Genomic DNA, 108280 nt, shown 5'->3' with positions numbered 1-108280 from the left:
ATACTTTAAATACTAAAAGTGCCATTCTTCTAATTGTCTACTGCATTGGATTTTTTAGATCTGGTTCCTCAAACTGGCTCTGAAAAGCCACAAAGTCAAGAAGGCACAAATAGTAGGTGGTAGACAGACATTCACATTAAAAAGTGATCTTTTCTGTTATAAATAAACTGGGTAGAAGAGCTCAAGTGTCCCTGTGATACATGATCCCACATCCCTAGGACTCAGCCTTGTTTGCTGACTCTCTGGAGCCTAGCTTCCTACTTTAAAACCAGGGTTATGACAACAGAACCCTTCCCTCGGAATGCAGAAGTAAGGAAGCAGACACAAATACACCTGCAGATCCAGATTCTCAAAGTTCGTAACTGAGTTGTTAACAATATTTTACGCAAACAAGGCAGACATAGATTTCTTTGTGGTTAGCCAACTCAGGATATTCACTTATGGCCTCACATGCATGCGTGCGTACTCAGTTGTGTCCGACTCTTTGTGACCCCATGGCCCTGCCGGGCTCCTCTGTCCATGGAATTTTCCAGGCAAGAATACTGGAGTGGATTTCCATTTCCTTCTCCAGGGGATCTCCTGACCCAGGGATTGAACCCACGTCTCTTGTGCCTCCCGCATTGGCAGGTAGGTTCTTTTCTAGCTGAAAATGTTAGAATGGGGAAATGTTAGCACTTCTATTTCTATATCCAATAAGATGAACAGATCCACTGCGACTTCCATTCTGAAAACGTGCAGTGTGGTAGGCTTTGGAGTGGCCATGGGGAATTAGAATTGATGCATAGAGGAAAAGCAGAGCCAAAAGGGGAAATGAAACTGACAATTTATCTGCAAGCAGAATTCAGAATGAGAAACAAAGGCGCCAAGAGGGACTGCACATAGAAATAGATTAAAGTCAGGAAAAATGGCCAGAATTTAGTTTTGCTACGTGAAAATATCTAATGATGATCATTGGTTTGATTTCCTCCATAGGGTCCCTCTCACACATGCAGTTCCTCAGCTATTGAATCAGCTTGAGTATAGGAATCCAGTAAAGGAAAGGAACAGGGTAGCCAAAGAAAAGCCAATGAAAACATGTCGACCAATGTATTTTTAAGACAGTTACATCCTTTCAGGGATCCTCTGGTCAGTCAGTAAAGAGTCTGCCTGCAATGCAGGAGACCTGGATTCAATCCCTGGGTCAGGAAGATCCCCTGGAGGAGGAAATGGCAACCCACTCCAGTATTCTTGCCTGAAGAATTCCATGGACAGAGGAGCCTGGTGGACTACAGTCCATGGGATCACAAAGAGTCGGACACAACCGAGTGACTTAACACTTTGACTTTCATATCCTTTCATTACCTTCCTTTCACAGATTCTGAAAGCAAGGCTACAGAACAGTAACAGATCAAATCAGGCCAATTACAAGATTATTTGGTAGTATAATAAATATGGAAAGACCATCAATATCTACATTTTGTTGTTGTGTAGTCACCAAGTCCTGTCCAGCTCTTTCCGACCCCGTGGACTGTAGCCCACCAGGCTCCTCTGTCCATGGCATTTCCCAGGCAAGAATTCTGGAGTGAGTTGCCATTTCCTTCTCCAGGGAATCTTCCTGGCCAAGGATCAAACCCATGTCTCCTGCATTGGCAGGTGGGTACTTTACCACTGAAGCACCAGGGAAGCCTGAATATCTATATTCAGGGAAGAATAATTTGAAAGATTTGCTTCAGTCTTTAGCTAATATTATGCTAGACAGTTCAATAACAGTGACAGCACACACACAAAGTCAGTTCAATCATTCTGTATTACCTGGATTCATTGATGTTTGCTTATTGCTGTCTCTGCTCTGCTCAGTCACTTCAATTATGTCTGACTCTTTATGACCCCGTGGACTGTAGCCCACCAAGCTCCTCTGTCTGTGGGATTTTCATGGAAGAACACTGGAGTGGGTTGCCATTTCTGTACTTTCTCCAAGTAATTTGGTACCAACTGCTGTTTTTTGAACTACGCTAAAATAGAATTGTCAGTCATTGCATCCTTGCTTATACATCCTTCTGAAAGAACCTATTCCTCCCACAGACCAACCCTAAGACATGGGCCTAGGTGGCCACATTTGCTCAAATGTCCTTACCACATCAGCCTCGACTGATTGGGCCCAAATGGACACACCTGACTCGAGAAACAATCAGAGCTTTCTCTTGCTCTCTCAAGAAATTTGAACTCAGCAAAATGGATGAGTGAGTTGGTGTCTGAGTGATAGCAATGGTGGTGAGCAAAAGGAGGCCACGAGGTTCTGTCCGTGAGGTCTTTAGATCTGGTCAGGGTCACGACCTTCATAAGACCCAGCTGTGCATTGTTTCTCCTTAGTATAAGTGTCATTATAACAAACCACACTGTTAGTCTAAATTGAATGGATTCTGTTTCTTGACGCCGCATGTACCCCGGGTAAACTATATTTTGAAAGAAAAGCACAGTCTTACACCTGGGCTTCCCAGGTGACACAAGTGGTAAAGAACCCGCCTGTCAATGCAGGAGACCTAAGACATATGGGTTCAAACCCTGAATCAGGAAGATCCCCTGGAGGAGGGCATGGCGACCCACTCCAGTATTCTTGCCTGGAGAATCCCATGGACAGAGGAACATGGTGGGCTACAGTCCATAGAGTCGCAAAGAGTGGGACACGACGGAAGCGATTTAGCACACTTGCATACCTTATAATTCTATGGTTTAAGAAAAATTATAGTCTTTTATTAAAGTAGTAGTAGTCACACCAGTCTGCTCATATATTTCAAGCTTTTGTTGTTGTTTAGCTGCTAAGTGTCTGACTCTTTTTTGATTCCATGGAGTGTGGCCTGCAAGGCTTCTCTGTCCATGAGATTTCCCAGGCAAGAAGGCTGGAGTGGGTTGCCATTTCCTCCTCCAGGGGATCTTTCCAACCCATTGATTTAACTTGCATCTCCTGTGTCTCCTTCATTGACAGGAGGATTCTTTAAGTTTTGAAAGACCAAGAGTCATGTTAAAAACTGCTGGTACTTGTGCTTTCTCTATAGTTTTCAATGGTGCTTATGGTACAAATTACTTTCTGAAAATTCAGGGAGATTTCAGACGCTTCTGCATTGCTTCTGTACTGTCATAATAAAATGTATGATTTTAAAGCCATGGCTAACTTTGGCTTTTTTTTTTTTTTTAAGTCAGCGTCTTATTTATAGTGAAGAAAACTTAATGTTAAGGACTTCAAGTGAGGTCTCGTGCCCTAATTCTACCACTCCACCTGCCTCTTCTCGTGGGGTTCTCAACCAAAGCAGTGAGACCACCAAAGACAGTAGCTGGAGGAGGACTTGCCTGTCCTCAACACACAGCGGGGCATGTGACAGTTGCCCCCCAACATGCAGGGTTTCTTCATGGTGAAACTGAACTAGACTGGAACGTGTAACTCAGAAACTGCAGCAAAGCGTCCTGTTCTATTCACCTGGAGGCAGTTTTGCCCATCAGTTATCAGCCAGAACTAGGAGGGAAAGTCAGTGAATACAACCATGGACGCAACACCACCTTTCAAGCCAGCGGCCCTGCCCTTCAGTGAGACTCTTCCCAGTGGGTGTCAAGCGCTGACCGGTCAGATGATCAGCTGCTTCTCCAATAGGTGGACATCTAGGAAGGGGTTAGAGAGAGCCCTGGGCAGAGCTTCTCCTCTCCGGGGACACTCTAGGAAACATTCAGCCCCATCTCCAGCAGGCTGTATTTCCCAGTATGAATCAGAACTCTCACTTGTTCGAACCACTATGGGGTGACAGGATGCTCTAGGATAGACTCCCATAGGTGAAGAGAACGAAGTGATTTTAACCACTATACCTAGCACCACACATTTGCTGAAAATTAATATAAGATACAGAATGATGGGAGGAGGAATGTATCTGTGTTTGCTATTGGTTTAAAAGTAATGATTGTGCCATTTCAAAACTAATATCTTTCAGAGAATTACTATTTTGTTGTGTTTGTTTTTCAACTGCTGCACTGGTTCTCACAGTAGCTTATTACATGTAATGAACTAGCCTGGAAAATTTTCAAGTCTGGTCTTCCCATTAGGAGTAACTTTAATATGAGATTATTAAAAGATAATTTCTCCATGTTATTAAAACTGTCCAATAAAGGTATGAGGGAAGAATATTCAGTCAGAATTTTAGAATATGACTCAGATAAAGTCATTATATATATAAAGTGGTTACTTTATTGGTAACTGAAGTATAGATTAAGTACATCCTTGTAACTGTAGCAGGCACTCTTAGTTGCCCTCTCTACAGCCTTGCTCCCTTTCTCCTGATTCACTGAACTCTGATTTTGTTGGGATGGTCAATGGGCCCAACCTTAAGCCATGAATCTTGATAGATCTAATATAGTCTCATTTACCAGTGATTGGTCTAGGGGCAGGCATGTGACCCAGTTTTGTACAGTAATACATGAGGAGAAATCGTCTTCCAGAGGGGCTGTATGTGTGAAAGAGGGGTGAGGTGGGGTGGGGCGTGGAGATGGGGAGGGCAGAGAGCAAGAGAATGAATGAATGATATGCAAGAAGAAAGCACTTTGACTTCCACCTACTTCCTTCCTGTTTAAAATGTTCTGCTGCTGCTGCTGCTGCTAAGTCGCTTCAGTCATGTCCAACTCTGTGCGACCCCATAGACAGCAGCCTACCAGGCTTCTCCGTCCATGGGATTCTCCAGGCAAGAACACTGGAGTGGGTTGCCATTTCCTTCTCCAACGCATGAAAGTGGAAAGTGAAAGTGGAGTTGCTCAGTCGTGTCCGACTCTTCGCGACCCCATGGACTACAGCCCACCAGGCTCCTCCATCCATGGGATTTTCTGGGCAACAGTACTGGAGTGGGGTGCCATTGCCTTCTCCCAAAATGTTCTTCTACCAGAATGTAATGCTTGCAGCTTGGAGGATCATTTTGTGGCAATAAGGACAGACGTCACTGGTAGGATACCCCCAGGAGAGTAGAAGTATAGCAAGAAAAAAAAACCTGATGCTTGAACCCAAGGCCTCAATGACTTCAAAAGACCTCAGAGCCAACTTTGGATCAACTTCAGAGTTTCTGTCAAACAAATGACAACATAGTTTAAGCTCCTGTTGTGGTTTCTGTTACTTAAACAGCCAAAAGCTATATAACTTAATGGAGAAATAGCTTTTATTTTGTTATTGTCATTGGGAATAAACAGGAAATATATTTAGATAATTTAGACAATTCTCCCACTCGGGTTCCAAAGCTGTATTGACTTTCATATTTTTAGTGTTCTCAGTTCCAGTTAGTAAATGTTACCAGCCTAGTTCAGTCCTAGACCAATAGTTTTCAGTGTTAGCATGAATCAGAATAATATGTCAAAAACACATTGCTGGGCCCCATCTGCAGAGTCTCAGATTCAGCAGGTCTTATGTGGGGCCTGAGAAGCTGCATTCTTCACAAATTCCCAGGCGGTGCTGATGTTGCTGATCTGGGGACCACACTTGGATAACCACTGCCCCAGCTAATGGGCAGTCACCTCCTAAGTCAACCGCCTCCTCAATTCCCTTTATCCACACCTATAGTCCTGAAGCTGTGGTTTTTCAAGTAGTCATGTATGGATGTAAGAGTTGGACTATACAGAAAGCTGAGTGCCCAAGAATTGATGCTTTTGAACCATGGTACTGGAGAAGACTCCTGAGAGTCCCTTGGCAGGCAAGGAGATCCAACCAGTCCATCCTAAAGGAATCAGTCCTGAATATTCATTGGAAGGACTGATGTTGAAGCTGAAACTCCAATACTTTGGCCACCTGATGCAAAGAACTGACTCATTGGAAAAGACCTTGATGCTGGGAAAGATTGAAGGCAGGAGGAGAAGGGGACGACAGAGGATGAGATGGTTGGATGGCATCACCGATGCAATGGACATGGGTTTGAGTAGGCTCCAGGAGTTGGTGATGGACAGGGAAGCCTGGTGTGCTGCAGCCCATGGGGTCACAAAGAGTCAGACATGACTGAGTGACTGAACTATAGTCCTGACACTCACTTTCTGGCCACAGGATTCCACTTACCACCCCAGTGTTTTAGGACTTTTTCATGCCACCCAGATTGGTCTGCACAAGCCTCTGAGCTTTAGTTTTGCTGCTTCCCCATACTCTCACAGACCACTGGCCCTACCTAGAGTCTTATCTCTCTGAAGCCTCCTTGGGTCTGACACAGTGGGGTGACCTTCCTTCTCCTGGACAAATCACTTCTTTTTATCTCAGAAAGAGGGAAATTATGGAATTCCAACAGACAGAAATAGATTAAACAGCCTTTTCCTCCCTCTACTCCCCGCCAGGTGGGAAATAATGTTGTATATAACCTTCATTTGCTCCTTTCCTGGCCTTAACATGAGCATCTTTACCTCTAAAATGGTCCTTGCCCAGAGCTGAATGCTTACTCATTCTGCAGAGGACACAGAAATGTTATCCACGCTGACAGCTGAGCTGCTGGAAGCAAAGCCCATAACCCTCCCAAGCCTGAGCAGCTGCTCTGTGCCTTTGATTAATTTCTTCTGGGCAGAAATTATAAGCCCTCAGAGATCTCTGATCACAAGCTTCTCACTTCATTGGTCCAAGGAAGCATGGTTGCTATACAAAGGGCCGTAAGCAGGGTTTTGCAGAGGCATGGTTTCCTTCTTTCCTTTAGGTACAATACCTGTCTCAGGGAAAGTGGCCTCAGGCCCTAGTGTCTCTTGCCCAAGAACAGCAGGCAATAGTCACTCAAGTAATGACACCAAGTCAGCTTTTCATCCACAGCCCCCAGAAATCATTGCGATGATTGAAAAATCTGGTGATGCATCCTCAGTCCTCACACGGATTTGAGCCATCAGCAGTGTCTGACATGGTGGATCATTTCCCTCTCTTCGTTCACTTGCCTTCCAGTGCAGGGCACTCCCATGGCTTTCTCCCTACTTCATCCCATTAGGTGCCCCACTTTTTCTCTGTATCCTTTGCTAATTCCCCCTCTTCTCTTGTAAGGTTGGAGTGCTCCAAGAGTCTATCCTTGGTTATCTTCTCTATCTACACTCATCTGTCAATAATTCCATTTAGTTGCACGGCTTTACATTCTGTCTGTGTGTAGGGAACTCTCCAACTAATATCTGCAGACTTTCAGCTCTTCCAAAGTTTACACTTCTCTGTTTTTCTTCAAATTCCCAGTTAAATGGCAAATAGGCAAATAAATTGACAAGTCCCAAATTTCTCTTTTATTCCAACATTTCGCACCTCAGACTTGTTCCTCCCACAGAATCTCAGTGAAGGGGAACTTATCCTTCCAATTGCTCAAACCAAAATCACTGAAGTCATCCTTTACTTCTCGTTCCCTCACGTTCTACATCCAATCTCTTAGGAAAGCCTATTGGCTCTAACTCCAAAATATTCTCCTGTAAATCAGATAGTATTGAAAGGGAAATCCTATTGGCTCTAACTCCAAAATATTCTCCTGTAAATCAGATAGTATTGAAAGGGAGCAGGGCTGTATGGTCCTTGCCACCCCAGCATGTCTTCTTCCTGGCTTTTGTGAAAGAATAAGTTTAATCAGAGAAGTGAGAAATGCTGAGACAAAGGAAAACAGTCAAAGGAGACTAAATGACAATAACATAGTCATTAAGCATAGTCAGGGGTGGCTACAATCTGTGGGGTTACAAAGAGTCAGACATGACTGAGCGAGTAATACACACACAAATATATATACACCAAGTGCAATTCAAACATACTTAAGGCTTCCCTGTAGCTCAGCTGGTAAAGAATCTGCCTGCCGTGCAGGAGACCCAGGTTCGATTCCTGGGTTGGAAAGATCCCCTGGAGAAGGATATGGCCACCCGCTCCAGTATTCTTGCCTGGAGAATCCCATGGACAGAGGAGCCTGGCAGGCTATAGTCCATGGGTTCGCAAGAGTTGGACACGACTTAGCGACCAAACCACCACCACTACCAGGGACCTTTAGTTCTTTCTCAAGCGCTATAGATAATATTCTGGGCCATATCCTGTGAGCCGTCTTATAGATGCCAAAACACTATGTGGAGAAGTTAATTACACGGTGACCAGACTGTACCCAGGACATGAGTGCCACAATTCTGAGAACTGACCACAAAGAAATGGGAACAAATGGACCCTGGAACTAAGGATTAACTGTACTTAAAACAATCAAGATGATGCTGGTCAGACCTCCGATGATCAATTTGAAGATGACTGTTAGAGATGATGGTGCTGTTTCTGCATGTAACCCCTCACCTCTGTCTATAAAAGCTCTCATTCCCTGCTTGTCGGGTGGAGGGAGGTTGGCCTTTGGACAGATGTCTGCCACCCTCCCCCCTCCCCTTTCCACCAACCTGTCCTGATTATTGGCTTTTGAGTGCCAAGCAGTCAGACCCAGAAATTCCTTTTGGTAATAGTATCTCATCTATGTTTAAAAGTCTGTAGAGGCTCTCAATTTACTTCAGGGTAAAGGTCAGAGGATGAGATGGTTGGATGGCATCGCTGGCCCAATGAACATGCACCATTGAGTTCATGTCCAGGAAATGGTCAAGGACAGGGAAGCCTGGCATGCTGCCGCCATGGGGTCGCAAAGAGTTGGACATGACAGAGTGACTGAACAAAAACAGAAAGTCAGATCTTTGCAATGGCCTCTCCCCACCCCCACCCTCACCTTTGCATCTCTCATCTCTCCTTGGAGAAGGAAATGGCAACCCATTCCAGTATTCTTGCCTGGAAAATTCCACGGACAGAGGAGCCTGGCAGATCACGGTCCGTGAGGGTCACAAAAAATAGACACGACTGAACGACGAACATCTCTCCTATTCCTCTCTTCCATGCTCTTCCCACTCGGCTCTGGCCACCCTGGCCTCTTAACTACAACTTACATCTGCCAAGTACTCTCCCTCCTCAGAGACTCTACCTGGCACACTCTTTCTCTAAATGGTGCTTAGCCAACGCCTTCACTTCCTTCAAGTCTTTGCTCAACTTAATAGAGCCTATACACGCCGCCCTATTTAATACTGTCATACTCAGCAGTCTCAAATCTCTTTATTCTGCTCTACTTTTTATTTTATTCTATGGCACTTATAATAATCAGTATTATTATTTGTTCATGTATTATAACTAATTACAATGTCCATCTCCCATCTAGGACGGCAGCGTCATCATCTGTTCTCTGATCTTTTCTAAGCACCTTGAATAATGCCTGAGACATAATGGTGATCAGTATATGTTTTTGTCCCTCTCTTCTAAATTCTAATGGCAATCATTACTATTTTTTGAAGTATATGTAAGTCTCCGAGGAAGTGAGCTAGTTTTCTTCTAGGGTGATATTACCTAGGTAGAATCCAGCACCAAAGTCTCTCTTCAGTCTTGCACAATAAGAAGGATAGTTCTCAGGCACTATTAATCTCCTCAAAAAACCAACCAAGACTAATGATAGAACTCGAGTGCCAATTTATAAGTCTTAGGTTTAAAATAGAACCATCAAGGATACCAGATGTCCACAGTCCTGAGAGTGAGTTTACTTCCTATGCAAGCTACATGGGGACACCGAATATAATCAGAAGACTTGGAGTCAGAACAAGGAAAAGTTTTTAGATGAATTGGAAATCTGAAAACTTCAGACTCTAATTAACTTTATCTCCACAGTAGAGCCATATGCCATATGGAGTGTTTGAGACCACGGGCAGAGTACTCTCTTCCTACACAGTGCTAACTAGTCTCTCCTGACTGACTTATCCAACACATTTCTTGGGTGCTTATGATGGCTCATACAACATGGCAAACAAGTACTCAGGATACAGAGAATAATTCTGCTCCCAATTCTGATGCGTGAGGGTCTTTCCCACCACTAAGGTAGTCTCTGAGATCAGCTGCATGTCCTATGATTCAGCTCAGTTCTTACGCTGTCTACCTGGAGATAGGCTCAGATCCCGCAGGCTGAGAGCTCAGTCCCAACACACACACACACCACTTCAGACACCAGTCAAAAGGTCAGACTGTCACCAGTGCTTCTGACCAATGGCTGTATATCAGCAGTTTCAGTGACTCCCTCCTTGGGTGAGATTAATCTCCTAGAGCATCTCACAGAACTCAGGGAAAGAATTAACTTAATAGATTACTAGTTTGTTTTAAAAAAAAAGATATAACTCAGGAGCCAGATGGAAGAGATACACAAGGCAACATATGGGGAAAGGTTATGAAGCTTCCATGCCCTCCCCAGTATGCTACTTTCCCCAAATCTCCACGGGCTCATCAACTGGGAAGCTCTCTGAGCCTCGTCCCTTGAGGGTTTTATGAAAACTTCATTGTAGGAGTGATTGATTAAATCATTGTTGCTGTTCAATTGCTCAGTCGTGTCTGACTTTGCGACCCCAGGGACTGTAGCACCATCTCTCAGAGCTTGCTCAAACTCATGTCCATTGAGTCAGTGATGCCATCCAGCCGTCTCATCCTCCGTCATCCCCTTCTCCTCCTGCCTTCAATCTTTCCCAGCATCAGGGTCTTTTCCAATGAGTCAGGTCTTCGCATCAGGTGGCCAAAGCATTGGAGCTTCAGCTTCAGCATCAGTTCTTCCAATGAATATTCAGGACTGATTTCCTTTAGGATGGACTGGTTGGATCTCCCTGCCGTCCAAGGGACTCTCAATAGTCTTCTCCAACACCACAGTTAGTAAGGTTCAATTCCTCAATTCTCAGCCTTCTTTATGGTCCAATTTTCACATATGTACATGACTACTAGAAAAACTATAGCTTTGACAATACGGAACTTTGTCAGCAATGTAATAGCTCTACTTTTTAATATGCTGTCTAGGTTGGGCATAGCTTTCCTTCCAAGATACAGGTGTCTTCTAATTTCATGGCTGCAGTCACCATCCACAGTTATTTTGGAGCCTAAGAAAATAAAGTCTGTCACTGTTTCCTTTGTTTCCTCATCTGTTTGCCATGAAGTGATGGGACTGGATGCCATGATCTCAATTTTTTGAATGTTTAATTTTAAGTCAGCTTTACACTCTCCTCTTTCACCATCAAGAGACTCTTGAGTTCTTCTTTGCTTTCTGCCATAAGGGTGGTGTCATCTGCATATCTGAGGTTATTGATATTTCTCCCGGCAATCTTGATTCCAGCTTGTGCTTCTTCCAGCCCAGCGTTTCTCATGATGTACTTTGCATATAAGTTAAATAAGCAGGGTGACAATATACAGCCTTGACGTACTCCTTTTCCTATTTGGAACCAGTCTGTTGTTTCATGTCCAGTTCTAACTGTTGCTTCCTGACCTGCATATAGGTTTCTCAAGAGACAGGTGGTCTGGTATTCCCATCTCTTGAAGAATTTTCCACAATTTATTGTGATCCACACAGTCAAAGGCTTTGGCATAGTCAATAAAGCAGAAATAGATGTTTTTCTGGAACTCTCTTGCTTTTTTGATGATCCAACAGATGTTGGCAAGTTGATCTCTGGTTCCTCTGTCATTTCTAAATCCAGCTTGTATATCTGGAAGTTTTCAGTTCAAGTACTATTGAAGCCAGGCTTCGACAGTTTTGAGCATTACCTTGCTAGCATGTGAAAAGAGTGCAGTTGTGAGGTAGCTTGAACATTCTTTGACATTGATTTTCTGTGGGAAACTGACCTTTTCCAGTCCAGTAGCCACTGCTGAGTTTTCCAAATTTGCTGGCATATTGAGTGCAGCACTTTCACAGCATCATTTTTTAGGATTTGAAATAGCTCACCTGAAATTCCATCACCTCCACTAGCTTCGTTAGCAGCAATGCTTCCTAAGGCCCTTTGACTTTGCACTCCAAGATGTCTGGCTCTAGGTGAGTGGTCTAGGGTAACCATCATGGTTACCTGGGTCATTAAGATCTTTTTTGTACAGTTCTTCTGTGTATTTTTGCCATCTCTTCTTAATATCTTCTGCTTCTGTTAGGTCCAATTTTCTTGAAGAGCTCTCTGTGCTGCATGCTGTGCTTAGTCACTCAGCATGTCTGACTCTTTGCTACCCTTTGGACCATAGCCCACCAGGCTCCTCTGTCCATGGAGATTCTCCAGGCAAGAATACCGGAGAGGGTTGCCATGTCCTCTTCCAAGGGATTTTCCCAACCCAGGTCTCCCTCATTGCAGGTGGATTCTTCACCCTCTGAGCCACCGTCTTTCCCATTCTATTGTTTTCCTCTATTTCTTTGCATTGTTCACTAAGGAAAGCTTTCTTATTTCTCCTTGCTATTCTTTGGAACTGCATTCAGGTGGGTATATCTTTCCTTTTTCCTTTGCCTTTAACTTCTCTTCTTTTCTTAGCTATTTGTGAAGCCTCTTCAGACAACCATTTTGCCTTTTTGCATTTCTTTTTCTTAGAAATAGTTTTGATCATTACCTCTTATACAATGTTGCGAATCTCCACCCATAGTCCTTCAGGCACTCTGTCTATCAGATCTAACCCTTTGAATCTATTTGTCACTTCCACTGTATAATCATACGGGATTTGATTTAGGTCATATCTGAATGGCCTAGTGGTTTTCCCTCCTTATTGGCTATTGGTAATTGATTCGGCCTTCAGCCCTTCTCCTCTCCCTTGAGGTCAACGGAGTAGGACTCAAAGTTCCAACCTGCTAAAAGGGTGGTTGGTTTCTCTGGCAACCAGTCCTCTATCCTTAAGTGCTTTGGAAAGTCACCTCATTAACATAACCAAAGACAATTCCACACTTTCATCCCTTAGGAAATTCCAAGAGTTTGAGGAGCTCACTGCCAGAAGATCATCTGGAGGAGAAAATGTCAAGGCAGGCTGCAGTCCATAGCATCACAAAGAGTCTGATACAACTAAGCAACTGAGCACTGAGCATGCCAGAAAGGGAACAAAGGGACAAAATCCAAATATACATATTTCTTATTATGAATCACAGTTATCTCACAGAGATAAACAAAAGTTCTCTTATTCCTGCCTCTGAGGAGTTTGTTTTCTAGTAGAAGCCAATATAGTAAGTTAACAAATAAAGAACCAAGATGACCACAGGTTATGCTAATAGTTATGAATAAAATGGAGTTATGTGTTGAAGCCACTTCAGATCGGGTGTTCCTGGAAGACCTCAGGGTTTCCCTCATAGCTCCACTGGTAAGGAATCCATCTGCAATGCAGGAGACCCAGTTCAATTCCTGGCTCGGGAAGATCTCCACTGGAGAAGGGACAGGCTACCCACTCCAGCATGGCTCAGTCAGTAAAGAATCTGCCTGCAATGTGGGAGACTTGGGGTCAATCCCTTGGTTGGGAAGATCCCCTAGAGGAGGGCATGGTAACCCACTCCAATATTCTTGCCTGGAGAATCCCCATGGACAGAGGAGCCTGGTGGGCTGCAGTTCATGGAGTCACAAAGAGTCAGACGTGACTGAGTGACTAAGCACAGCATGGAAGACCCCAGAGAAGCCTGAAGAAAGAGTTTGTACCCTTAGATCAAGATCTCCCTTTCCCTGCACATGTCCTCCCAACCCCACTGTCAGCCCCCAGCCTCTGTAACCACCACTCTACTTTCTGTTACAATGAGGTTGACTTTTTTCTTTTCTTTTTAAATTCCACAGGTGAGATCATGTGACATTTGTCTTTCTGTGTCTGTCATTTCAAATTCACATAATATCCTCCAGGTTCATTCATATTTTTGCAAATAGCAGGATTTCCTTCTTTTTTAAGGCTAAGTAATATTCTGTTGTATATATACACATCCCATCTTCTTTATCTATTCATCCATGGTGGAACATTTATGTTGTTTCTGTATCTTGCCTGCTGGGAATAATGCTACAATTTACATGGAAGTTCAGATATCTCTTTGCGATAGTGATTGCATTTCCTTTGGATATATACCAGAAGTAGGATTGCTGGGTAACAAGGTAGTTCTATTTTTAAACATACTGTTTTCTATAATGGCAGTACAGATTTATATTTCCACCAACAATGCCCAAAGGTTCTCTTTTCTCTATTTTTTCTTGAGTCAACTTTGGTAACTTTATTTATTAAAAGAGTTCATCATGTATGTAAATATGTATATAAAATTATCCTGTAATTTATGTAAGGGACTACCTACACATTTTAGGGTGTGATGTGTCAAGGATCTTCTTGTCTCTTGGGAGTTAGAGTCTTCAGATGTATGTATAAAGAGCTATCAGATATCAAACAGAATACTGGCTGCTTCAAAAAATTGTTTCCATCACAATAAGGAACAGTCACCTGATTAGTATGGAGTCTGTCCAAATCAGGGCAAGTTGTGTTGGTACAGGCAGATTGACCCCTCTTCTCACCTGCTTCCTCAGGGTGGAGCTACTCTGTTTCAGAAGGTAAAGACATTGTGAATTACAAAATTGTGATTTACAGGCACTATGGCCATACTGGGCTTTCCCAAGAAAGAACCTGCCTGCCAGTGCAGGAGATGTTAGAGATGCAGGTTCAATCCCTGGATTGAAAAGATTCCCTGGAGGAGGGCAAGGCATCCCACTCCAGTAATGTTGCCTGGAGAATCCCATGGACAGAGGAACCTAACCGGCTACAGTCTATGTGTTGTAGCCACGCGTTCCAGGAAACAAACTCACTCAGAAGGACAATGCAGATAGTGGAATGCATAAACCGGCGGGCCCAAGGCAGAGTCTCCTCTTAGCCAAGGACCTCAACCAGTTTTTGTGAAAACCTTATATAACCTAAGTGTACATGCCCAAACCCACCTCCCCAAATTCCCTGGCAATCAAAGTTAACCCGTGATTCATATGCCTTAAGCCTAGGTAGTTAACAGGGGACAATTATCAATAGGCCTGTGGTCATACCCCAATAAGCATAATAGAATGTATGATTCTATTCGGTTACACAGATCATTAGGGTATTCTTTAGGTGATGGAGAGCCCTGGGGCTCTTCCTTCTGGGGGCCTGGTTTTCCAGTTGATATGTTGTTTCCATAGATACTGGGCATATAGCTCAAAGTCCACAGTCTGGCCCAAGATGGAGTTCTGCTTTCAAGATAGAGCCTGTTCTGTTTCCTCCTTCGTTATAATAATTGTTTTAGGAGCATCAATTGTGTTACAGGGAAGAGCCAATGCTGACTCTATCTTGGATCTGTTACTTTATTTAGCCTTTGCGTCCTGTTGCTTTTGTCCACTAAAAGGGTACCGTTTATACATAATCTCCTGCCCCAGGGAAGCCTACCCCTTTGCCTGAAAATTAATTCAAAGTGCCTTTGTTCAGGACTACATTCACCTAAGGATGGCTACAGGAAGGAAGAAATTACCGCATCCCCTCCTAGAGGCTTGTCATTCTAGGAGATACTTGCAAGATTAATAGCCTTTTTACTTTGTTTCCTCACCTCCCCCCATCTCCATTCTATATAAGTGGTATCCAGACCCCTATAAGATGTTGTCTTGAGAGATTCATGCTGAGAATACGAATAAAGTCATATTCCTTGCCTCAACACTTCATCTCTCAGAGCAGAGCGAGGTTGGACTCGGTGACAGTTGGGAGCGAGGACCCCCTGATGTTCTGGCTCTCTGGGCACTGCTCTTGGAGTAATGTACCCATGCTTTGCATTCCAGCCCTTCTGAAAGACAGGTCTCCAGCCGCCTGGTGACGTTAATGGTAAAGTTCTAATATATTTGGGTTCATATGACATCATTTTTAAAAACAAAACCTTATTAGGATTACAACAGGTATGTTTTTAATTTGAATTTAAAAAGTGTGTTTTCAGATTATACTTAAAACTTAAGAGGAAATGTGCATTCATAAATTATTATTATCCTTTTAAAGTCATATTTGGTGCCTTAAAAAATCTATAGCTCTATCTCTGTATTCCTAAAAGAACTAATAATCAAATGAATTAGATTCTATTCCTAGGTCACTCTTATTACCTGGGATGGTTAGTAAGGTGGCTATTACCCAGGATGTGGGGCCATTCTTACTGTCTCCTAATCTCTATGGTAACCCCTGCTCTGGACAGCACACAGAAGAAGTTTTACTTGTCTCTCCCACACACACGAAATCAATACGAAATAGCCCTTTGAAACAGAGATGTAGGAGTGGCCTTAAATTATTCATCATCTTTATTACTAATGAATGCACTTCTGTGAGCCCTTAAAACAGGGCAGCCTCAACGTCAGTTTCTTGTGTCATTGCTGGGCAGTCAGAACCGGACATTGACTCTCCATAGGACTGCCACGTCTGGCCATCTGTTAGTACTCAACTTGTACTTCTCCCGAACCTGCTGAGTAACCACTGCAGAATGTTTGACTAAACTGATTCCCCAAGGACACTAGGGAAGGTAAGGACCTGGCATGGAGGCAGATACACTGGATTTCCAGGAGCATTGTTGATAAGATGCAGGCTGGACCCTTCTGCACCTACCTGAGGACTTCAGAATGGGCTCAGGAAAACACCAAAAGAGTTCTAGCCTGATGGCCCTTGCTACAGCTTTTCAAAACAAATCTTACTTGACTATATTTGGAACTTTCCTGCTTTGGGGCAAGTCTGGTATTATAACTGTTGCTATCATATTTTTAAAGAAATAATGTAAATCAATTTTGTTTTGGTATCTCTCTGTAAAGTATTGCTTATCTGCCCAATAATTTGTACCTTAATTAATACACTCATTAGAAGAAGAAGTCCTTTATAAGCCTAATTATCATATAACTTTTTAAAACATTTTTCAACTGCTCATATTTAGAAATGCCTTACTCTTAGAACTGCTTAAGGTTTTATTATAAAATAACTTACTCTTTTTGTTGAAAGCAAACATACTCCATATACACACACGCACATAAATGCACACATATATGCAATAATATGTTCAAATAGATAATATTTTTCACATATTTAATGTATAGACTTATTTAATATGGTGCTATTAGAAATTCAAGCATTGAGAGCTTCAAATTTTGTCCTTCAAAATTCGAGTAGATTTCTACTTTTTTGAAGTGAGCTTCTAGTCCACTCTTAAAATTATAATGTCTCAAAAGTTCTAAGTATTCGCCTACAGCATGATGACTATAGCTAACAATATTGTATTGTTTTGAAAGTTGCTGAGAGAGTAGATCTTAAAAGATCTCATCACAATAAAAAAAATGTATAACTGAGTATGATGATGTTAAACCTATTGTGGTGATCATTTCATAATATATACATATATCAAATCATTATGTCATATACCTTGGATTAATATAATGTTGTATGTCAATTATATCTCAGTTTTAAAAAAAGTTCTAAGTATTCACCATATTAGTTTAAGGATCTGTTTCCAGGTTCTGAGATACAGCTCTAAATCCCTAGAGATGGGACCCATATAAAAAGCCTCTCCCTGCTTTCCTATTTTTTATCCTCCAGGAGATTTCGGGTCTCTGAACACCTTGTAGTCATTGTGCCACAGGTAAAAGGACTTTGCTTAATTGTCTGTTTGCTTCCTATCCCACTTGATCACTTCAAAACCTCCTGCTTAAAATATTGGTTTGTTTCCAGTTACAAGGACCTTCTTCCCAACTGTCATTCCAGGAAATTCCTAAAATGGACCCAGATAAACAAGGTAAGTATTATTGTTAAGTTTCTGAGCACAGTTTGCAAACAACACAGACTTCCAAGTTGCAAAGGATTGACATTTGGCAAATGCCTGGCTGATAAAAAACTGTTGGGGATAGAGAAGATTTTTTCCTTTTTCTAAACAGAAATTCATAATATGTTGATTATTTGGTCTGTGGTCCCCAAAGCACCAAAAATAATTTAACAAAGACTTGATCTCAATGTAATTTCATTTTAAATTGCTATTCAAATATACAAAATAGCTTATCTCATTTATATATGTCTTCATTTTTTATAATTAAAATGACATCATTGTAGGTATTTTAGTTTCAGGGGTAAGTTTACAGTACTACGTGAGGCCAAAATTGGGAAAGAGACTTCCCTGGTCATCCAGTGGTTAACACTTCACCTTCCAAAGCAGGGGGTGTGGGTTCAATCCCTGGTTGGGGAGCTAAGATCCTATATGCCTCATGGCCAAAGAAACAAAACATAAAACAGAAGCAATATTGTTAACAAACTCAATAAAGACTTTAAAAATGGTCCACATCCCCAATTGGGGATGGGGGAGCCTGGTGGGCTGCCGTCTATGGGGTTGCACACAGTGGGACATGACTAAAGTGACTTAGCTGCTGCTGCTAAGTCACTTCAGTCGTGTCCGACTCTGTGCTACCCCATAGACGGCAGCCCACCAGGCTCCCCTGTCCCTGGGATTCTCCAGGCAAGAACACTGGAGTGGGGTGCCATTTCCTCCTCCAATGCATGAGAGTGAAAAGTGAAAGGGAAGTCGCTCAGTCATGTCCGACTCTTAGCGACCCCATGGACTGCAGCCTACCAGGCTCCTCCATCCATGGGATTTTCCAGGCAAGAGTACTGGAGTGGGGTGCCATTGCCTTCTCCGAAAAAAGCTCACAGCTGTTACTATATGAATATTTGACATTTGATATATGGACAGGGGAAAACTGATTCCCTCTTCTTCCAGCATCTCTGAATGCCAGGGTAGACCCACGATCGGCATGTGATAGTTTTATTCCAGGATCTAGTAGCAGCCTTATTCCTCTGGCTAAAATCTAGATTAACTTGGCTTGTTTTATATAAAATTCTACACTCTCCTAAGTTATTTATCTAAAACAGCATTCTGAATTTTTCCAATTATCTTTGGTTTTCTAAAATTGGGCCTTCATACTAGTTAAGCTTCACACAAAGCAGTAGATAATGTATTCAAAGCCCACTTTTCTCTCCCTGAGGGGGTTTTCTTACATCTAGTATGTCTGCACCAGAATCACTGGAGGGTTTTTTCAAATACTGGGTTCCACCTCCAGGGTTTGTGACTCAGTAGATCCAGAGTGGGGACTGAGAACGTGCATTTCTAACTAGTTCCAAGGCCATGCTGATGCTGCCCACCTAGGACCACACTTGGAGGACAACCGGCCTAAAATGTCTCTTTCTGGATCATCCAACTACATGAGGGACTGCCAAAAGGAATTTTTATTCCATTCTTAGTATCTGTAGAAAATGACACATATTTATTCGGCTAAGTAAAAATATGAGTCGTTTAAAGCAAAACTTGTTTCCCAGTTAAATTGCTTCCATGAACAAGACCATATGTAGCTTATGTTATTATTTCTTTGAACATTGCACATTATTTTGCTTATAGCTTTGGGTCTGATACATCCAGCAATTTCTCTTCTTTTCTTGAGTTTTCTCCTACCAGCAGGAGAAAAAAAAAAAAAGAAGAAGAAAAAGCCTTGAGGAAGCAGGACTGCTGGTGAATCACCTGGGATGCTCATTCATTTTCCCCATGTACTCTATCACAGCTTGCCATGTTATGCTGCATAGCTTCATCAGATGACACTGCAAAACATAATTTGACAGGAGTGTGATGGGCCAGATGGTAGAGTAGCCATAGAATCACTCTTCCACCACAAGCAGCATCTGGGAACCTGCAGACATCCTAGTCTGCTGATTCTGTGTTCATTTGGTGCATCTGAGAGGAATCAGGGCACAAAATTTGGCCACTCTCCAAAAGGAAAACCAATGTTGTACATTACATTTTTATAAGTCGTTTCCACACTATGGTGGCCACTCTCCATGTGTTTTCCTTCTCCAGACATGGAGCAGAGAGGTGTGATTTCTTCCTTTCTCTAACACTGGACTCTTAACTGAAAGCTGCTGCTGCCGCTAAGTCGCTTCAGTCGTGTCCGACTCTGTGCGACCCCAGACAGAAGCCCACCAGGCTCCCCTGTCCCCAGGATTCTCCAGGCAAGAACACTGGAGTGGGTTGCCATATCCTTCTCCAATGCATGAAAGTGAAAAGTGAAAGGGAAGTCTCTTAGTCGTGTAACTGAAAGCTAAGCCTTTTTAAAACATCAGGAAATAGTAAACAACAAAAGGGTTAAACTGTAGGTCTCTGATATGGTTATACCTGTTCAAAAAAGAATTTTAAAAATATGGAGGCTTTTAAAATAAGCTATCTTGTTTAATGACAGTTTTCGGCACAGCCCACATTCCCCAGAGGTAGGTGTTTTTGGGGCTTCCCTGGTGGCTTAGATAGTAAAGAATTTGCCTGCAATACAGGAAAACCGACTTCATTCCCTGGGGCGGGACTCATGATTGTATATTGATCTTTGAATCAGTGTATGTTTAGAAACAGGCCAGAGGTGTGCTCCAAGGCCTCAAGGGTGGGTCTGCCCTGGTTCAGTGCCATAACACCCTTGAGTGGCTTAGAATACTGCCCAGCACTCAATGTAACAGGTGGAACAGTTAGGACTTCAAGCCACAACACTCAAGGGCAAGAAACAGCTGCTTGTTTGTTTTTTACTTTTTGGCCTCACCCCATAGCATGTGGGACCTTAGTTACCTGATCAAGGACTGAACCTGTGCCCCCTGCATTGGAATCACGGAGCCTTAACCACGGGGCCAGCAGGGAAGTCCCGAAACAGTACTTTGTGAACCAAAATCAAGTCATTATCGCTTGGTGTGAAATTGAGACTGAGTTGTTTGGGAAGCAGCCATCTCATAACAGAAATAGCTCAGATTTTAATCCTGAAAATCTGGTCTCAAGTGTTCAAAACATCTGGTCTGAAGTGGCGTCGTGGTTGCCACTCACCCTGCTCTTTGCCTTTGGCTTTGGGGTCCGCTTGAAGACATGGGACTCCATGTCAAGACTGGACGCAGAAATCCTTGCCAAGCCTAGTGGCTGGTCTCCCTGGTTACACCATACAGTCATTCCCTCCACCCAGAAAACTGCTACTAATAGTAAGAGCAGCCCTGGAATCAGCCCACAGATTTTAACCCCAGTTAGGCATCTCGCACTTGCCTGTCCAGGTATTAGCATCTCTTCCACCCCAGGGAAAAAGAGAGTCATAGCTAGAACAACACTAACATCAAGATTGGTTTTCAAAGGCAAGGGAGATTCTAGAATGTCTGGATGTATATGGGTTAGGGCTGAGGGGCCAGGACAAAGGAAGAGGTTGAGATTCAGGCTGTGGGGGATCCAGTCAGGTGATATTTACCACAGAAAAGTCCCTCTCAGAGGCACCTGACTCTTCTGACCATCCTGCATCTAGTCAAGTTTCTTCTGGTGAAGCAGTGCACCTATTTTGTTGTGGAAGAACAACATCCCCCTGATTTTAGTCCATGTAATTGTAGTAGTGTTTATTCTACTCCTGTGCATGGATGTAGTAGTTTTGATTCTCTCCTGTGCATGGATGGCATTGATTCTTGGATGGGCCTTTCATACTAAGGCCTGAGTGGGTTGAATTTGGGGTGGCCCCCTAAGCACTGGCCCCTTAAAAGATGGTAAGGAGTTAAGAGAACTTAAGCCTTGGAACACACACAGAAATGGACATGGCAACATTGCCTTTTCATTCTCTTAATTATTCCACTGCTGTGAGAACAAGGAACGAATTAAAATCACCATAATTTATCCTGCTACCTGTTTTTGAATCAATGAAGTCTCCCTCCTACCCCCCAATAATTCCTTGTTTTGTTTTGTTTAGGGCCTACTGTGTTTCTAGTCACAAACACTTCTCTAGCACGCAGACCATTTACTCCCAATTGCCTGAGTTTTATGGTAATCAGCTGATGATAAATTTGAAAATAGCTTTATTTTCCTCAAGGCGTCTTCCCTTCAGCATAATCAATACAAGTCAGTCCTGGACTCAAAGCTCGTTTGCATGTGAAATCTTGCCTCCAAGTAAGCATTAGGGTGTAAACTCTATTTAATTGAAATTTGTCATCCCAGGAAATATTAGAGATGCCATGTTGCTTGGCAGTTCTTTCCAAAGTGTGTGACTGGTCACCTCTCTCAATGGCTGCTGTAACAATTTCAAATCTTCATCATTCCTCAAGTTTTCTGCTCACTATCTCCTCCTAACTCTGAGTGAATTTGTTCCTCATTTCAAAAAGAAAACAGAAGCCCTTAGAGTGCCCTCTTCTCCCTAGCCGTCATCATCTCCATATTTTTCTTCCTCTCAAGGAATGAGCTTCTCCCCAGAGCTAATTCCTTCACCAATGTATCTTCTCCCAACCATTGCCTCTACCTCGGGGATTGTATCAGTTAGCTATATTTCAATTGCTTGTGGGAGAAAATAGCTCAAAGAGGCCTTATTACCTTTTATATTAATGACCCAAGGGAGGACTGGCTTGCTGTGGTCCTAGAAAAAGTCACTAGGGTGTGACTTTTCTCTGTCTCCCAGTTCATCTCTACTCTTCTTTGTGTGCTGATTGCACGCTCAAGCTATATACCCAGACGAGAGAGTAACTACCACTTCAATCTCTGATTCCAAGTTCAAGAGGAAAAAAGTAATTCAAACAAAGAGTCCTTGATCCAAGTTTCATTGGTGTATTCCTTGCCTGATTTTGGTTATGTGCCCATGTCTGCAGAGGGCAATGATGCAGTCACTGATCAGATTGGCCAGGCCACATGCTCCCCTTGGAAACAGGAGCGTTGGAATGAACACAACCAGAATTTCATGGGCTAAGATTAGGGGGAGATTGTTCACCAGAAGAAAGATGAATGGATGCTGAATGGCTAAGGTATGTGCCCTTATATGGTTAGTCTATACACAGACTTTGCTGTATGAAATACCACCTGGATCCCGCTTCTTGGACCCTCAACTTCACCCTCTCTCCTGACTCCCTGTTCTGACCCAGTCACATATTCTGGAATCTCTCCTGCCTCTGAAAACAAGATTTGGGCTCTCTCAGAGTAAGGCTCTTGAAAGAGTTGTCTTTTTACAACCCTGTGCAGTTGATTTTGGCCCCCACATTCCCATAAAACTGTTCTTAGGGAGCCTTCAATAGTCAGGTTAATCATACACAGAGGTTACTTTTTAGCCCATGGTTGATCTCCTTGTGGCTTCCAGGTACTGAAGCATTGACTTGTCTCTACTTTCTGAAACGCACCTTCCTTGACCTTTGTACCATCGCTATCTGCTGGTTTCTTTGGCTTTCCCTTCTAGTCCTTCCTCTTGGGTTTCTCTTCCTCCTGTTACTTAAGTGATTATGTTTCTCAGGCATACTGTTACTTAGCCTAATTTATCTTCACTTAAAGCATTCTTCTTAGATAACCTAATAGTTGAACATGCTTTTGCCCAAAGCCAGCACTGCTGACTCCTAAATTCTATCCCATCCCAAATAGCAACCCTGACCTCCAGACACAGAATCAAAAATTGACACCTGTTCAGCACCCTGAACTGCTCTCCTCTCCCAGCCAGTATTCTCCTAATCTGAGCCATGTGTAGCTATCAATCTCTTGAAATATGGTTAGTCCAAAATGAGATGTGCTACAAGTATAAAAAAGACAGTAACAATAGAAAATATCTTAATAATTTTTATGTTGGTTACATCAGTTCAGTCAGTCACTCAGTCATGTCTGACTCTTTGAGACCCCATGCACTGCAGTACTCCAGGCTTCCCTGTCCATCACCAACTTCCAGAGCTTGCTCAAACTCATGTCCATCGAGTCAGTGATGTCAGCCAACCATCTCATCCTCTGTCGTCCCCTTCTCCTCCTGCCTTCAATCTTTCCCAGCATCAGGGTCTTTTCCAATGAGCCAGTTCTTCGCATCAAGTGGCCAAAGTACTGGAGTTTCAGCATCAGCATGTTGGTTACATGTTAAATAATAACTTGGTAGATCTATCTAACCCAAGATAGATAGTCGTGTCTGACTCTTTACAACCCTTTGGACAGTAGCCCACCAGGCTCCTCTGTCCATGGTGTTTTCCAGGCAAGAATACTGAAGCAAGTTGCCATTCCCTTCTCCAGGGGATATTTCTGACCCAGGGATCAAAACTGTGTCTCCTGCATCTCCTGCATTGCAGGCAGATTCTTTACCCACTGAGCAAAGATTAGATTAAATGAAATACATTAAAATTAATCTCACCTGTTTCATCTTAAAATGTAGCTGCTAAAAATTTAAGCTGACATATTTGACACATATTGTATTTCTCCTATTGGACAGCAATACTCTAAAAGGTTCTCATGGCTATTCATGATGCTAGGAAATCTCTTTAAGCTTCTTATTTTCCCCACCGTGTGGAACCTTCTGGCTCTAGTCCAGCATTCTCTGATTCTGACCTCTTATCTTTCACCTGGCCTCTGCTTGTCCTCCAAGACTTTTCAGAAAGACACCTTGACCGACATGTATACCTGATTATTCAGATCACACTAGTTCCAGGCTCTGCAGTCCAAGGACCATGCCCTGCATTCCTAGCTCAGGCCTCGAGGGCCAAGTCCAGGTTTCACATTTCTGGATTCCCAAGTGTCTGAGAGGGGGTTCCAGCTGCCTACTGGACATCTCCATTCAGATGTCTTACAGAAACCTCAAACCCAGAGGTTAAAAATGAAGCCCCCTTCCACCTCTATGTGCAAACTTTTTCCTCCCTCATTATTTCCTACACTTGATCTCCCTCCCACAACCAATCAGCCACCAATCCCTGTCAATTTCACTAGCAAATTATGCCTCATATTTCCCTGCAATTTTCTCTCCCTAGCTCCATTCAGATCCCTATCATGTTACAGAAAGTAAAACATTAAACCCCTCTCATAATGTACTCCTGTCCCCAGATAAATAAAGTTTGATAGATAGCCTTCCCTATTGTGTTTATTGGGTTCTTCTTTTCTATTTTTTATTATTTACAAAATAGGACCATACTAAATTATAGACATATTACCATGGATTTAGTCTTATAACCATGCTTTAAAAAGTCTTTCAACCTCAAGCTCGCCAAAAATTTCTTCCTTTAATAGTCTTAGAGCTTTAAAAATTCATGTTTAACTCTGTAGTACGTTCTGGGGTTATTTTTGTTTATGATCTGAACTAAGGTACATATATCATGTTTTCCCAAAGAGTTATGCATCCAGTGGTCCCAACATTATTTACTAAATAAACTCATTTCCTCATTGGTATAAACCACTGATATAAACCACCAATATAAAGGGAAGTTGTTGATTCTCATTGAGTTAAAATATCATCTTTATCATATGCTAAAACCCTTTGTATACATAGGTCAATTTCTGATTCTTTCCTATTCCTTTACCCTATCTTTTCCTGAAATAAACACACACTGCATTTATTCTTACAGATTAATTTTATATTGTTTTGTCAAGTTCCAAATAATAGTTGGAATAGGGGTTGGAACTGCCTTAAATTTGGGGTTTCCCTTGTGACTCAGTCAGTAAAGAATCTAACTGCAATGTAAGAGACTGCCCTCAATGAGGAGATCTGGGTTCCATCCCCCAGTTGGGAGAATCCCCTGGAGAAGGATATAGCAACCCACTCCAGTATTCTTGTCTGGGAAATCCCATGGACTAAGGAGCCTGGGGGGCCACAGACCTTGAGGTCATATAAGAGTTGAACGCAACACAGGGACTAAACCACCAACCACTACTTTAGCTTAAGTTTATAGATTCATTTGGGGTAGAATTCACATTTTTATGATATTGAACATTCCTATCTAGGAATATCCAGGAATGGAGGAAATAGATGTCTCCATGTATTCATATTATCTTTAATGCCTTTCAATAAAACTTTATAAGGTCTTGTACATTGTTTCATGTACTTTAGACTTTTTTTGGATGTTAAAATTACCTGTTCTAATTATTGTTAGTTTAAAATAATGGTCCTCAAAGTATAGTTCCAGGACTGAAAGCACAAGCATCATCTGAGATTAGAATGCAATTCCCAGATGCCCTCCAGACTCTGGGTAAGATCAGCAATCTGAGGCAAGATATATTTGAAAACCACTGATATAAAAGGAAGTTATTGATTCTCAAGCAGTCGTCCTAAATCCAGCCAACTTGCAGATGATCATCATGAATTATCTAAATAGAGATCATCCATAAATCTCTTCCTTCCTGAAATTTATAGCTCTTATTTTTATGTTTCTGTAGATTAGAATTCCAAAACAAGGACAGCAAATAAATTCCTATTATATTATTACGTACCAGCTCCAATGGACTGATACTGACATTCTGGAGGGCTATCCTTCAAGATCTAGCCAAGAGATTCTGCCCTGTCTGGCCCAATTTGGAGGGGACAGAGTTGGCCCTGATGCCCTGTGGTTCGTTTCTCTGCTTTAGACTAGTGCTGGATCATAGTGGTGACTTGGTGGGGTGGGGCTGATTTTTTTCCTAGTTGAACTGGGGTATCTTCTATCACATTTATTAAAATTTGCCTTTTATTTCTGACATTTTAAGTATGTTTCCTTCTCTTCTGAGATCATGTACCATGTATCATGTACCAAGATCAGTTTTTAAAAATCAGAGTGGCTGATGAATTTAACCAATATATTCTGAGAATTCACTGATTCAATAGTTTTTTTTCCTTCTTTTAATATATAAACCAACTGTTGAACAAATTTTAAATTCCTAAAATAAATCTTTCTATATACTGGAACATAATTTTAATACGTTCTTGAAAATGTTTGGTAATATGTTTTATCTTTGCTTTCATCTTATATATGTTTATTTTTTAATATATCTGATTTAGGGGATATTTAGATGAGACATTAGACTTTTGAGTTGATACTGGAACAATTCCATATTAGACAATTTTCCTTAGCCAGTTACACGAATTTCCTTCAAAGCTTCAACTCAGAATTTAACTACTTTCTCTCAGTTATAACAGTGTAATTTTTTCAATAAATCTTTATCAGATATTAGTATTTCAATTATGCCAGTGTCCTAAAATAAACTGGGGAGTTTTCTGAGTGTTTCCAGTTTTCAGAAGAGTTGATTAAAAGTAATTCCTCTATCCCTTGAAAGTTTAAAGGAATTTGCCTGCAAAACCCTCTCTTCTTATGGTTGTTTATTTTTGAAGACTGTTTCTCCTTAAAAATCTTCTGTAGTAACTAATCTTTCAGCTATTTTTAGTATATTTTGATGATGTCTATTTTCTATTCATATATGTTTTCAAATTTGTTGGTATAAAATTATACAGAGCATTTTTCCATTTTAAAATATTCTCTGTAACTGTAAATATAAAGATTTTCTCATTTCTAATGTTTTATATGTTTTCCTTCTCTATTCTTGTCAATTGTTTGCTTAATTTACTTTTCTTACCAAAAAGCCAGTTCCTATTTCCCACCACCTCCCCACCCTCCCCCAATTCTATTACTATTCTGGTTTTGCAGGTTAGGTACTTATAATATTGATATTTAGTCATTCTTTTTTCATCTTTTTAGCCCCTAGATAGTGCTTAATTTCAACTTTGATTTCTAAATTGACCTCATGACATTTAGAAAATGTTTAAAATATGTTTCACAATGACAATTAAAAAAATCTTTTCATTGATTATTTCTAGTTTTATTGCATTGTGGGCCAGAGAATGTGTCATTTCTATAGTTCTGTAATATTTCTGCTACTTTTGAAATTCATTAAATTTTCCTTGTGGCTGAATCATGATCAATCCTATCATCTGGACCTGAGTCATTGAAATAAATTCTTATTTCTAGTTTCACCAGTAATCCATTCTTCACAACTGCTGGAGTGAGATTTATAAAGTTTGTATCAATCCCCACAAGGACTTCCCTGGTGGCTCAGTGGTAAAGAATCTACCTGCTAATGCAGGAGATGCTGGTTCCATCCCTGGGTAAGGAAGATCCCCTGGAAAGGAAATGGCAATCCATTCCAGTATTCTTGCCTGGGAAATTCCATGGACAGAGGAACCTGAGCAGCCTACAGTCCACAGGGACACACGACTTAATGACTAAATAACAACATCAATAAATTCCCATGCTTGCAAGAAAACTGCAAGCTCTTTAATGAACTCATACCAACCTACCCCATGCCCTCACTCCCCCAGCTCTCTGTTCCAGCCATCCTGATCTCCTTGGTCCTCATACCTCTGTGCCTTTGCACCAGCTCTTCCTAGACCTGGGAAACACCATTCCCCCAAACCCTTCACCCAACTTAATGCGCTGAAAATTCCCTATTTCTCCTTCAAGAGTCAGCTCTCACTTCATCTCCCCTGAGAAATTATCTGTCGGCATTCCTATGTATTTAGCCTATTATCAGTTCAGTTCAGTTCAGTTGTGTCCGATTCTTTGCAACCCCATGGACTGCAGCATGCCAGGCTTCCCTATCCATCAACTCCCAGAGCTTGCTGAAACTCATGTCCATTGAGTCACTGATGCCATCCAACCATCTCATCCTCTGTCGTCCCCTTCTCCTACTGCCTTCAATCTTTCCCAGCATCAGGGTCTATTCAAATGAATCAGTTCTTTGCATTAGGTGGTCAAAATATTGGAGTTTCAGCTTCAGCATCAGTCTTTCCAATGAATATTCAGGACTGATTTCCTTTTTGATGGACTGGTTGGATCTCCTTGCAGTCCAAGGGACTCTCAAGAGTCTTCAACACCGCAGTTCAAAAGCATCAATTCTTTGGTACTCAGCTTTCTTTATAGTCCAACTTTCACATGCATACATGACTACTGGAAAAACCATAGCTTTGACTAGATGGACCTTTGTTGGCAAAGTAATGTCTCTGCTTTTTAATATGCTGTCTAGGTGATCATAGCTTTTCTTCCAAGAAGCAAGCATCTTTTAATTTCATGGCTGCAGTCACCATCTGCAGATCAAAAAAATAAAGTTTGTCACTGTTTCCACCGTTTCCCCATCTATTTGCCATGAAGTGATGGGACTGGATGCCATGATCTTAGTTTTCTGAATGTTGGGTTTTAAGTCAACTTTTTAACTCTCCTCTTTCACTTTCATCAAGAGGCTCTTTAGTTCTTCTTCACTTTCTGCCATAAGGGTGGTGTCATCTGCGTATCTGAGGTTATTGATATTTCTCCAGCCATCTTGATACTATCTTGGGCTTCATCCAGCCCAGCATTTTGCATGATGTACTCAGCATATAAGTTAAATAAACAGGGTGACAATATACAGCCTTGACGTACTCCTTTCCCAATTTGGAACCAGTCTGTTGTTCCATGTCCAGTTCTAACTGTTGCTTCTTGACCTGCATACAGATTTCTCAGGAAGCAAGTCAGGTGGGCTGGTATTCCCATCTCTTGAGGAATTTTCCACAGTTTTTTGTGATCCACACAGTCAAAGGCTTTGGCATAATCAATAAAGTAGAAGTAGATGTTTTTCTGGAACTCTCTTGCTTTTTCTATGATCGAATGGATGTTGGCAATTTGATCTCTGGTTCCTCTGCCTTTACTAAATCATCTTGAACATCTAGAAGTTCACAGTTCACATACTGTTGAAGCCTGGCTTGGAGAATTTTGAGCAGTACTTTACAAGCTTGTGAGATGAGTGCAATTGTGTGGTAAATTGAACTTTCTTTGTCATTGCCTTTCTTTGGAATTGGGATGAAAACTGATCTTTTCCAGTCCTGTGGCCACTGCTGAGTTTTCCAAATTTGCCCGCATATTGAATGAAGCACTTTAACAGCATCATCTTTTAGGATTTGAAATAGCTCAACTGGAATTCCATCACCTCCACTAGCTTTGTTCATAGTGATGCTTCCTAAGGTCCACTTGACTTTGCATTCCAGGATGTCTGGCTCTAGGTGAGTGATCACATCATCGTGGTTATCTGTGTCATGAAGATCTTTTTTGTATAGTTCCTCTGTGTATTTTTGCCACCTCTTTAATGTCTTCTGCTTCTGTTAGGTCCATACCATTTCTGTGCTTTATTGAGCCCATCTTTGTAAGAAATGTTCCCTTGGTATCTCTAATTTTCCTGAAGAGATCTCTAGTCTTTCCCATTCTATTGTTTTCCTCTATTTCTTTGCATTGATCACTGAGGAAGGCTTTCTTATCTCTCCTTGCTATTATTTGGAACTCTGCATTCAAATGGGTATATCTTTCTTTTTCTTCTTTGCCTTTAGCTTCTCTTCTTTTCTCAGCTATTTGTAAGGCCTCCTCAGACAACCATTTTGCCTTTTTTGCATTTCTTCTTCTTGGTGATAGTCTTGATCACTGCCTCCTGTACAATGTCATGAACCTCTGTCCATAGTTCTTTAGGCACTCTGTCTATCAGGTCAGGAAGCAACAGTTAGAACTGGACATGGAACAACAGACTGGTTCCAAATAGGAAAAGGAGTATGTCAAGGCTGTGTATTGTCACCCTCCTTATTTAACTTATATGCAGAGTACATCATGAGAAATGCTGGGCTGGAAGAAACACAAGCTGGAATCAAGATTGCCAGGAGAAATATCAATAACCTCAGAAATGCAGATGACACCACCCTTATGGCAGAAAGTGAAGAGGCACTAAAAAGCCTCTTGATGAAAGTGAAAGAGGAGAGTGAAAAAGTTGGCTTAAAGCTCAACATTCAGAAAACGAAGATCATGGCATCTGGTCCCATCACTTCATGGGAAATAGATGGGGAAACAGTGGAAACAGTGGCTGACTTTATTTTTGGGGGCTCCAAAATCACTGCAGATGGTGATTGCAGCCATGAAATTAAAAGACGCTTACTCCTTGGAAGGAAAGTTATGACCAACCTAGATAGCATATTCAAAAGCAGAGACGTTACTTTACCAACAAAGGTCCGTCTAGTCAAGGCTATGGTTTTTCCAGTAGTCGTGTATGGAATGAGAGTTGAACTGTGAAGACAGATGAGCATCAAAGAATTGATGCTTTTGAACTGTGGTGTTGGAGAAGACTCTTGAGAGTCCCTTGGACTGCAAGGAGATCCATCCAGTCCATTCTAAAGGAGATCAGTCCTGAGTGTTCATCGGAAGGACTGATGCTGAAGCTGAAACTCCAATACTTTGGCACCTTATGGGAAGAGTTGACTCATTGGAAAAGACCGTGATGCTGGGAAGGATTGGGGGCAGGAGAAGAAAGGGACGACAGAGGATGAGATGGCTGGATGGCATCACCAACTCGATGGACATGAGTTTGGGTAAACTCCGGGAGTTGGTGATAGACAGGGAAGCCTGGCGTGCTGCAATTCATGGGGTCACAAAGAGTCGGATACAACTGAGCGACTGAACTGAACAGATCAGATCTAATCCCTAGAATCTATTTGTCACTTCCACTGTATAATTGTAAGGGATTTGATTTATGTCATACCTGAATGGTCTAGTGTTTTTCCCTACTTTCTTCAATTCAAGTCTGAATTTGGCAATAAGGAGTTTATGATCTGAGCCACAGTCAGCTCCTGGTCTTGTTTTTGCTGACTGTATAAAGCTTCTCCATCTTGGCTGCAAAGAATATAATCAATCTGATTTCCACATTGACCATCTGGTGATGTCCATGTGTTGAGTCTTCTCTTGTGTTGTTGGAAGAGGGTATTTTCCATGACCAGTACGTTCTCTTGGCAAAACTGTTAGCCTTTGTTCTGCTTCATTTTGTACTCCAAGGCCAAATTTGCCTGTTACTCCAGGTGTTTCTTGACTTCCTATTTTTGCATTCCAGTCCCCTATTATGAAAAGGACATCTTTATTTGGTGTTAGTTCTAGAAGGTCTTATAAGTCTTCATAGAACCATTCAACTTCAGCTTCTTCAGCATTACTGGTTGGGGCATAGACTTGGATTACTGTGATGTTAAATGGTTTGCCCTGGAAATGAACAGAGATCATTCTGTCATTTTTAAGCGTGCACCCAAGTACTGCATTTCAGACTCTTCTGTTGACACGAATGGCTACTCTATTTCTTCTAAGGGATTTCTGCCCACAATAGTAGATATAATGGTCATCTGATTTAAATTCACCAGTTCCAGGCCATTTTAGTTCATTGATTCCTAAAATGTTGATGTTCGCTCTTTCCATCCCATTAAAGCTCTATTATAGACCTACATATTTTGTTTCTCCCTTGACATTAAGAACTCCTGATTTTCCACTTGCCCTCAGTACCCAGCATAATACCTGGGACCTCATGGGCACTCAAATCTTTGGTGTTTTGTGTGCATGAAAGGGGGCAAATTAATGAATAAATAAATATGAATAGCTATTTTTTTTACTGTTTCCTATTTGTTATATCTGTTCTTTTTTATTTTTTTATTATTATTAATTTTTTTCACTTTACAATATTGTATTGGTTTTGCCATACATCAACATGAATAGCTATTTTATGCTGACTTAACTGCAGACGTCTCTATAAGCAAGCTTTCACACATAGTAGAAACTTGAGAGATACTTTCTAAATTTGTGGTGGTTTTTTTTTTTCTACAACTATTCCTTCAGACATTCATTTAACAAATATATATCATGTATTCCTTTGAAGACACAGATGATTCAAGGCAAGAAGATCCCATCAAAGTTTGGCCATTAGAGAGAAATGAGCATAAGACAAGATAAAGTAGGCCTCGGGCTGGGAAAGAGGTCAGCTGTGCAGTGTGGGAGTGCTGAATCAGAGAAAGAGTAATCACGGGCTTTCATGGGTCACCACCACCCTTTCTATCAGCATCATCTAAAATAATAGCAAACACCTGTAACATCAAAGTGTGAATTGCAACCCATTTTGGGGTCATGAAATCAGTTTAAATGGTTAAACTAGAACTTTTTTCATGTTTATGTAGGTTATTTATTTACTTATTGTAAATTTGAGAATTTTAAGTCTAGATAATATGAGTTCAGTGGTCAGTGGCATTTAGATTTTCCTTTTTCTAGAAATGAAGACTAATCATTTCAGTCTTAACCAATCAAAAGTTCCTTTTTTAGATTGTTACATGTCTCTTAAACAAAAATCCAACTTGAAAGATCAGTGAAACAAATTAAATTGTAGGTCCTTAGCAGAAGGAAGAGAGATAATTATCTCTATTTTCTTATTTAAATCATGCAAATACCCCAGGAGGAATGTAATGTGATCCCTATTAATCTGATGAATACACTGAAGATAAAAGTAAATTAGTTTCCCCAAAGGAAAAAGGAAAGAATGGACCTAGATATGGTTCCAGCACTTTCTCTTCTCTACACTGTGAAAGGGGGGAATACATACTCAGTGCCTGGTAAGTGCTCAGAAATGCTAGCCACTATTGTAGTGATGTTGGTGATGGTAAAAGAAGGTATATTAATAATTCTTTTCTGATTATAAAAGTAACGTGCTCTTCACCAAAAATTTAGGTAATATTGACAAGTAGGAAGAAAATACCCAAGAATTCTAGCATTCAAAGATATACACTGTTAACAATTTTGATGAATGCCACTAGCAATTAAGCTCCTCGGGGCAAGAATTTTTATCTATTACGTTAACTGCTGTATTTCAAGAGCCTGGACTCCTGCCAGGGTCATATAGCAAGAACTTGATAAAAATCTGCTAAATGAAGGGATGGATAGATTTTCAGTCATTTTCATAGATACATTAATGTGTGTGTACATATGAGTAGAATATGTTAACAATTTATATTCTACAGATAGTTTTTTGTCTTATTGTTTTGTTTCGCACGGTCATTTTGTTTTTATATAAAAAGCGGATAGCTTCATAGAGGAGTCCTCGTTGGCGGACTGCTTACTTAGTGTAGGGGGCTCAGAGGATGCTCTCTAGTGCCACCTGCAGGCTAGGACAGTGTTGCTGTTTACGTCGCTAAATTGACCCTATGGACTATAGCCTACTAGGCTCCTCTGTCCTTGGGATTTCCCAGGCAAGCATACTGGAGTGGGTTGCCATGCCCTTTTCCAGGGGATCTTCCTGACCCAGTAATCGAATCCATGTCTCTTATTTCTCTTGCATTGGCAGGAGGGTTCTTTACCGCTAGCACCACCTGGGAAACTTTTTTTTTTTGACCGCACCTCATAACTTATTGGAGAAGGAAATGGCAACCCACTCCAGTACTCTTGCCTGGAAAATTCCATGGATGGAGGAGCCTGGTGTACTACTGTCCATGGGGTCGCAAAGAGTCAGACACAACTAAGCGATTTCACTTTCTTTCTTTTCTTTCATAACTTATGGGATCTTAGTTCCCTGACCTGGAATCGAACCTGGGCCATCGGCAGTGAAAGCACAGAGCCATAACCACTGGACCACCAGAGAATTCAAGGACACTGTAGTACATTATTATTTGCTCCCAGGTAGGAAAGAGCAATGGGCCTCCCTGATGGCTCAGCACTAAAGAATCTGCCTGTAATGCAGGAGCTGCAGAAGACATGAGTTCAATCTCTGGGTGGGGAAAATCCCCTGGAGGAGGGCATGGCAACCCACTCCAGTATTCTCACCTAGAGAATCCCATGGACAGAGGAGGCTGGTGGGTTACAGTCCACAGGGTCGCAAAGAGTCGGACATGACTAAAGCGACTTAGTACTAGTACTAGACTTTCCTCACCTGCAAAATAAAGTAAGGCTACTTGGCTTTCTTGGCTTTCCAGGTGACTCAGTGGTAAAGAATCTCGGCTCTCTTGGCTTTCCAGGTGGCTCAGTGGTAAAGAATCTGCCTTCTAATGCAGGAGATATGAGTTCAATTCCTGGGTCTGAAAGATGCCCTGTAAAAGAAAATGGCAACCCATTCCAGTATTCTTGCCTGGAAAAATTCGATGAACACAGGAGCCTGGGGGACAGGGGGTGCAGTCCACAAAGAGTCAGATACGACTTAGTGACTAAGCAGCATAATGTGCTTGCTCAGATTTCCTTACAAGATTTATCTAATGGGAGAGTCCTTTATCTATGATATTTCATGTTTTCTTTACAGATGCTCTTAATAGTATTGAGAATTCCACTTACAGAACAGCCTTCAAATTACGATCAGTGCAAACCCTGTGCCAATGTAAGTACAGGCTTTCTTGAAACATTGAAATAACCTGACCCTACTGCATAAAGTAAAATGCACAGAGAACCGAAAACTCCCCCATGTGAGTGACTGCTGAATCCAGAAGGTTGGACCTGTGCATGTACCCCACTTGTAACAGAGAAGATGAAGTGGGTAAGATACTCCTGTGTACTCAGTCCACATGCAGCTTTGCTAATTGTTTATGGACGAGAATTTTAATTCTTAAAAAAAATTTTCCTACTTTGTTTCTGGAATTATTATTTTTTGTTTGTTTGTTTATTTTTCAGGATACCATTACTGATGCAAAACAAAATAACAAGATAAGTTAGTTTAATCTAACTTGTAGATTCAAATATAAACATTTCTAAATTCCCCCTACCACTTAATATTTGCATTTTTAAGCTGTTCCCCCTATCTCTTTCTGAACCTGCAAAAGTAAGTTTTGATGAATAATCCTCAGGCCATAAAGTTTAAAAATTTCTTGAGAATTTTCTTAACTGCTCTTTTGCATTAAATTTTATCTGATTGAATGCCACTGTTTTTTCTCCTATATGGTTATAACTAGGCAAAATATGGTAAAATATAGTAATACGTTTATCCTGTAAGAATTCTCCAAAACAAAATGACTTGGGTCCTGACTATGAAAAACAATAGGCATTCAGCATATCTAAATTATTGATTTCTAATAAGTTTTATATAGCATTTAAAAATCATGTGAAATGATTATGACATTTATTACAGCAGATCTAAATGAAATTTTTAACATATATATATATACACATGTACATATAAAGGTTGAAATTTTTTTATCTATTACTTTCTGCCTAATAGGTTAGATAGACTAGTGGTTTCCAAATTGCTTCACAGCATAGACATGGGTGTGAAGTAGGATAAGAAAGGGTCAGCAAAGCAGGAAAAGGAAGTACAGGCAAGCCAAGAAAACCCAAAAGACAACCCAAAAGTTGTTCCTACACCAGAACAATTCTGTTTTTCTCTATCTTTCATACTGCACTTATGTGAAAGAATCCCTTTGAAGAAGGGATTCTTGGCCTAAAAATTTTTTATTCATGGATATAGACCAATCACTAATTCCAGAAATTCACACAAAAAAGAATACGCTCAAAAAAATTCACCCTCAATTATACTGTTTTCCTGGAGAATGTCTCCTAGTAAAGATAGTTAGCAGCCAATGTTATATGAGCCTCCATCATTAATGCCTATAATTGATGCAATGTAATTTGAGGATGTACCTTTTTGAACTTTTATTATACCTGGCATCAAAAACAGTGAACATAAATAATACTCATGGGAAATAGTAACAGTACACACAGGGAGAAGTTGGAAATTTCTACCTATAGAAGATAGCCACACAAAAACTGGAAAACAAAAAGAAAAGTCCCAGACACCAAGATAAAGCATATCGTGAGCTCCAGGCAGCAGGATCTGGGGAGCTAGAGAGCATTGCTACACAAATCTGGTGGTGAGATTAATGGACACCACTGTTATCTGTTTTGCTGTAGTATAGAACTCTCAGCAGAAGACACAGCATCCTGTGTACAGCAGGCCAGGCCGAGGTGATAGGTTTTGCGATTGAATAATAATAAAAGAGTTTGCAGCCTCCACCACCTGCAGCCAGGTTTTTATTAAAATCACATCCCCAAACCTACCCCCTCACTTCCTTAGACTTTCCCCTTAAAAGTGGTATCAGAGAACAAATAAAAAACTTTATTATATTTGCTAGATTTCTCATCTGTGAGGTTGATTTACGAAGTAGACAGAAACGCGGGGTTTATCACTGCACAAGCTGAAGCATTTTAAATGCCAGCAGCTCTTGGTGCCACTGACATCCCCATCTCTCAGATGGCACGAGTGGGTGTTTATTCATTTTGTCTGTCATTCTCCATCTGCAAGAAACCATAGGGTTGATTCTATTTCATTCTCCCTTATCTTCATTGCCTTGTAACATTTTTAGGAGAATGTGATAAAAAAGATATGTAAGAAATAAACCATTATTTTTTGTAAGCAACTTTGGTTTTATTAAGTGCCTTCCAGGATAGTAATACTGACAGGGCCAAGATCAAAAAAATAAATATTACTAAGGCAAGGGTGAGACCTAAAGAGTCTGATAATTCAGCAACTGTTCTCTTATAAAGATCACTGGGCTTTTAAAGTAATGCAATTGTGTTTTAACATACAATATTCCTTCTTGAGCTAGGCTATGCACTAGGAAAAAAAGTTATGTAAACATGCATGGTGAATTTGCTCAATCGACTTAATAAAGAGTATAAAAAATGTTTTCCCCAACTTTTCACCAGTATTCTAATTTCCTCAGAAAGCTGTTTTCAAGTTTTTCACTTCTTTACCTTTTAATTTCCTACTTTAAAGTCACATCTTAGAGGTTATACTGGGAATAATGTTCTAACTTTCCTTCACTAACAAACGCACTTTTCCAAAATCAAATCAACTGTCAGAATAGGAATGCCTGAATTATGTACAAGATGGTGGCTTAGATGGTGAAGAATCTGCCTGCAATGTAGGAAACCGAAGTTCAATCCCTGGGTCGAGAAGATCTCCTGGAGAAGGAAACGCATTCCAGTATTCTTGCCTGGAGAATCCCATGGAGGGAGGAGTGTGGCAGGCTTAGTCCACGGGGTCACAAAGAGTCAAACACAACTAAGCAACTAATACACTGTATCCAAATTGTGGTCATATGTAACTCTCTTAAAAAATAGCTGCCATTAAAAAAATGTCTTATAGACTAGATGATGTTTACTTTTTTGAAGCCTTTTGTTCCCATCACAGATGATGCAGTGTTTCCTTTGCTTCCTGCAGTGGACTTGATTGGCAGTTCTCTGATTCAGCATGTCCTACGACATCAGAGTCTCTGGGAGGCAGGAGAAAGCACCCTCTCCGTTCAGCAGCTTTTTCAGGCTCTTTCTGGAGATGTTCCAGAAAGTCAGAGTGGAAAAACCAGGACAGATGCACCCCAGGGCTTCAGAACTCACTCTGAGCCTTCTCACTACAATGTATGACAGGTGAGGATGAAGAGCTCAAGCTGTGACCTAATAGGGGGTATGCGGTTGCCTCTGGTCATTGACAAACTAAGGATGTCTAATATTTGCTCAGGGTTTGAGGTCTAAGAAAGCTTCTTTGTTTGTTTTCCTCAAATGTATTACTCATTCAGAAGGGGAACAAAGAAGTACATGCTTATCAACCTCACTAACATAAATGATTCATGCAAAGCAATAAGAAGGAAAATCCACATTTTCATACAAACTTCATTTCCACTCTAGAGAAGCATACACACCTTTTTCTAGGGCAATTACGCATCTATAGATACTGAAAATTACACTTTTTCTTGTTCAGTCTCTAAGTCATGTCTGACACTTTGCGACCCCATGGACTGCAGCATGCCAGGCTTCCCTGTCCTTCATTATCTCCTGGAACTTGCTTGAACTGATGTCCATTGAGTCAGTGATGCCATCCAACCATCTCATCCTCTTTCACTCCCTTCTCCTCTTGCCTTCAATCTTTCCCAACATGAGTCCCCAGTAATTTATTTCTTTGTTCATTTCTTTATAACCATTCATCAGTTTCTGTTTGTGGGATAAGGTTGAATAACCTGTGCATAAATGGCTGACCTCTTGTCTTAGTCTGTTTGGGTTGCTATACAAAAATACCATAGACCAAGTGACTTAACAGACATCTGTTTCTCACAGTTCTGCAGACTAGAAAGTCCAAGATCAAAGGCAGCTGCAGACACTTGGGTCTGGTGAGAAACCACTTCCAGGCACTCAGAGGTCCATCTTCTGGCTGTGTCTTCACACAGTGGAAGAGAGTGAAAGAGCTTTCTGGGGTCTTTTTTTATAGTAACAGTAATCTAGTTCATGAGAGTTGCACCTTTGTGACCTAGTCATCTCCCCATATCCTACCTCTAAATAGTCTCTCACTGGGAGCTAGGATTTCATCATATGACTTGGAAGGTACATAAACATTTCCACCTTATCAAAGGCTTGATTATGCATGCTCTGGAGTCAGTGGTGTTGTGTGTGTGTGTGTGTGTTTCACTGAACTCGAGTTTATCACTTTTTTTGCTCCACTTCAGCTGTGTTTATCTTATGTGGTCTTGACCCAGTTGGCTTTGTCTTGTAGAACGGACTTTTAAAAACTCGCAGTGAATATAAAACATCTGGAAAGTGCAGGAAAGAGTAAGGAAGAAGCAATATCACCCCCAAAGCCTGCATCCTAGAGACAAGGACAGTTTAACCATTTGGCAAATTCCTTACTAGTTTATTGTTTATTTTTTGTCCTGCAAATAATATATAAATATGTTCTCAGGTGATTTTTTTTTCTTGATTTCAGCCTCCTTAAGCATTAAGCTTTTGGCTGTCCTTTCTATACCCAATGCCTGCCTCTAACAACCCACCTGCCTTTGATACATTGTTCTGTAGCTTTCCTAACTGCATAGCTGGTGGGCACAGCGAGATGAGGCTCTAGGTAGTGACCTGAGAAGAAGCAGATTTTTTTAACATACAGATTTGCTCATTCTGCCTGCCCTTTGGTCCGTGTCTCTGTTGTTTGGTTTCTGGACCTGTGAACCCTAAAGACAATGAGACCACATGGTCCAGGAAGAGAGGGCGCACCCCTGGGTCCCCAGTGCCTAGGGTAGTACTTTGTATCGAGAAAGCACCCAATAAATATTTGTTGAACACATGAATGAAGAAATCATGAAGGATGAAATATTTCTATTCAATTATTTGTCCTGTCAAATTCTAGATATGGGAAAACAGACCATGAAGAGCGTGAACTTGTTACATGATGTCAGAAATGTTCATTCATAGTCATGGTTTTTATAAGAATAACCCTGCCTTTCCCATTCTTGCCTCTGTTGTTTTTTTTGTTGTTGCCATGCAGCACAGGAACGGGTTTTATCAAGCTTGCACCTGCAGCAGCTGCTCTGATCACCCTCTCAGGGGACAGTCCTCTTACAAAATACAGAGGTAACATAAGTAGGGGTTTAGAGTGTCTGAAGTGTGGTGACCACCAGACCTCTCCAACACGTGACCTTCTTCACTCACTCCTGTATCTCCACTACCACACAGCTCTGGTTCAGCATGTACCCAGCAAAACTCAGAATTTTCCAAAATGTTGATCTGTGTGTTCTAACTATTCATAATTTGGTTATATTTATTTGTATAGAGATTATTCAGACACCAGTAGTTCTTATTCTCTTAAAGCAGTCCCTACTCCCATCACCATTCACCAAACTCATGGTGTTTGTCATCAATGTGCTCAATTATCAAAAATTAGAAAAAAAAATTAGAAATGTGAGTGGCTCTTCACTACTTTTCAAGTTACTTAGTTTGGGAAGCTTTCAAAATAGCAAGCGGATAATCAAGAATTATAACTTTCTCCTCTTTCCTCTTTAAACCCACAAATTAAGTGTTTAGGATTCAAAGCACATGCTCTTCAAAGATATATGCAAGTATTCAATTAAAGGTTTCTCTTCCCCCTTATATGTCTAGCTCTTTTTCAGCTCTATGCAGAAAATAACAGGGGAGGTCATGATTTGGGAGCACGCATGACTCGAAGGGTTTTGAGAAACCTACTAACAGATCTACAACAGGTAAACCTCTAATGCTCAAGAGTTCTAAATGTGTTCCAATTATATTTGTCATATTAATTATTAAAGGATCTTATTCTTTACAGTGTCAATTCTATGTTGATATAGTTCTCCAAGCAATCTTTCTCTTCTCTAGCCATCGGTAATATCTGAGTATAGTCTGACCTATTGCAATTATTTCCTAACTGGTTTGCCCAACTCAAGCCTCTCCTTTCTCCAATTCTTCCTCCACACAGCAGCCAATGACTCTTCCAAATGTCAATGTAAGTGCCTAAAATTCCTCATTGGCTATTTCTATCTATAGAATAAAACCTAAACTCCTTAGTATCACAAACAAAGCTTTCTCCAATCTTCTACTTTCAAAAAGAGGCAAAATCATGATACTTATACATATTTAAAATTAATGCAAACAAATAAATATTTGTAACTCAAAGTGAAGAAATATAAAAATTTATTCAGTTTTTTATTTATTGACTATAAGAGGGCTCCAGTAAGATGTCACAACAAGTTGAAAGAAATAACTAAAGAACAGACAAACTGATAGATTAAGAATGTTGTAATGTATTTGCAGGTGGACCCAAGAGTGGCTTGGGTAGGGGTGGGAGTTGTTGCTCAACCAGGAGAGAATTCATTTTGCATGTCCATAAATAGAAACTATTTGCACTGTGATCAGTTGTCAACAAATTGACATTAATCTCTATAAAATTATAAGGGAGCCTGGTCAAAGAGAGTGGTGCACATCTCTATAGGTTCAGATAATCCCCAATGAAAAGCTATCCAGTGGTTTCCTTTGTGTATTCCACAGTGTTTTAATTTTTGCTTATACTCCTTCCAGCTTTGTCTCTCCTGCATATCAAAATCCTTGCTGTACCTGACACGGTCCACTCCTGGCTTGTGCAGGCACATCTGTCCACAACACCACTGCCTCTCCTTTACTTGACAAATACTGTTTGTCTTTCAGGTTACTCAAAATATTAGTCACCTCATCCCTGAAAACTTCTTAAACTCCTTGTAAATAACTTTGTTATAGCACTTGTCAAATTTTATTGCAGTCATGTCTTAGATATGTGATTTTCCCACTAGGCTGCTTCTCAAAGGCAACGATTATATCTCAATGATCTTTATGTCTCCAATAGCTTGAAAAGTGCTTGATACTAAAGTCTTCATGTGTGCATGCATTATGTGCTAAGTCATGTCTGACTCTTTGCAATCCAGTGGACAGTAGCCCACCAGGCTCTTCTGTCCAAGGGATTTTCCAGATAAGATTATTGGAGTGGGTTGCCATGCCCTCATCCAGGGGATCTTCCTGACCCAGGGATAGAACCTGCATCTCCTGCAGCTTCTGCATTGCAGGCAGATTCTTTACCGATGAGCCACCAGGGAAGCCTACTAAGGCTTTAACAAGTGCTTAATGAACACATAGATGAAATGCAGCCCTGAATACTCAATAGTTGATTTCCATCATTTTCTATGCTTTAAGAATTAAAAAGAATATATTTGAATCAGTTCTAATGAGGTGGATGAAACTGGAACCTATTATACAGAGTGAAGTAAGCCAGAAAGAAAAACACCAATACAGTATACTAATGCATATATATGGAATTTAGAAAGATGGTAACAATAACCCTGTATGCAAGATAGCAAAAGAGATGCAGATGTATAGAACAGTCTTTTGGACTCTGTGGGAGAGGGAGAGGGTAGGATGATTTGGGAGAATGGCATCGAAACATATGTTTCAATGATATGTATAATATCATATAAGAAATGAATTGCCAGTCCAGGTTCAATGCAGGATACAGGATGCTTGAGGCTGGTGCACTGGGATGACCCAGAGGGATGGTACAGGGAGGGAGGTGGGAGGGGGGTTCAGGATGGGGAACATGTGTATACCCGTGGCAGATTTATGCTGATGTATGGCAAAACCAATACAATATTATAATTAGCCTCCAATTAAAATAAATAAAATTTAAATTAAAAAAAAGAATGTGCAAATATAACATTGTTTTCATCCAATTAATAAGGAATCTAACCTCTTTAATGTAAATATGCTTCTTAATTGTAAAAAATGATATAACCAAGCAAGATCTTCTGCAAATGAGTTATGTAGGCTCTGGATTATTTTGTGTACAAGTGATTACTGTCTCTGTATCTTTCACCCCTGCTTTAAGGATGCCTCTGTTATTCTTCAAGCCCTTGTAAAATCCTTGAACTAGGTTTTCTGCACTGTGAAACTATAGTAATTTTCTGTCATTTCCCCCCTGGTTCTGGACTGTAGGGAAGAAAAAAAATCTTTTTCCCTTACCCATCTTAAGTTCTGTGTCTTGGGTCCTGTAAATTAGACTTGTGAAAGAATTAACAAGAGAAAAACAAACCAAAGTTTATTCATGTGTATGGTGCATGGGAACACCCAGTGATGAGTAACTCAAAGAAGTAGATAAAACTCAGGCCTGTAAGCTATTTTACGGTAAACAAAGGAAAAGGGACTCTGGGCTTCTAGGTGGGGGAGGCAAGTTTATGAGAAGATGATCGGGAAATAGATCATCTATGGTGAACCAGGGTTGTTTAGTAGGGTTTGTTATGCACATTTAAGTCTGTGATTTCTCCACTAACAAGGGTTGTTAAAGAGTCCTCTTCTTCCTGGTAGGTAGAGGGAGACACTATTGGTAAAAATAAATTTACTGTATAAATGTAAGTTACCTTTACAAAAGGAAAACCTGTGTCCTATTTTTCGTGCTTTTTCTGTCTCTATTGGCTCTCAATGACTTTTAGTTCAAAATAATACATATGCCAAGGAGCTATATTTGGGGGTGGCATATTCTGGTATCCTGGAGAACCAAGGATTCTGAACCGGGGATTATTACGGTAAGAGTGGGAGGTGGGTAAGGAGAAAGATTATCAGACAAGGAATATGATTTAGGAAAACCTACCCAAATTACCTTTGCAGGAATTTCCCTGGTGGTCCAGTGGTTAAGACTCTACACTTCCACTACAAGAGGGATGGGTTTGATCTCTGGTCGGGAATATCCTGCATGCCTGGCATGCACTGCAGGCCATGCAGTGCTGCCGAAAAATAAAATTAAATAAATAAAACATAATTACTTTTTCAAAAAAAAAAAAAAATTAAAAAAGTTACCCTTGCTTTGATTTGGTCTTAATATTAAGAGTTTATGTTCATACTGATTGCAATAATTAGTATTTAATTTATTGTGTAAATGTTAAACAACGTTTAAGATACTCATTTTTCTTAAGTGGAGCAATGATCTTTTTTTCATTTCTAAGGTTCAAATCTCAGATGTAGTTTTCAAAGAGCTCTTCTGGTGGTTGCCCCAGCACATGGATCCTGTCACCAGTTTTCTGCTGACTCTCAGGCATGTCTTAAGAAGCTACTGCCTCAACAATCCCTGCATTCTGGGGGGAGACTGGGAAAATCTGCCCATCCATTTATGCAATCAGTCTAGTTAGACTGAAGTGGTGAAATGGATGTGATGAAACAAGATGGACGGAGGGGCATCTTCCTTCTGAAATCCTACACCACTTCCTCACTAGTACAGCTGGCCCCAGGCTGGCTCCCCACCCAAGAGGCCCTAAAAATCTGCCCTTGTTTCAGGCTCAACCAAGGTCAATGAGCTGCTGAAATGGCAGCTCCTGCAGGGCTGTCTCCCCCTCATGCATCAGTAGGCTCCTGAGAAAGCTGTTAGGAAGGTGGAGATTTGCATAGCAAATTATCATCCCATTGACTTCCATTAAGAACACCGAGATGGGTTCCCATAGAGAATTCCAGGCCCCTCTGTGTGATCCCACCCCTCCCCCCCCGAGAACCCTAATTATCATTTCAAGTGGTGTTCTGCCTATACTGCAGGCCCTCTAGCCAGATTTAATTCTTCCTTAGATTATCTGAGAGAAATTAGTCAAATGGGCACAAAATCTTTGTGCACACACTTAAGAGCCAAAAATGTAGGTTAAAACCCACAACAGAAGTGAATTTTCTTTTGACTCATATCAGAATCCCAGAACTGGCTAGTGGATCCTATCTGATTCAATTTCCTTACTGTACAAATGAGGCTAAAGCCCTTTCCCAGGGCTCAAGTTATCATCCAAATAAGTGGTTCAGTTAGTTCATCAGCATTCACAGGCCAAAGTAGGGGTAATGAGTTATTTTTTCAGACAAAAGCCAAATAACACATCATGTTTAGTTCAGCTGGTGATGGGGTTATTATTAATTTAAAGTACAAGCCATCTTGTCACAATTACACAAATGTTTGTTGACTTCTGCCTGGCTAATTGTCAGCAAAGTGGTTCTAAGTGCCACTTTCCTGATTAGAAGAATGTTTATTCGAGTTGATGGACTCAGCAGGGGGGTCTTTGAAATTACTTCTGAGCTTGGGAGCAATGCCTGCTGACAATCTGTGCTGTAGAAGGCATCAGACATGAAATTAGGACATGTGACCAAATGGGCATAAATGGAGGTGACAGGTACATGTATCTGTGCATATAGTTAATGTCAGGGCCGAGTCCCTGGCCATCTCAGCAGTCACAGGGGGTTCTCAGTCCCTTAGTTAAACTCCTTAATGTGACTGAGTGAAAGATAGAAACCACTGAGTGAGGTAGTGTTAAATCAAGCCATTGGAATACAAATCAGGTCCAGGTGTGACAAAGCTTTGGGAGAACCCCTCAACAGAGTAAAGAGTCTTGGAGGGAGATCTCATGTGTATAGTAATTCTCATCTATTTTGTTTGTTTTACCTTGAGCAAAATATCAGATCTCAATTATTTCTTGTTGTAAACAAGGATAATAACTGCCCTGCCTCGAAAATTGGCATTTATTAAAATAAGATGATGTGTGTTTGAAAAGGTTTTTCTTAAAACTGCCCTGAACTTTAAATGATATCATTGTTATATGTAATTCGTAGGTGAACAAAGGCAAGTTCAGTTCTGTCACTCAGTCGTGTCCGATTCTTTGAGGCCCCATGGATTACAGCACGCCAGGCCTCCCTGGCCATCACCAACTTCCAGAGTTTACTCAAACTCATGTCCATTAAGTCGGTGATGCCATCCAACCATCTCATCCTCTGTCGTCCCCTTCTCCCGCCTTCAATCTTTCCCAGCATCAGGGTCTTTTCCAATGAATCAGTCCTTCGCATCGGGTAGCCAAAGGATTGGAGTTTCAGCTTCAGCATCAGTCCTTCCAATTAATATTCAGGATTGATTTCCTTTAGGGTGGACTGGTTGGATCTCTTTGCAGTCCAAGGGCAAAGAAAGGTTAAATAATTTAACTGGGGTCACAAGAGAAACATGGAAGCCCTCCCTGTATTGCCCTCATTGCCAGAACTTCTTACTCTTCTCGTCCCAGCCCCACTTCTCCCCACTTGTTCACTCTTTGTCTCTATTCATATACTGCACAAAATCCACACATGTCTTATCTGCCTAATTGAAACAGCTCATCCAGCCTCATACACCAGTTAGGTGTGACTCTTTGGTCAGAAGTGCCACTGCTCGGGTGTGACTAGTGGCCACCATTTCTTAATCACTGACACAGGGTTTCTTGCCTCTTGTAGATTCCAACTGTTGTTGGGGAAAGTCGTGCTCTGTGCTCTGTGGAGAGTGCTACACGCAGCTGTTTCCAAGGGGTGAGTGCCACACACATGTCCTTGGGAACTGGGGGCAGACACAGCTGCTGACCCATTTCAATCACAGACATACTACTCCACAGGCATCCCAGACAGCCTAATTCAGGAGGTAGACTTGCCCCACCTTTGCATGAGATAAGCTTCAGCAGAATCAACAGAAACAGAGCCAGAAGAGAAGATGAAAATACATTTTCATCTCTACAAGAGACTGCAGTCATGCTTGGAAACATATTTGACTGTGCCACTGTTTTTCAGGTGTTGAGCCCAGTAATCAAAGAAGAGAAATTCCTGTCTTGGTTGCAGTCTGAGCCTCCCATCCTCTTATGGATCCCAACCTGCTATCGACTGTCAGCCACTGAAATGGCCACTCACCCTGTTCGGTGTAGAATCTGCAGGAACTTTCCCATCACAGGACTGAGGTACAGTCACTCATCACTGTTACACAGACCATCACTCTCCAAACGGATCTAGAGTTGGAGCTTCTTCTCCCCAGATTCTTTTGGTTGTACTGTTCACACTTTCAGAACTCAGCTGATTTGGCGGGGGGTGGGGGGGGGTGGGGAATAATAATTTCCTGTATGAGTGATCCTGCTTATATTTTATTTTACCTTCTATAATTAATGGAATATTAAGTTCTAGTAACACATATTCAGACCGGTAGATATTTTTATTCCTTAAGGGGAAATTTTTTTGTCTTTTGTTACCAAAACTCTTTTAAATATTTTGTAGTTAACCATAACAATAACAACAGTTTACATTTTTTGTTCTTTAAAAATATTTTTGAAGTATAATTGATTTACAGTGTTGTGTTAATTTCTGCTGTACAGCAAAGTGATTCAGTTATACATACAAGCATTCTTTTCCATTATGGATTATAGTATATTGACTATGATTCCCTGTACGATAGGACCTTGTTAACATTTGTTAAATGCTGAACAAATATTAGGTTGTGTGGTTCACATGGATCATTTGTGTAAAGCATTATAACTCCATATACAAAATGGTGTTATCATGCCTAATGGTGGTATTATTATTATTTAGCAGAGATGCTAAATAACCTGAGCTTAAGCTCACGTGGTTAGCAAGTGGCTGAGGCTGTGGACTGAATGCAGAGCCCCTGCTCTGCAACCGTGATGCTCTGCTGCCTCCTCGTGCTGCCTCCTCGCAAGAGAACATGCCTTGAAACCAAAACAAATGATGAGGCTTTATAGGAGCTGCTCATGCCAGAGCTTCTCTTTTCCTGGAGGAAAAGGCAGATTTGAAAGCTAGGTTTGGACACAGGAAATTCAGATCTTTCCATGGCTTTTAGATGACACTCAAAATCCCATCTTAGGAAAAGGGTGTTGTAGGTTTCCTCTAAATAAAACAATAAAGAAGTAAAATTTGTGTTATTATTAAAGATGGGGAGGAGAGAAGGAAGCCAGCAAGTGGGGGCCAGGCAAGTGGGTGACCATCACCATGGTGGGTGAACCCAGGTGTAACAGGGGCTAGTGATGTGGTGAAACTGACGAGCTAGGACAACCTGGGAACTCAAAACTGGTTAAAAAAGGGGGTATGCGCAGAAGGGGCAGGAGAAGTGACATAAAATAGGTCTGATATAAAATAAGTCTGTTGAGCTCACTAAGAACTGGAAATCAGGTTTTCATTTTGCTGAGAAAGTGAATTGATTTTGCAGAGAATTCTGAGGACACAATGAAATTTCATTCACAGAAACTTCACAAATAACACAAGTTGAAACAATAAAACATACCAATGGCCCCAACTGTTGGTAACCAGGCAAGCTACACCAAAGAAATATCCACACTACAATGAAAAGTAAACTCTTTTTTTAATTGGGCAGTGGGAAAACATTAATATGATTTTCTATATTACAAGTATATCATAATCATTTACTCAATAAACAAGTATTACATAGCAGTTACACTGTATCCTGTACTGGGCCAGACACAGAATTCGTTTTTGCAGTTACATAAAATACAAATTTAACATTGATGTATTTTTTTCAAAATCATTATGTATAACATAAAGCAGGTATTATTATTTTTATTTTATCAAGGACTCTTAGTTTGTGAATGACTTGCTCAGGTCACTCAAAAAAAAAAAAAAAAAGATAGCAAAAGCATAGGGCCAAATATGCCATATTGTAAGTTTTAGGTTGTGTCCCTACCTGCTAAGAGTAAGATTAAACTTCTTCTTAGAAACACCTCTGTGTGGCCCATCTTTTGTCCTAGAAATCTAAGGCAATGTATAGTTCTCATACATGCAGACAGCTGAGTCATCTGGGCATGACCATGAGCTTCTCCAGACCACAGTTTCTTTGTAAGCAAGAGAAGGATGGGTGAATCAAAGTACGACTTAGGCTTCTCTTAGCTGTAACCATCTGAGCTTATTAGAAAGTGCTTGAATACATTATAGGTCTGACCTTAAACCTGTGCTTTTGGCTCTCAGAAAACCACAGCTATAGCATCAAGGCTTTTACTTTGAGTGAGTGTCATAACGTCATCTTAGAGCAGAAGTGTTCATAGATCTGGAGGTAGCAAGAAGAGGGCAAGACTTGGCCTCCTAAAGTCAGAGAGAAAGACCAGAGATTGTTCCTAAGCTGAGGGTCCAAGTTTAGCAGGATGTGTCACACTTAGACTCCTGAAGAGCATGTAATTTTGAAATGAGATTAGGGGGAAATTACGGGGTTCTTTGTGAGTAAAAGCATCAACAACAGACCAGCTTGTTATCCACACTGCACCCGCTCTCATGCCTCTGTCGGTAGTTTCAGAGCATGGAGGAGCGAAGCCAAGGTTAGGGTCACCATATTGTCCTAAGGAACTAACTGCAACCATGCCGTAAAGCCAAATAAAGCAGCCAGTAAAGATGGCTCATCACATCATCTTATTAAAAAATACTTCATGTTATACACTTCACGTCTCCCTGACTATGCATGTTGAATAATTTTCAAAGTTGTGTAAAACTTTACAAAGGCCTTGGCTTCCCTGGTGGCTCAGATGGTAAAGCGTCTGCCTGCAATGCGGGAGACCCGGGTTCAATTCCTGGGTCGGGAAGATCCCCTGAAGAAGAAAATAGCAACCCATTCCGGTACTCTAGCCTGGAAAATTCCATGGACTGAGGAGCCCGGCAGGCTACAGTCCATGGGGTTGCAAAGAGTTGGACATGACTGAGTGACTTCACACTCTTACAAGGCCTAGTGGTCAGGATTTACTAGCCCCATTTTCCTCCTTGAAGAAACAAAGGCATTCATTTAACTCAATCAATAAATGTTCATTGAAAACCTACCATGTACCAGGTATCTTCAAAACCATGAATTTAAGTTTCTGTTTCAAGGTCCTCTAGTAATGGTGGCATGTGACTCTAAGTTAGGTTTCCTGCCTTTGTATTCTATTTTATATATACATTTGGCGGGGTTTGGTGATTTAGTTGCTAAGTTGTATCTGACTCTGTGTGACCCCATGGACTGTAGCCCACCAGGCTCCTCTGTCCATGGGGTTCTCCAGGCAAGAATACTGGAGTGGGTTGCCATTTCCTTATTCAGGGGATCTTCCCAACCCAGAAATCGAACCCGGGTATCCTTCACCTGCAGGCAGATTCTGTACCAACTGAGCTATAAGGGAAACCCTTATATATACGTGTATTTATTTATTGTTTACTTACTTGATTTAACCAGGTCTTAGTTTCAGCACGCAGGATCTTTTAGTTGCAGCATGTGATCTCATAATTGTGGCACTTGGGATCTAGTTCCCTGACCAGGGATCAAACCCAGGCCTCCTCCATTGGGAGTGTGGGGTCTTAACCACAGGACCACCAGGGAAGTCTCCTCTGGGTGGTCTATTACATAGGTTAAAATAGCTGGCTCTCCATTCGGATGGTATCCCTGGCCTCAAAGCCCAATTAAACCATTACCAAGTCATCGTGTAACTTTGTGCGTTTGCTTAAGATCTCTTTGAGTTTTAAGAATTGATTTAAAGAAATCGGTTTCTTCAAATGAGGGTAACAATAAGAATGCCTTCCCTTAAAGAACTTTCATGGGGATTAACTATGTCAATGCATGTCCCCTGCCTGCTGCATAGTGAGGGCTCAAAAATGTTTTCTATGCTACTATGATAGCCCTTCAACACTCTATTAATACCCCACTGTGAGTCTAGGTGTCAGGGACAGCAGTGAACAAGGGCCGTGAGAGTTGGTCTCATGGCACTTGAATTCTCCTGCTTTGCCTTCCAATGACTTTGGTCAAAAACCCTTCTGCCATCTGGCCTCAGGAACATTCCAACCTTTTATTCCTCTGTTCTTCAGAGTTATCTGTAGGTCTGATAGATGTGACAAGCTCTAAACCCTTCTTCACCCCAGTCTGCATTACCTATACTTCCTCTTCTTTCTACCTGGGATTTCCTTCACCTTAATCTCCCACCCAGCATTCTACACCCAGCATGAGCCTCACTTCTTCCATAAAAACTAATCAGATCATCCCACCCCCAGGTGTCTTCGCCTGTCTCTCCTACTGCATTTATTTTCCATGCCTCTCACTCTGCACTTCATCACACAGTACTTAATCTTGCTAGTTAGTGTACCTCAAGTTTCCCTATCATGTCTTTGCAGCAAGATACAAAACTTGAAGAGTATAGGAATCTTGTCATAGTTTTACTTTTGTAAATTTGGAAACAGGAATTGAAAACTTAAATGCTTTCTGGGGCAAGACAAGTATATAAATGAGGGGAAGAGGCTAGGGAGGAACTGTCCTAAAGGAATAGCTGCCACCTTGCCCTCATTCATTGTTGCCACTGATGGGGAAGGCCGACTTTATGTCACAGAAACTGTAGTTGAATATCAGTTAAAATATCAGGGGAAAAGGTATAGATAAAGAAGGGAACCCTCCTACACTGTAGGTGGGAATGTAAATTGATATAACCATCATAGAGAATAGTATGGAGGTTTTGTAAAAATACAAAAATAGAGCTACCATATGACCCTGCAATCCCAGTCCTGAGGACATATCTGGAGAAAAACAAGTTCCAAAAGAATACACGCACCCCAGTGTTCTTTGCAACACTGTTTACAATAGCCAAGACATGGAAGCAACCTAAACATCCATTCACAGAGGAATGGATAGAGATGTTTTGTGTGCATATATATATAATGGAATATTGTTTATATAATAGAATATTATATATATAATGGAATATTGAATATATATTCCATATATAATGGAATATTACTCAGCCATTAAAAAGAATGAAATTATGCCATTTGCAACAACAACCTAGAGATTGTCATACTGAGTGAAGTAAGTCAGATAGAGGAGAAATATTGTATGACATCCCTTACATGCAGAATCTAAAAAGAAATGATACAAATGAGAATCCCATGGACAGAGGAGCCTGGCAGGCTACAGTCCATGGGGTCACAAAGAGTTGGACACAACTGAGCAACTTTCACTTTTGGGAGATACATGTACACACTGCTATATATAAAATGGATAACCAACAAGGGCCTACTATATAGCACAGGGAACTCTGCCCAATGTTATGTGGCAGCCTGGATGGGAGGGGAGTTTGGGAGAGAATGGATACATGTATGTGTATTTCTGACTCCTTATGCTGTCCACCTGAAACAATCACAACATTGTTAATTATCTATCAGTTCAGTTCAGTTCAATTCAGTCGCTCAGTTGTGTCCGACTCTTTGTGATCCCATGAATTGCAGCACGCCAGGCCTCCCTGTCCATCACCAACTCCTAGAGTTCACCCAAACTCACATGCTTCGAGTTGGTGATGCCATCCAGCCATCTCATCCTCTGTTGTCCCCTTTCTCTCCTGCCTGCAATCCCTCCCAGCATCAGAGTCTTTTCCGATGAGTCAACTCTTCGAATGAGGTGGCCAAAGTACTGGAGTTTGGGAAAAAGTATAGATCCCTGATATTTTACAAACGGTATGATCCTATTCATCCTTGAAAGTTACTAATTCTTGACTGTGTGGTCTCACCAGCAAAGCCCCCAAAAAGCACACCATTTTCCCTGAGTGCCTAGAGACGCCCTTCCTTAGCAGAATGTCTCAATGTCTCCTCTCCTCTGACAGGCGATTCAAGTAACTGTTCGTAATAGAGTCTACAGTGCTGATGTGTTAACAAACTTGGCTGTGTTTGTCACTCAATCTTGGCTGTTAGAGAAGGAAATGGCAACCCACTCCAGCAGCCTTGCCTGGAAATCCCATGGACGGAGGAGCCTGGCAGGCTACAGTCCATGGGGTCGCAAAGAGTTGGACACGACTGAGCGTCTTCCCTTGGGCTTGGACCTTGGCTGATGAGGAACTCCCGCTCTTCACTGTGTTCCTTCCTATGTACAAATTTCTAAAAAATGACACATTTATTTTAGATTCTTTTATCTATGATTTTATTTTTCCCAATACTACATAGGAACGCAGGTCCAATATCATCACATCTCACAAATTCTCAAGAGAATTTAGAATTCTAACTTTTTGGAAATCTTCCAGGTTTCTTTATGTTGGCAATTGCATTGAAATTACTCAAACACTTTGTGCAGCTACCCAAAATGTGGCCGCAAACTTCATAGTGTATCCTAAGGGTTGTTGCACACAGTCCCATGCATATAAAAGATACTTGGTATTTTTTGGTGGGAGAGAGGATAAATCAGGCCTCTTTACTATAGTTCGTTGACAAAATTATATTTATTTAATGTCATATTATAAAAATGACAAAATAAATGATAAAAAGAAGATTTAGCTGTATACTCACTCAATAGCTCAGATACCTCTTATTTATCTTAGGCTGCTCCTTCTTCTGAATAATATTTTCTTTGCTCACCTATTAATAGTGATGTAAGTCACACTTCCACTTTAATTGACAGATACCGCTGTCTGAAGTGTCTCAACTTTGACATCTGCCAAGCGTGTTTCTTATCTAGTTTTCAGGGTGAGTCCCACCAGAAGTCTCATCCCGTGGTTGAGAACTGCATCCAGGTAACGTCTAACGCAATGTACCAAACTATTCATAAGTCTTATCTGTGAGAGCTAAAGCAATGAAAAAAACGTTCCCGTCAGGAAGACCACAGATTCTACTCCTTTCATACATTACAATATTTAAGATTAAAGAAGTGGCAAGCTCAACCTTATATATCTCTCAATATACATATACTTTACACTGTAGATTTTAATAAAACGTTTTGGAGACAATAGACCAGAGTCTAATCTGAAGCCACTGACTGGGTACTATGTGCAAGAAAATATCTGAGGAGTAAGAGGGGAGAGGCATTGGAAATGGATACTGATTAAAAATTTAAAAACTCTGGTTTGGTTAAAAAAAAAAAAATGATGCAATGAGGCCTCTAGCTGCTATTGCATTTCAGGAGAAGTTTTCTTTTTTAACATGTCTTTTCCTCAGCACTAAAATTCAAGTATATTTCCCTTAGTAAAAATAAAAGAGAAAGATTACTATCTCAGTTTTGACTGGAGCCAGTATAAAACTAGATTTTATAGCTGACTTTCAAAAAAATTTTAAAGACAACTATAAATATGCAGGAAGAGAATTCAGCTCATGATAATAACAAAGAGAAATGGGATACTTTTAAGGCAGAGAACATTTAAGATTTTCCGGAAATCGCTTAGTAGAAATCAGTTTCTCCATGCGGTTGGCCTTGCTCTCAAATTCCAAATAGTAAAAGGTGTTGACTAATTACCTTTACTGTGGACAATTTTCCCTCATGATCTCTTTACCATGAATGGCCCACAAAAGTCAAGTGCCTCAATCTTGCCAAATAATTTTCAGAGGATATTGCTTTACTAAACTTCATTAACTCGGATTCTCAGGTTTATTAGTGTATGATCCTCCCGCCTGGGGAAAAATAGGTCTTATCGATGTTAGACTGACACCATGTGGTCATTTTGTTATTACACTTTAGATTTTAAGAGTTGAACATTTTAAAACTTCTCATTGTTTCCTTTTGGCTTACACGTGGGGTCCATGGATGGACTTCAGGTGGCCTGTGAATCCACTGAACTTTTATGGAAAATTAAATTTATGGACATTTTTCTGGAAATAAATTTCCAAAGAAACCCTCCAATTAGCATCCATAGACTTAGTTCTCTTTCACATCCTCTTTTAGTTTTAGAATTCCACATTCCAGAAGAGACGTTATTGTGGAAGTTAGCGGGTATTTAATTTAGAAATGGATAGTGTATGTATGTGAATAGAGAGAGAATGTGAAGAAGTTCAGATGGGATGGAAGTAAGATGATTTTTCTGTGGACATAAAAGTTAGTGAAATAATTTCAGACACTTTTATGGCAACCAGTCCACTCAAGTAAGGAAAGAAGACCACGTTAAGGCTGATCTGATGCCCTTTGTGCTGTTGGCCATTCCAGCAGATGTCAGCAAAGGATGATACAAGACTCATCCTCAGGACCCCCAGAAACAATCTGCTCCAAGGGCGCTGTAGGAGGAAAGAAGCTTCGAGAAGGCAATGGCTCCTGGGCAAGGTGAATCCAAAGGATATGGCTAACCATGCACAGGCCAGGTGAGTGGATTCCTGCAGCGTGGCAACCCGAAGCCTGGTACTGGGGTTATGCAGCCAGCCCAGGGAATCTGCAGCAGGAGAAGGGGTAAGATGCTGTTCCCCTCTAGAAACAACCTTTAATTTAAGTAGAACAAGAGACAACACTACCTTTAAGTGGCCCATCCCATCATTTAGTTATCCCAACTAAAGACCCCAGACAGACACAGATTTTTTTTTTAACCTTATAATTTTATTTTATTTTTTTTTAATTTAAATTTATTTATTTTAATTGGAGGCTAATTACTTTACAATATTGTATTGGTTCTGCCACACATCAGCAGGAGACTTTTAATATTAGAGGATTTGAATAACTTTCTCCAACATCTTTCTTTTTCATTGGTTTACTTTGGAAAGCCTAATTCAGAATTAATATTTTATTTTAAAAAAGGAAAAGAAAGACACATTCCATCACTCACAACCATATGCTGTTCACATTTCAGTATTACTAAGTCAGGAATTATGCTGTAGATACAGATTTTCATTCTTTTTTCCGTTTACATTAAATGGAGAGCATTTGTCCTGTCATTGGTGCTAGTGGTAAAGAACCTGCCGGCCAATGCGGGAGACGAAAGAGAGGTAGGTTCAATCTCTGGGTCAGGAAGATCCCCAGAAGTAGGAAATGACAACCCACTCCAGTATTCTTGCCTTGAGAACCCCATGGACAGAGGAGCCTGGTGGGCTATAGTCTATGGGGTCACAGAGTCATACAAAACTGAAGCAACTTAGCATGTAGCTTCCAAAATATCATTTCAATGACCTCACTCACATCCTTATAAAGAAGTGCCATAATTTAGAAGTAATCCCTTAACATTTTGATTCTTTTCCAATTTTGCCCCTCACTAAAATTCTGTAGTCAACATCCCTCTACATGCATTTTCCTATATGTTTAACATTTCATTAAGTAAAACAATTGCATTAAAAGTTGTGAATTTTGTTAATCCTCAAAATTCAGAATGCCAATCTGTGTTCCAAAGGGCTACTCAAAGGACACCCATCACCCTGGTAACTGAGATCGTCCATCACACACCTGAGTACCAGCCTAAAGACGACCTTTTAAAAATCATCATGACCTTAAAGTTTGAAGTCACTATTTCTTTATAATTTGAAAATTTAAATTTCAAGAAAAAGGCACTGTTTCCATGGGCTTATGATCATCAAACTTTTGGGAGGAAAACAGCCAGGATAATCCATGCACTCTTATTTTATCTATCAGAAGTGTAAAAATAGATCACTTTAATCAAATTGATATTCAATTGTTAATTTCTTCTGTAATTCTCTAAACTTTTCTCAGACATCTATCAGCATATTTCTATCTCAATCCTAGACCCTATTTCTGTGGTCACTTTATATTTTGGTGTAATTTAATATATTTTTATAGCTCTTTGAAAGGAAAAATACATATTGACTTAGAAATTAGATCCCATGCCTATACCTGTACCACATTTACCTAGCAGGTGGTTATCACTGGATCCATAAAGGCAGAGAATTTGGCTAGCTCTAATTCATCTTTTTTTTTGGCTGCACTTGGTCTTCGTTGCTTTTGCGCGGGCTTTCTCTAGGTGCGGTGAGTGGGGGGCTACTCTTCGTTGTGGTGTGAGGGGTTCTCACTGTGGTGGCTTCTCTTGCTGTGGAGCACAGGCTCTGGAGCTCTGGCTTAGTAGCTGTGGCACAGGGATTTAGCTGCTCAGTAGCATGTGGAATCTTCCTGGACAAGGGATCAAACCCATGTCCCCTGCATTGGCAGGCAGATTCTTATCCACTGCACCATCAGGGAAGTCCTGGATATCATCTTGAGGTATATCTTTAATATAGCACAAATAATTTAAATTTAAAAATAAAAGCAAAGATATCAGGTACCAATTCGTCTGCCTTCTTCAAGCCATTTATTTCACTTTTCCCTGGTAGAGTAACACTAAACTCTGACGATTAGTCAGCTGGATTTATTGCATATTTGAAATCTTCTCCAAATCCCTCCATTCTCATAGTTAGAACACCAAGATCTATGCTCTCATTTGCATTTCTTTTGGCCACAGAAGCCTGGCTGATCTTTAAAAAAAAAAAAACAAAATAAGATGGTGTTCCTCACACACTTATTTCCCCCAAACTTAGTGTAGGCCTTAAGCCCATCCATTAGCTTCCCATTGTTTTTAAGCTAAAGACTGAACATTTTAAGATGACTTAGAAAATTCCTGCATATTTGAGCCACCCTGGGGACCTCTCCAGTGCCATTCTCCCCTCCACACCTCTGTTCTCCAGTTCTGTCCCTCCCTCCTCACCACAGGACTAAGCTGTATCCCCCAGTCTCAATACTTAAAACCTTTACTTTAAAGAATTGGTATCTTTAGACCACCTCTCTGTATGGCTGGACTCCTTACCTCTTAAATACTAGCAAAAGGTCTATTCAGATGTCATCACATCCTTAAGGCCCTGCCTGACTACCTATTTATCATTTTAGCCCCTGTTCCCACTGTGGCATTCCCAAACCTCCTCCCTTGTTTTATTTCTCTTCAAAAGTATTTTATCAGCATCTGACATTCTATGTATTTCACTTTTTTCTTTTTTTGCTTTAATGGAAACTCGGGGGAGGGAATTTTTATTGTTTCCAGTTGTATTTCCAGAATTTACAACAGCATCTCAATATGATAAATGCTCAATAAATGTTTGCTGAATAACTGATGGACTGAATAATAAAATGGGTGGATGCATGATAGAGGAACTGATGGATGGTTGGATTGATAACATGGGTCTCTTAGAATGGAGTATGAAGTGTCACGAGGAGTAATTAATTATCCGGTGTTGGAAGACGTTAGTGACGTTTAAACCTGGGACAGAAAGACAAAGAAATCTTGTCCTTAGCCAGCTCCGTGAGTGGCCTTGGGGACTTTGTTTTTTTCACCTGATGATAGAGATAACTTGTTCTTCCTTCTCCCAGAGTCGTGTTTGTGGAAATAAGATGAAGAAAGGGAATTGTAAGTGCTATGCCAAGCTAGGACTTGCCAACATCCATTGGATCATAGAAAAAGGAGGAGAATTCCAGAAAAACATCTACTTCTGCTTCATTGACTAGGCTAAAGACTTTGACTGTCTGGATCACAACAAACTGTGGAAAATTCTTAAAGAGATAGGGATACCGGACCACCTTACCTGCCTTCTGAGAAACCTGCATGCAGATCAAGAAGCCAACAGTTAGGACCAGACTTGGAACAGCAGACTGGTTCAAAATTGGAAAAGGGCTGTATACATCTGTATACAACTGTATACATCAAGGCTGTACATTGTCACCCTGCTTAGTTAGCTTATATGCAGAGTACATCATGAGAAGTGCCAGACTGATGAAGCGCAAGCTAAGATTGCCCGAAGAAATATCAATAACCTCAGATATGCAGATGAAACCATCCTTATGGCAGAAAGTGAAGAGGAACTGAAGACCCTCTTGATAAACATGAAAAAGCAGAGTGAAAAAGCTGGATTAAAACTCAGCATTCAAAAAATGAAGATCATAGCATCCAGTCCCATCACTTCATGGCAAATAGATGGGGAAACAATGGAATCAGTGACAGATTTTATTTTCTTGGGCTCCAAAATCACTGCAGATGGTGACTGCAGCTATGAAGTTGAAAGACACTTGCTTCTTGGGAAAAAAAAAAAAAAACTATGACAAACCTAGACAGAATATTAAATGCAGAGACATTACTTTGCTGAAAAAGGTCCATCTAGTCAAAGCTATGGTTTTTCCAGTAGTCATGTATGGATGTGAGAGTTGGACCATGAAGAAAGTTGAATGCCGAGGAATTGATGCTTTCGAGCTGTGGTGTTGGAGAAGACTCTTGAGGGTCCCTTGGACTGCAAGGAGATCCAACCAGTCCATCCTAAAGGAAATCAGTCCTGAATATTCATTGGAAGGATTGATGCTGAAGCTGAAGTTGCAATACTTTGACCACCTTATGCGAAGAGCTGGTTCATTAGAAAAAACTCTGATGCTGGAAAAGATTGAAGGAAGGAGGAGAAGGGGATGATAGAGGACAAGATGGTTGGATGGCATCAGTGACTCGATGGACATGAGTTTGAGCCAGCTCTGGGAGTTGGTAAAGGACAGGGAAGCCTGGCGTGTTGCAGTCCATGGGGTTTCAGAGTCAGACATGATGGAGCAACTGAACAGCAATATGCAGAGCTAAAGGTTCTTAAAATGTCAATGTGTTATATTCTGTTCACCAGAAAGTACCAGCCTCTTAAACACATAAGTGAAGTGTACCACAGAGTAATCACTTATTTTCTTATACTCTTATTGGATTCTGTAAAAATAAGTGTACTATGTCATAAATGATTGTATTTGTCTGTTCATTAGATGTAAATTCTCTGTGAGCAGGGAGTTCTCTGTTTTGTTTTGTTTTTTAAGTCTTTTTTGTCTGCAATAACTCAAGATGGTAAGATGCTTTAAATAGTTTTTGAATAAGGGAAAGAAATTAAATGCAGTTGTATAAAATGAAATATGCCTGACCTTAAACTAGTCTACGCTATGCTCTTTTAGCTATGTTGGTAATAAACACACATCTGCACTTACCCTTAGTATCTGACCTGGACAGGATGACCTGGGAGATTTTCTGTAGTCATTCCTGAACTTCTTTACATTCTCATTTCTAGATTATCAGGAGGGATAGGAATGGACGTTTTGTTCCTCTTGTTGGTTAATTAGCTCTATATCAACTAAGCAGTTGAAAGAGAGAGGGCACAGAGAAAAAGCTGAACTACTTTGTTCTTATTTTTTTTAATTAGATTGAATAACTGACAACATTTTCTAACAAGATTCTCCTCAATGTCACACCTGATGGTTAAAAATTATTAAACCTCTCATAAAATTCTACTTTTATAGCAGGCTCTCCATTCAGTGTAATAGATCTGAAGTACCAATGTATGAGCGTACAACTGAACCAGTAGAAACACCAGCCACAGAGACCTTCAAACAAATGCCTCAAAGACTATCTCGGGCTCAGCAAACCAATGGCAGCAACCCACATCACCAGGTGAGACCAAAGAGGAAAAGAACAACCAAAGCACAATTAATCTGGACTGGCATTGATGTGGTGAACTGCCATGGGCCATTCCTTAATTTGGGGAATATTTTCAAGGTGCTAATATGATCAAGGAAAAATCTAGGAGCGTATTTCTTTTTTGAAGCTCATTACAAGCTGTTTTTATTGTCATTTGAGCTTCAAAATTATCAACACAGCTAAGAACTAGGTCAGTAGGTTTTCCTTCTTCTAATCCACCATTAGGAACATATTTCTTAAAATAGCTTATATCCAGTCATAAAGTGCTACATATTTATTGTAAAGTTTGGAAAATTCAGAGACAAGCAAAGAGCATAATTAAAATTGCAATCAATCTCTAACTATTGTTAATATTTTTGGTTTGTTATTTTCTCTGCAAATATTTCAAATATAGTTTACATCATACTGCAAAATGTATTGATTATGTAGTTCTATAACTGTAAGTTATATTGTGGGTGTTTTCTCATTGCTGTTACAATTCTTTAAGAACATCTTAATGGTTGTATACTTTTTACTTAAATGTAAAAATTCAATATTTATCTAACCCATCCTCTGTTGTTGGATATTTGGGTTATTTCTAACTTTTGCTATAATTTCAAAATTTACTACTGAAATCTTTGTAACTTGATCTTTGTACATGGCTCCCCGCTTATTTCATGAGTGTATATTTTGTAAAGTGGGAACTAAATGAGAAGTGGGAACATTTTAAAGATTCTTCATACAAAATTGCTATTTAGAAAGGATATACCAAATTACACTCCTAGTGAGTTCAAGTAACTCTCTGAATCTTTGTTAATATTGACTATTAACATTTTAAATTTTGTTAAGTTTAGGAGGAGGATATAGTTTATTTGCCATAATTTCTATTTCTCTGATTAAGGGTGAAATGAAACTTCCTTTTCCCCACATAGTTTAGAAGGTAGTTATATTTCCTTTCTGTTGGTGTCTGCTGCTCATTTGTACTGATGCATCAGCTTGATTTATTAATGGATTTTAACTTTTTAAATGTTAAATTTAACTGTGCAGAACCTTTTTTTATATTTTCTTTAATCTTATTTATAAAGTGACTTCTTATATAGACATTTTTAATTCTTATGAAAGTGCTCTCAATCTTAACATTCCTGACTTTTTACACAGCTTTATACTAGGAAAGTTTTTACCATTAAGAAATCAAATGACTTTTTAGGTGTATTTGTTTTAACACTATTTGATTGTTTTTTAACATTTAAAGTTTAAATATACCTGGCTGTTATTTTGATACATGTTAAAAAGTGAGGGTATTCCCTTACTCTTACTTTGCATTTAAATAACCAGTTTTCTCTCACTTCAAATGAATCTTTTCCTTTTTTAAATTCTATGTAGTGGTTTCTTTAGTATATATTATAATTTTCACCATTTTAAAGAATGTGTTTTATTGCCATCTATTTGGCTCAATTGCTTTTAATTTTATTTTTAACACAAGAATATTTTTTAATCATTCTAGCTTTATGATACCATTAGCATATTATAGAACAAAGTTTTTCTTTTTCTTCAATTCAAAATGTATTCATTATGATCTTTCACACCATCAATTTAACTCACATGGGATAATTCACAAAGTAACCCAAAGTTGATAGTTTTCATTTTTGTTTGCTTGTTTTTCCTACTGAGATAAAATTGATATAACATTACATTAGTTGCAGATGTACAACATAATAATTCAATGTATGTACAACTGTGAAATGCTCACCATTATTCTAGTGAATGACCTCCACCACACATAGTTACAAAGTTTTTCTTTCAATAAGAATATTTAAGATCAACTCTCTTAGCAACTTTTGAATATACAACTAACTATGTTACTAACTATAGTCACCATGCTGTATCAGAGCTAATTTATTTTTTAACTGGAAGTTTGCATCTTCGGATCACCTTCATCCATTTTGTCTGCCTCTGACACCCTGCTTCAGCAATCACTGGTCTATTTTTGTATCTATGTGCTCAGTTTTTCGGTTTGGGGTGTTTTTTGCTGGGTTTTTTTTTTTTTTTTTTTTTTAAGACTCCACATACCAGTTAGATCATGCAGTATTACTGTTCCTCTGTCTAAACTATTTCAAATAACATAATACCTTCAAGGTCCATCAATGTTATTGCAAGTGGCAAAATTTCCTCCTTCTTATGGTTCATTTATATATTTTATATATACACAGATAGATACAGATACATCACATTTTCCTTACCTGTTCATCCATCAGTGGACATTTAGGTTGCGTCCATGCCTTGGCTATTGTAAACAATGCTGCAGTGAGCATGGGTGTGAGAATATCTTTTACAGTTACTGTTCTTGTTTCCTTTGGATAAATATTCAGAAATGGACTGTATGGATCATATATTAGTTCTATCTCTGATTTTTTGAGGAATCTCCAAACTGTTTTCCATAGTGGCAGCATCAATCTACATTCCCATCAATAGTGAACAATGGTTTCCTTTTCACCAACACTTGTTACTTCTTGTGTTTTTGATAGGAGAAGGTGATGGCACCCCACTCCAGTACTCTTGCCTGGAAAATCCCATGGACGGAGGAGCCTGGTGGGCTGCAGTCCATGGGGTCGCTGAGAGTCGGACACGACTGAAGCGACTTAGCAGCAGCAGTAGCAGCAGTTCTAATAGGGATGAAGTGATATTCCATGTGGTTTTAATTTGCAAGTTCCTGATGAGTGTCTTCTCATGTTCCTGTTGGCCATTTGTATGTCTTCTTTGGAAAACTGTCTATTCGTAGAAATTCTGTTCATTTTAAAAATTAGGTTATTTGTAGTTTTTGTTAGTGTGCTAGGTCGTGTGTGTGTGTGTGTGTGTGTGTGTCTATCTATGTGTCTGTGTGTCTGTTGACATTTTTTCTTTGACCTTTGTGTTAGTTCAAACTGCTGTCTTTGTTTTCAGTGGTCCCAAGGCATCTAGAATGAAAAAGTAGGAAGTCAAGAAATACCTGGAGTAACAGACAAATTCGGCCTTGGAGTACAAAACGAAGCAGGGCAAAGGCTAACAGAGTTTTGCCAAGAGAACGCACTGGTCATAGCAAACACCCTCTTTCAACAACACAAGAGAAGACTCTACACATGGACATCACCAGATGGTCAATACTGAAATCATTTTGATTATAATTCTTTGAAGCCAAAGATGGAGAAGCACTATACAGGCATCAGAAACAAGACTGGGAGCTGACTATGGCTTAGATCATGAATTCCTTATTGCCAAATTCAGACTTAAATTGAAGAAAGTAGGGAAAACCACTAGACCATTCAGGTATGACCTAAATCAAACCCCTGATGATTATACAGTGGAAGTGACAAATAGATTCAAGGGATTAGATCTGATAGACAGAGTGCCTGAAGAACTATGGATGGGGGTTCATGACATTGTACAGGAGGCAGGGATCAAGACCATCCCCAAGAAAAAGAAATGCAAAAAGGCAAAATGGTTGTCTGAGGAGGCCTTACAAACAGGTATGAAAAGAAGAGAAGCGAAAGGCAAAGGAGAAAAGGAAAGATATACCCATTTGAATGCAGAGTTCCAAAGAGTAGCAAGGAGAGATAAGAAAGCCTTCCTCAGTGATCAATGCAAAGAAATAGAGGAAAACAATAGAATGGGAAAGACTAGAGATCTCTTCAAGAAAATGAGATATACCAAGGGAACATTTCATGCAAAGATGGGCACAATAAAGGACAGAAGTGGTATGGATCTAACAGAAGCAGAAGATATTAAGAAGAGGTGGCAAGAATACACAGAGGAACTATACTAAAAAGATCTTTATGACCCAGATAATCATGATGATCACTCACCTAGAGCCAGACATCCTAGAATGCGAAGTCAAGTGGGCCTTAGGAAGCATCACTATGAACAAAGCTAGTGGAGGTGATGGAATTCCAGTTGAGCTATTTCAAATCCTAAGAGATGATGGTGTGAAAGTGCTGCACTCAATATGCCAGCAAATTTGGAAAACTCAGCAGTGGCCACAGGACTGGAAAAGATCAGTTTTCATTCCAATCCCAAAGAAAGGCAAAGCCAAAGAATGCTCAAACTACTGCACAATTGCACTCATCTCACATGCTAGCAAAGTAATGCTCTAAGTTCTCCAAGCCAGGCTTCAACAGTAGGTGAACCGTGAACTTCCAGATGTTCAAGCTGGATTTAGAAAAGGCAGAGGAACCAGAGATCAAATTGCCAGCATCCGTTGGATCATGGAAAAAGCAAGAGAGTTCCAGAAAAACATCTACTTCTGCTTTATTGACTATGCCAAAATCTTTGACTGTGTGGATCACAACAAACTGTGGAAAATTCTTCAAGAGGTGGGAATATCAGACCACCTGATCTGCCTCTTGAGAAATCTGTATGCAGGTCAGGAAGCAACAGTTAGAACTGGACATAGAACAACAGACTGGTTCCAAATTGGGAAAGGAGTATGTCAAGGCTGTATATTGTCACCCTGCTTATTTAACTTATATGCAGAGTACATTAAGAGAAATGCTAGACCAGATGAAGCACAAGCTGGAATGAAGATTGCCGGGAGAAATATCAATAATCTCAGACATGCAGATGACACCACCCTTATGGCAGAAAGTGAAGGCAAACTGAAGAGCCTCTTGATGAAACTAAAAGAGGAGAGTGAAAAAGGTGGCTTAAAACTCAACATTCAGAAAACGAAGATCATGGCATCCGGTCCTATCACTTCATGGCAAATAGATGGGGAAACAGTGGAAACAGTGGCTGACTTTATTTTTTTGAGCTCCAAAATCACTGCAGATGGTGACTGCAGCCATGAAATTAAAAGATGCTTACTCCTTGGAAGGAAAATTATGACCAAGCTAGACAGCATATTAAAAAGCAGAGACATTACTTTGTCAACAAAGGTCCATCTAGTCAAAGCTATGGTTTTTCCAGTAGTCATGTATGGATGTGAGAGGTGGACTATAAAGAAAGCTGAGTGCCAAAGAATTGATGCTTTTGAACTGTGGTGTTGGAGAAGACTCTTGAGAGTCCCTTGGACTGCAAGGAGATCCAACCAGTCTATCCTAAAGGAAATCAGTCCTGAATCCCCATTGGAAGGACTGATGCTGAAGCTGAAATTCCAGTACTTTGGCCACCTTATGAGAAGAACTGACTCACTGGACAAGACCCTGATGCTGGGAAAGACTGAAGATAGGAGGAGAAGGGAATGACAGAGGATGAAGGATGGCATCACTGACTCAATGGACATGTGTTTGAGTAAACTCTGGGAGTTGGTGATGGACAGGGTGGCCTGGCATGCTGCAGTCCATGACATCACAAAGAGTCGGACAGGACTGAGAGACTGAACTGAAGGCATCTGGAGTGTGATGAGACAGGTTAGACAGAAGCCACTGCGTTAGACAGAAAAAATCAGAATAGTGGACTATGGTCCAGACCTTTCCTTTCTTCTCCAGGCAGAAGCTGAATTGTTCTTGTATTGTTGTTCAATCAGTGTATCTTGATGGGAGGGAGGATCCAGGGCTTCCTTTTCCACCATCTTGATGGCATCACTCTTATTTTTAAAGTGGTGATGTTGTTCAGTCACTCAGTCATGTCTGACTCTTTGCAACCCCACAGACTGCAACATGCCAGGCTTCCCTGTCCTTCACCACCTCTCAGAGCTTGCTCAAACTCATGTCCATTGAGTCAGTACTGTTATTAAACAACTATTCTTCTAGGAAAACTTTAAAATCATTTGTAAGGTGCCAGATTAGTCTGTTAGTATTTCATTTAGGCTTGCATTAAACCTATATGTTGTTGTGGGAATATCTGTCATCTTTGTGGTATTTAGGTCTCTACTTTTTTCAGCTCTCTTTCTAGCTCTCAGTAAAAGGTTATATGTAGCTTACTTCTTATCATTCTGTGTCTCTCCTTGGGGACACCCTGGGTATCACACATTTGTTGCTATTGTGAATAAAGGTTTTTCTAATTTTACCTTTTTTGTAATTAGATCGATTATGGTTATGGATTTCTGAATCATTATCTTGTAAAGAAAAGCCTTTATAAACCCTTAGTAATTTTAAATATTGGTTTAGCTTGAACCTCTTGCTTCTAGGTAGGCAATCAAAAGGTTTGTTTCAGTCTCTTTCTTTCTAGTATCTAAACCTCTCATTTCTCTTTCATGTCTTCAGTCCTGAGAGGCTCCGGATCTTTTACAACAAAATTGAGTACTGCAAGAAATGATGAGGCTTGTATCATTGATCTTAAGTTGGATCAGCTTTAATAGGGCTTTTTTCTAGCATTTCTTCATTAAATACTATGGTGTTAGTTGTCTGTTTGAGATTCTTTATAGTATGGGGAAAGTCATTTTCTTTTTCTTTTTTAAGAAGTTTTTTGGGGGGATGCAGTCAGAATTGATTTTGAATTTATTTGTTTTATATTCCGTGTTTTCTCTTCTTGGAAGCACTGCACCAATAGTGTCCCTGATAGTAAATATTCCTGGGATTGTGGGGACTAAAAGCTAAACTTGTTCATAGTGAATTATTCTCTAACTACACTTTAGATTTTATTTGCTCATTTTTTATTTAGAACTGCATTATTTATGAATCAGAATAGTCTCTCTTTCTCACTCAATATGATTTTTGTTGGTTTTGAGCATTTGAGATTTGGTAGCTACACATGTGGCTGCAGTCCATGGGGTCACTAGGAGTTGGACACGACTGAGCGACTTCACTTTCACTTTTCACTTTCATGCATTGGAGAAGGAAATGGCAACCCACTCCAGTGTTCTTGCCTGGAGAATCCCAGGGACAGGGGAGCCTGGTGGGCTTCCGTCTATGGGGTCGAACAGAGTCAGACACGACTGAAGTGACTTAGCAGCAGCAGCAGCAGCTACACATAAGCAACTACTTATTATTCATCTTAACAATTTATCTAACATAAGGACCATTTATTTCTTTAGACCAAGTTCAAGAGTAAAAGCTTAGGACATGGGAAACTTTATAATATTTAGATAAAATTTTCAGTTCACAGTTTAAGAGTTAAATAGACAAAGTTCAAGAAAGCCCTAGGACATTGGAATCTTTATAATATTAGATAAATTTTTCTGTTTCTTCAGGCTTAATAATCTCTTCATACTTCTTCATACTTTCTTCAGTTAACTTTGATAATTTAATTTTCTTGAAAAAATTATCTGCTTCACGATTTTCAATTTTAATTAAGAAAGATATTTTAAACTTATCATTTCATTCACTTTTCAAATCTTCAAATTTCTTTTAATTCAACTCAAATATTCTCAGCTTTTACCCCAAGAGAATAAAGTGGCATTTGTATCAGAAGGATCAAACTAAATATGTAAGGAATACATAACTGTATATATAAGAAATACAAAACTGCATATCTATCTTTGGCCTATTTAATACACTTAATTGCATAGCTTTTCCTGAAGATGATAGATCAGGTTAATCTGATGTTCACAAGGATCAAGTACATCATAACTTTTCTATCCATTAAGAACTATGAATTAATGGCAACAGTGGTACATGCAATTAATTACAGTATAATTTGTATTGCCCGTTTGCAGCATTTTTAGAAGACTGCATAGTGACATCCTTAAGGAGATACAAACCTATCCTCATTTACATGTAGCTGAGGAACATGAATTTTCTCTTACCTGTTGTCCCCTAAAGAGTGGTCAGTTCCAACCCCAACACATGCTATCTGTGATGTACAACTGTCTTGCTCACTGTCTCAGTAAAGTTTAAATTTGAGAGGACTCTGCCTATTCAATTTTGATATCTTTAAATTACTCCAGTGTCCATAGATAATAAGTCTCCTCCCAAAACTTCAAAATAAAGCTTACATACAGACAAGGCTTTCTTCTGCCCACAATTCCTTAGTTTGACAACTCAGTATTCTAAGATTCTGTGTATTATAATTTAAAAGTCGGGGAAGGGGGAAAATTAGTTCATCTGTACATAAAGAAAATGTTCAGGAATTTTCAAAGGGAAGAGTTGAGAGAGGAAAGTGAAAGAAACATAAGAGAGAGGAAACTTAAAAAAGCAAAATCCCAGTGAAATACTTTTCATCAAAGGGATTAGAAATGCGTCCTGTTTTTTTAAGCGTACACTCTGCAACTACTTTATCGTGTTTTCAATCAGTTGTTGATGTGCCCTCCCGTGTGTAACTCCACTTCTAGGCGTTCCTTTCATCATCGTAATCAGTACAGTCAGACCCTAAGGAAGGTCTTCAAAATATGATCATCTGTGATGTTTTTCAATCAAAGAGAAATTAGAGTTCCCATAATGCAGTTGTTTTGGGTAGAAGTGCGAGTGGAGAGGGCCTTGTGCCCACAAGGAATGGCTGCGCAGCTGCCTCTGGGTGGTGGTCTTTCAGGTCTGTGTGTGTGTTCGTCAGCAACTCAGGCAGCTGAGCCGCTCAGACTACCTCAAGGCACACCCAACAAGGCTGGCTGGAGGGCCTGCAGAGAGCTGGAGTTATGCATGGGGGGACAAATGAAGAGCTGCTCCACTTTCTGCTCTGAATAAAAGAGGAAGAAAAGTCATTTTCACAAAGCAGTATGTTTCATTTTTTAAATTTTTATCGTTTTTTAATTGGCGCATAATTGCTTTACGATGTTTTGTTAGTTTCTGCTGTACAGTGGAGTAAATCAGTTATATGTATACATAAATCTCCTCCCTCTAAAGCCTCCCTCCCACCCCTGCCCCCGTCTCACCCCTCCAGATCATCTCAGAGCACTGAGCCAAGCTCTCTGTGCTATACAGCAGCTTCTCACTAGCTATCTGCTTTACACGTGGTAGTGTATATATCTGAAGAAGGGAATGGCAACCCATGCCAGTATTTTTGTCCGGAGAATTCCATGGACAGAGAAGCCTGGTGGACTACAATCCACGGGGTCGCAAAGAGTCTGACATGACCGAACACTAACACTCACTTTGCAGTGTATATGTATCAATCCTACTTTCCCAGGTCATCTCGCCCACTCCCCCACTGTGTCCACACATCCATTCTCTACGTCTGCGCCTCTATTCCTGCACTGAAAACATTTAAAATTGTACAAACAAGACTTGAATCTGTTTGCCTTATATTTTAAAACAGTTAAAATTACAGATAAGGGTAAAGTCCTTTTCAGCCACAATTCCCAGCTCAAATCTGGTCCCTAGTTTTTTGCTGCTGTTACTGCTAAGTCGCTTCAGTCGTGTCCGACTCTGTGCGACCCCAGAGACGGCAGCCCACCAGGCTCCCCCATCCTTGGGATTCTCCAGGCAAGAACACTGGAGTGGGTTGCCATTTCCTTCTCCAACGCGTGAAAGTGAAAAGTGAAAGTGAAAGTGAAAAGTGAAAGTGAAGTCGCTCAGTCGTGTCCGACTCCTAGCAACCCCATGGACTGCAGCCTGCCAGGCTCCTCCGTCCATGGGATTTTCCAGGCAAGAGTACTGGAGTGCTAGTTTGAGGTTATCAATTTGGGGTATATCTTGCAGACCTTATACTACACATACAACTCTTCAAATATTCATATGTGTGTGTGTGTGCCCAAAAGGGACAAATGGCTATTATCTATTAAACTTAAAATCTGGGGGAAGATTTGGGAGAATGGCATTGAAACATGTAAAATATCATATGTGAAACGAGTCACCAGTCCAGGTTCGATGCACGATACTAGATGCTTGGGGCTGGTGCACTGGGATGACCCAGAGGGATGGTATGGGGAGGGAGGAGTGAGGAGGGTTCAGGATGGGGAACACATGTATACCTGTGGCGGATTCATTTTGATATTTGGCAAAACTAATACAATTTGTAAAGTTTAAAAATAAAATAAAATTAAAAAAATCTGGGGGAAAAATCTTAAAACCTGGAACTTGCACTTATATGCACAAGGAGGTATGAACCACTTTGTTCACTGCAACACTGCTGATTAATTCTGAAAAGCTGGAAACAGCCTAATATCCTTCCATTGCAAGTGACTAAATAAGTCATGATACCTGTTCTCTGGATACATCATGATACATCCATATGTGCTAACTTTTAATGCTTCTCAATTGCAGGATGGTATGTATCATATGATAACATTGATATTAATGATATAGATTTCACTGATTCACTGTGACCTATGCTAGGCATGTAGAAATTGTTCGAATATTTGAATGAAGAGGTAGATAGGCACGAGTCACTCAGAAGGGCCACCAAGAGAAGGTACCCAACCAGAGAATGTGACTTCAAGTCTGTAGCTCACTTTTTTCCCCTGCCCCACCCTCTTTCTCTTGTAGGCTATTCTATGGAAGAACGTTCCCCAGTGCCCAGTCCCTCTTCAGATTATTTATAGGGAGGAGAGAAGGTCACAGAGTATAGCCACAGCTGCCTATCAAGGTAGAATAATGAAATCTAATCTCCCATCCAGACCTGTTGACTGGTACATGGTGCCCCAGGAACCTGGGCCAATCTGGGTCAGGTCAGGACTGGCTCTTAGGGTGCAGTTCAGGAAGCAGCTAAGTTTGGTAAGAAAATCCTGTATGAGAACTGAGCTGATGATTATTAACTCAAAGAGACTCGGTGAATGCAAAGAGAAATGATGAATCTCAGTGCACATGAAATGGAAAGATAAGAAACTTTCAGTAGAAGGTACAAGTGAAAGATTTCTTGAGCCAAGAGAAATAAAATAATCCAGCTGCTTTTTGCAGATGCCTTTGGGGAAGATGTTCTGGGCAGCAACGAAACTCAGGCAAAAGACTATTGTGACTTATTTTTAAAACCTAAAAATTTTACTCATGTTTGTATATCTTTAAAGAAAAGTGTCTCATGTAAAACTGAGATGATGTGATTGCACTTTGAGCATACAAACACTCGCCACTTTTTGAAAAAGAAAAATTTTTGGAATATCATTATCGTGTTATTATGAATTTTTAGGAATATGGATTTAATTCAAATCAAAGACTTATCTTCTCTATTTCTTGCTTCTCTAGACCATATTCAGCTTTAGGAATGAACTGTGGAGGACCCACAAATCCATTAATTCTCTCCATAGAGACAGAAGGTAGGAACCATGTATGTGGATAAATACTAACAGCAGAGACACATCAGTAGCATTACACTTTGCTTTTATAGAAAAAAATTTTGCAAAGTTTTTACTGCATTGTTTCTAATCTGGAAATAGTCCTTAAATGGAGAAATCCTGTGATTCCATGTGAAGGTAATGGGGAGATTTGAGTGGTTAAGCCTAACAAAAACCACATGGATAGTTAGATTGTTTTAGGTTTTAATTTATTTTATTCCTTGAAATTTGCTTAAGCATTTTCAGTGAGGTATTCTGTGTGCCTCTTGTGTGTCTTACCTGCTTCTATAGAAATCTGTATACCTTCTCTAGCAGCATCTTTCTCGAAGGTTTATTACGTTGGTTGGAAACTGTTTACCATCTTATTGTGTCTCAAAGGCAGATCATTCTTGGAGTCCCTGTATCCTGTTGTCATTCCTTTAGAAGACAGAATTCCTGACCCTCAATAGGAAGGACCCCCGAGGGAAGATCTTTGTTTGCAGGCACAATAATTGGTATCTTGTAGATGCTCAGTAAACTAATGTATAAATATATGCTAATAAATATGTATTAAAAATGCTGTCAATAAATTTATTGAGCATTTAATATAGCTTCATCATATATATGCCCATATATACATAATGAGATGTGCTTCATAATATAAAAATATGATAGATAAGGAGCATTTAAAAATTCTATAATAATTCATTGAAAGAAGCTTAACAACACTTTTAAAAATAATTTAATGTTAAAAACAATGTTGATCTTTTTTATCTTTTTCGTGATGTCAGTTCAGTTCAGTTCAGTCACTCAATCATGTCCGACATGTCTGACTCTTTGCGACCCCATGGACTGCAGCATGCCGGGCCTCCCTGTCCATCACCAACTCCTGGAGCTTGCTCAAACTCACGTCCATCGAGTCGGTGATGCCATCTCATGCTCTGTCATCCCCTTCTCCTGCCTCCAATTTTTCTCAGCATCAGGGTCTTTTCAGATGAGTCAGTTCTTCACATCATGTGGCCAAAATATTGGAACTTCAGCTTCAGCACCAATCCTTTCAATGAACACTCAGGACTGATTTCCTTTAGGATGGGCTGGTTGGATCTCCTTGTAATCCAATGGACTCTCAAGAGTCTTCTCCAACACCACAGCTCAAAAGCATCAATTCTTCAGTGCTCAGCTTTCTTTAGAGCCCAACTCTCACATCCATACATGACTACTGGAAAAACCATAGCTTTGACTAGACAGACCTTTGCTGGCAAAGTAATGTCTCTGCTTTTGAATATGCTATCTAGGTTGGTCATAACTTTCCTTCCAAGGAGCAAGCATCTTTTAATTTCACGGCTGCAGTCACCATCTGCAGTGATTTTGGAGCCCAAGATAATAAAGTCTCTCACTGTTTCCATTGCTTCCCCATCTATTTGCCATGAAGGGATGAGACCAGATGCCATGATCTTAGTTTTCTGAATTGTTGAGTTTTAAGCCACCTTTTTCACCCTCCTCTTTCACTTTCATCAAAAAGCTCTTTAGTTCTTCTTCACTTTCTGCCATAAGGGTGGTATCATCTCCATATCTGACGTTATTGATATTTCTCCCCTCAATCTTCATCCTAGCTTGTGCTTCATCCAGCCTGGCATTTCTCATGATGTACTCTGTATATAAGTTAAATAAGCAGGGTGACAATATACAGCCTTGACGTACTCCTTTCCCAGTTGTTCCATGTCCAGTTCTACTGTTGCTTGTTGACCTGCATACAGATTTCTCAGGAGGCAGGTCAGGTGGTCTGGTATTCCCATCTTTTGAAGAATTTTCCACAGTTTGTTGTGATCCACACAGTCAAACGTTTTGGCATAGTCAATAAAGCAATAGATGTTTTTCTGGAACTCTCTTGCTTTTTCAGTGATCCAACGGATGTTGGCAATTTGATCTCTGGTTCCTCTGCCTTTTCTAAATCCAGCTTGACCATCTGGAAGATATGGTAAGTAAATTAGAAATAAACTTAAGGAAAATAGTATAGAAATAAAAAGGCATTTTTGAAACACAAAATAAAGAAATAAAAAGGAAACTTTGAAATTTAATTCTTAAAATAACTGAACCAAGAATTCTGTCTTAAAGAATGACAGCAGGATACAGAAACGCAAGGAATGATTTGTCCTTTGAAACACAATAAGAGTATCTCAAGCTATTGTGTTCAACTAAATGATTCCATTTTATATACTTCATACACCTTTGGTCTCCTAGTCAAGTGTCTATCAACACAAAGAATACCAGTGTGAACTTCACTAATGAGTAAAATCTATGTGAAGGCTTTATCTTTGTTCCTGTGTACACCATTGTGTTCATCAAAGATTTGAATAAAATAGTAGAGAGCATACTTCACAAATGTGTGTGACGTGATACCAAAAGGCATAAATAATATGTCAAAATAGAGTCTTAAATCTCTAAGATGCTGCAGTCTGGAATGGTGGGGCAATTAATAAAGACTAAATTTTAAAAGATTAAATGTAAATCCTGTAATTATAGGCCCAGGTTCACAGTAAATAGTGTGGAAAGGCCTGAGATAATATAGTCAACTGTAAGTTTAATAATAGCCCGCATTGTGTCACTGATTATTTAAAGAGCAATGTAGTCTCAGGCTACATTACAAGAAAGAGTATCATCCAATTACTAGCTAGCTATTTGTTACTCTCTACTAGGTGCTGATCAAGGAAAGTAACTATCACGACTTTGTACATGATTAATTTGCCTTGTGAGTATTTGTGTTCTGTTTGAAGGCCTCCTGCATGGGAGATTCAAGCTCCTTAACTTCAGAAAGCAAAACTACATATAAAGATCTAATTTATAAAGACTGATTTCAGATCATTTGAAGGGAATTATTTCTCAAATAATCTGAACCATGTTATCAGTGAATATTTGCCCAGAAATATGGGCACTAGGTAAATTATGTTCACCAGAAACTATGATAATTTCTCCATTAAAAAAAAAAAAAAACAGAGTCAGAAAAGAAATTCAGGCTTTCCCCTGCTTTCACCTGGATTGTCAAAGATGAGAATGTGTGTCTATGAGCTGTTCAAACATGGTGGATGGGCCAGAAAGGAGGAAGGGATTGGCAGTGACTGGCAATACAGGAGAAAATGGATGTCATTACTGGTCATAACAAGCACAACACTGTACATATAGAAAATACTGTCTAGAGAAGCTTTTGGAGAATGTTTCTTTGTTGTCTGCTATATAAAATCTCTTAGCTGACTCTCTTCTGAAAAGTCCATCATAAAGATGTACTTGAAATTCTAATTACAATCAAAGATGTTAAAGTCAGACTCTTGTTCCACCTGTGTGGCTATCTGGAAGTTTGAGGGCCATCTTTTAGAGATGGCTGCTTTGGATATGAACCCCAGCTAAATTCCAAGACCTCTCCAATGTCTGTGGCAATTAAAAATTTCAAAGGCTCTAACACTGAAAATGTTTGTTTTGTTTCCTACCAGGGAGCCAATTTCCACAAATTCCACAAATAGAACAGTACTGATCAAAGAATAAGACTGTACTTTAAAAAGCCAATTTTAGTTGTATATGTACTTTGTAACAGGAACTGTTTTAGGACTGGGTTTGGGGATATGACAAGAAGTGAAATAGGAAAAAAAAGTTGCCAGAATAAAGACACAATAAGTAAGTATTAAGTAATAGAATAAGTAAAATAGGAGTGAAGTAACCAGTAAACCAGGTAGTGTGTCATAAAAGTGACTATCCAGAAGTCTGAAGGCTCGAGACTAAGTCAAAATCTAGGACGTGTCATGTTCTGTAGCAATTAGATGTGGCAAAAATCCATGGAGACAAGGAGATGGGAAGGACGAGGGAAGGAGATGGGAGACGATGGAGGTGAGGTTGGGGGTTCTGGTTTGCAGTTTCAAGTAGAGCAGTGAGGGAGAGCCTCACTGAGGGTATGATGGTGAGTGGAGGCTTAAAGATGATGAGAGGAGCAAAAACCTAGGGAAGGAGGATTCCAGACGGAGGGGCCCAAAAGAGCCAACTCTGAGGGGAGTTCAAGCAGTTGCCAAGAGCTCTGTGTGACTGAAGGGCAGTCAGTGAGCAGGAGAAATTAGAGATAAGGTCAAGGAGGGAAGGGAAATCCTGGCCATCTTATCAAGTTTTGGCTGCCTCTGTAAGGACTCCGGTTTATTCTAAATAAAGAGGAAGGACTTTATTCTAAACACTGGAGGACTTTGAGCAAAGGAGTAACATGACCTCCCTCATATTATGAAAGAATTACTCTGACTACTTGATTTATTCTGAAACCAATGAACAACTAGACTTAGGATGAGAAGCCAAGACAGACCCAGAATTCACAAATTGCATGATTGTTCCTTCCCTTGTGGTCTTGGTCAGATGTGAGGTACTTAGCCATGACACGCATGCCGTCATTCTAAATGGAGTATTTATGGACAGAAGGATAATGAATAAAGTCAATATTCACATTTAAGGAGCTGCTGAAGGTATGCTGTCAAAAGTAGTCCATAACAAGCATGATGAGTTTCTGAAAACACCTCTAAAAACACTGAAATTTTTGGGAGAACTGCATATATAGTAGACATGAGAAACAGCTGTACAGGGTGAACAGGTTAAAGCAGGACTAATGAATGTTAGGTGTTATTAGTCAAGTCCAGGCTTCTCCAGCTCCTTCTCCCACAGAGAGGACCCGGGGTACATTTCGCTAGGGCTCTTGCATCTTGCTATACTGGTGTCTTGCCCTTCCAGGCCACTCAGACCTGTCCTCTTTGCAGGCTCCTTAAAAAGCGGTTAAACCAATACAAAGACAAGTTGCAAGCCATATACGCCTGCCAGGAAGAAAAAAGTTGCAGATATGATACAAAGATTCACGAACTCACAATCAATCAGGACAGTCTGTGGACCAAGCTGTAGCTAATGGGACAGGATCTACAGGTATAGAATGTGGGAGACACTAGCCATTTGGACCGTCTGGAGGTCTGACCTAGAATCCTTGGGCTGAGAGTGGGCTGCAGCATGAGGCTCTTGCCCCTCACTCTGATTAGCCTCCTCTCTTTCCCACTTTTCTCCATACCCTAATCAACTCCCCCTTTCATCAGCCAGACTATATCTTCCATTTTTATGAAGGTGGTACCACTGAGAGAGAACAGCATGGGTACCATTTACAAACAGTAGACTTGGGGCAAAGAGGTACTTTGTAGCATTGATTCTTAAACCTTTAGTCTCAGCACCCCTTTTAGAGTCTTACAATTTTTTGAGGGTCCCAGAGAGCTTTTGTGGGTTATATCTATTGCTGTTTACCCTAATCAAAATTAAGACTGATAAGTGGCTTTAAAATAAGTTTAACTAATTTGAAAATGAAAATATAAACCTATTATACAATGTAATGTTTTAAACAGTAATTATATATTCTTGTGTTTGTGTGTGTGTTAGTTGCTCAATCATGTCCGACTCTTTGCAACCCCGTGGACTATAGCCCACCAGGCTCCCCTGTCCATGGAATTCTCCAGGCAAGAATAGTGGAGTGGGTAGCCATGCCCTCCTCCAGGGGATCTTCCCAACCCAGGGATTGAACCCAGGTCTCCTGCATTGCAGGTGGATTCTTTACCATCTTTACCATATGGGAAGCCCATATATTCTTATACATGTATTTAATTAGAAGACTGGCATTGTTTTATGTTTTCTACCAAATCTATTTACTGTCTGGCTTCACAAAGACAGTTGAATTTTTCCTGCTTCAGCATTCAGTCTGTTGCAAGATGTTTTGGCTGAAGTATGTGAAGAAATCTGGCCTCACACAGATTTGTAGATGAAAAAGAAAGAAGCATTTTAGTAGCCTTTTCAGAAAATTGGAGATCTTCCTTGATACCAGATCAAAACATAATAAATGATTGTTTCATAAGAGAATAGTTGCAATATTGAATCTGAAACCACATGTCTTTTACACCCTGTTTGATTAAGACACAATATTCTGTTGTGCTTTTTGAATGAATCTTCTGTCTAGGCATGATTTTGTACCATCATACATTGGTCAGTTGGAAATTTACCAAGCTATGCTGAACTTCCTAATGCTCACCCATTTCATTATACAAGGTTTTAAAAATCATATTCATTAATATTACCATGAATCTTGTCAGAAAAGTCTTTAGGAATTGGAATGGAGGCAAGCTCGTGGTAGTGGATGAAAGTTTTCCAAAATTCTAATGTTTGCTTAAAAGCTCAGCTATTAAAATTGTCCTCAGAGAACATTGTTTTCCTTACTGTAATAGTCTCACTTCATTCATTTTTGAAAAAGATGTTTGCCAAATACCAAAGCCTAATTCTTTTGCATAAGAGACAATTTTTTGTATTTCAGTAAACATCAGAAATGTTTTATGCATACATCACATTTCATCACATACAATATTAAGGAGACATGTTACTGAGAAAAACAAGAATTTCTGCTACACCTTCAAGGATATACTTTTTTCCTTTTTATTGGAGTATAGTTGATATACAATGTTGCATTCATTTCAAGTATATAGTAAAGTGATTCAGTTATACATAAATATATATATTCCTTTTCAGATTCTTTTCAATAAAGGTTATTACAAGATATTGAATATAGTTCCATGTGCTTTAGAAAGGATCTCAGGGACCTCCAGGAGTCTGTGGACTACACTTAGAGACCTGCTTTACAGGCTGCACATTCCCTAGATTTTATACCTATGGCTTATTTTGAAACCTAAGTAGATCATTATGAACTTTTTATTATAATATTTTTATCTATCAATCCAATATATCATGACATTTTCAGATATTCCTTTGATATTTTAGAACTTGAACTTTCAGAACCTAGAGTTTTCCAAAATTTCTTATGATTATTCCCCGTGATCTTTTTATTTTTTTATTTTATTTTTTTTTTTTTTTTTTTTTTTTTTTTTATTTATTTATTTTTTTTTTATTATTACAATTTTATTTTATTTTTAAACTTTACATAATTGTATTAGTTTTGCCAAATATCAAAATGAATCCGCCACAACTGTTCTCACTTTTGTAGACAGTTTTAGGGTGCGATTGAATTAGTAGCATAAAATAAATTTGCCAATAATGTAGAGACAAAAAAAGAAAATATTGCATTAAAATTTCCTATTGAAATATTGAAATTTAAAACATAATGAAAAAGTAAGAAAAATGTTAATTTCTTCATAAATAAAATTTTCTTTACCAAGGCAATGTTGCAGCCCCTCCATCGTTCATCTTTTTCCTGGCAAAATGTGATTGCCAAGGGTGACCATGGAAGGGGTGAAGAAAGATTTCAGAAAAGGGGAGGAGATTCTTCCCAGATCAGGGGTTCCACTGAGGATGCTTCACAACAGGAAACACTTCTAGGTCCACTGTGATTAATGGAAGCCACCGAGGTCCAGCTCCTGCAAAACATGCTCTGCCAAACTCAGAATTACCAGAGGCCGCCTCAAAGCCGAGGCCAGTGCAAAGCCCCAGGGCACAAAGCCGAGCACAGAAGACCTCAAAGGAAACCTCTAGTGCCCTGCCCAGTTCCCAGGAAGGACGGCTGCAGGACATCCCCCAAATTCCTCCTATTGAAAGGAGGAAGACCAGTCTTGCTCTGGCACCAGTGGAAAGGAAAGGGGCAATGAACATCCAGGAGGGGAAAGATGAGCTAGAGGAAGAAGAATTGCAAGAACTGTTGTCAAAACTCACAGATGCCTGCACTCTAGAAGCGCCTTCTGGTAAGATTCTCACAATCACTAGAGATTGTGATGCCCAGGGGGTCAGGCTGCCTTTTAAAACTCTTGAGTCCATAATATTAGCCCAACAGCTGCAATTCATCTAGTGAGTAACTGAATTGTTAGTCTTTTGGACATTAATATTCTCTTTGACGGAGTAAGAAGTAGCAACCCACTCCTGTATGCTTGCCTGGAGAATTCCATGGGTAGAGAAGCCTGATGGGCTCCAGTCCATGGGGTTGCAAACAGCTGGATGCGACTGAGCGACTGAGCACACATGTACAACCTCTTTGAATTTGATTTCTAGTATTGCCTAATTGATAGTGTTATTGTGAGCCTTAGAGGTGATAAGCCATATGAGATTGTATTATAGCACCTGGCACATACCAAGAACTCAATAAATGGCTATTATTTTGTTGTGGCAACTGTCATTATCAATAGTACTAAAACATATATAACTGGGAAGCCTGATGTGACCCTTTTAAAATGAGAGTAAAAATGATAGTCTTTCTCTGGAGGATAATTGATGAATGTTTCTACAAGTAACACTATCATCATCACCCTTATAAATTGTGCTTGTTGCTAAATCCAAGGGTTCTTTTTATTAATACTTCTTTATTATAGCTATTTCTTCTGTTTTGCAGTGACATTGTCTTATTTATAGAAGACTTTGTCATCTTAATATATCTATATCTGTATTTACATCCCTTTCTTTTTAAGATCTTTTATGTTGGAGTGAGTCATCTAGAGACCAGCGATAAAACAAAGGTTAATATTCTCATTTTTTTGCATCAGAGAAGACCTTCCCCACATATTTCTGAGTTGATGTATTAGCTTACTAGAACTGTCATAACGAAGAATCACAGATCAGGTGGATTAAACAATTAAATGTTTTTCCTCACACTTCTGGATGCTAGAAGCTGGAGATCAAGGTATAAGCGGCATTGTTGTCTTCTAAGGCCTCTCTCCTTGGCTTGTCAGTGACTGTCTTCTCCTTGTGTTTTCACAGCATTTTCCTCCATGCATTCTCTGTAATGGACTTCCCAGGTGGCTCAGTGGTAAGGAAACTGCTGCCAATGCAGGAGACATGGGTTTGATCTCTGAGTCAGGAATATCCTTGGAGAAGGCAATGGCAACCTGCTCAGTGTTCTTGCCTGGAAAATTCCATGAATAGAGGAGCCTGGTGAGCTATAATCCCAGTTCATGGGATCCCAAAAAGACTCAAACCCAACTTAGTGACAAAACAACAAAATGTCCCTATCCAAATTTCTTCTTTTTTATAAGTCCACTCCTCCTATTGGGTTAGGATCCAGCCACACAACGTTCATTTAATTTAATTAACTCTTTAAAGACTCTATCTAGAAATATAGTCGCACTTGGAGATAATGGAAGTGAGACTTCAGTATAAGAATTTAGGAAGGGAAACACGATCGCAGTTGGTGAGCTGTAAGATGGGAACATGATAATGTCAGTTATATATTGAACTTGGTAGAGCCAAGTCAATGAAGTAATTACTGGGTAATTCTAAAAATATCTACTGTGAAGAGAGCTGGAGTTATAATCGTGTATTAGAAAAAGTAAAATCACAAAAATGCCAGAAGTATGCTCAGACTGCCTGAGACAAAGACTAGATGAGAACTCCTTTTGCCTGATTCTTAGGCCAACACAAGATTCCACCCACTTATTTCCATCTAAACATCACTGGGGTCATGATGAGTATTCTAAAATAAAGTCAATATCCACTAGACCTTTTTAGGAAAATTTCACATTAAAATGTGGTTTTTATTTTAGAAACTCTTCTAGGATCTCACATACTCATCCCATTTTTATTTTTTGTTTTTGTTTCTCCAATTGAACTTATGAAAGCTATTGATTTTTAAAATATTAAAAATATTGGGTTAGCCCTCACAAATGTGGTTTATTTCAGATTCTTAACAGACTACATCTGCTACTCGTATTTGGGAGACAATATCCCAGCTCTGTATACTGGTGTAAGATGGTGGAGTAGAAGGACATGCGCTCATCTTCTGCGAGAACTCTGAAACTACAACTCGCAGCTGAACCATTGATTGGAGAATGTTGGATCTTGCCAAAAAAGATACCCCACATCCAAGGGCAAAGGAGAAGCCCCGGCAAGATGGTTGGAGGGGCAAAATCACATTTAGAATCAAACCCTTTACCCGCCAGAGATGTTCAGAGGGCTCAAACAAACCTTGTGCCCACCAGGACCCAGAGATGCCACAGAGACTGAGCCAGAACTGTGTCTGAATGTCTCCTGCAAAGGTACAGGTCAGCAGTGGACTGCCACAGGGCAGGGGCTCTGGGTGCAGCAGACCTGGGTATGGCATAAGTCCTCTTATTAACCCCGCCACAGAGCCACCAGAACTTACACGGGAAACAGACTCTTGGAGGGCACAAACAGAACCTTGTATGCACCAGGACCCACGAGAAAGGAGCAGTGACCCCACAAGAGACTGACCCAGACTTGCCCTTGAGTGTCCCGGCATCTCCAGCAGAGGTGCAGGTCAATGGTGGCCTGCTGCAGGGTCGGGGGCACTGAGTGCGGCAGCATATATATTGATATGTCTATATATATACCCATCATTAGATCATTAAAAGGGAAATCATAAAAAGGCAAAGTTTATTTTTAAATTCAGATTATGTAATAATGTAAAAAGATACGATTAGCATTATCCAATCTCGTAGATAATATAAAAAATATATATCTCAAAAAATCTACCTGTTTCCATTTACAGTAGCACCATTGAGATGCTTCTGCAGGAAGCCTGAATTCTTATACAAACATGCTTATGATATTAGCACGAAAGTACACCTTTCCCTTTTTGTTGTTATATTGCATTGTATACTTTGTGATAATTCAGCAAGTACTAACTCTAAGGTTTAAATTTATTGTTTTATTTCTTTTACATCAATTTAATTTCTTTGAGGTGTTTAAGCATAGGATCTATGTATACCTTCATGGCTACTTTTTACATTTGTTTAACACTGCCATTCTTTACTCAAATGTTTCTTATTAAGTTTTTATCCTCATTCAGTGATGTATCGACTATAATCCTGTTTGCAAACTCAGTTTAGCCATTGTTGATATGGATTATAAAAATACCCCCTGTAATTTGTACATAATCTATGCATGCCTATGAAAATCACACCAAATGTAATCAGAGACAGAAATGTGATAACCACACTTATGAAGATGTGGAAAGACAAACAAACTGAATTAAGGTATTGGTCATTTTTATTTTATTTCTATCTGTTAAAGATGCATCAGATAATAGCAGGAAGTTTCTAATCATTTTACTGCCTTAATTTTTAATTTTTTTATTTGAGAATTCTTAGAAAAACCAGAAAGATCTATAGTTTGTAACATACTGATTTACTCAGACTATCAATATATTCACTCAGTGTTGTGATTATCCTAGTAGCTGACTAGCCTTCTGAGTTGGAGCTTTGCTAAGAAGTCAACATATTTTGGAAATTAAGATGAACTTTATATGACTATACCTGCCAGTGCAGGAGATGCAACAAAAATGGCAAGCTTCATGGTCGGTTTGGGCATGCTGCTGCTACTGCTGCTAAGTCGCTTCAGTCGTGTCCGACTCTGTGTGACCCCATAGACGGCAGCCCACCAGGCTCCCCCATCCCTGGGATTCTCCAGGCAAGAACACTGGAGTGGGTTGCCATTTCCTTCTCCAATGCATAAAAGTGAAAAGTGAAAGTGAAAAGTGAAAGTGAAGTCGCTCAGTCGTGTCCGACTCCTAGCAACCCCATGGACTGCAGCCTGCCAGGCTCCTCCGTCCATGGAATTTTCCAGGCAAGAGTACTGGAGTAGGGTACCATTGCCTTCTCTGCAGTTTGGGCATAGTTGTTGACATAACTGAATAGAGTCATTCAGTATCAAGATCTAGGGTAGTAGAATTTCAGGAGACTCAGAACTTACTGGAAAAGAAGTGTATAGAAGGGTCTCCCCAAACCTCTTTAAATTCCAAATGTTGGATTGAAAATCAGTGGCAAATGGTTTGTTCAAACTTGCAGTAAAGAAATTAGATTTGAAAGAGCATCTAACACTATTTATTTTTATAGTGACCAAAAAAGGACAGCATACTCTGGTCTTACTTTCTCATTAAATTATTTTCTTTTCATTTATGAGTGAAATTTCCTATGTAAATCTCTGAAATTCTTTCCCCTACTTCTCTTCCATCTCCCCTTGCCTTCTATTTACCACAGCATGTTTCAAGGATGAGAAGGCAAGGCAAGGGAGTGATGATGGGGTGAGGAGGCGAGGTTAAAGGGGATGTGGGAGAATTATTCCATTTCCTTTCTTTCCCACCTAGAACCGTCATCTAAACTATTATTTTAAATAATCAGAAAATGAAGCTTGAACTTCAGCAGATTGTAGAAAAATAAAGAGCAGTGCTTAAGCAACTCTGGATCTTTATCTCAAGTATTTAGAAAGCAGACTTCTCAAAAGTAGCCATGAAGGTATATGTAGATATACTGCCTAGGAATCCTAAGAGTATGTACTGAAGTCTTGGTGAGTCTTTCTCTCTTTGTCATACATACATGTACACACATACATGCATACATATGAAAATCCTTGATAGGAAATGGTACACAGAATTCTAGCATTAAGCTCCATGAAGGTAGGAAAAAATGTGTCTAGTTGGTTCATCATTCATTTATTCAACAAATGCTAATTGAACTTTATGTGCTAAGAACTGTGTTGGATACTGGGCATTCATTTAGAAAGGGGTAGATTTATGTTTTTACAAAACTGACATTGTGTGGAAAATGACTTGAAGGGCAAGAGGGTTTGTAAATAGACGGGATGAGAGCCTGTTGTAGTCTAGGCAAGTGACAATGGCTTAGCCTGGGTGGAAGGTTATATACTTACTGCAATGAGGAAAGCTGGGAAAGCTGAGACAGAGGTCAACACATCAGGAGTTCTGTTTTGAACACATTAAGTGTGAACTGCTTGGAAACAACCAAATGGAAATATCAGAGGCAATCAACATGTACAATCTGGAGCTCAAGAGAGAGGTCTTAGTACAGAGTAAATATTCAATATATATTGGTTTGCCTAATTAATTATTCTTATAAGGAAAGCACGGGCTCAGTATTTCCATTGCCAGAAAAGTAATACAGACTAGATAATCTAATATGTTTAAACCTCTGTACCCATTATTTTGATAGCCTTCTCTCACATCCTGAATTCATTCAGAGCCCAGATAGATTGTTAGTTACATTCAGGTGAATTACTTTCCCACTGCAGTTTCCTCTGGACTGCTGGGTGACACTAGTGGTAAAGAATCCACCTGCCAATGCAGGAGGTGTAAGAGATACAGGTTCGATCCCTGGGTCAGGTAGATCACCTGCAGGAGGGCATGGTAACCTATCCCATGCTGAATTGTCTGGAGAATTCCATGGACAGATGAGCCTGGCAGGCTACAGTCCACAGGGTCACAAAGAGTTGGACCTGACTGAAACAGCTTAGCATGCACCCATGCACACTGATTTCATACATGTTCCTGTTATAGAAAGGGGGACCCCTTCCAGGGCCCAAAAGTGGGCTCTTGTATAACACATGGAAGTGAATTATCTGAGGAGACACACATGCTGACAAAGCAAGAGACTTTATTGGAAAAAGGTGCCCGGGCAGAGAGCAGGAGGGTAAAGGAACCTGGGAGAACTGCTCTGCCATATGGCTCACAGTCTTGGGTTTTATGGTGATGGGATTAGTTTCTGGGTTGACTCTAGCCAATCATTCTGACTCAGGGTCCTTCCTGGTGGCACATGCATTGCTCAGTCAAGATGGATTCCAACAAGAAGGATTTGGGCAGGTAGTAGGACATGTGCTTCTCCTTCTGATCCTACCTGAACAGCCTTAATGTGCTCCTTTCCCAATTTTGAACCAGTCCATTATTCCATGACTGGCTCTAACTGTTGCTTCTTAACCTGCACACAGGTTTCTCAGGAAGCAGGTAAGGTGGTTTGGTATTCCCATCTCTTGAAGAATTTTCCACAGTTTGTTGTAATCCACAGAGTTGAAGGCTTTAGCATAGTCAATGAAGCAGAAGTAGATATTTCTCTGGAATTCCTTTGCTTTTTCTATGATCCAACGGATATTGGCTATTTAATCTCTGGTTCCTTGGCCTTTTCTAAGTCCAGCTTGTACATCTGAAAATTCTCAGTTCACATACTGTTGAAGCCAAGCTTGAAGGATTTCAAGCATTACCTTGCTAGCATATGAAATGAGCAGAATTGTGCAGTAGTTTGAACATTCTTTGGCACTGACCTTCTTTGGGGTTGGAATGAACCTTTTCCAGTCCTGTGGCCACTGCTGAGTTTTCCAAATTTGCTGGTGTATTGAGGGCAGCACTTTCACAGCATCATCTTTTAGGATTTGAAATAGCTCAGCTGGAATTCCATCACCTCCACTAGCTTTGTTCATAGTGATGCTTATTCCTAAGACCCACTTGACACACTCCAGGATGTCTGGCTCTAGGTAAATGATCACACAGTCATGGTTTTCCAAATCATTAAAGCTTTTTTCATACGGTTTTTCTATGTATTCTTGCCACCTCTCCTTAATATCTTCTGCTTCTGTTAGGTCCTCACTGTTTCTGTCCTTTATCGTGCTCATCCTTTCACAAAATATTCCCTTGGTATCTCCAATTTTCTTGAAGCAGTCTCTAGTCTTTCTCATAACACTTTTTTCCTCTACTTCTTTGTACTGTTCATTTAATAAGGCCTTTTATCTCTGCTTGTTATTCCCTGGAACTCTGCATTCAGTTGGGTATATCTTTTCCTTTCTCCCTTGCTTTTTGGTTCTCTTCTTTCCTTAGCTATGTGTAAAGCCTCCTTAGACAACCACTTTGCCTTCTTGCATTTCTTTTTCTTTTGGATGGTTTTGGTCACTGCCTCCTGTACAATGTTATGAACTTCTGTCCATAATTCCTCACGCACTCTGTGTACCAGATCTAATCCCATGAATCTATTTGTCACTTCCACTGTATAAACATAAAGGATTTGGTTTAGGTCATACTCAACTGGCCTAATGATTTTCCGTACTTTCTTCACTTTAAGCCTGAATTTTGCAATAAGGAGCTGGTGATCTGAGCCACAGTCAGCTCTAAGTGTATATCTTTGGCTATTTTAACATTTCAAGGGACTGGAACTTAAAATAACAACTAAATTTTTTTTAATGTATGAAATGGAGTGTCATTTATCTATTTTTTATTACTGTATTTAAAGTTTTTATAACTATGGGCTGAGAAACAGAATATTCTAAAACAAGTTTGCCTCTGGACAAGATTTTATTTGGGCAATAGAATATTATTTATTCAAGGTTCTTGTAGTTCTGGAGAAGTATTAGAGAATAAACAGTAAAAAAAAAAAAATAAGGCATGAACCCTCTCCTCTTATGTTCAACAGGAAACAGCACAGATGGAGCCAAAATAAATCATGTAACTGAAGTGTATAACTAACAAAATAAGCCTTTCTAAGTTTTTGTTTCCTGCAATCTTATTTTTATTAATTACACAAACAATATTATACAACATGTTCATCATAAAATTAAAATGACCAAGTGCACATGCTTTTTAAAAATGAATTCACCATCATGATCTGGCACCTGTTTCTCAGAAGTAAAAACTGTTGGCAGTTTAGTGAATTTTTCTTCAGACTTTTTTTCTTTGCATTTATGTGTCTCTACTTTCTTAACATAAATTAGATTGAACTTGTTTTTGCTCTTTTCACTTGCCAATGTACCTTAGACATTGAGCAATGTCATTTATAAAGTGCTACATAATATCCCAGGGTATAAATATACAGTAATTTACTTATTGGTGTGTAATTAAGTTGCTCCCAATTTTTTATTATCATAAGAATGTTTTGGTGAGTATCCTTATAGCATATATATTTGTACTCATATGTAAATATGTTTGTATGATCAATTCCTAGAAGTGGAACTTTTAGCCTAAAAATTATGCATATACATTTTTTTGGTTGATAACTGCCAAACTGAAGATCTTTCTACAGCACGATTCCTATTACAATAGATCATAGGGGACCACTCAAACCATTAATCAGTAACTATAGAGCAGAGGTCTCAAAGCATCATCCCTAGGCCAGCATCAGTATCACCCAGGAGCCTATTAGGAACACAGTTTATTGGGTCCCATCCCTGATATACTATAGCAGTCTGAGTTCTCCAGAACTGATGTCTCCTTTTGAGTCCAAAAGCAGAAAAAAATTGATGTCTCTGCTGGAAAACAATCAGACAGAAGGAATTCTCTTACTCAGACCTTTTCTATTCAAGCCTTCAATTGATTGGATGAAGTCCATCCACCTAATCAGGGAGGGCACTCTGCTCTGCTCAGTCTACTCATTCAAATGTTAACCTCATCCAGAAACACCTGCACAGACACACCCAGAAAAATGTTTTACTGAATATCCAAGCACCACAGTCTATTCAAATTGACACATAAAATTAACCTTCGTATATACTGAATCTGAACTCTGAGCCTGCGACCTAGCAATCTGTTTTAATATTCTCCAGGTGATTTTAGGTTTTCTTTGGTGGCTCAGATGGTAAAGAATCTGCCTGCAGTGCAGGAGACCCAGCTTCAATCCCTGGGTCAGAAAGATCCCCTGGAGAAGGAAATGGCAACCAACTCCAGTATTCTTGTTTGGAGAATTCTACGGATAGGGAGACTGGCAACTACAGTCCATGTGATCATAAAGAGTCAGAAATGACTGAGCCACTAACACAACAAACAAAGGTGATTTCAACATACACCAGAGTGTGAAAACCGCTGCTCAAGAGTGGGATTTCTGGCTACCCAGAATTTTGCTTGAACCTATGGGAAAATTCTCTTCAAGAACCACAACTTGTCTCAATTGGTAACTGATCATGGTAAATGATACCCATCTCATTTTCAGGCTAGCTTAGAGAAAGGGCATTGCCACCAGGAACTGAAGAGAGATGAATTTTAGTTCTTCTCTGTGCTAGAACTTTATTAAGATCAGTTTAAGGACCTACAGGTGCTTTCTCTGCAGGACTTTCCTGTTTGTTGATTTCAGACCTGCAATCTTCAGTAAACCTGGACCTATATTGTGGAGCCGAGAGAGTGTGCAGGGCTTTCTCTGCCCTTGTTGATCAGATTACCTTGACCAACCTGAAGTGAAAAGGAACCCAGATTCCAAGGCCTTGTAAGGTGATGACAAAACGTGTTTTCAAAATCTGTACTGACTACACTAAACCTTCTACCTCTTTCTTGATAGTCTGGTATGAAGCACGATGAAAATTTTATTTTTTTAATCTCTCTACTCTTGTGTCTTAGTTCTTCAGAGTAAAGCCTTGGGAGTGAGGAGGGGTAGAGGGAAATGGAAAGAAGAGGCAATTCAAATCTAGTTGTGCTGTACTTCCAATAGAGGCCCTTTCTTTGAATACATTGGTAGTCGTATTCAAGCATGTGGTCTACAGGAATTTGTGCAACTATCTTCTTTAATATCTAAATTTTGAATTGATGACCTAATTTTCTGTCCAGATGCTTCTGCTGGAGAACAGGCTTGGCAAAGAACACACACACACACACACACACACACACACACACGAGTGCATGCAGAACTGGTCAGATCTGAATAAACTCTGCGGATTCTACCAATGTCAATTCTCTGGTTGTTATTGTACTATAGTTATGCAAGATGTTACTATGGAGGGAACCTGGATGAAGGGTAAATAGGATGTCTCTATATTATTTATCTCTTACTATGTGTATATCTCAGCAATTATCTCAAAATAAATTTATTTTAAAACATAAATGTTTCTCACTAAAATCCCACATTCAATGAATATGATCAAAGTACTTGTGTGCTTCCCTCCTCTGTATGTATGATTAGGGTATTTAACTGAATAAAGTTCAAAGTAGTAGCTAACATTTTTTAACTGTGAGAGTGTTTAACTTCTACACACCGTATAGGTACTAGCTCATTTAAACCTCACAACAAACCTAGTAGTAAATAGGTATCTCATTTTATAAGAAAATTAAGGCACGAAAATGGTCAGTAACTTGTCCAAAGTCGTTTGGTCACTACTTGATGAAGTTGAGGTTCGAACCCAGCTCTTGAGCCTGTACTCTAAACCAATGCTTTCAACTTTCAACAAAAATTGCTTTGGTTCCATTATTTCACCTATTGTCTGGATGTGCAGTTCGTATTACATTTAGAGAGACTGTGTGCTCTTTTTCATATGATCCATAACTTCTAGTAATGTTTCCAAAGTGAAATAATGTCCAACCTGGTAGGATTAGGACTGTTACTTCTGTTCAATCTCATCCTAATCTTTTTGAATTTGCTTTTCAGCCTAACATGAGGTTGTTTTTTTTTTTTTTTAATTTTGGTTTTGTTATTCAGCATATTCACTGTTTCTTACTTCCTCCCATCTGTTCCTTACAAGTTTGATAAGGATGCCCCAGAGCACCAGTCAGCAAACTACAGCCCAAGGGTCAAATCTGCCCACTGCCAGTTTTGTGCTGGCTGTGAATGAAGAGAGGTTATTACATTAAAAAAAAATAATAATTGGAAAAAGTCAAATGAAGAATAATGTTTTCTAACACTTGAAAATGACTTGGAGTCAAATTTCAGGGTCCACAAGCAAAGTTTTATTGGAACACTGCCATGTTCATGTATTTACATGTTGTCTACCAATGCTTGCATTCTACGAAGACAGGATTGACAGCACCAGAGACTAGATGGCTCACAAAGCATCAGAAAAACTTGGCAGCCCCGCTGGTGTAGTACCGAGGTGCAGGAGGAGTAAGGGGCAAGCCTTGCAAGAATGGCATCTCTTCAACCATGTATAACAGATAGTGAGTTTATGTGACACTTTTTAAGAAATTAATGTAAGACATTAGTGAAAGTAGCACAGAAGTAAAAGCATGACCCTCTAGAAAAGGTAGTCAAAGAATGGCCGCTCTTAATGTGCTCATTCTTCTAATCAAGTTAAAGCTGAGGCTGGTTCCCCTTCTCACTTCCTTCCCCAGACTTGTTTCCGCCATTTTCACGATTTGGTGAATCTTCAGATGCAGCTATGTCTTCTAATATTAACCCTTCGGATAAGATTTATCATTTAAGGAGGCCCTAAACCTTCAGTGAAAACACTTACTGAGACTTCTTTGGATCTAGAAAAGCAAGTGAATTGCTAACATAGCTGAAATTCAAACTGGTTTTCAACCATCAGTTATAATAGTCAGAAATGATTGGCGAGATGAGCATAATTAGAGATAAAAATAGCATTGTGTCTGGAACTCAAATAAATTTGCTAATTGGACTTCTTTGCGATGAACCTTATTCAGGCCTTGTCATCTTGAGGAAAAATATTTTTATGGGTTCTTTCCTTATAATGCTGTTTTTATTTTTAGTTTGTTTTTCAAAGCAAAGTGTTATCAATTACAGTCTTAATATTTAATACAATAGAAAATATACCAAGTGGAGAAAAAAATTATACTTACTGCTATTTTGTTAGAGTTTGGATTATCATTAATGGTAACACTGAATATTGAAATAAAAAGACTTCAGTAACATTACTTGGGGTCCAGAGCTTTTATTAATTTTGTTTCTGTTAGTAGAATGCTTTATTTACCAGTTGCTTCATTTTGTTTTTTGCGTCACTCAGTTCAAAATATTAAAAAATATTCTTTCAAACGAAATTCAGGTAATTAGTAAGTATAGTCTCATATGCCTGTGCATAAGCAATTCAGTGACTGATGTCTTTGAAGCCATGCAGTGTATTCAAAATAAATGTCTAGCACTCTAGTTCATTAACAATGTCAAGCACCCCAAAACAGTGACCAAAATGAATACAAAGAATCTGTGTAGCCCCAGCCAATCCCCTCTAGTATTCTTGCCTGGAGAATCCCATGGATAGAGGAGTCTGGGGGCTACAGTCCATTGGGTCGCAAAGAGTCAGACAAAACTGAAGCAACTTAGCATGCACAGGTGCTCTCTTTCTGGCAGTGGGATGATCTGACAGCACTGTCACCATTTGAAGGAATGTGCTAGCAGCCTAAAAGAATGAAGCTAAGTACTCTGAGAGAATGTGGCTTAATATTTATCTTTTTACACTCCCACCATTTCAAGTAAATGAAGGATCAATAGTCAAGAAAAATATATATATTTGTTTAAATGCCAAGATGTGCATAGCTCTGAGGTTAGATTTATTTTCTCTTTATTTCCAGGCCACTGGTCGCTTTTCCAATGAACTTCGATCTGCTCCTATGCACATGCAGGCTTATCAAGTCTTCAATCAACTCTTTCTTCTTTAGGGAAGGGGTTCTTGGTTGCTGAGAATAGGCACCTGAAATTGGAGAAAAGGAACTAATCATTAGATCACCAAAATATTTTCAGGCTGATTAAACATCAATGACTTGGTTTTACAAAGAAAGTTTTCTGCCATTCTACTATTTGTGCCACTCTGCAATTAAAATTCTGTATAAATTTATTGCAGAGGTATATATGTAAATTCTTTTTTATGCAAAATTTTGTGTCCTATAAAGTTTAATTATATAATATGAATTAAGTAGATTATAAGAAATACATTTCCTATTGGATTAATATGTATTAAAATACACTTTTCTGACTAGAAAAGTTAAAAATTGTTATATAATATAAAAATTAAAAAAAAACTTTAAACCATCCATAGTATAATCTTCCAAAGAGAAGCATAATTTTATGCATACATACTTTATGCCATAATTTAATTTTCCATTACCCAACTATGGGACATTTAGGTTATTTCCAATTTTCTATTACTATAAATAATATTACAGTGAAGAACCTTGTACTGCAAAGTTGACTACAGCTCCAAATGTTTCTTTAGAAAGATTTCTAGATAAGTAATTTCTGAATATGCTACTTAAAAAATTTCTTATAGTGAGTAAAGTATAAAATCAAGCATTTGTAAATCTAATTTGTATTTCTAAAGCATTGTTTTGTCTTCTGCTTAGTGTTTAAAAAATAAGCACTATAAACATTTTTCAGCTGGTTAGACACCAACTGCAAACATCATCAAATTATAAATCTAAATGTTAATTTTCATGTCAAAGAGGAAAGCAAAGACACAATTTTTCTAGACCATCCAAACTACCAAGCTCAGGAAGGCAAGTTTTTCTGTTCCTCTCAGGGGCAGAGCAAGATTTGTTGAAGCAAGGAATCATCATTTTTGATACAAACAAGGATATGCTTAAAAATCCTTTCATTTGTATTGAAGCCTTTACTAACCCATGAGTTAACCTCAACTCTGTTATTTTCTACTCGATAGACATTAACAGCTTACACTTTTCCTAAATCAGTTCATCATTTTCTCTCTCATTCTCTCTGCCTATCTGCCTACACAGAATCCATCATAATTTAGTACTTAAGCCTGGGTATAATCTCTTCAGTCTTCTGAATATTTCAACATTCAGTTATTAGCTCGTATTTTTCTAGACAAATTAATGATGCTGTTTTGAGTCTTTTCTCAAACAATGATATCTTCAGTTCTCAGAATTTTGGCAATTCTCATTTCTGGATCACCTCTGTTCCTGCTTATCATTGTTATAAAGCACCACAGTGTCTAGCTCATCACTAGGCTCAGGAAGTTATCCTTGGAGTAAAAACCTCTTTCAGATTCTTTCTATAGGTAAATCCATGCTTTTTATACATTTATTTTTTATCAGATCACAGAACATCAGAACATAGAACCTAAAGAGACATTATGGGTCTTCTAAATTTTTCCATATCCCTCTTTTTCAGATGAAGAAACTAAGAGTTAAATAAGTCAATTAGCTTGCCCAAGTTTATGTAGCTATTTGATATCTCTTGTTTTTTTTTTATTTCCTGACTCAATATTAACAAATATATTAACATACAAAGTTATATAGGAGTTCTGTGTTTTTAATAAGGCATGATTCATTGCAACACTATTCAAGTGTGTTTAAACTATTTAACTTGAAGCCATCAAAATAGCAAGAACCTTTTTGTGTATTATGGAGACACTTATTTTAGTTCTTCTCTTCTGCTCTGATGATGTAATTTTCCTGAGAACTATGGGGACAAACACCTCTTCACGCTCACCCCATCCCAACCTGATCGAATATTAATTCCCTGGGGACAAAAGAAAAAATTAGTGGAGAATCTGTGCAGGTACATGCAGAGTCTAGCTGAGCCACTAGAGATTTAATCAAGCCTCTTGAGATAAAATCTCCATGTTCCCGCAACTATTTAGCTTTAAAACATGGTGTCTCCTTGACCCAAGACCCTCTTTGACTGTGACTATACAGTATAAATGGAAAGTCTTACTTCCTGGTATGCAACAATTGTTTATGTCAAACATTAAAAAAACTTCAATAAAGTAAGATGTTTAGTCCTACTGCTTGCAAAGTTTTCAGACCAGCTGGGTCAATAGCATCTCTGTAGCAAGATGAAGGAAGTGACTTCCAATGCTGAAGACAAATCCACTAGATTTTTTTAAAGATAGAAATGTTGAAGTGTGCTCAGAAAATTACATGTAGTCTCAGACTATTTTGATAGCCTACCGCAAACAAGCAAACTGAAACCATTTTTTGAGATTCTATGTATATCTACATAATTATAATACAGAATTATAGTACATGATATATTACTGAAGGTGAAGGTGAAGTCGCTCAGTCGTGTCCGACTCTTTGCAACCCTGTGGACTGTAGCCTACCAGGCTTCTCCGTCCATGGGATTCTCCAGGCAAGAATACTGGAGTGGGTTACCATTTCCTTCTCCAGGGGATCTTCCCAACCCAGGGATCAAACCTGGGTCTCCCGCATTGGAGGCAGACGCTTTAACCTCTGAGCCACCAGGACTATATTATAACTAATATATTAGTTATAATATAATCATATGTGATATATTTATAGATTATTTTCATGTTAAGTTGAACACAAACATTATTATTTTCATTTATTCTATAGATAAAGTAATTCAAAGTGAGTGTAAAATACAAAACCAAGAAATACTGGTAGTAATTTGAGTACAACAGCTATATAGGATAAGAGTGGTGGGATAAAAAGTCTACAGTACACATGAAGAAAATATACAGTGCTTACTGATGTCAATATCTGGGCAGCCTCTGTTCAAAATATTTTTAAAATATTGGCAACCAGCATTTATAGACACTCATTTTGTACTTCTGCTTTAGTAACTAATCTGGTGAAAGAATATTTCCTCTAGGAAATGAAATTGGTTTAAGTGACAATAACACTTGCCAAAACAATAAATTTATGTATAAATAATACCAGTGGATTATCTGGTTTTATGGGTCAGTTAACAGTATCTTTTGTTATTGATATTAAAACAAATTAAATATTTAAAGGTTCTACAATATCTTGAGAAAAGATTTATCTAGAACTATCACTGTTAATTGCTATTTTAATAGATTTTTCCATTTTACAATTTTATAACAATTCTCACAACAAAATGTACAAATAAAAAAATTATTTTATTCTTCAGTTTTCCACTACTTCATAAACAGTTACTACCACTCGAACAGCCTTTGTTGCAAGCTTTAGAAGCTCGTTGGTTGAAAACAACACAGAAAAAGGAACAAAAACAGTATGAATAAGGCTAAGTTCTCTCTCAGCTTACTCACAGTGCTTCATTCACCCTCATTCTAATTCTATAAAGGAAATTTTTTTCTAGTGCCCCCAGAGAAGACTAATATATGTAAGACTGAAGACATATATTCAAATATTACATATTATAATATTTTTAAATATTACATGTAATATTTGAATATATATTTATTCAATGAAAAATCTAAATTTGTAGGAAGTCCCAGATTTCTAAAAATTAATTACTCAGCTTGCTGGAAGTTAATTACTTATTTGAGATTTGTTCAGAAAACAAGGAAGAGTGAATTTGTAAGCCAGCTGATTTTTCTACCATTTATATCATCAACTAAGTAAATCTCAAGGAGTCCTTCCATTTATATGAAAACATTTGGGTTATTTTTTCTATTTAAAAGGGGTAAGAGCTTGTGTGCTGTAGGTGTTCCTCAGGCTTATATTCAAATCTTCCCGATTCCATAACAAGTAAACACAGGTTATGACTAGCAATGCTCAGACTAACTGAAAAAAAAAAAAAAGTAAATTTGGGGGCATCCCTTTATACCTTGATATTGTGTTTTAGGAATCATGTCTTTTCTTACTTGTCTATCTGATTCTTCTTTGCTGCTATTTACCAGAAGTATGAAGATGAGGACAACATGTTGATTTAAAAAAAGCTACTGCAAATTACAAAAGGAAGTGTTATGTATCTTCCTATCACTTGTGTGTTCTTTGGGTTCACCCCCAAGAAGACTATGTGTGGCAATGCATTCTCCTAAAGCTGTTTCCCTGTTTCTCACAATTCAGCACATTCATACTTGGTGGACCCTTTCAAGAGACATGGGGCCTGGGGTTGACCACCTTTTTTTCTCCCTGTGTGCTGTGGATGCACTGCTGAGATCTTCACTTCCTCTCCAGTCAATTGTCTTCTTCCTAAGCCGTGGTTTCTGGAGAGAACACAGTCCACATAGATGTCCCAGAAGAGTTGGGCCAGATGCCAAAACAATGCCCCATGCTGCAAGTTTTCAGATGACTTCAGGTAGATCATAAAATCCCAGAAACCTGAAACAGTGTTGGAGATTCGAGGCTTCCACATTTCCAGGAGGAGCACTGAAGAAGATTCCCAGCACTGAGGATCAGCTTGGTTAAGAGCCAGCAGATCTGTCTGGCTATGACAGAAGAAAGGAGACACACAGCACATTCCCACAATGAGCAGGGAGCAGGTGAGACTCAAGGGGTGGTAGATCCTTCTTCTGTTTCCAGGATCAGCCATGACCCTGAAACTGCACAAGATGGAAATATTTCATATGAGTCCCTACTTGTGCTCTGCTCAATACAGAAAATAATTATGTCCTTTAAGAACCTTGGTGCCAGCAATGGAAACATACCAGTATCTCTAGGAAAAGGCTTATCTTACCTCCCACAAGTCCCACTTTATCTAAAATGATGCATTGTCAAGCCAGGTAGCCTAAAACAATGATATTTAGATTAAGAAAGATTTATTCCTAACAAATGCTCCTTTGTAAGATAAATAAAGCTCTTTTTCCCTAGTACTGAGAAATATAGTTTAAAGGAGTATTAAGTGAAATTTTTCAGTCTTGCTACATGGCTTTATTATTCTATAATACCATAATTTAGCCTGCTGCTGCTGCTGCTAAGTCGCCTCAGTCGTGTCTGACTCTGTGAGACCCCATAGACGGCAGCCCACCAGGCTCCCCCGTCCCTGGCATTCTCCAGGCAAGAACACTGGAGTGGGTTGCCATTTCTTTCTCCAATGCAGGAAAGTGAAAAGTGAAAGTGAAGCGACCCCATGGACTGTAGCCTACCAGGCTCCTCCATCCATGGGATTTTCCAGGCAAGAACACTGGAGTGGGATAATTTAGCCTAGCTATCCTAAATCAAGACTCCCACACAATTAAGAATTTGAACATATTTTACCCTTGAATGCTTTCCTATTCTGGTTCCTTTCATTATTAAAAAAGGCATATGAATTGTAAGATGTTATAAATAAAAATAAACACAAGACAGTGGGTTAAAAGTATGGGATATATACTTATCTATATACTTATAATACTTATATGTATTCAACCAATTAGAAGAGGATTAATAAACAAATATTGTAAAATTAATATTACAGACATCTAAAATGTTCTGTAATTTTTACATAATTTTCAAAAAAATGGTATTTTCTCATTTTTCTCTTCTTGATATAAATCTCAAGTATTTTAACAAAAATTATTTATCTCTTGTTCAACTTTTCTGGCTTTCAAAGCCTGTTACAATAAAACCAAGACATCCTTACACACTTTGAAATTACTTTTAACTTCAGAAAAGTACAATGAGAAATAATGTACTTAACATAATAATTTGCCCCTGAAAATGGCTTATCTGAATCTTCACAGACTATATCATACTTAAACAGCCCTAAAGAAAAAGCAGGAGATTATATACAGCTCACTTTCACTTTTACCTTATATTTCCAAATCTTTTAGATGTTAGTATCATGAAGGGAAGCCAGGCACAGCTCATGGGAATTGTTTTGAGGATACGTCTATATTAGAATGCTTAATGATAACACCATAAGATGAATCTTTCTCTTCTGTACAATAGCAAAACATGTTCTGTCACTAAGTTGTATCCAACTTTTTATGATCCCATCGACTGTAGCCCGCCATGCTCCTCTGACCATGGAATTTCCCAGGGGCAAGAATACTGGAGTGGGTTATTATTTCTTTCTCCAGGGGATCTCCTTTAAATCAATATTTCAGAAACTGTCTTTGAATAGACACATTCCTGAAGAGGCATATTGAGATACAAGGCTATTCATTTCCTCTGTATTTTAGATTATTTACACAGGATATTTACATGAACAAAATCAAACTCTTCTGAACTAAAATATTAAAGTCGAGGAGATGCAAAGTTAGTTTTTCCTTAGTTAAAACTGTGTCAATGCTAAGTTTATCAGACCAAGGGCGGGACACTGTCCAGGGTGCTGAAGTTGGCGAGTCCGGGATTCGCTGTCCGCTAGCGCCACAGCGCTCACCTCGGCTTCTTAGTGTTCCCTTCCCTTTCAAGTCTTCCCCGAGCCTGGAAGTTCCCCAACCCTGGGGTCCTGAGTGTGTTTTGCTACAAGCCTCGCGGGGTGCTCCCCACGTCTCGATCCTGAACCTGGTTCTACCGTATCTCCCTCCTCAGGGCGGAGCTGCCTGGGACACTCGCTGTCTTTTTTGCCCCATGAGACTCCTTACTCCGCGGCTTTACTCCCAGGTGGCAGAAGGGCGTCCCTCCTCACTTACCTTTGCAGCCCTCTCTGGATTCCTCGGAGTGCGTGGAGAGGAAATGCTCAGACTACTCCCCGAGCAAGAGACGGTCCCCAGCTTCGGCGTCCTGGTGGCTACGGTGTCTCTTCTTAAGCAGTGGGAGTGCTCGGCGCCTCTTCGTCAAAACGCCCCGGGAAAAGGCCGGCACCTCTCGCCCCCAATTCCATCTCCCACACCCTCTTCTTCTCTCCCTCCCCTTAAGATTTCGCTTCAGGAAACCAGCAGGTTTAGCGGCACACACTTCATTGACTCTGACCCACACCCACCCTGCACCAGCTCAATCGAGCGTTGGTGCGATTGGCTTCCCGGTCCTACTCTGGGAGGCGAAACTCGGTCGCCTTGGGAGGCGAAACGAGCCCGTTTATGAGTGAGTGGGGCTCCCCAGATCTCTACTCTCCAGACGTGCCTTGTTTGAGATTAAAGTGATGGCAGGGAAGACCCAAGACCCCTAGGAGGGAGAATGCTCTTCGGCGCCCTCCCAGGCGTCAGTAAGGGCTCAGAGGAGATGAAGGTGCCTCAAGGAGATGCCCTGAGTGTGAATATCTCCTGCCTGCCTGTGGTCCTGGGCTGCGAAAAGAAACGCACTTTGGGGGCAAGAATGTGGGTGTGGACAAGTTGCCGCTGGAAGCTCCCTTTGACTGGGGACAGGAGACCTGTTGTCTCCAGACTCTGTCTTGGATCACCCCAGGAGCCCAGGATTGCAGCTGGTATTGCTTGCATCAACACTCTGCTTCAGATCTCACGGAGAGGGTCCTGCTTCCCAAGAAGAGGAAATGTCTGGGATTCTCTTTGATTCTCAACTCAAAACTAGTTAATATCCTAGTCAGACCTGTCACCTTTAAGGGACTCTGCTGAGCTTTAGAAGAGTGAAGAGTGAAGTTGCTCAGTCGTGTCTGACACTTTGCGACCCCGTGGACTGTAGCCCACCAGGCTCCTCTGTCCATGGGATTCTCCAGGCAAGAATACTGGAGTGGGTTGCCATTTCCTTCTCCAGGGGATCTTCCCAACCCAGGGATTGAACCCAGGTCTCCTGCATTGCAAGCAGATGCTTTAACCTCTGAGCCACCAGGGAAGCCCTAAAGCTGAGCTTTAGGGCCCACCCTAAATGAAATATATCCAGACCAGGAGCCCAAGGCAAAGGTCTTACCTTTGTCAGTGTTTCCAGGTTTTGTCCCTTCACCCCAAAACTCTCTAGGCAGCCTGAAAACCACTTGTAGCCTCCACTAACTGAAAGTTTTTGTGTCAGCTCAAAACCAGTATCCATGGTTACCTTCCAGAGGGGCATAGGCTTGAACCCAGGCTTATAGCAAAATTTACCAAAGACAAGAGGAATGTTCCCTCTACCCAAGTGATAGGAATAAAGAGCTCTCAAGAGGATTCCTGAGGGGTTCTGGACTTTTTCTCCTCCTCTGAAATTAATTTCGCAATCTGTGAACCAGGCATACTAATGTCTGTTTCTATTTATCTTCTGAGGAAGTTGGAAGAGATCATGGGTGAAGGCTTCAATTTGCTTCCTGAACTTCAAGGAGCTCTCAGCCTCTTGGAGAATATAGAGAAGCATAGTGTGTGAGCACAAGGGACAGCGACTGGCATGGGAGAACCCTGAGAAAGGAAAGGGGAAAGGAAGGGGCAGAGATGGCATCTTTGAGGGAGTGACTGGTGAGCTTCTTGGAGAGGAGTTATACAGGTGTCCTGGGGCCATTGGGGTGGGAAATGGTCTCCTCCAGGCAGAGAAGTTAGCATGAGCAAAGGCATGGAGGGAGTGCTCAAAGAAATTCTGTGCTTCTGGGGAGCAGAGTCAAGGGAAGGAGTGTAGAAAGAGAAAGGAAAATGGAGATAAGGATGTGGAAGGTTAATTCTGGTTTTAGACATCTTGAAAGACACATTACCCTTGAAAATGTTGGTATGTAATAAACAGGCAGTGCTTCCTTTATTTTCAAGTGCCTGTGGCAGGTACTATTCTAGATGCTGTGTACACAGAAGGAACAAAACAAAATCCTTATACTCATAGAACTGACACTGTGGTGGTGGTGGGAGAGGAAAATTTACATCTTAATTTTAAAATTAAATATATAATGATCTGTGTTTCTAGTTTCTATGTTAAGTGATGAGCTTATAGCTATGCATCAAAAACTGACAACTGGCTAATTAAATAAACAAATATACCATGAGTCAATAATAAGAGTTTAGTATTTTAAAACCCAAGGAAAAAGTATATGTGTAATATGTCAGTGATGGTAAGAAAAAACAAAGAGTCACCAAGAAAATGTGAAGTGGGACTAGGAAAGGATGATGGGGAAGAGTTATTTTATATAGAATACTGAGAAGTCCTTCCTGATAAGAGATAGTTACATAAAGATGTATTAACATGAAAGAGTCATGCATATACATGTGACAGAATGTTCCAGGAGGAACATAAGGGAAGCATAATGGCCTTGGAACATATGTGGTGTCATAAAAGTGCTTTCTGGGTACAGTAGTAGGAGATAAGGTCAGAAAGGTGGCCAGGAATCCACTCTGGTTGCTCAATAGAGAAGAGACGAGAGGGGAGCAACGGCAGAAGCAGAGAGTCTGAGTTGGAGTTACTGAAATAATCCAGATGAGATGTGATAGCAGCTTAGATAAGGGTGCGTGTGTGCATGCTAAGTCACTTCAGTTGTGGTAAACTCTTTGAGACCCTATGGACTGGTGCCCTCCACGCTCCTCTGTCCATGGAATTCTCTAGGCGAGAATACTGGAGTGGGTTGCCATGCCCTCCTCCAGGGTACATTAGGATGGTAGCAGTGCAATTGGTGAAAATGATCAGACTCTGAATATATTTTGATGATAGAAAGGATAAGATTTATTGATAGATTGGATGTAGTGTACAAGAAAAAAATTCAAGATCACTTCACGTTTTGGGCACTAAGCAAATGGAAGATTGGAACCATAAGTTCAGACAGAAAAAATGGTTTGAGGAATAGGTTTGGGGAAGAGAATTCAAGAATTTTCTTTTCTACAGGGATATATTTACAGCACAGGAAATACAGCCAATATTTTATAGTTACTTTAAATGGACTATAATCTGAAAATTTTGAATCACCATATTGTACATCTAAAATTAATATAATATTGTAAATTAGCCATACTTCAATTAAAAAAATAATTTGCTTTTCAGCATGTTAAGTTTGAGATGAGTGACATCCAAATGGATAGGCTGAACAGGCAAGGAAGAAGAGGGGACTAAAGATGTATACTTATCTAGCACTCAGGGGAAAAAAAAATGTCTGGATTTGGGATTTTGTCAACCTATGGGCAATAATTAAAAACCTCATAAGCTTAATTGTACTAAAGTGGGTACAATAGTAGCCTAAGGATAGGACCTGGGAAATGCCAATATTTAAGTGATTAAGAAAAAGAGTTAAGAGAAACAGGGGAATGTGGTGCCTTGGAAACCAATGAGATTAAGACTTTCGTGAAGAGTGAAGGAACAAACCACAGCACACAGAATCAGAAAAGGGGGTCAATCAAATGAAGACAAAGCATTTTCCATTGGAAAATAGATCACAAAATTGCTCATTGAGAAACATTCTAACTGAGGCTGGGGGGAGAAATGGTGAGCTGAGGCAGAAAAAATAAAGCAAGGAAATGCAGACAGCCCCTGGGAAGCACTTTCTATGAAGTTTAGAATAGAAGAGGAAGAAGAATTGGAACAGGAGGTTAGTGTTGGGTCTTAGTCATGTTTACAGGCTGAGGGAGAGAAGCCCACAGAAAAGGAGGAGTTGAAATTCAAAGGTGAACAACTAACAATCTCAGAAGATACAGAAACAATAGGATAAGGGAATAAGAAGGAGCCAGCATTTTACAGAAAAGATAGCTTGCTTTCTGAACAAGGAGAAAGAAAGGCTCCCTCTGGTTATGGATACATTTGTGTATAGTATTTGGATGGGGGAACAGGAGTTGAGAGAGATCATGGTGAGTGGTCTCAATTTTCTTAATGAATTTAGGTCCATAATCATTATAAAAAAATTAACAGGAGGACATATTAAGTAAGGAAATTAGGAAGAGGGAAAAGGCTTTGGAATAATCTTTGAAAAGAAGAGAGAGAGGAGATAAGGGAAAGAGAGAGAGAGACTAAAGAAAGTACTAAATGCCCAAAGTTTGAGACCATGAATTTGTAACAGACTGTTTTATACACTTGTGTGGTTTTTATGAGGCAGAATAGCACACAGATGAAGATGCAAACTGCCTGCCTTTGCTCTGTATTTCCCACATGTGTCGTATTTTATTGATTCTTAGATACAAATTTTCACATTTAACAAAACATCATTGAAATCAGGTTGTATCTATCAAGTGATGGCACCTTACAATCAGAATTGCAACATTTTTCCTCTGCTTTATTAAAATAATGAGACGTCTACAATTGAGAGTGTCTTTGATTTGATATAATAACTTTGTACAAATTAACCTTTGTGAGACAGGTTTTTTGCCTGTAAAATGGGCAAAAATATTCCTGTGGCTAGTGAGGATAAAATGAGTTCATACATAAGAAGCACTTAGAATGGTGCCACAGGTAACTAGTGCTCAGTAAATGCTAGTTATGATTTTCCTCCTTCAGCTCATCTGACTGAACACAGGAGAAAAGAACTGTCATGGTTATCTTGGTAGTGTTAGTGCTTTCTTGGGTAAATGCTGATGAAGGAGAGGGAGGTGAAGGAATCAAGGGTATACATAGATTAGAAAAAGAGAAGAGAAAAGGGGTAGAGAGATAAAAGACTCATTGGAAATGAAAACTGAAGCCTTGTTGAAGGCAAAAAAAAAACAAAAACAAGTGTGAGCGGAGTAAAAGAGAGGGTACTGAAAGGTGCTAGTCAGGAAGAGGGATGTTAAGGCTTCAGATTTTAGAGCAGAGTAGCTCTGTATTCTGAGCACAACCTCTGAAATGAGTCACTGAGGTGGAGTGAAGGTAAATATCCCTGTAGTTGGGCCCCACCTATACTATGAAAGTGAAGTGAAAGTTGCTCAGTCATGTCCAGCTCTTTGCAACTCCAAGGACTGTAGCCTGCCACGCTTCTCTGTCCATGGAATTCTCCAGGTCAGAATACTGGAGTGGATAGTGTTCCCTTCTCCAGGGGATCTTCCCAACCCAGGGATCAAACTCAGGTCTTCCACATCACAGGTGGATTCTTTACCAACTGAGCCACCAGAGAAGCCCAGGAATACTGGAGTGGGTAGCCTATCCCTTCTCCAGGGGATCTTCCTGACCCAGGAATTAAACCAGGGTCTCCTGCATTACAGGCAGATTCTTTACCAACTGAGCTACCAGCCTGTACTATAATAATAATAAATATTATAAGATAATGAATTGAAATGGTTACTCCAGCTTTATAGCAGCTGAGGGTGGGTGACATTGCATCACAACAAGAAAGGCTAGGACAACTCTTGCTAATGGGAGCTAAGACTTTAAAAATAAATATTTCTAAAAGCCTAGTTATTGTCTGCTTGTATACTTTTTCATTTTCAATATAATTACTTGGAACTGGAAGTTTTGACCTTCAGTAAAACTTTTTATAGTGCCAGAATGGAAAATAATTCTTTGATGAAACATTTCTCTTAAATACAGTTTACCAACTTACACTTGAAATTTAAGTAGTCACCTTATGAATATTTTTATTTAGAAGATCCTAATAACTATATACTCTGTTGTATACATACATTTAAAACTTCCTTGGTTAGGGCAATTTAGAGAGATTCTTTGGAAAGAAATATGTATTTTCAACCTAAAACTTACTAACAATTCCAAGAGGAAAGTGTCACACTAATTCTTATACTTCAACTATAAGAAAGCCACCATCAAATCATTTGAATGAAATATTTAATACTCTGTTAAACATATACAGATGCTTAGCTTGATATTTTATCCCTGTGGTTTCATTTCCATAGACTAGATGCTCTCTAAAGATGATACACACTTGATCAGCAACTCCATTTTATAGAACATTATTATCATTGTGCATGGTCTCACATTTTACTCTCTTTTCCTCCAGTTTGCTGTTAAGGGATTTTCCTTGAGTCAGTTGGTTGGTAAGAATTAGAACATGGTTCTGTTTCCAAAGCTTAGCTTTACTGACTGTCATTTACCTATCTTAAACAGCATGCTTACGCAAACACATACACTGACCGTCACTCTCTATTCTCTTCACAGTGGTTTATCCTTATTCCCTTATTGGCTCCCTCAAAACAAGCGTATGGCAGATACAACTTACAAAGAGAATAATTTTCACAAGTTATATCTGGAATCAATCCATTACATCACCATTCTGACTCATTAAAAAATATTCGGGGAACCAATGGGTCATTTAAAATTCAGATCAGATCAGTTCAGATCAGTCACTCAGTTGTGTCCGACTCTTTGTGACCCCATGAATCGCAGCACGCCAGGCCTCCCTGTCCCTCACCAACTCCTGAAGTTCACTCAGACTCATGTCCATAAAGTCAGTGATGCCATCCAGCCATCTCATCCTCTGTCGTCCCCTTCTCCTCCTGCCCCCAATCCCTCCCAGCATCAGAGTCTTTTCCAATGAGTCAACTCTTCGCATGAGGTGGCCAAAGTACTGGAGTTTCAGCTTTAGCATCATTCCTTCCAAAGAAATCCCAGGGCTGATCTCCTTCAGAATGGACTGGTTGGATCTCCTTGCAGGCCAAGGGACTCTCAAGAGTCTTCTCCAACACCACAGTTCAAAAGCATCAATTCTTTGGTGCTCAGCCTTCTTCACAGTCGAACTCTCACATCCATACATGACCACAGGAAAAACTATAGCCTTGACTAGACGAACCTTTGTTGGCAAAGTAATGTCTCTGTTTTTGAATATGCTATCTAGGTTGGTCATAACTTTCCTTTCAAGGAGTAAGCGTCTTTTAATTTCATGGCTTCAGTCATGATGCTAAATAACTGGTTTGACTGGCATTTGTTATCCACAGAGTTGTTTCAGTTTTGTGCAGTTGCAGCCCAGGGCGAGAGAATGACTAGTGGAAAAAGTAAATTGCAATTAGCTGAATATGCCCCATGGGCAGATTTTCTGATTTTTGCCACTTGAAGCAGTTCTCAAAGACATTAAAAAGGACTTCCAACTAATTTTAATGAAATTTGAGAGCAGTTATATAGATAGCTTGCATCTTCAACAGTGCATTAATTTGCAAATGATGGGGCCAGCCTTTAAGAATAGGATGTTTTTTTAACATTTAGGGTCAGATAGTAAAAATAATTACTTTCTCTCACTTTTTTATGCTTTTCCATCATTTGAAGGTGGCAATAAACAAGAACAATTTCCTGGAATGCCCACTGGGGTAAGTGGATGAGTCAATTTTTAAGTGTCATCAAATTCCTAAGGTCAAGTTGAAGTAAAGTAGTCAGATGATATTGGACGTTGATTCTAAAATGTGCAGAAAAGGAAAGTTACTCAGGGATACAAGAATGGCTCATTCATATTTGTTCCTATTTATATGAGTGAAAATACTCTGGTTATGATAACAGGTTTAGTTGTCATTTGTTTCTAGGATACTTCCCAATATGCATTCATCTTTCTCCCATTTTTTTTCCAGGAGGTTGCAAGGCCCATATGGATTCTTGTGGCTTTGTCAAATGTTGAGTTTCTGTCTTTGTAATAACCCCAGCACTTTAAAATGACCACTGTAAGTACTAGCTTTACAGAATTGTCCTGTCTCTTGGGCTACTCATTTCCAAAGGAGACTACACTACAAGTGACCAATTTGCTTTACATACCAAGGCAATAAGAAAAAGGTCTAAGCTTTTAGCAATAGTAAGTTCTTCCCCTAAGACTCCAATTATGATGGAGTGTCAAAAAACAACATAAAATCTTTACTTCAGCACAATAGAGGGACCAAAGGGATTCATAGCTCAGAAAGCCAGAGGTCTACTGACAATTAAGGACTTCTGCCAAGAAGAAAATATCCATAAAACGACAAATAAGGACATAGACCTATATGTTGAAGGCATAAAACATCTGACGGTATGAGCAGGGCTCCTGGGATAAGGAACTTTCCTTTGACTTATGCATATCTAAGGCATTTAACTCTACTTTGTTCTAAATCCCTATACAATTATGTTCATTCTTCCATTATGTTAGTCTCTCAATCATGTCCAGCTCTTTGAGACCCCATGGACTGTAGCCCGCCAGGTCCCTCTGTCCATGGAATTCTCTAGGCAAAAGTACTGGAGTGTGTAGCCATTCCCTTCTCCAGGGGATCTTCCTGACCCAGGGATTGAACCTGGCTCTCCTGCATTGCAGGCAGATTCTTATTCTATTTGTTACACATGCTTATCTGTCCCTCCTCATTATCCCCCTCCCACCCTAACCAGCAGAGCGCTCCTTCAGACTGGGAATCGTGTCTGACCATTCCTAACTTTAGGGTCCAACACACATATGATAACTTCTTAATTAATGTTGGTTGAATTTACTTATGAGAATAGTAGTCTCATTTTGAACCAAAGACTGGAATAGTGAGTATCATTAGTCAACTTTGCATTGATAAAATTTCTTTCTCATATCTAGAAAAAGAAATCAAAATGTCCGTCAGTCAATTTAGGGTTTTTTTTTTTCCTTTATTCAGTGCCTAGTTTTCTTTTTTTTTTTTTTAAATCATATTTTTGCTGAATGGAACTATTGTTTTGATGTGATTATGGACACATCTTCTGAAATGGGGTTCTTGATAAAAAAGACTATAATCTAAAAGTAGATGCTAAGTATAAACATAAATATCATTTTCCCTGAAAGGGGAGCGGGGCATTTTTCTCATCCAATGACAAGATTTTCATGTTCAGTCACTGGAAAAAGAGAAACATCCTAAATGTAGTTTGAGATCATTTTTGTAACATGGTATATTAACTAGGAATCCATTAAACTATCAGTAAAAGAAAATCTGACCATGTAGCTTATTGGAACAGGGTTTATTTTTCTTACTTATAAATCTGGAGACATGTGGTTGCTGATGGTAGTTCAGTGGCTCAAGGACATCAGACTCACATTTCTATGGTTCATTTAACCTTTCTTTGGACTCATAGATTAGTTGTCACAGCTCCAGACATCACATCTACATTCAAGGCAGAAAGTAGGTGGAAGGGTTGTTTCAGCCCAGTCACCTCTGTTAATTTTTAATCAAAAAAGTGAAAGCACTTCTATAACTTTCATCAGTGGAATAAAACTTAATTCATTGACTACAACAAGGTCACATGGTCATTTATAGATACAAGCAAAGCCTGGAGAAAACAGCTCCAGTATAAGATATTAAAGTGCTTTTTCTAGAGAGCTAGGAATGGTTTGGGGGAAAACAATCAGCAAACTTAACCTCATAAAGCAATATAAGCTGATGAAAAACTGTGCGTTGAATAAACTTGATTTTGATGCTAAATTGAGATAAATTCATTGCTGTTTACTTTTTTATTTTTTTTAAGTCTTAACTTCTTAACCAAATAATAGAAGTTTTAATATTATTCACCAAACACTGCATATTTGAGAAACAGAAATGCTGATAAGAATGCAATGATGGTTGCTAAACTACTTGGTGATAGATCTGAAAGCCCCTTGTTTCTAGGACTTTGAGCAATTTATTTCATCTCTCCTGTATATTAATGTTCTCAGCAAATTAAATGGGTCCAATTGGATAACAGAGAAGACAATGGCACCCCACTCCAGTACTCTTGCCTGAGTAAGAAAATCCCATGGATGGAGGAGCCTGGAAGGCTGCAGTCCAGGGGGTCGCTGAGGGTCAGACACAACTGAGTGACTTCACTTTCACTTTTCACTTTCATGCATTGGAGAAGGAAATGGCAACCCACTCCAGTGTTCTTGCCTGGAGAATCCCAGGGACGGGGGAGCCTGGTGGGCTGCCGTCTACGGGGTCGCACAGAGTCGGACACGACTGAAATGACTTAGCAGTAATTGGATAAACTCAAAATTGTTTTCTGCTTTAGTAATTTATTATCTTATGATTTGCAGTAATAATTTATTAATTGAATAAATGTCTAGAAATCTGGGAGTTTAGCAAATAACTGAAATTAAGAATTAGAAGTGGTACAGTCACTGTAGAAAAGAGTTAAACATTGATACATCCAATGAGTAAGCAATTATACCCTTCAATTTAAACACCAGAGAAATTCTTATACTTTACAGTGATAAATATCTGTAAGAATGTTTACAGAGACACTAATATAGAAAATACCCAGAAACAACTCAAATGCCAAAAAATAGGGAATAAATGAATAACATGTAGTATGTTTACCCAATAGACTATTTTGCAGCAGTTAAAAGGGAGTATAGCTAGTTGGAACACCATGGTTTTATGGTTTTATAAATATTATTGAGAAGAAAAATATAAGTCTGCAAAGATTATATTCAAAATTTCAGGCCCTTTTTGTAAAGTTAAAATAGCTAAAACAACACATTTGGGCTTCTTAAGTGACACAGTGGTAAAGAACACTCCTGCCAATGCAGGAGATGCAAGAGACTTGGGTTCTATCCCTGAGTTGGGAAGATCCCCCCTGGAGTAGGTAATGGCAACCCACTCCAGTATTCTTGCTTGGAAAATTCCATGGACAGAAGAGCCTGGTGGGCTACAGTTCAAGGGGTCACAAAAAGTTGGACATGACTAAGCACATACACACAGCAACACATTTATTAGGAAAACCTAAAAATATATAACTATGTATGTTTCAAATGGGAATGAAATGATTATTATGAGTCAGTAATAATTACATCAGGAAGGAGAAGTCCAAAAAATGGATGAGAAGGAAAAGTTTCACATAGATAATGTTAGCTACCATCAATGTTCTTATTATCACACTGAGTAGTAGGTTCATAAATATTTCACAGAATTTTAAATAAAGAAATAGGTGGGAAATAAATATATACTTGCATACAAAACACTGATGGACTAATGATAGGAAAGGGTGGGACAAATTGAGAGAGTAGCGCTGATGTATATACAAGACTATATGTAAAATAGATACCCAGTGGGAAGCTGCTGCAGAGCACAGGAAGCTCA

At 39.6% G+C, this 108280-nt stretch overlaps 2 protein-coding genes across 2 annotated transcripts; one reads left to right on the top strand and one right to left on the bottom strand.

Moving 5' to 3' along the window:
* Nucleotides 1-34469: 34469 nt before the first annotated feature.
* DYTN (dystrotelin) lies at nucleotides 34470-87494 on the top strand. Its single transcript, XM_061397515.1, is given in 13 exon segments — nucleotides 34470-34679; nucleotides 37515-37621; nucleotides 37623-37717; nucleotides 39597-39682; nucleotides 40208-40308; nucleotides 45860-45931; nucleotides 46187-46350; nucleotides 52797-52908; nucleotides 54312-54460; nucleotides 75337-75496; nucleotides 77773-77926; nucleotides 77929-78291; nucleotides 87391-87494. Coding segments are annotated over 13 exon segments (1767 nt in total). The 5' UTR covers nucleotides 34470-34579.
* Nucleotides 87495-89906: 2412 nt separating this feature from the next.
* FAM237A (family with sequence similarity 237 member A) lies at nucleotides 89907-95193 on the bottom strand. Its single transcript, XM_061397499.1, has 2 exons — nucleotides 94782-95193; nucleotides 89907-90664 (listed from the first exon to the last, which is right to left on the bottom strand). Exons 1-2 carry the CDS (start codon nucleotides 95191-95193, stop codon nucleotides 90525-90527), a joined length of 552 nt encoding a protein of 183 aa, XP_061253483.1. The 3' UTR covers nucleotides 89907-90524.
* Nucleotides 95194-108280: the final 13087 nt, after the last annotated feature.

This window comes from Bos javanicus, chromosome 2, assembly GCF_032452875.1.
Source record: "Bos javanicus breed banteng chromosome 2, ARS-OSU_banteng_1.0, whole genome shotgun sequence".
Taxonomy (NCBI): Eukaryota; Metazoa; Chordata; class Mammalia; order Artiodactyla; family Bovidae; genus Bos; species Bos javanicus.
The sequence above is the reverse complement of the archived record's forward strand: the minus strand, read 5'-3'. Positions and strand labels throughout refer to the sequence as shown.

What these genes read in the sequence shown, in the direction of transcription:
- FAM237A (XM_061397499.1), bottom strand. Translation starts at nt 95,193, where the DNA reads ATGGCTGATCCTGGAAACAGAAGAAGGATCTACCACCCCTTGAGTCTC. An exon ending in GCACACAGGGAGAAAAAAAG is followed by an intron (nt 90,665 to 94,781) that starts GTGGTCAACCCC and finishes CTCCAATTTCAG; the next exon opens with GTGCCTATTCTCAGCAACCA.